The sequence below is a fragment of the Chiloscyllium plagiosum genome, unplaced genomic scaffold (genome assembly GCF_037043375.1).
Source record: "Chiloscyllium plagiosum isolate Xiang-an unplaced genomic scaffold, Cpla_swu_hap1 HiC_scaffold_48, whole genome shotgun sequence".
Taxonomy (NCBI): domain Eukaryota; kingdom Metazoa; phylum Chordata; class Chondrichthyes; order Orectolobiformes; family Hemiscylliidae; genus Chiloscyllium; species Chiloscyllium plagiosum.
The window spans coordinates 12,241,593-12,365,782 of record NW_028270186.1 but is presented as its reverse complement, the minus strand read 5'-3'; the positions used below and the strand labels follow the sequence as shown (position 1 = coordinate 12,365,782).

General features: G+C 42.1%; 1 protein-coding gene across 2 annotated transcripts; it reads right to left on the bottom strand.

The window, feature by feature from the left end:
- Nucleotides 1-12,273: 12,273 nt before the first annotated feature.
- On the bottom strand, nt 12,274-123,356 carry LOC122543126 (pleckstrin homology domain-containing family A member 2-like). 2 transcript variants are annotated; one of them, XM_043681467.2, is made up of 12 exons: nt 122,966-123,355; nt 102,003-102,166; nt 80,682-80,738; nt 66,706-66,754; nt 62,455-62,552; nt 59,354-59,488; nt 45,473-45,622; nt 42,399-42,467; nt 35,572-35,636; nt 34,610-34,673; nt 26,327-26,410; nt 12,274-19,922 (listed from the first exon to the last, which is right to left on the bottom strand). In XM_043681467.2, the coding sequence occupies exons 2-12, from the start codon at nt 102,153-102,155 to the stop codon at nt 19,512-19,514; spliced, it is 1,335 nt and encodes a 444-aa protein (XP_043537402.1). In that variant the 5' UTR covers nt 102,156-102,166; nt 122,966-123,355; the 3' UTR covers nt 12,274-19,511. The 2 variants fall into 2 exon arrangements, with proteins under 2 accessions (XP_043537402.1, XP_087840549.1); XM_087984423.1 differs by lacking the exon at nt 59,354-59,488 and having other exon boundaries at nt 122,966-123,356.
- Between the last annotated feature and the right edge of the window lie 834 nt (nt 123,357-124,190).

The window sequence follows — 124,190 nt, the reverse complement described above, 5'->3', positions numbered from 1 at the left end:
CTCTGGTTCTACTCTCTCCTATCAATGGAAACATCTTCCTAACATCCATTCTGCCCAGGCCATTCAGTATTCTGTAAATTTCAATTAGATCCCGCCTCATCCTTCTGAACTCCTTCGAGTGTAAACCCAGAGTCCTCCAATGTTCCTCATATGTTAAGCTTTTCTTTCCAGGGTCCATTCTCGTGAACTTCCTCTGAACATGCTCCAGGGCCAATGCATCTCTCTTCCTGAGATATGGGGCCCAAAACTGCACACTATACTCCAAATGTGGTCTGACTAGAGCCATATAGAGCCTGAGAAGTACATCCCTGCTTTTATATTCAAGTCCTATCAAAGTAAATGCCATCACTGCATTTGCCTTCCTGACTACTGGCTTAACCTGCAAGTTTCACTTGAGAGAATCCTGAATTCAAACTCCCAAGTCTCTTTGCACTTCAGACTTCTGAATTTTCTCCCCATTTAGAAAATAGTCCATGCCTTTTTTCTTCCGACCAAACTGCATTACCTCATATTTTCCCATGTCGTACTCCATTTGCCACTTCTTTGCCCACTCTCCTGATCTGTCCAAATCCTTCAGCTGTCTCACCGCCTCCTCAATGCTACCTGTCTCTCTACCTATCATTGTATTGTCTGCAAACTTAGCCAGAATGCCCTCATTTCCTTCATCTAGATCAGAGCATCCTGGCTAGACCAGGATTTGTTTCTCTTGTGAAGGGGGTGTTGAGCCATCTTTTTCTACAGCAGCAGTTCAGAAGCTTTAGTGACCCCACCATGCTTAGAGAAGTGAGTTTTGACAATGAAGGGATAGTGATACAATTCCAAGTCAGGATAGAGGAGAGCTTGTAGCTGGTTCTGTTCCCACGTTGCCCTTGACCTTCTAGATATTAGTGATCACAACTTTGGAAAATGCTATTGAAGGAGACTTGGTGAATTTCTGCAGTCATCTTCTGGATGCCACTCTGTATTGGTGATGAAAAGAGTGAACAATGGGATGTGGGGTCACTCAAACTGCTTTTTCCTGGATGGTGCTAAATCTCTGAGTGTTTTTGAATCTGCATTCATCCAGACAAGTGGGGAGTATTGCACCTACCTGACATGTGTCTTATAGATGGTGAGTATGTTTTAGGTAGACAGGAGATGAGTTATTCACCTCAGAATTCCCAATCTCTGATCTGCTCTGAAAGAATAGTGAAATGCTGTGGTTCTGTTCGCCGAGCTGGAAGTTTTTGTTGCAAACGTTTCGTCCCCTGGCTAGGCGACATCATCAGTGCTTGGGAGCCTCCTGCGAAGCGCTTCTTTGATGTTTCCTCCGGTGTTTATAGTGGTCTGTCCCTGCTGCTTCCGGTTGTCAGTTTCAGCTGTCCGCTGTAGTGGTTGGTATATTGGGTCCAGGTCGATGTGTTTGTTGATGAAGTTTGTGGATGAATGCCATGCCTCTCGGAATTCCCTGGCTGTTCTCTGTCTGGCTTGCCCTATGATAGTAGTGTTGTCCCAGTCGAATTCATGAAATGTTGGTTTTTATGACAAGTTTTGGAAAAAAAAGTGATACTTCAATTGTATCATGCTTTGGTCAGATACCACCCAGAATACTGTGCTCAGTGTGACACCCTATCCAGGAAGGATCTTTTGGCCTTGCAATGGTGTAAATAAAAACAAGCCTTAAAACCACAAGACCATCAGACATAACAGGCTATTCAATCTGCCATTCAATAATATCATGGTTGATCTGACAAACAACAACACCACGATCCTGCATTTTCCCACTGATTCCTTTGCTGCGTAAACATCTGTCTCAGCCTTAAATGTTTTTACTGACCCAGCTTTGTCAGCACTCCATGGTAATAAATACAACAGATTTAGTATATCCTCAGAGAAGAAATTACTCCTTATCTCCTTCTGGGCGACTCCTCCTTCTGAAATTATGCCCTCTGCTGCTACACTCTCCCACAAGGAAAAACAACCTCTGTGTGTCAATCCTGTCAAGGCCTGTTAGAACCTTACATGTTTCAGCATTGTGCATACCATTCTTCTCAACTCCAATGAGCATACGCCCAACTTTCCACGTATGGAGTCAGCTATTACGAGGGGACATAGCTTTAAATTAAGGGGTGGTAGGTATAGGACAGATGTTAGGGGTAGGTTCTTTGCTCAGCGAGTCGTGAGTTCATGGAATGCCCTGCCAGTAGCAGTGGTGGACTCTCCCTCTTTATGGGCATTTAAGCGGGCATTGGATAGGCATATGGAGGATAGTGGGCTAGTGTAGGTTAGGTGGGCTTGGATCGGCGCAACATCGAGGGCCAAAGGGCCTGCACTACGCTATATATGTTCTATAAGTAAATCCCTCCATACCTAGGATCAACCAAGTGAACCATCTGTGAACTACCTACAATGCTGATATATCTTTACTTTCCTAAGGGGACCAAAACTGTTCACAAGTGTGGTCTGACTAATGCCTTTTATAGTTTTAGCAAAACCTCCTTGTTTTTATAGTCCATTCCCTTTGAAGTAAGGAGCAACATTATAGGTGCCTTCCCCATTATCTGCTGAACTTGGTTGCTAGATGGACCGAATGGCCTCGTTCTACACTGTAGTGATTCAGTGAGTCAAAGTGAGAGACTTATTTTTGAGGTGGAGATAATATGGCACATTTTTGAGGCTTCTGTTTTCAGTTGGATCATGCATTCAGCCAAGAAATTGTGTGTGTGCTGTCCTTAATTTTTCATCCATTGATTTCAACTCAATTAACCAGTTCATTTATCTTTCCCATCCCAGTTCCAGTGAATAATGCCATGTCAAACAATAACTTCCGTTAATTTCTTGTTGACAGGTCATATCTTTCTGGCTACTTTTTGTTTTAAATTTTCAGTGCCTACGGTTCTTTGGTCTATGTACTTTCTTTTTAGTGTTGATTTCACAAAGTTTTGTTCTCGAATTCATAAAAACCACACAAAAAACTAGCTTGACATGCAAATTTCCAAGTAATGTTCCTGCAATTTGGTGAAACTTTACCCCTGAATGAGTGAATGGGCAAGAAGGTAATATCTGCAGGATGTGGGTATGTTCCACAGCCATTCCAGACTGTTGAAACTGCGACCCGCACTGTTACTAAATGTTGACTCACACACACCAGTCATGAATCACTGAAGCCACAATGAAATTCCACCCCATGTTCCATGTGTTGTGTGGGCTGAGAAAGAACATCGTAAACAAATTGTTAGAATTGCTTTCCATAAATTAAGGCCACTTTTTAAAAAAGGTTTTAAAAGTTTTGGCTAAGTGAGTTAGGTTCAGCTTTTTGGATGAGTATCCAATGTGAGGCCTAGTAATTTTCTCATTGTATCTTACCAAACGTTTATCATTAATTACCTACCTTGCAACTATGGCATCTTTCATGTCTGCTTTCAAACATGCCATTCCCAGAACAACTTGCCACTTCGTGAATATCCCAGAATTGACTGGCATTCCTTGTATGAACAACATCGTTAGTAGCCCGTGAGCAGCCGGAAAACCACTGTCAGTCCGGAGTTGCCTTTCACACTTCCTGAGATTTGCCCTGGTTTGACAGATGGGGGAAATTATTGTCTTACTTTGTGGGCAAGGTCCTGGAGGTCTTGCTGGATGAACTGAAACAGAGGATGAATTTCCTCCTTTCCCAGAACTAGCAATATACATTAACTATCTAGATGAAGGAACTGAGGGCATTCTGGCTAGGTTTGCAGATGATACAAAGATAGTTAGAGGGACGGGTAGCATTGAGGAGGCAGGGAGGCTGCAGAAGAATTTAGACAGGTTAGGAGAGTGGGCAAAGATGTAGCAGATGGGATACAACGTGGGAAAGTGTGAAGTCATGCAGTTTGGTAGGAAGAATAGAGGAATGTAGTATTTTCTGAATGGGGAGAAAATTCAGAAAGCTGAGGTGCAAAGAGACTTGGGAGTTCACGTCCAGGATTCTCTCAAGGTAAACTTGCAGGTTGAGTTAGTAGTTAGGAAGGCAAATGCAATGATGCATTAACTTTGAGGGGACTTGAATGTAAAAGCAGAGATATAATTCAGAGGCTCTATAAGGCTGTGGTCAGATCACATTTGGAGGATTGTATGCAGTTTTGCACCCCATATCTCAGGAAGGATGTATTGGCCCTGAAGCACTTTCAGAGGAGGTTCATGAGAATGGTCCCAGGAATGAAAAGCATAACATATGAGGAATGTTTGAGGACTCTGAATCTATATTTGATGGAGTTGAGAAGGATGAGAGTGGATCCAATAGAAACTTACAGAATACTGAATGACCTGGACAAAGTGGATGTTGGGAAGATGTTTCCATTGGAAGGAGAGACTTGATCCTGACAGCACAACCTTAGAGTAAAGGGAAGACCTTTTAGACAATAGACAATAGGTGCAGGAGTAGGCCATTCTGCCCTTCGAGCCTGCACCACCATTCAATATGATCATGGCTGATCATCCTTAATCAGTATCCTGTTCTTGCCTTATCTCCATAACCCTTGATTCCACAATCCTTGAGAGCTCTATCCAACTCTTTCTTAAATGAATCCAGAGACTAGGCCTCCACTGTCCTCTGGGGCAGAGCATTCCACACAGCCACCACTCTCTCGGTAAAGAAGTTTCTCCTCATCTCTGTCCTAAATGGTCTACCCCATATTTTTAAGCTATGTCCTCTGGTTCGGCACTCACCCATCAGTGGAAACATGTTTTCTGCCTGCAGAGTGTCCAATCCTTTAATAATCTTATATGTCTCAATCATATCCCCTCTCAGTCTTCTAAACTCAAGGGTATACAAGTCCAGTCGCTCCAGTCTTTCAGTGTAAGGTAATCCTGCCAATCCAGGGATAGACCTTGTGAACCTACGCTGCACTCCCTCAATAGCCAGAATGTCTTTCCTCAAATTTGGAGACCAGAACTGCACACCAGGGCCCTGTACTCAAGCCCTCTTGTTATGAAGGCCAGCATGCTATTAGCCTTCTTCACTATCTGCTGTATCTGCATGCTTACCTTCATTGACTGGTGTACAAGAACACCCAGATCTCTCTGTACTGCCCCTTTACCTAAATTGATTCAATTTAGGTCGTAATCTGCCTTCCTGTTCTTGCCACCAAAGTGGATAACCATACATTTATCACATTAAACTGCATCTGCCATGCATCTGACCACTCACCTAACTTGTCCAGGTCACCCTGTAATCTCCTAACATCCTCATCACATTTCACCCTGCCACCCAGTTTAGTATCATCAGCAAATTTGCTAATGTTATTACGAATACCATCTTCTATATCAGAGATAAGGAGAAACTTCTTCAGCCAGAGAGTGGTGAATCGATGGAATTCACTGCCACAGACGGCTGTGGAGGCCAGGTCATCGAGTATATTTAAGACATTTTGTCAGCTGTTCTGATTGGAAATTGGAGAAAGTAAAGTCTGAGATCGAGAGAGGCATATATTTGGAATTTTAAGACGGAGATAAATAGGTTCATGATTGTTAAGGGGATCATGGGTTACAGGGAGAAAGTGGGATATTGGAGCTGAGAAACTTTCAGCCATGATTCAATGGTGGAGCAGACTCGATGGGCTGAATGGCCTAATTTCTGCTCTAATGTCTTATGGTCTATGGTCTAGTTAAGGCCTGAACAAATCAGTTAACCTGGTCCATATCTCTAGTTAAAGCACTTTCAGTCATCTGGAGGAATGCCTAGCTCTGTAGGAAGAAGGTCAGTGACCTTCTCCACTCCGCCAGCGTTAAGTGCGATAACTTCGGTCAGATTCTTCATACTCACTCTATCTTTTATACTGTACATACCCCCCACCAAGATTCACATTCTACCGCTCTCACTGTTGCATTCAACATCTTCCCTCACTTACACCCTTTACATCCTCCACTATCCCTGATGGCACTAATTTTGCATGTCCTCTGCACGGGGTATTGACGCACTCAGGACATCAAATCACGTGCACCATCAGTAACAGCTATGCCATCCATTATCATCTCCTTATTTTCTTTTTTTCTCAATTTATGAGGAAAACATCTAACAAAAGAGTCAAGACAGGTTGTAGGCTGCCCAAGATCTGCTCCTTTCCCTTTTTGTGGACAGCATCCTTACTCCGACCATCCCCAGTGGCTGATTGGCCATGTGCAAGCCCCTGGATTGGTACTGAAGACTGCGCTTGAGTTATTGTGCTGGAGCACAGTCTATAGTGACCCTTAATAGAGACTTGACTGATGCTTGTGGTAACTATGATAAACATCCTGGCTTTATGTCTGCAATAAATGGCAGGACAAAACAGAAGTAACAGGAACTTGGCAGCTCTGACTGAGGGGCAAAACATAAAATGGCAAGGCAAGGATGCTGCGAGCATCCAGGTCAGCTGAGACTGAATGTGCATGATAACAAGCAACAAGTCCAGAGAGGTAGCCTGGTATAGCCATAAGCTGGGTGTGTGTTCCTGATTGCTCAGTTTCCTTGCTGTAGTATTACAATGATAGTTGGCGATGCAGCTAGAGATGCAGTATCGAAGTGTTGCAGTGTCTTGTAAGTGGTTAGGAGATTTGCCATGAGGGTTTATGAGACTGAATATGTTGAACCACAGTGCCGGTGGACATTGGATGTGTGCGGCTCATGCTCATTAAGTGGGTCCACTGTCCAATACAGAGGTCCTTTGCAGCAGCTGTGAGCTGAAATTGTCAGGTACTTACACTGATTTCCATGAAATTTCTCAGCATTTAACTTGTTTGGAGTGTTTGGTTAGATTCAAAGTTAACTATTAATTACATGAGTTGTGACGTTAATGAGGCATTTAACAAATGACAATCTCCTTTAATTGGCAATACTGCCTGGTGAGAAACTCGTCATGTTGGTTTTCAAAGGTATAAAAAGTGGAGCCTCCAATGTGGAGATGAACCTTGATGGATTTCTTTTCGGCATCTGTCATAAATGTTGCCATAGCCCAAATTGCTCAGACATTCCACCCTGTTTTTGAAATCTCAGCTTCTGCCAAAAAGATGGGTGCATTTGTCAGAACCTCTATGTTCTTTATCTCCCGGCATAAAGCATGTGTCAACAACAAAGAGAAACTGTATCTTTCAGTCTTTGACGGTTTGGAATTATGACAAGTGCAAACAATTCCAAGTGCAATAAATTCATTTTTTTCAAATTTTATTAATGTGTCCTTATTCTTTGGAAAACTCAGGTTCTCGTGATTGAATGTTTGCATATGCCATTAACCCACTTACTACTGAGTTTTCCTTTAAAATTCCAAATATATGCCTCTCTCTATCTCAGAATTTACTTTCTCCAATTTCCAATCAGAACAGCTGACAAAATGTTACTTTTGCATCTCGACACTTGATTGAAGGAGAGGGGGAATGTGTGCCACAGCAGCACAAGTGTTGATTAGAGTACTTGGGAGTACTGAGTACACATTTGGGCACTGCACCTTGTAAAGAATCTGTTATCATTGGAACAAATGCAATGCAGATTTAGCTGAATGATACTATAGCACCAAAGGTTAGTTTATGTGGAGAAATTACTTAAACAAGGCTCCTATTTCCAATGTTTAGTATACTTTGGCCCAGGGTACAAAGATACCCGCCGCCCAGAGAAACTTTAAGACCATTGAACTTCAAGCAAGTTTCCCAAATGAATCCTTGCAGTGTGTGCACAGCTGCAATGCCTTAAAATACCAATATCTGTCACCTTAGCCAGCATGACAGATGTCTTATCCATTGCTTTCCAACTCATTACAAATTTCCACAAAGGTGACTTGCAGCAGAATGATGTCAGTGATGTGATTGGCCCAAGGGGGGGTTGATGCAGCAAAGGGATGGGGCAAGTGGGAATGCCACTCAAACACTAATATTTCTCACCCAATGCCTCATCCCTGTCCTCCTAAACTGGTAGCCAACATGCTGCCTGGTCTCCTGAAGGCTATCTTCTCCCTACACACGTCCAGATGAAGCAATCTTTGGGGCTCTATAACCCAGAGGGTACAAGTTTAAAATATTGCTGCACTTGGGGTGGAGATTTGAGCAGGTCATCTCAAACCTTGCTGTAACCTCAAAGGATGCATGGGTTGAAAGACTTGTTGGCAAGTGGCGGGAGGGGGGGTTGTGAGGGGGAAAATGGAATACTGAAAGGTTTTGGGATCTTTTGGAATGGATGAATGGGTATAGGCCATTCTAATGAATTTGTAATCCATATTAGCAGCAGCAATTCAGACATGTGCACATGTAGCCATCAGACCAGACATGATCAGAAAAACTGGTGCAGAAAGACCGCTTTTGTTCTTGCATTGGTGCCCTCAGCTGTAAATTCTCAATTCCTTCCCTCAACGCCACCCTCTCTCTCTCTCTCTTTCCTCCTTTAAGCTGGGCCTTAAAACTTAACTCTATGACCAAACCTGTGATCACATTTCCCAACACCACAGACACAAATCTTGTTTGCTGATGCTGCTGTTGAATACCTTGGGACATTTTAGTCAGCTGAAGGCACTATGTAAAAGCAAGGTGTTGCTTTCATAATATTCAGGGAAACATGTGTCTCATGCATGAGATGCTGAAAAATACAAGACATGGCAAAAGCCTTTTCAAGGCTGCTCTGGTACTTTCAAAACCTCGTCTGACCCTTTATTAGCAGTCAAAATATTTTAGGAAAAATAGTTTGAGAGAAACATTAAATTCTTTGAGCCTCAAAGCCACAGACCCTTTCAGATTTAAAATTTATATTGCTATTTGTCTTGTAGATCTTTCAACTTTGCTTACCCTCCACCTTCATGTAGCGATTTCCTATTTGTGCTCTAGAAGTGGTTAAAATGGAATTGCTGGAAAGTATTCAATTAACTCAGTTTGCGACACCATGCTGACAGCAATTCAAAAGAAATTTCTCAAAAAGCCAAAAGTGTTAGTTTTCCAGGACAGGAATGATGCAAACACCAAACATCTTTTTGAAGTGCCAAATCTACAGGACTGGGCTCAGTTAAGTGAAATTTGACATTTTCCTTGCTTTCTTGCTTTGTTTGTGTCTCATTTTTGTTTCATTGATGAAGTTAGTTAATGGCAAGAATTTGTGTGAAACTGGAAGTGGACCTGTGTTGGGTGGCATTTGAAAATTGAACCTTCAAGTTCAGTGGTGGGGTAGGGGTGGGCACTGCTGCTCAAAAAGCTCTGTTCTTTTCCTGGAAGTGCAGCTCAATTGCAGCTTGTAGATGCAGAGACATTTGTAGACATTAGGGCTGGGCAGTTATGGCAGAAGGCCTTTAGGCATTTTCCAAAAACATTTCTCAGTGTGTTCAACAACTCATGACTGATGGTCATCATATTTTTCCATGACCATGTTTTTCAACATTTATCTAGTTGGCATTCTAAAAATCTGCACAACATAATTGCATTCAATCCTTTGCAAGTTGTGGGCACAGTGGTTAGCACTGCTGCCTCACAGCGCCAGAGACCCGGGTTCAATTCCCGCCTCAGGCGACTGACTGTGTGGAGTTTGCACATTCTCCCCGTGTCTGTGTGGGTTTCCTCCAGGTGCTCCGGTTTCTTCCCACAGTCCAAAGATGTGCAGGTCAGGTGAATTGGCCATGCTAAATTGCCCGTAGTGTTAGGTAAGGGGTAAATGTAGGGGTATGGGTGGGTTGCGCTTCGGCGGGGCGGTGTGGACTTGTTGGGCCGAAGGGCCTGTTTCCACACTGTAATGTAATCTATTCTTGAAAAGATTAGTCATGTGCCCCATCGTGAAAGCTCAGAAGCATTCTGCTTTCCAAAAAATTTTAGGTATGCAATTATTCCCCACAGTGGAATGATGGCACCATGTCTCAATGACTGCTGTTACTGCCAACCTTGAGAGCAAAGCTTTGCTGCTAAATGTGAATACCCTTTACTATCCAGCATTAGTGTAAAGCAAACCCGCACTGTAACTTGGCAGAGAGCAATCCAATGAAATAAATCCTGACATTGTCTGATCGTGTAAATTGCTGAGTAGCAAGCCAACAAGTTAATTCTGCATTTCTCATCGTGAGTGCTGAAACTTTATTGCTGGAACAGCACAGCAGGTCAGGCAGCATCCAGGGAACAGGAGATTCGACGTTTCGGGCACATGCCCTTCTTCAGGAATGAGCAGAGAGTGTTCAGCAGGAGAAGATAAAAGGTAGGGAGGAGGGACTTGGAGGAGGGGCGTTGGAAATGTGATAGGTGGAAAGAGGTCAAGGTGAGGGTGATAGGTCGGAGTAGGGTGGAGGCGGAGAGGTCAAGAAGAAGACTGCAGGTCAGGAAGGCGGTGCCGGGCTGGAGGGATTCGGCTGAGACAAGGTGGGGGGAGGGGGGATGAAGAAACTGGTGAAGTCCAAGTTCATCCCCTGTGGTTGGAGGGTTCCCAGTCGGAAGATAAGACGCTCCTCCTCCGACCGTCTTCCGACTGGGAACCCTCCAACCACAGGGGATGAACTTGGACTTCACCAGTTTCTTCATCCCCCCTCCCCCCACCTTGTCTCAGCCGAATCCCTCCAGCCCGGCACCGCCTTCCTGACCTGCAGTCTTCTTCTTGACCTCTCCGCCTCCACCCTACTCCGACCTATCACCCTCACCTTGACCTCTTTCCACCTATCACATTTCCAACGCCCCTCCTCCAAGTCCCTCCTCCCTACCTTTTATCTTCTCCTGCTGAACACTCTCTGCTCATTCCTGAAGAAGGGCATGTGCCCGAAACGTCGAATGTCCTGTTCCCTGGATGCTGCCTGACCTGCTGTGCTGTTCCAGCAATAAAGTTTCAGCTTTGATCTCCAGCGTCTGCAGACCTCACTTTCTCCTCATCGTGAGTGCACATTGGAATTTTTTTTAAAAACAAGACTGCATTGATAAAAATGACACAACATCAGGCTATAGTCTAACAGGTTTATTTGCAAGTTCAAGCTTTCGGAGTGCAGCTCCTTCGTCAGGTAGCTAGCTAACAAAGCAGCAGCGTGCCGAAAGCTTGTAGTTCCAAATAAACCTGTTGGACTGGAACCTGGTATTAGGTGAGTTTTAATTTGTTCACCCCAGTCCACATCTTGGTAAAAATGGTGATTGTTTTGTGGCAATGAAGGCAGCATCACTCTTCCAGTGACAAGTGGTCCTCAGCAAACCCAATTGTTCAGCCTGGGAATGGTGACATGGAATTTAGTTGAATCCCACTGGTTCTGGATTACTGTTTTGAAATCATCACGAGCCAGCCACAGCTGAGCAAGTATCACTTTGACCTCTGAAGGCTGAGGGTTCATATGTTAGCCCAGAGGCTTGCACAGAGCTGTGTTGTCTTTTGGAGGTGATGTTTTATCAAGGCTTCCTCTCACCCCACAGATTCCATGGCACTCTTTCAAAGGAATGCAAAGGATATTCCTTCCAAATCTTGCAAAATAGTTATTCCACAACAAACCAAAATAAAAATTGTGTCTTTGATCATTACCACATTGTTGTTTGTGGTAACTGATGCATTTCCTTATTACCATAGTGCCTACGCTTCAAAACCACTTTGTGAAAAGCTGGGGAAGATCCTGAGGTTGTGAAATAAGCTATATATATGCACATTTTCCTTTTCTCCATCACATCTGCCACTGTGTTGTTTGGTCAAATCCTCTTCAAAGAATAGACAGGCAGGAGGCTGGAAGAACAGCAAGCATCAGGAGATGGAGAAGTCAACATTTTGGGTGTAATCCTTCTTCCAGACTGGGATTACTCCCCTTACTGGGTGTAAGGGGAGCTGCAAATAAAGAGGGTGTGGGGGAACAGGGTGGTAAGCTGGGGATAGGTGAACACAGGTAGAGGGTATGACCTGGTTGGTCAATGGGAGGAATGAATCTGGTTGGTGGCTAGAAGGAAGGGTCGATGAGAGGAATGAAAGGGAGGGGGAGGGGCTGGGAAGGGAGCCAGGTGATGAGAAGGGAGATTATTTGAGATTGGAGAACTCAATGTGGAGTCCTCCTGGCTATAGGCTGCCCAAGCAGAAAATGAGAAGTTGTTCCCCCAATTTTGGTTTGATTAGTTGTGACAATGGAGGAGGCAAAGAATGGTCTTGTCCAAAAGGCAGTGGGAAGCTGAATTAAAATGGGCAGTGACTGGGAGGTCAGGTTGGCCCCTGCGGGCTCGGCTGAGATGCTCGGTGAAACGTTCCCTTAGCTTACGTTCGGTTGAAAATGAATCACAACTCACACACAAACGTGCAAACACACGCTTCATTGCAAAGACGATTTTGAAAGATCAATCATTGCAAGTATTTCAGATCATTCCTCCAAAAAATAAGATTTTGAAGTAGTTTAATGCAACAAAAGTTCAACAAACGTTTACTGACCTTTGCATTCATTCGGAATGAAATTTGTCAAAATTACAGGAACAATTAGTTATTGTCGGTCACCACTGAATTACAGTGATTGGCAAGAAATAAAACTTTCCCAATGACCCAGATGTTTCCCTTCCCTACCTCCCACATTGGATTAGGATAATCCATCAGTTAAAGAAATGCGAATGTGTTTTATTGGTGTCTGAGCACAAAACATCAAATAAACGTGTACAAATGGTTACAGTCACACTTTTTCTCCAATTTTTAAAATGTTTCTGAAATGATACATTGAACAACAATCAGAGAAGAACTGAAATAATTAATATAGATCTATGCAAACATGGAGTCACGGACAGAGATCCAGAAAACATTGTTGTGGTGATGTTAACCAACTAAAGCTAGATACAGAATCAGGCTGGGAATGGGAGGATAACCACAGAATTCACCAAAACAATGTATCATAAAAGAAATGGGTTTAAAACAATGCTCACTGATCTTCACCTTTCAGTATATCCGTTTTAAATTCACAGTGTAGTACATCCCAAAAAATGGGATAAATCAGTTTGAATGCTTTATTTTTTGGCCTCATGAAGGCAACCTTAACTTGCATGCAAAAATCCTTTTTTTTTTGTTTGGCAAAAGGTAAATTGAAGATTTTCTGTCGTAACAATAATTGCTTACCAGACCATGTGCATGATCACACACTTGGTCACTTGATTCCAAAATGGTCATCTTTGCAATGTTTTGAGGGACAGTATTGAACACATTTCATGGATATTAACCATATTCTTTTAGAAATACCACTTTCATGAGCTTTATTCATTGCCCCTAAAAGTCCATCTGCATTACTTGCTTTGGCTAAATTATCAAGAGTTATTGACCAAGCATCATGGCCAGACTGTCCTTGAGCAGGTCTGAGGCACGCGCTGTCTGCCTGTCCTTTCAAGTCTGTACTTTTGCTGTGCATAGTTCTTGCACATAGGATTGGGTCCAGGGAGCAATGAATTTCAATGAGTTGCAGTCCAATTGATATATTACATCTTTCATTGGGCCTGAGCAACCAATGTTTAGTTTGTGAATAGAATGATGCACAAATACAATATTGGTGCTATCATAATCTTGCAGAGACATACTGGTTTTGTTGGACTTGTGGCATTCTCAGAAGACAACTTACTCATAGCCACAGCCTAAGTTGTTAAAGATGAGTTATGGCAGAAATGGCACAGCTACTGGAAAAGCAGTAAAGTCCCTTCAATAGTGAACCAGCGAGTTAATGGGTTTGCACATTTCCACTCACGTTGCTGAGACCTTCGAACCATTTATTCCTGTCCAACTGGAACCAAGAAACCACTGGGATTTTTTGAATCAGATGTCATGTTTACTGACCTAAATGACTTGTAAAATCTAAAAGCTGGAAGGCTTCTCAGCTTTAAGTTATGAAGTAAAAACAGGTATTGCTCCGTTTGGTCTTTTGTCTGTTGAACACAACAGAAATTAAATATGCATGACTTGCTAAAATCACAACACTGAAAGTCAGCATGCTCTGAATTTGATGTTCATAACAAGTGAAGATATACGTGGCCAACTTGCCATTTCATTATTTTAGTAACCATGACTTCAGGATAGCTATGAAGCACAATGGTAATTTGAGAGATGTAGTTTTATTCTTGAAATCATATTTTCTTTTCCATTCATCGTAAAACTTTGATAAAAGTAACTGGCTGTTACCCTGACCTGCCCAGAAAGCAGGCACACTCAAATTAGCTACTTTCCTGTAGTTCTTGGGTCATACCCGAAGAATGAAGGGAGAATTAATAACCACAAGTCTTTCAGCTTGTGTAGATTTATCTGTAAGCAGATAATCTGGCTCAGAATCACTGACACCAAGCAACACCTGGTCAAGTGAGAAATGAAAGAAACGTTCAGCGGCCTAGACATGAAGGAGCAAAGTGTCAGCAGTCTGCACATTCTCTCACCCTGCATAAATTCCTGCATTTGCATGTTCAGATTTCATTCTTTCTTCCTGGTCAGGATAGATAGGGAGCGCCACTACCCTTTATAACTTGCTTTACATTCCTGAGGTTGTAATTTCGAGTCCTGACAGTCAAATCAAATCTATCAGATCTACTCATAGAAAGCATGTTAAGATGTTAAGATCTCAGCTGGGCACGTAGGTGCATCTCTATTTTAATGTTTGGGTATTAAAATAGAGAAAAATGTATCTTATCTTATTTTTGATTGTTTAAACTTGGATAAATCAGTGATGGTGCATTGGGTTTGCCTTCACCCTTTTTTAAAGGAGGGTGGGTGAATTTTGACTTGACTCTCAAATGAAATTGGTCTTGGTGAGTTGATTGTTTATTATCCTATTGTCCCTATTTTCATTTCAAATACTTCAATGAGGGATAGAGAAGTAATGCAGGCTGTCAATTTGCCAACTCTGTTTTAACACCATTGCCAAGTCAAAACAATCCCTGATTTCTCAAATCTAAAGAGAAAAATGGAATCACAATGTTCTGCAACAACCATTTCATTGGTACAACTGCAGAGACTGCATGAATTAGTACTGTGGCCATTCCTATAACAAAGGGGTGGCAAATGCAGTGTTCCCCAAGTGGGAGTTGCTCATTGATCAGCAATGCATTTTGCAGGAAGTACTTACTGCAGAATTGAAATAGTTTATGAACATAAAGTGAGAGGGGACCTAAAAGGACCTAAGGGGCAACTTTTTTTTACACAGAGGGGGGTGTGTGTATGGAATGAGCTGTCTGAGGAAGAGGTGGAGGTTGGTACAATTACAACGTTTAAAAGGCATCTGGACGGGTATATGAATAGGAAGGGTTTAAAGGGAAATGGGCCAAATGTTGGCAAGTGGGACTAGATTTATTTAGGATGTCTGGTTGACCTGGATCGAAGGGGCTGTTTCCATGCTGTACATCTCTATGACTCTATGACTTGAATTGCAAGTATCCAATTGAACAGTAAATTGAGTTAAGTGAACTGTAAATGTCCTAATTGGCCAATCGTTGGGGAATCCCATTGATGTAATCTTCACTATCCCCAGTCTTAAATGGCATTTTCACACATTGAGGCATTTAATTTTGGCTGAAATCAGCAAGTTGAGAAGTGGTAGTTTGTGACTGTTTGGGTTTGAGCACACCTCCCCCACCTTGTGCTCCTCCTTGAAAATATTTGTTCAGACAAACTGATGGGAACGGAAAAGCTCAAAGCTACAGATCCCAGATGTTCCACAATCAAAATGCAGATGTTCACAAGGATTTATGGTTTATCACCAGCTCTCTGCCCACAGCAACAGAAAGCCCCAGTAAACATAGAAAGAAATATAGGTTCTATGTAGAAAAGATGCAGAAATCATGAGCTCCCCACAGGAATTTGTCAAGAGTGAATTCACAGAGAAACATAACATGCTTAGAGAAAATGAGGAGAAATTTCTTCACACTGAGGAACAGAGGTGTTCAGAACTTAAACAGAACCTCTGAAGCAAATTCACAGGAGCTTGCAAAAAGGCAATTGGAAACATACTTGAATAGGATTACTGTGTTGAGCCGTGAGGGAAAACAAAGTGAGGTTAAGAGGGAAGTGGACATGCAGACTCAACAAAATAACCTCCTTCTATACTTTAAGGTTCTACAGTTCACAGAAGTACAGTCATTCCCATTTTCTTCAACCATTTGCCCTTCCTTGTCTAAGGTTGTCAATTGATGCAATGGTGTCACCTTAGCTAAGTGTGTATTCAGAGTAAACTTGCAGCGAAAGTCATAGCTGCTTATCCTGGGTAGTATTGTAATGTAATTCACCTCATGTCTATGTGTGGGGTTCTTTTAGGGATGGGTCACCAGACAGTGGTCAAGTTTAAAAACTAAGCTGAACTCTTCCACCCCACCCCACCCTGACCACCACCACCTGTGAACAACTCCTGGGGAGTGGATTTGAAAATCCAATACATTTTTGCTCCAGGCTATAGAAAATCAAAATGCAGACCACCATAAGTCTATGTGTGTACTCCTCTACGTATCAGCTCTTTGATCAATCATCAGAGCCAGCTCTCAATCAGTCACCACAAAAAAAGGTACCTCTTTTTTCACTCCACTCTAGTTTGTGTATTTATGTCCCCACTTTTTAATGCCAAATCCCTACATTCACCTTATGGTAAAAAGAAACTCTATGCTGAGCCTGAGAGTACCCTACAGTGTAATTAGAAGTAACAACTTTTGGTGAATGGTATTTTCAGACATTTGTGTCTTTGAATTGGAGGACAGTTACATTGACACATGCAGCTTGCATAATTCTCAATTAAGAAAAATAAAATGTCTGTAAATGTTTTGATTCAGAATTTGAATTGGTAAATGATTGTATAGAAGCACAATGGCTCAGTGGTTAGCACTGCTGCCTTCCAGCATCAGGGACCCATGTTCGATTACACCCTTGGGCGACTCTCTGTGTAGAGTTTGCACATTTCAGTGGATTTTGTCAAGTAGCTCCATAACACAGACTCTCCTCAACGGTCTGTGCCCCAGGGTGCACACCGAGAAAAACATCAACTGTGCCTGGAGGACCATCAACTCAGTGAAAGACATGCTTTAGTCTGCTCGAACCCTGCTGATCTTCCAGTGTAAGGAGGTGATCTTGTCCAAGTGTTGCAGACTGGCACATTCCACGATCCAGGACTACCTGCTGAGGGTTACACTAAAGCTTGGGGCAGCTGCCACCAAGGCAAAGTAGGCAAAGACCATTGTCTGAGGTCTTTCTGCCAAAGATAAATGGGGGGGGGGGGGGGTCTGTTCAGTTATCGGGCCCTCCTGGTACCTCAAGTGTATACAAATAGGTTTCTTTGAGTAAGAAACACCGTGTGTTTGTTTTTTCTACATTTGTAAAAACTGTGTCGAGTGACAATGTATACGTATAAAATCTTTTCTAATAAATTAAAAAAACAATGAAATGGTCGTGTTCCAATGGGCAAAAAAGAGATAAAGGAAAAGTTAAATTCCATATATGTAAATGCATGGAGTGTAGTGAACAAAACTACACTCCATGCATTTAGTGAAATAATTTGCATGATTCTCTGAAGGTCGTCAGGAAACTTGAAACAATTGTTTTCAAGGCTGATAGGCACCTTGGATTTATAAATAGAGTCAGAGTATAAATGCAAGGAACTGATGCTACACTTCTCCAAATTATTGGTCAGACGACATTTGAAACATTATGTTTAGTTCTGGGCACCTTATTTAAGGAAGGATGTTAAAGCCCTGGTGGGAGTGTAAAGGAGATTTACTAGAATGACACCAGAAATGAAGGATTTTTGATACAAAGTATGGTTGGACAAAAATGAGCTCCTTGGAGTACAAAAGATTAAGAGGTGACCTCATTGAGATATTCAAAATGATAAACAATTTTAATTGGGTAAAGAAGGATATTCTGTTTCCACTATTTGGTATGTCAGTAACGAGAGGTTACAATTTCAAGACTGTCAGCAGGAGAGCTCGGAGTGAGATGAAAAGAAGTTTTTTGATTCAGAGATTTATTAGGACTTGGAATATGCTCCTGGGAGAATGGTGGAAGCAGATCCATAGAAAGGTTCAAGAGTGAACTGGATGTATTTCAAAGAGATGAACTTCGAGAGCTATGGAGTTAAGACTGGAAAATGGGGTGAGCTAACTGGGACTAGCTTTTGGAAGCCAGTATAGACACAATCAAATGGTGTCCTTCTGTACTGCAAAGTTCTTTATTCTATGAAACTAAACGATCAGCATGAAACCAGCATTCTGTCATCTCTGCATAAAGTGAACCATCGATCAACACAATGTTTACTTTTATTTCCTTTTTCAAATCTGATTCTCTGCTCTCTTTTCCTGAAAACTCTTTGCTGAGGTCCAAAGTTAGCAATTTAACAGTGCCTCATCCTGCTGAGGACTGTTGATGTGCAAATCTCAGCACAGATCATTGGCAGGATAGTTATTCTCTGGGGCAACACAAAATCCAAGTCATATTTGACATTCCTCACATGAGTGTATCCTAGCAATGTGAATCTGGACAAACTGTTTCCTCTTCCTGAATATAATTTACTGTCAAACTTTGTTTTGTAATTTTCACCACCGTAACCTCTCTTGACATCCATGCTATCTTCCTCAAAGGCAGTAAAGGCTGTCTAAACAACAAAGAAATAATTCTGGCTCTCTTATTTTCCTACTTGATCTTTCCTATGCAAACAAACTTGCGCCAAAGAGTACAAATTAGTTGAGAATGGGATCAAGTATAATCCTCCTAATTGATCGTGCGTCATTGCAATTTTTCACTGGCTGGGCTCTCTACCTAGGAGAGGTTATAGAACTGAGTCGCAAAATATGGAGCTGTTTTCAATTGCAATGTCATGATGGACTCTGCCTGAACCTTAATAATATATACAGAACAGTGGGAGCGCAAGTCCCACTAATCAGTTGTTTAGAAATGCTTCCGGAGGAACAAACAGAAAACAGTGCAGGGAACACTGAGACAAAATAAATGTTTGTTCAATGCCTTGCCTGAGGAAGGAAAAAGCAGGTATAGGACATGATGATTCTGGGACTGGAACAACTTTTTTTCTTGACGCACTTCTTCCTTGAGAAACTGACCCACGTCCATTTGCAGAAAGGCAGCAACAGAGATTTAAGAACTGCAAATAACACAGTTAATTGACACAATTAAGGAATGCAGAATCCAAATTCCGTCTCCCTCAATGGCTAGAATGTTGCAGCACTTGTCTGTGCTTCTGTGTTTTCCACAGTGTTTCAGTGACAAATGTGCACAAAGGGCTTAGCTACACCTCAGGAACGTAAAAATTGCTTCAATTTTAATACATTCCTCATCATCAGTGTATCACAGAGACCCATTGGCTGTGCTAGGTCGTACTGGGCCCTTGGGTGGCTTGCATTTCAGTTGCCAGAATCCGGCCATGCTGTTATCCTGTTGAATCGAGTAGGAATGGAAATGTAAAGAGCAGCCATACAAAAACATGATATAGCTGCTTTCTTGAGCCTTTAGTCTCCAACATTGTTTCCTGACTTTACTCGGTAATGAAGCTTCAGCAAGGACACTGGCAAGCTAAGCTGTTTACAAGCAGGCACTTTTATCCAAAATGAAAACTATTTGAGTCACTAATCCTAGACAGAATGAACAATGGGAAAAGACAAGTTTACTGTTATTAAACATCTGTTGTTCGGATGCCGTCATCATCAACATTGTACTGGAACTGATGCTCCTTTTTGGGTGCTGGCTGTGACCTGTGTCTGCGGCGCTTCCCCTGACCATTCACATCTTCCTTCATTGACAGCTGTGGTTTGGGTACTTCAGGTGGTGTTTTCAGGGCACTCTCATTCCTGCCCACTTCCTCTACTGGAGACATAAGTGGCTCACCAGTACCTGGCACAGGAGTCCATGGCTGCCATGATGACACCACGGAGGTAGACTTGGAGAGAGGTCGTTTTTCTTCTCCTTGGGGCTTGGAATTAGACTGAGGCCATAACAACACCGAGGGGGATGGGTTTGATGCAGTCAGCGAATCAACTGGCTGTGACGAAGAAGTTCTGCTGATGAAACTGGATTGAACCGGAGCCTGTGAATGATATTAAACTCATGAGGAAAGGGAACATAACATCACCGAAATTTCCTTTCTAAATACCATGCAATCTGTAAGCCTCTCAAAAATGATGAACTGGTTATGATCCTCTGGTCCTTGCAAAAGGAAAATGTTGCAGATGCTGGAAATCTGACAGAAGGAAAATGAAAGCTGGAAAAGCTCAGAAGGTCAGGCAGCACCTGTTGAGACAGAAACACAGATAATGTCCCAGATAGTTTCAGGACCTCTCATCAGAAATACTTTGATGAAAGTCCATTGACCCTGAAACAATAACTATTTCTCTCCATAGATACTGGGCTTTTGCAGCATTTTTTTTTGCTCTTATCTCTGATCCTTGCAGTCTGCCCAGAAAATTCTGTTCCTTTGCCCATCACACTTCATACACTGCCCAACTGATCTAACAGTAATTATTCTGTCTATGCAAATGCACCCAAAGCAAAATGATCAGGCAGAAAATTGTCAATGCTTTCATAGTGTTTGATAAATTTCCATGCAATTATTCACAAACCATTTGAAAATAATGAACTCTTGCTGCAAAATCTACTTCTCAGAAAATGCCTGGCAAACAGCATCAAAAACTGTGCATCCCCTGCCAAAACGACCATGGTTGACACTTCAAATCAGCTGTTAGAAAGTGATTGCTCTGTGACCTTATTTGCTGCATTTTCAAGTTAATCATATTCCATTGAGCTGCAAAGCCACAGCTTGAAATAATGAACAACCATCTGCATTTTGATCATACTCCTGGCACTTCAGTCAATGGGTAACTGACTGGTCAACAATCACAGTTGTTTCCTTTTCCCTTACGATTTGGTATGAAATGGAATACTTCGTTCGCAGCTTGTCCAAACCAACAACCAGCCCAAATGCTTATGTGCTGTTAGCAGATGGCAGAAATAAAATTAGAAAATGGCAAGTGGATTTATCATTTGTATGGCATTCTTATATGTGGAGCATGGGCATTTACAGTGGTAATTTCTTTCTGCTCACTCCGTTTGAATGGCCAGATTTTGGGCTGAGAATAAAGATCGGATGAACAGAGTTCACTGTTATTATGCAACAAATTATGCAGTCACTTCCAGAGTCTGCACACTGTGCAGTCAAAACACAGAACTCCTGATGTTGCTGTTGTTTTCCCTGATCCTCCAGAGGCTACCTAAAACCTGCACCACACCAATAAAATCAGAATGAGATATCAGCTCAGACCATGAAGCTGTGAGATTTACAAACACTGAAGAATAAGTTAGGGTGTGTCAGCATTAATGCTGAGATGAATTTTTAAATGATACAGTGAGTCTTAATCATGACTGAGTAGCATCTCTGGCATTGAAAATTGAGAAATGTTTAGTTTAGAGATTTCAGAAATCCCATTTTTTTTCTCATTATTTTACTTTTGTTTTGAAATGATTTGACAATTAATTGAATAATCTAATTCATTTCATGTATTAGGCCCTGCATGTCTCAGTAATGATTCTTCAAACTGACTGTCTGAAGATCCATGCTGTTGCACCTGAGCTGGCCTTAGAAGTAGGAATAACTCAAGATGGTTTGCCCTCTAGTTTTTCTCCATGTTTGGATGCTTGAAATGCGGTGGTCTAAAATTTCAGAATGGACACTGCTTCAAATCTATCTAAGTGAATGAGAAGAGTTTCAATGAATCCTCACAAAAATAGTCATTCAAAATTAACAAACTGCAGCTTGTAAGGTGCCATGGATTTTTTTTCAATTGTTCCTACATGGTGGATGGCCATTATTAATTGTCCCATATTCCTAATGACCCACAATCACCTGATGGAGCATCGTTCCAAAAGCTAGTGTGCTTCCAATTAAACCTGTTGGACTATAACCTGGTGTTGTGTGATTTTTAACTTTGTACACCCCAGTCCAACACCGGCATCTCCAAATCATGACCCTTGAGAAGGTAGTGATGAGTTGTTTTCTGAAGTTACTGCAATCAATGTGATGCAGGTACACTCACAGTGCTGTTAGGAAGGCAGTTAGACTCAGAATTTTATCGAACAGAGGAATACCAATCAGCCCATGGTGTCTGTACCAGTTCCTGAAAGAGGTACCCAGCTAGTTCCATTCTCCAGCCTTATTCTCGGTAGCCCTCGAAATTAATCACTTTCAAATATATATCCAGCTTTTCTATGAAATGTTCCACGGAATCTGCTTCCACACTCTCCTCGGCACTCTAATCCAAATCCTCACAACTCTCTGAGTAAAAAAGGCTTCTCCTCATCGCACTCTGAGCTCTGTTGCTGACAATCTTGAAATAGTGATTCCTAGTTAGTGAAATACCAAGAAATGGAAACTGAAAACTTTCTTTACCCCTCTTAAAACTGTTCATAATTTTGAACATCTCAGTAAGGTCAGCTTTTAATTTTTTCCGCTCCAAGGAGAATGAGCCCAATTTGATCATCTTTCTGTGTGTCTAAAATCCCTCATGCCTGCCACCATTCTAGTAAATTTCCTTTGCACTCTCCAGGCCTTTAAGATCTGTCCTTAATATGGTCTGACCAATGGTTTGTTCAGTTCAACATCACTCCTTGCTTTTATACCCTTTGCCTCTCTTTATAAACTCAAGGATCCAAGAAGCCTTCTAAACAATAGTTTCAACTTGCCTAGCCACCTTCAGAGAATTATCCATTTGAATTCAAAGGTCCCTCTGCTCTGATATTCCCCTCAAAGTTGTACAATTGAGCCTGAATTGTCTGTGTTTCTTCGACTAAACTGCATTACTTCACATTTCTCTGAAATGAAATTAATGTGCCAGGTGTCTACCCATTTGGCCAACTTATCAAAGTCCCTCTGAAGTCACACTTCACGTTTCTTCCTCGCTTAGTATCATATGCAAATTTACAGATTTTGTCTTCAACACTGATCATTTATATAAAGCAAAGAAAGCAAGGATCGCAACACATACCCCACGTAACATCACTTTCAGCTATCTCCAATCTGAGAAATGCTCATCTATACCCACCTTTTGTTTCCGATGTTCTAGCCAACTTCTGATCTGTGCTGCCAAGGACCTATCAATCGCAAACATTTCTAATGTGCAAACCAACCCTGCCATGTGGCATCATATCAAGTGCTTTCTGAAAGTCCAAATATACAACATCCATAACACTGCCCTCATCCATTCCCTGTGTCACCTCATCAAAGAATTTAATTAAATTTGTCAGACATGATCTACCCTTGACAAAGCCATGTTGAAAGTCTGGTATGAATGTATTTTTCTCTAAGTGTATATTTATCTTTTTCTGTATTATGGCCTCCTTCTGTCAGGGCTTATGCCCGAAACATTGATTCTCCTGTTCCTCGGATGCTGCCTGACCTGTTGTGCTTTTCCAGCACCACACTCTTGACGCTGATCTTCAGTATCTGCAGTCCTCACTTTCTCCTCCTTCAGTTTTTCTACTATTGATGTTGAGCTGACAGATTTGTAGTTCCCTGGGTTATCCCTCCCCGCTTTCTTCAACAACAGTGTCACATTTGCAATTGTCCAGTCTCCCAGGACTGATGCTGTGTTTAGAGGTGTCTGTTCAGAGAGTTCAGGGTTTAGGTATTTCAGGTATGATAGAGAAAGATGTGAAAGGAGTGGAGGAGTTGCATTACGATTAAGGAGAATGTCATAGCTGTACTCAAGAGATGGCATCTTGGAGGAGTCATCCAGCAAAGCAATATGGATAGAACTTAGCAATAAGAAAGGTGCAATCACTATGATGGGGTTCTATTATAGGCTTCCCAATTATCAGCAGGAATTAGAGAAACAGATCTGTAAGCAGATCATGGAAAGATGCAAAAACAACAGGGTTGTGGCACTGGATGACTTTTCATGTCCCCGGTATTCACTGGGACTCCTTTCGTATCAGAGGCTTGGATAGGCAGAATTTATTAGGTGCATCCAGGAGGGATTTTTGAAACAATATGTGGATAGTCCAGCTAGGGAAGGGGCCATATTAGGTCATGAATTGGGGAATGACCCTGGTTAAGTGATCAAAGTTCCAGTGGGGGAGAATTTTGGAACAGTGATCAGAATTCCATAAGCTTCAAGATAATTATGAAAAAGAAAAAGGCTGGTTATTGGGTGGAAGTACTAAACTGGGGGAAGGCTAATGATAATGGTGTTAGGCAGGATCCAGAAAAATTGGATTGGAGGCAGCTGTTTGAAGGTAAATCCACATCTGACATATGAGAATCTTCTAAAAGCCCAGTTGATCAGCATTCAGGACCAGCATGTTTCTGTGAGGATGAAAGATATGGATGGCAAGGTTTGGGAATCTTGGATGATGTGAGATGTTGTAAGTTAAGTTAAGAAGTAAAGAGATGAATATTAAGGTTTAGGAAATAGAAAGCTAACAAGGCCCTTGGGGATTCTGAAGGAAGCACAAGAGAACATGAAAAAGAAATTAGACGGACTGGAAGGGACCATAAAATGTCCTTGGCAAATACGATTAAGGAAAATACCACAGCATTTTATACATTATAATAGGAGCAAGAGAGTAACTTAGAAAAGGGTAGGTCCACTCAAAGAAAAAAAGAAATAATTTTTGTGAGGAGTCAGAGGAAATGATTTGAGGTGTTTAATGAGGTGTTTCACTGAGGAAAAAGACATAGATAATGGTAAATTTAGAGAAAGGTTTTTTGATGTTAAGGAGGAGGATCTGTTGGGTGTCTTGAAAAACATTAAGATAGATAAATTCTAAGGGCCTGATAGAAGCTACCCCAGAATACTGAAGGAGGCAATGATAGGTGATCGCTGGGATCTTGACAGAGATCTTCATATCGTCTTCAGCCACAGGCAATGTCATGGAAGACCAGAGAATAGCCAAGGTTGTTGCTTTGTTCAGAAGGGCAACAGGGATAATCCAGGGAATTAGTGGCCAATAAGCCTTACAGTGGGAGGGAAATTATTGGAGAATGTTCTTAGGGACAGGATTTTATTTATCCATTCAGGGATAAGTGTTTCAGTGGTTAGGTCAACATGTATCTTCGAACCCTAATTGACCAAAAGACAGTTTAAGAGTCAACCACACACATAGGCCAGACCAGGTAAAGATGGCAGTTTCCTTCTCTAAAGGGTATTAGTGAACCAGATGGGTAATCCCCTCAACAAATCATAATGGATCCATGGTCATCATTAGACTGTTAATTCCAGAGTTTTTTTTACTGAATTCAAATTTCACCATCTGTCATGGTAGGATTTGAACTTGAGTCCCCAGGACATTCCCTTTGTCTCTGGATTAACAGCCTAGTGATAATTTCACGAAGCCCTTGCCTATCCTACCCTGCCTGTTCTTCCTATTAGGTTTACTAGATTTAGCTGCTATCTTCTCTTCAAACACTCTAAATGCTGACCTATTGCCCTGGTTCCTACTGCCCTGTTTATTAGTTTTGAGCATTAGTTTAAACCCTCCAATTCTACTTCAAATGGACTGATGTAGTTCAAGAAGGCAACACACCACCACCTTCTCAAAAGCAATGAAGAATGGGAAATAAATGCTGGCCTGGCCAGAAGTGCCCAGATTCTTGAATAAATGAAAAAAAAATTCAACTTCACTTGCATTCTTCTCTCCCTTTATACCATCATTGATACTTCCAGCAAGCTCTAGTTCTCTTGTTTAATCCTGCCATCCCTCTCGCCACCTGTGACTGTCCTTCACACTGACTTATTTGACAAAACTTTCAGTCACCTTACCTAATATCAATGTCCAAATGCAACAAGACTAGGTAATATGAAGTTTGGGCAGAAAAGTACCAAGTAGCTCAGCTTTAAGAAGGTACTTTGGGATTCACCTTGGCTTCAGAAATGCCAAGTGAATGCAAGTGTTGTCTTTGCTTCTGATTGCCACTCACAAACTTCTGCTGATGTGAAGTTCAGGAGACTGAAGTCAGCTTCAAAAACACCTCTCCCCCTACCCCACCCAAACATATCACAACTGTATAAGTTGTTTACTCACATACATGAGTACATGAAGGTAACAGAAACATGAAGGGCACACAATGGACAGTACTGCAACTCTTCCTGAGCCACCAGCTAGTGGCTCTGAAAAGGAGAAAGCGGTGTGAAGTGATATGAGCAAAATTATATATTACACATACTGAGCAACTAGTTAATTTCTTTTCAACTCTCTTTGTTTACAACATAAAATCTATTATCACAATTTCATTACCACATTAGAAAAGCAGCATTTTCCTGAAAGATGCTACTCGGAGTGCCATTTATCCTACAGTATTTGTGCAGCCATGCCAATCAGCAATAATATAACCGCTGGCACTTCAATATAGCCTTAATGTATTTTTAATTGAAAATTTTATCTTTACTAAGCAGTGGACTCAAACAAATCAAGTATTTTACATGTAAGAGGGAGACGTACTGTGGGATTGTTTGAACACTTGACTGCCTTGATTGCCTGATTGATGGCTTTCATCCAGCTTTCCATTTCCTCAGGGCTATCTGCCTGTTTGTAGAAAACAAAACAGAAAAATGAAATTATTTCAACTTCCGCACACACTCAAGGACAGAAGTTGTCTGTCACGCAGTTCCATTCAATTTGTCCCCTTACCCAATCTCCAAGCCATCCTGACCAATACTGACTGCAAAGTGGTTCAAGCAGTGCTCATGTCATGAAAAATGCTTTATGAAATCCAATTTTAACTTTTTTAGAAGTAATATTTGTGATACATCTCTTATGTACAATTACACTCAATCTAGAATAATTCATAGGAACAGCAGTGGATCATTTGGTCGTGTCCTTCCTCATTGCAAATTTTAATATAAATAAATATTGTTCTGTGCATGTTGGCCGTTGTTTACATTACACCAATATCTACACTTCCTAAGTCCTTCAATGTCGTTAAAATGCTCAGATAGGAATCTTATAAATGCAAGTCTTACTTTTTAGAAATAGCATAGGTTGGCCAACTTGTCTTTTACAATTTTGTTATTTCAATACGACACTAATTTAAAAATTAGAAATAATTGAGATACGCATCACAATAATTCCTGTATTGGATACAAAACCACTCACATTGCAATGACTGCTCTGGAGATTTCTAAATATTGGTTTGGTAGTTTTGAGTGTGTGGCTTCTGTGCACTTGAGTTGCATCACCAAACAGCTGAACACAGCAAAGTAACGACAAGGAAATTATAAATGTTGGACACCTCTAATGTGACAATCAGTTTGGACTCAATGATGAAGAAGTTACTGACAGACAAAGGCACAGAACGAGGTAGCAATACTGTGAGAAATTTCAAGGTCTTTTTTTTTGCCTACCAGGAAGTCAACGTTTAAATGCAGTGAGTGTGGTCACCCTCAGGAACTTTCACTCAGGATATACCCACCCATACTATTCCAGGCACAGGAACTGGCCTTTTTTAGCACACTGCAAAACCAACATGGTTCCTAAAGACCTATTTATTTTTTTAAAAAATCATCAGGAATTTAATGCGAAGCACAGGTACAATGCTGCAGTTATAGTGCAGAACCATGTCCTGAATAGATTCAGCAAATCTGCCTACTTCACCCATGCTGTGGGATCCATGATGTTTGCATTCAGGTTTTGACAAACCTTTTTTTTTAAAAATACAGTGCTTTCAATGATTCTACTGCCTGGATTGGTGTCTTTGCCACTGAAAAGCTTGATACAAATCATAAACTGGCAGTTAAAATCTGGCCCATCTCTACTTTCAGCCATGAGCTGTAATGCATTTATTGTATAATTGGGAGACAGGGCTGGTACCAACAATAAGGAGTGAAGCTATTTACTTAGATACTGTACTGTGCATGACCTTCACTGGAAGGAATGTCACTGACTTGAGACAAATGATTGGCTGGAACTAAGATTGAAGCCTCAGTTTGAATCAGGAAGACTGTTCAAGGCAAGATGGACCAGTTCCTGCCCTTCAAATTCTGCTTCCTTTTGTATACGAGGAACCTCAATGATCCAGCATTCGATTAACCGAATTTCGGATGATCCAAACAGGATCTCAAGGTTCCGATGCATGGCTAACCATGTTATTTGGCATCGATTATCCAGCAATTGATTATCCGAACAAAATACTCCCAGCCGGTGTCCTTCAGATAATCGAGATTCCTCTGTATTTGTTATGAAAATATGAACAAGAAGCAGGATGAGGCCATTCAGTCCCTTGAGCCTGTCCCACTGTTCGATAAATCTTGGTCGATTTGATTATAAACTAAAATCTGTATTCCCGTCTACCTTGATAACCTTCAAGCCCTCTGCTTAACGAGAATCTATCCACTTGTGCTTGCAAAATATTTTCGAACTCTGCGTCAGGAAGAGAGTTCCAAAGACTCTAGAGACTCAGAAAGAAAAAAAGAACAAAGAAAAAAGGCGAACCCTTATTTTTAAAACAGAGACCCCCTAGTTCTACATTTTTTTAGCCTTTCAAGACCCCTCATGGTTTTATCTATTTCAATGTTTTATATCATGGCTGCTGAAATCTAGTATAACCAAATGACTGTGGATAGGAACAGGGCAATAATTTTATTTTTCCCTGAATTCCCCACCAGAAAGAGCATGCAGCTGTGGATGGCTCCTATCACCACCAGAACATGCAACAGTTGGTCCCCTCCCAAAATAAAACAGAAAAACACCATGAGTGAAGCAATAACAGCTGAGGAGGAGGAACAAGGAGAGACACTGAAGTGATTAATTCCTTAGTTATGAAGTATTATGCAACAGGCAGAAGTCAGAGAAAGTAAATGCAATGAAGGGTTGGGGTGGAAGGAGCATTTAATGGAAAAATAAACATGGATTGTATGGTTAACGGGACTGCTCCCAACTTCAATTGCCGTGGCTGTCATTGAAATTAACATAGCTCAACGAAGGACCTTTTTAAATTTAATATTTCTTCAATCATCTGGGTTTATTTTATGAAGTCATTCAAAGGGAAATTATGACACAGTTGCGAGAAGACTTTTTTTTGGATTTACTGTACATCATGGAAGATTCACTAGTAATTCGGAAAATCTGTCTGCAGGACAAATATGCATGTAATGAATGTGAAAGAACGTTGAGAATTACTTGACAAAGTTCAGCTTCCTTTTCCTATTGTACAAGTGTGCACCCTGGTGGTTATAAAAGGATAGACAGCATGAGGACAGTCTCCCGACACTTCAGATGCAATTTTGTTTCTTGACCATCACATGGTGCTGTTGTACTTTGTAATCCATTTCTCCAAATAGTTACAAACAGCAAACAAAAATGAGGAAGTTACTTTACCTCGCTTAGGAAACAACGGAGAAAGGAACAGAGGTGAGAATGCTGAGATTGAATGAAGAGGGATGGGGATGCTCATGGGGATACATTGAAGAACTGATTGTCTGTTAAGCCTTTCATCTGTTAGAATACAGTGATAGTTTCACTTCTTTCATGTGTAAATCACAAAACCCTTTTTTTTAAAGTTGCATTCTCGGGTTAGCTGTTAACAATGGTGATAGCTAGACAATATGTTGAAGGTTTTAGCCCCTTGTGTTCTCTGTCTATGACCTGATGTTTAGATTGATTCTAATCTAAAAAGTGAGATAACAGAGTTTTACATAAATTCATGCAGTTTTTGAGCTCAGAGTTCCACATGAATGTATGTAGTTTTTGAGCAAAGTGCAATGTAACTCTGCAGTACAAAAAATTCACCACACAAAATATATGTGTGCATGTGGGTCTTTGTCTGTCTGTGTGTGTGTCTGTCTGGGGTGGGGGTTGTGAGTGTGAGAATGTGTGTGTGTGTGTGTGTAGTGAGTGCAGAGTGTCTTAAGTCTGTGAGGGGGTGCATGTGTGGGAGTGTGTGTGGGTGTCTGTGTGCGCGTCTGTGCGTACCTGTGTCCGTGTGTATGTGAGAGTGTGTGTGTGTAGGAATATCTGTGTGTGTGTGTTTGTGTGTGTGTAGTGCAATGGTGATCACTGTAATGTGACATGAACCCAAGGACCCGGTTGAGGTCCTCCCTATGGGTACCGAACTTAGCTATCTGCCTCTGCTTGGCCACTTTCCTCTGCTGCCTGTCCCGAAATCCACCTTGGAGGATGGTCACCCGAAGGTCCGAGGCTGAATGTCCTGGACCACTGAAGTGTTCCCCAACTGGGAGGGAACCCTCCTGTCTGTTGAATGTTGTGCGGTGCCCATTCATCCGTTGTAGTAGCCTTTGCTCAGTTTCCCCAATGTACCATGCCTCCAGGCATCCTTGCCTGCAACGTATAAGATAGACAATGTTGGCTGAGTCACATGAGTACCTGCCATGTACAAGGTGGGAGGTGTTCCCACGCGTAATAGTGGTATCTATGTCTACAATCTGACACGTCTTGCAGTGTCCACCGTGACAGTGTTGTATGGAGTTGTCCTGAGAGCCGGGCAGTTTGTTACGAACAATGATCTGTTTGAGGTTTGGTGGTTGTTTAAAGGCAAGTAGTGGAGGTGTGGGGAAGGTCTTGGTGAGGTGCTCATCCTCATTGATAATGTGTTGCAGGTCACGAAGAACATGGCGTAATTTTTCAGTCCCTGGGAAGTACTGAACAACGAAGGGTACGCTGTCAGTTGCAGCCCGTGTCTGTCTCCTGAGGAGGTCATTACGGTTCCTTGCTGTGGCACGTCGGAACTGGCGGTCGATGAGTTGAGCATCGTACCCTGTTCTTGTGAGGGCATCCTTGAGTACTTCCAGGTGTCCGTCACGTTCCTCCTCATCTGAGCAGATCCAGTGTATGCGTAGGGCTTGTCCATAGGGAATGGCTGTTTTAATATGTTTTGAGTGGAAGCTGGAGAAGTGTAGCATTGTGAGGTTGTCTGTGAGTTTGTGGTAGAGTGTGGTGCTGAGGTGTCCGTCCTTGATGGAAACACACGTGTCCAAGAATGAGACAGACAGTCGAGAGTAGTCCATGGTGAGTTTGATGGTGGGATGAAACTTGTTGATGTCACAGTGTAGTTTTATCAGTGACTCCTCGCCATGGGTCCAGAGGAAGAAAACATCAATGTACCTGGTGTACAATGTCGGTTGGAGATCCCTGCATAGAGAAGAAATTTTGTTCGAACCTGTGCATAAAAATGTTGGCATATTGGGGTGCAAATTTGGTCCCCATGGCTGTTCCGTATGTCTGGATGAAGAATTGGTTGTCAAAGGTGAAGACGTTATGATCGAGGATAAAGCGGATGAGTTGTAGGATGGTGTTTGGAGACTGGCAGTTGTTGGTGTTGAGTACTGAGGCTGTTACTGCGATGCCATCCTTGTGGGGGATGCTGGCGTAGAGTGCGGAAACGTCCATTGTGACGAGGAATGTTCCCGGTTCGACTGGTCCATGGGTGCTGAGTTTCTGTAAGAAATCCGTAGTGTCGCGACAGAAACTGGAGATCCCCTGTACAATAGGTTTCAAGATGCCTTCCACAGCCAGAGAGATTCTCACATAGGGTCCCATTTCCCGACACAATGGAACGTCCCGATGTGTTGGCTTTGTGTACCTTTGGAAGGCAGTAGAAGTCGCCTACACGAGAAGTACGTGGGATGAGGGCAGTAGGGAGCTCTGAAGGACTGGATCCAAAGTTCTGATCAGTGTGTTTAATTCTCGGGTATGTCCTTTGGTCGGATCAGCTGGTAGTTGCCTGTAGTGTTCCTGGTTGTTCAGTTGTCAGTACACTTCCTTGCAGTAATCTGTTCTATTCTGAATGACAACGGCTCCTCCTTTATCTGCTGGTTTGATGACAATGTTGCGATTGGTTTTGAGAGCCTGGATGGCATTGCGTTGGGAACGAGTGATGTTTTGCTCTACCTTATAGGTACGGCTGATGAATCTGGCATTTATATATTTCCTGACAGTTTGAGCATACATGGCAAGCCCAGGGCAGCGGCCCTCCAGTGGGGTCCATGTTGACATCTTCTTTGGTCGCTCCTCTACAGATCACAGGGATTTGCACCCCAATATGCCAACATTTTTATGCACAGGTTCAAACAAGATTTCTTCTCTATGCAGGATCTCCAACCGACATTGTACACCAGGTACATTGATGACATTTTCTTCCTCTGGACCCATGGCGAGGAGTCACTGATAAAACTACACTGTGACATCAACAAGTTTCATCCCACCATCAAACTCACCATGGACTACTCTCGACTGTCTGTCTTATTCTTGGACACGTGCGTCTCCATCAAGGACAGACACCTCAGCACCACACTCTACCGCAAACCCACAGACAACCTCACAATGCTACACTTCTCCAGCTTCCACCCAAAACATATTAAAACAGCCATTCCCTATGGACAAGCCCTACGCATACACCGGATCTGCTCAGATGAGGAGGAACGTGACGGACACCTGGAAGTACTCAAGGATGCCCTCACAAGAACGGGGTACGATCCTCAACTCATCGACCGCCAGTTCCGACGTGCCACAGCAAGGAACCGTAATGACATCCTCAGGAGACAGACACGGGCTGCAACTGACAGGGTACCCTTTGTTGTTCAGTACTTCCCAGGGACTGAAAAATTACGCCATGTTCTTCGTGACCTGCAGCACATTATCAATGAGGATGAGCACCTCACCAAGACCTTCCCCACACCTCCACTATTTGCCTTTAAACAACCACCAAACTTCAAACAGATCATTGTTCGTAGCAAACTGCCCGGCTCTCAGGACAACTCCATACAACACTGTCACGGTGGACACTGCAAGACGTGTCAGATTGTAGACATAGTTACCACTATTACGCGTGGGAACACCTCCCACCTTGTACATGGCAGGTACTCATGTGACTCAGCCAACATTGTCTATCTTATACGTTGCAGGCAAGGATGCCCGGAGGCATGGTACATTGGGGAAACCGAGCAAGGCTACGACAACGGATGAATGGGCACCGCACAACAATCAACAGACAGGAGGGTTCCCTCCCAGTTGGGGAACACTTCAGTGGTCCAGGACATTCAGCCTCGGACCTTCGGGTGACCATCCTCCAAGGTGGACTTCGGGACAGGCAGCAGAGGAAAGTGGCCAAGCAGAGGCTGATAGCTAAGTTCGGTACCCATAGTGAGGGCCTCAACTGGGACCTTGGGTTCATGTCACATTACAGGTGATCACCATTGCACTACACACACACAGATATTCCTACACACACACACTCTCACATACACACGGACACAGGTACACACAGACGCGCACACAGACACCCACACACACCCTTATAGACACACACACTCCCAACACATGCACCCCCTCACAGACTTAAGACACTCTGCACTCACTACACACACACACACACTTTCTCACACTCACAACCCCCACCCCAGACAGACACACACACACAGACAGACAAAGACCCACATGCACGCAAATATTTTGTGTGGTGAAGTTTTTTGTACTTGCAGAGTTACATTGCCCTTTGCTCAAAAACTACATACATTCATGGAGAACTCTGAGCTCAAAAACTGCATGAATTTATGTAAAACTCTGTTATCTCACTTTTTAGATTAGAATCAATCTAAACATCAGGTCATAGGCAGAGAACACAAGGGGCTAACACCTTCAACATATTGTCTAGCTATCACCATTGTTAACAGCTAACCCGAGAATGCAACTTTAAAACAAAAGGGTTTTGTGATTTACACATGAAAGAAGTGAAACTATCACTGTATTCTAACAGATGAAAGGCTTAACAGACAATCAGTTCTTCAATGTATAATTTCAGTTACATCACACTGCAAATTTTTGCGATAAATTCTGTGTTACGATCGAACCCTCCACAATCACCTGATGAAGGAGCGTCGCTCCGAAAGCTAGTGTGCTTCCAATTAAACCTGTTGGACTCTTACCTGGTGTTGTGTGATTTTGAACATGGACCAGTTAGACTGAATGGCTAGTTACTATGCTGTAAATATTAAGTATAACTGAAAAGCAGAGATGCACTGTCAGTTCTCCAGCCAAAATTACCCCATAACTGCTCATGGAAAGGAGAAAAGCTGATGACTTGTTTAATTTACTCTTTGTGAAACTGGCAAAAACTGGTTGCCATATTTGCTTATATAACAGTGACTCAACTTCCTTGAGTGTAATTCCTTGGCTGTGAAGTATTTTCGGCCTTGCTGAGGATGTAAAACGTGTTCTTCTTTCCTAACTTCTCTAACAGTCAGAGTGGAATGACAGCAGGGTTTGGGTAAGGGTGGAAGTGACAAGGATTTGTTTTATAACATAGGGGTGACTAACAACAAAATTGTTTTAACATGTTTATAATCCCCTTCAATCACTTCAAATTGTGAATTGAGAACAACTTCACATTTTCCATCTGAAAATATTCACCCTCTGATTATGGAGTGCAGCATAGACACAATGGGCCAAGGGACTTCTTCTGTGCTGTGTTGTTTTATAATTCTCTGGTGATAGTTTACAGCAAGGTCTGGCTGTAAGTTGTTGATGAATTCAGTCAGGGCACTGATTCTTCCATCTTATGTATCATGCAAGAAATTATCATAGAAGCTGACTTAAAACTGATGAGAAAAAAAAGCATTGATTACTTTAAGTTTCTTGTTCAAAATTTTCAGTTCCCTGCCCTGTTGTTTTTGCTCTTTTGCTCTATTGATTACTCCTGTTGGTCACAGTGATAATGAAACTGCACTCAGGTACAGGCATGCAAGTAGATTTAAAAATTTTTGTGAAAATTACCTGAATGTAGAAAGTTCGAGATGTTGTGACAATTTCAAACAGATTATCCCTCATCAGTGCTTGACTGTGTGGAGATGGGTGAAGAAAAAATACGGACAAAATAAGTTATGATAAAAGGTGAGATAATACATTATATTTTAGCCAAAGCAAGGTCTGATGTCACAACAGTGATAAAGTACAGATATACCTAGATATACTGTATATAAATCAATTTTCAAACTCCATCATCTGATTTTAATATTGAGGACTTCCATGGAATGAAATGATTTTAACAAGGTAAAAAACACTGATTTCAAATGGTCATAGCAGTTATCTGATTACAGACTGGCCAAATCAGGAAACCAATGTTTAATAATATAAATGAAGACTGCCTGAAGTAAACTTAGTATTTATCAAAAAACTATTGTAACCAACTCAGATAGGCTTGAAGGAACTCTCATCTCTTATTTTGATTTACACCTGAATAATGAGTTTCACAAAGTAGAGATGAAAGATGTCACGTTGAAAAGTGTGGTGCTGGAAAAGCACAAGAGGTCAGGTAGCATCCGAGAAGCAGGAGAGATGTTTCATGCATAAGCCCTTCATCAGGAACGTGACAAGTTTCAGTCTTGGAAATAACAAACTTGGACATCAGACCACACGTGCTGACTTATCTTTCAGGCAATTCCTTTGGCAGACCAGTGAGATAAGATTTTTGACTGCAGTTGGAGAAAATGCTGACTTGGCCTTTCAAGAAGGAAAAATGCCTGGTGGCATTTATATGAAAGAGAGGTAATAGCCCCAGTGCAAAAGAATATGTTTAAACATTTGTTATGGCTAACCCAGGAAGTTGAAAAGTGGGAAGCTGATTCACTCCTCACCGTCTGCTCATAACACAATATACATTTGAATCCCGGAATAAATGTGTCATTATTTGGACTGAATTCATTTATAGAACTTCTCAAACAAGTAACTTCATTTACCTGCAACTACAGTTCTGAGCTTTTTGTATGTCTTTGAGTGGTATTGCTCGAAGTGGTTCTTTTTCCTGCAAAGGCACAATTGAAATCACACAATCAGTTCTGAAAGTAACAATGAGATGAACGTTTCAAAACAGGTTTCTCAATCCTCGAAGTGATGCAACAAAAGCATGGCATTTTTACAGGTAAGGTAACATAATAGTTCTGTCATAGAGTCAAAGAGATGTACAGCATGGAAACAGAACCTTCGGCTGGATATCCCAACCCAATCTACTCCCACCTGCCAGTACTCGGCCCATATCCCTCTAAACCCTTCCTATTCATATACCCTCAAGATGCCTTTTAAATGTTGCAATTGTACTCGTCTCTACCACTTCCTCTGACAGCTCATCCCACACACACACCACCTTCTGCATCAAAACATTGCTCCTTAGGTCTGTTTTCCCTCTCACCCTAAACCAATCCCTTTGGTTCTGCACCCCCCACCCACCTCAGAGAAAAGACCTTACTATTTACCCTATCCATGCCCTCATTATTTTATAAACCTCTATAAGGTCACCCCTCAGCCTCCGACGATCCAGGGAAAACAGCCCCAGCCTATTCAACCTCTCCTTATAGTTCAAATCTTCCAACCCTGGCAACATCCTTGTAAATCATTTCTGAACCCTTTCAGGTTTCAGAACATCTTTCCGATAGGAAGGGACCAGAATTGCACACAATATTCCAACAGTGGCCTCACCAATGTCCTGTACAGCCGCAACATGACCTCCCAACTCCTGTACTCAATACTCTGACCAATAAAGGAAAGCATACCAAATGCCTTCTTCGCTATCCTAGCTACCAGCGACTCTACTTTCAAGGAGCTATGAACCTGCATTCCAAGGTCTCTTTGTTCAGCAACACTCCCTAGGACCATACCATTAAGTGTATAAGTCCTGCTAAGAATTGCTTTCCCAAAATGCAGCACCTCACATTTATCTGAATTAAACTCCATCTGGCACTCATCTGCCAACTGGCCCATCTGGTCAACATCCCATTGTAATCCGAGGTAACCTTCTTCGTTGTCCACAACACCTCCAATTTTGGTGTCATGTGCAAACTTACTAACTATACCTCTTCTGCTCACATCTAAATGATGAAAAGTAGTGGACCCAGCACCTTGTGGCACTCCACTGATCACAGACCTCCAGTCTGAAAAACAACCCTCCACCACCACCCTCTGTCTTCTACCTTTGAGCCAGTTCTGTATCCAAATGGCTAGTTTTCTCTGTATTCCATGAGATCTAATCTTGATAACCAGTCTTCCATGGGGAGCCTTGTCAAATGCCTTACTGAAGTCCATATAAATCACAACCATTGCTCTGCCCTCATCAATCTTCTTTGTTACTTTTTCAAAAAACTCAATCAAGTTTGTGAGACATGATTTCCCACGGACAGCGCCATGTTGACTATCCCTAATCGTCCTTGCCTTTCCAAATACATGTTCATCCTGTCCCTCAGGATTCCCTCCAACAACTTGCCCACCACTAACGCCAAGCTCACTGGTCTATAGTTCCCTGGCTTATCCTTACCACCTTTCTTAAATAGTGGCACCATGTTAGCCAACCTCCAGTCTTTCGGAACCTCACCTGTGACTATCGAAGATAAAAATATCTCAGCTAGTGGTCCACTAATCATTTCCCTTGCTTCCCATACAGTTCTCGGGTCCTGGGGATTTATCCACTTTTATGTGTTTCAAGACATCCAGTACTTCCTCTTCTGTAATATGTACATTTTTCAAGGTGTCACCATCTATTTCCCTACATTCTATATCTTCCATGTCCTTTTCCACAGTAAACACTGACGCAAAATACTCATTTAGTATCTCCCCCATCTCCTGCGGTTCCACACAAAGGCAGCTTTGCTGATCATTGAGGGGCCCTATTCTCTCCCTGGTTACCCTTTTGTCCTTAATGTATTTGTAAAAACACTTTGGATTCTCCTTAACCCTATTTGCCAAAGCTATCTCATGTCCCCTTTTTGCCCTCCTGATTTCTCTCTTAAGTATACTCCTCCTGCTTTTATACGCTGAGGATTCACTCGATCTGTCCTGTCTATACCTGACATATGCTTCCTTCTTTTTCTTAACCAAACCCTCAATTTCTTCAGTTATCCAGCATTCCCTCTACCTACCAGCCTTTCCTTTCACCCTAACAGGAATATAGGCTGTCACTCAACATATAACCTGGACGTTTTGGGATTTAATCCAAAAACATGAATTCAACCCCAGCCCAGCAGCTACGCAACTTAAATTCACTTCACTAAATAAATCCGGAATTAAAAGTTTGAATCAGTAATGCTGACCATATAACAATCAGGTCATGGTAAAAGTCCTTCATGAAATCAAATGTCCCAAACTTCCACGATCACAGAATCATGCAGCATGGAAATAGATCCTTCGACCTAACTCCCAAACTTTGATCTAATTCTCCCATCTGCCTGAGCTTGTGTATTTTATAAATCTTTCTCTTCTCACCTTAAAGGTATGCCCCCAGTTTTGAAATCCCCCACTCTGGGAAAGACACCTACTATTCATCTTATGTGCATCCTAATGATTTTATAAACCTCTGTAAGGTCATCCTTCAACCTCCCACATTCCAATGAAAAATGTCCCAGCCTACCCAACCTCACCTTATAACTTAAACCCTTCATTCCTAGCACCATTCTCGTAAATATTTTCTGAACCATCTCCAGCTTACTAATATCGTTCTGCTAACAGGGCAAACAGAATTGGACACAATGTTCCAGAAGAGGCTTCACCAAGGTCCTGAACAACCTTAACATGATGTCTCAACTCCTGTACTCTGAGCAATGAAGGCAAGCTTGCTTAATGCCTTCTTAAACATCCTGTCAACATATGAGGCAAACTTCAAGGAATTAGGTACCTCAATCCTGATGTCTCTCTGTTCTACAACACTATCCAAGGTCCTATTTTTAAATCGGACAAGTCCTGTCCTTGTATGTTATACCAAACTCCAGACTCACTCTTAACTGCAACATGATCATCAACACAGCATCTTACTGGCACCTTTCTGGGACAGGCAAGAAATGCAATGAATGAATTAAAAGTCAGGACATCCAAAGTCACAGTCCTAATCTCTACTGACTTAGCAGAGCATCAGCAAAAAGAAAATATAACCAGCATTCACACTTCTATCACCAGTGATCTTGCGAGAAAGTCATCTGCTTGCCAATGAATAGATAGCATTTGATCTCAGCCTCCAAGTCATTCACTCAAAACCCACAAAGAACATTTGAGTGCGATATCAAGGGACTATATGCAGCCATTAAACCATGTCATTTTTAAATTGTCACCACCAAGAGGGTAAAGGAGGCAAAGACGCCTTAGGTTTTAATCAGCATTCATCAAAAACAAACACTGAGCCTTCATGAATGGACGTATGACAGCAGCCATTCCACACGATCTATTTTTGAACACATGCTGTGAAATTATTTATGTTTAGAAAAACATTTTATCAGGACAGTATGAGTGCGATGGGAAAGCTTTCTGGAATTAGTTTCATCATAAAGAGATTAAGCTGTCGTCTTTTTTGCAGCATCCTACTGTCAGTTCCATCCTGAAGCATGGCAAACCAGGCATATTATCTAAAGAACCTTTTCTTGTACAAGTTATGAATGATTTGCAGATCGACTGTCCTTCAAAAATGAGATAAAGTGCTGCAAAAAGTTCAAACTGAGGTTTGAATGTGCTGTGGGGAGGTTTTAAACTGATTTGGCAGGGGGCATGGATCACTGAGTATCTGTAAAGTCAGGAGCAAGGACCAATCAGATATAGAAAGAATGCCAGAACGGTCCAGTAGGTGGAGAAGACATGAACAGGATAAGACACATGGGAGGTCGAGAAAGCTGTATCTACTTTAATTCAAGAGGCTTGATAACAAGGCAGATGAACTCAGAGCATTCATGAGCACGTATGATATTGTTGATCACTGAGACATAGTGAAAGGACGATCAGGACTGGCAGGTTAACAAGTTTCAGGCATGGTAGGGGGATAAATAAGAGAAGTAGGGGCATTGAGAAAATAAACCATTACTGCAATAATACGTGAAGACGTCCCAGAAGAGTCTTCAAATGAAGCCATCTGGGTACAGCTTAAAAATAAAAAAGGGCGATTACCTTGCTGGGATTATACTACAGGCCTCCTAACAGTTGGCAGGAGATATAGGAGCAGATATGCAGGCAAATCAGGAAGGTGTGAGAGAAACAGAGTTATAGTTTTTGCAGACTTCAGCTTTACCAACATTACTTGTGATTGCCTTAGCGTGAAAGGATTAAACAGGGAACCGGGAGAGGTTTTTATGCCAGTTCATAGCTAGCCCTACCAGCGATGGGAAAGGACTCGACCTAAACCAAAGGAATGAAACTGGTCAGATCAGGGAGCATTTTGGGGATGGTAACAACTCTGCATTTTCCAAGTCATTTTGGGAAGGGATAAGCATGGTGCAAAAGTTAAGTGTCTAAATTGGGGGGAAGGCTGATTTCAATGTCATTAGCAAATACAGACAGGGAACAGCTCCTTGCAGTTAAGTCTATATTTGGAGGGCATGTGGTTTACACAGACTTCAAAGGAAGGCCTTTGACAAGGTCCGACATGGAAAGCTGATCCAAAAAGCAACAGCCTCTGAGATCCGAGGCAAGCTGGCAAACCGGATCCAAAATTAGCTTATAAATAGGACGCAAAGATTGATAGCAAAAACAGAAGCTGGAAAAATCAGCAGGTCTGGGCAGCATCTGGGTTTCAGGTCCAATGATCCTTCTTCAGAACTGGTAATGGTGGAGGGTTGTTTTTATGATTGGCAGTCTATGACCAGGGTGTATCACAAGGATCAGGCTGGGACCCTAACTTTTCGTTATGCATATGAACAACTTGGATGTCATTGTAGAAATGAGAAGTGATGCATTTTGAAAGGTCTAATAAAGGAAGAATATACACAATCAATGGTCAGTCCTTACAGAGGACTGAGGAACAAAGTGACCTTGGTGTACAAGTTCACAGGTCTCTGAAGGTGTCAGCATAGATAGAGGGATGGTGAAGAAGGCAGACAGGATGCTTGTCTTCATTAGCTGGGACATAGAATTTAGAAGTAAGGAAGACTTGTAACAAGTTTATAATATAATGGTTAGGCCACAGATGGAATAGTGTGTGCAGTTCTAGTCGCCATGCTATTAGGAAGATGTGACTGCACTGGAGAGGGCACACAGGAGAATCACCATGATGTTGGCTGAGATGAAAAGTCTCAGTTACCAGCAGAGTCTGGAGAGCCTGGATTTGATTCCCTTGCAGCAGAAGAGGTTGAGGGGGGGATCTGATTGAGGGATACAAAATCATGAAAGGCATCAACACAGTAGATTGTGACAATCTCTTTCCCATAGCAGACATGTCTGAGACCAGAGGGTATAACATTGAACTGAGGAGTGAGTGGTTTAGAGGAGATCTGAGCAAAATAAAAATTTCATCCAGAGGCAGTCGAAAAATGGAACATGCTGCCTGAGGCGGTGATGGAGACAGGCACTCTTGCAACATTTAAGAAGCATCTGGATGGGCATTGAAAATGCCAGGACATATCAGCTATTGTAAAAGTGCAGGTAAACACGATTCATGTAGTTGGTTGGCAAACACATGGTGGATCTGTTTCTGTGCTGTATTCTGTCGTATCACTTTCAGTTGATGTTTAATTTTTTTTGTTCAATCTGTGGATGTTGAAGATCAGCAACAGTGGAAAAGGTCAAAACATTGAAGGGAAGCTAAGGTCCAAGAAAATGAATTAACCGAGATAGAGTTATTCAATCAGGTGATGAGCCGAACATCAATTGTTTGAATTCATATTTGGTTACCTCAAAGGAATCCTCAGGAACTATTCTGTACTGTGTCTCTTAACCTTAACAGTTCATTCATAGTGTCTTATTCTCCTCCACTTTCACCAGAGTGGAATGAGGCAACTTCGTTGCGAGTGATTGTACCCATGTCAGCTAGCCAGACCTCCAAGAATCTAAGTTCCCTGATTGGGGCTGTTAAGCTGGTCCAATCAGGGATCCCTGGCTGATAGATGAGAACAGGAGTGTCAGAGATACTGGCAGTCTGACAGCTAACTCTGAAGAGGCAGCACTTAACTCAAGCACTTGTCATGTGTAAATAAAGAGTGACTTAGTGATGGGATACCTGCCTCTGTAGAGTTATTTCAGGTGTCTCAGCCCTACCATCTTCCCTGTGTGAGCCTGTTCAGCCATTCAATGAGATCATGGCTGAAAAGGCAGTGGGTTCTGCTCAAGTATTTCTTAGACTCTACCAGCCCAACTCTATATCTCCCAAGTTGGCACTCAGTTGATGCCAACAAGATACATCACTGAAGGGCAGTCCAATCCTTTCAAGAAATCTCAAAATGTGCAGCTGAGAGCATTTGACAAAGCATTTGATCACAGAAATGCCAGAGCTTGCAATGATTTACTGTGTTGTCACCACTGGCAACTCAAGGGAATGGACAGCAGAGGAAAATATTTTAAAAATTGGTTTTGACTGTTTACACAATCAGATGATTTGACAGACCTCCATGATAGCACATACAGTGTCATCTGAGATTCTGGTACAATCACATTCATATCTTACATGATCTCTTAGTTTCATTATTTTTGATGGTACAACTGAGATCAAAATGAGAAGTCTTTATTCTAAAAAAGCAATATCCCTTTTGAGGAAACTGAAGTCAAAATCAAACGGAGGAGCCAGTTGAAAAACGTCAAATAGTTTTAAAAACACCCAATTTCAGCTTACCAATTCACACTTGAAGTAACTGAAAAAATTTTCATCCAGTGTGAAGTATCTCCTCTTCCAGCTTTTTCTCTGTAATGTTAAATATAAGATCATTAGCTAAACTGGTGGTGTGGCATGCTGGAAGTTCAGAAAACAAAGGGTAACTGGAAATACAGAACCTGAAATTGAATAAACAACTTGAGTTGGCTTAGTCATTCTATCATTCACGTACTGAACATTGTTTGGCTACAGTAGGAAGATTATGGGGTTTGGCCATCATTTCATAGCATCTAGGCTCATGTAGGCGAGTGTGAAACAGCAGCATCACTCAGGACAGAACCTATAAGACCATAACATACAGGAGCAGCATTAGGTCATTTGATCATAGCTGACGTTTTTCATCTCACTCTCCTGCCTTCTCCCCATAACCTTTAATCCCCTCTCTAATCAAGAACATATCTATCTCTGTCTCAAAGACATTCAATGACTTAGCCTCCACAGCCTTTTGCGATAATAAGCTCCACCAATTCACAACCCTCAGGCTGAAGAAACTCCTCCTCATCTCACTTCACTCAATCCTACACTCTGAGGCTGTGCCTTTGGGTCCTAGTCTCTCTTGCTTGTGGAAACATCTTCTCCACATTCACTCTTTCCAGACCTCCCAGTACTTTTTTTTTAAGATTAGATACCCTACAGTGTGGAAACAGGCCCTTCAGCCCAACAAGTCCACACTGACCCTCCGAGAGTAACCCACCCAGACCCATCTCCCTCTGACTAATGCACCTAACACTACTGGCAATTTAGCATGGCCAATTCACTTGACCTGCACATCTTTGGACTGTGGGAGGAAACCGGAGCACCCGGAGGAAATCCACACAGACACGGGGAGAATGTACAAACTCCACACAGACAGTTGCCTGAGGCGGGAATTGAACCCGGGTCCCTGGCGCTGTGAGGCAGCAGTGCTAACCACTGAGCCACCGTGCTGCCCCAGGAAATTACTTTGGGAGCGAGCTGCATGAGGTCCTAGAGCTTAACCCAGGCCAGACGCCGCATCAAGATGTCCCTTGCCTGGCAGCCGGGCGGCGGCGATACCTTGCTGCCCTCCAGCCGAAGGTAAGCTCCAGAACCCAGAGCCATCCCCAAACTGCTCATAACATTCTAAATGCAGTCTGACCAGAGCCTTTTACAACCTCAGCAATATATCACTGCTCTTGTAGTCGAGCCCTCTCAGAATGAATGCTAACATTGTATTTGCCTTCCTAACTGCCACTGCACCTGCACGGGGCGACACGGTGGCTCACTGGTTAGCACTGCTGCATCACAGTGCCAGGGACCCGGGTTCAATTCCTGCCTCGGACAGCTGTCTGTGTGGAGTTTGCACATTCTCCCCGTGTCTGCGTGGGTTTTCTCCGGGTGGTCCGGTTTCCTCCCACAATCCAAAGACATGCAAATTAGGTGAACTGGCCGTGCTAAATTGCCTGTAGTGTTAGGTGCAGGGGTAAATGTAAGGGAATGGGTTTGGATGGGTTGCTCTTCGGAGGGTCGGTGTGGACTAGTTGGGCTGAAGAGCCTGTTTCCACACTGTAGGGAATCTAAGAATTGGGTAGGGAATCTTAAACTTCAGAGAACATTGAAGTGAGACTCCAAAGTACCTTTGTGATTTCCAAAGCCGTTCCACATTTAGAAGATAGTCTATGCCTTATTCTTCCCACCAAAATGCATTACCTCACAGTTTCCTACATTACATTCCATCTGCCACTTCTTTGCCCACTCTCCTAGCCTGTCCAAGTCCTTATCTGCACCTCCTTAACAATACCACTTCCCCCCCTCCCCCACCACCTATCTTTGTGTCATCTGCAAACCTAGCTACAATGGCCTTAGTTTCTTCATCCAGATTGTTAATGTATGACGTGAATAGTTGTGGTGCCAATACTGGCCCCGACGGAACTCCACTAGTCACTTGCTGCCATGCTGAAAAAGACCCCTTTCTCCCCACTCTCTGTCTTCTGCCAGTCAGCCAATTCTCTATCCATGCTTTTATGTTATCCTTAACACCATGAGCTCCTATCAAATTCAGCAGCCTTTTGTGCAGCACTTGGTCAAAGGCCTTTTGGGAATCCAAACAGATAATGATAATTGGCTCTCCTTTTTCTAACTTGTTTGTTATCTCCTCAAAGAATTCTAACAGATATGTCAGGCATGGCATCTCCTTAATGAAGCTGTGCAGGTTCAACCCTAAACTTATAATCTCATCTTTAATAATGGACTCTCAAATCTTACCAACAACTGAGGTCAGGATAAACAGCCTATAATTCCCAGTCTTCTGCCTCCCTCCCTTCTTAAAAAGGGATGTTACATTATCCATTTTCCAGACCTCTGGGATCCTCCCTGAATCCAGTGATTCCTCAAAGATCACCACCAATGCCTCTACAATCTCCTCAGCTATCTCCTTTTGGAGTCTGGGGTATAGTCCTTCCAGTCCAGGTGATTTGTCCACCTTCAGACCTTTCAGCTTCATCAGCATCTTCTCCTCAGTAATGGCCATTACGCGTACCTCTGTCCCGAAACTCTCTTGAAGTTCTGGTATGCTACTTGTGTCTTCTACCATGAAAACTAATGCAAAGTACCTACTCAGTTCCTCTACAATGTCTTTGTTCCCATAACTACTTTCAGTGGTCCAAAGTCCATTCTTACCTCTTTCTTATCTTTTATATATCTTGCAATCTCGTTTTATATACTAACTAGCTTACCTTATGATTTATCCTCATCCCCCCATTGTCTTTTAATTTTTTGTCCTCTACAGGAATTTAAAAGCTTCCCAAATCCTGTAGCTTCCCACTCACCCTCACCACATCGTATGTTTTTTCTTTTGCTTTTATGATATCCAATCAGGTATTTTATGCCTGTGGGTCCCATAATACATGATTCCAACATTTAAAGCACCGGGACTCTTTAAGCATGCTTTGCCAAATTATTTAAATTTAGGCAAATCTCAGCCAAAAGTGTGAACTGACAGCAATCCAGTTTGAGTCAGTGGATTGCGGCTCGTCCTCAGAAACAACTGTTAAAATTTCCCTGATGACCGCACTCACCACAATGCCCTGTTTCACACAGAACCCACTCTTCAAAACCTGAGGTCCTAATGTTTGCTTGTTTCCAGACACTGGAATGTGGCTTAAGGAACGTTTCAAGACGCCATGTGTAGCCAATTCAGCAGCCTCTTGATTCTCGCCCCCATTCACCTTTAGACCAAAACAAAGAAGACAGTGAGTTCCTTGTCATAAACTACCCACAGAATGCATCAATAGTCACAGGAATTCATATTGTTTTGGTTGAACGTTGGCTGGGATAGAGGCTGAGCTCAATACTCTCCCTTCAATTGTCATCAACATCTCCCTGAATAAGGAGAGTTCATTTTGTTGTTGAGGCACAGGATTACAAGTGTGAAGCAGCACAAAGGAATTACCCTTTCAGTTGTGTTTCTCAGTTGACTGTGAAGCGAAAAAGAGAGATTGAATAAACTAGGTCGATATGCTCTAGAGACTAAAAAAAAATGAAAGGCAACCTTATTACAACATACAAGATTCCAAAAGGGTTTTGGAAAATAGGTTTTATGGGATTGTTTCCATTTGCCTGGCAATCTAAAACACAGTGACAGAGTCTTAGGATGAAGGGCTTATCATGTAGGACTGATGAGGAGAAATTACTTTATTAAAGGGCTGTGAATCTTTGAAATTCTCAACTCAAGAGGATAAAGGATGCTGCATCATTGAATATACTTAAGGCTTGGATAGACAGAATTTTAGTCTTTGAAGGATTCAAGAAATATGGAGAATGGGCAGGAAAGCGACATTCATTTACTAATTTTTTTCATAGCATATGGGCACTGTTGACTGGGCCAACATTTGTTGTTTATACCTAGTTGCCCTGAAGAAGATGGTGATGAGCCACCCTTGTTGTACTCCTACAGTTCACGTGATATAGACACACTCACAGTGCTGTCAGGATGAGAGTTACAGGATTTTGAACCAGCAACTATGACAGAACAGCAATATAGTTGGAAGTCAGGATGGTACGTGACTTGGAAGTAATTTGCAGTTCGTGATGTTCTTACATTTTTGCTCCTCTTCTCCTTCTCAGAGATGACAGCTTTGGAAAGTGATGTGAAGGAGCCTCGGTGAGTTACTGCACTACATCTGGTGGATAATACACATTGTTGCCACTCAATGTTCATTGTGAAGGGAGTGAATATTGAAGGAGACAAATGGGTCACCAACCAAGCATGATGCTTTGCCCTGAATGATGTCAAGTTTCTTTAGTGTTGTTGGAGTCACACAAATCCAGACAGTTAAAGTAGATCAGTTGTCATGTATTGAATGGCAGAGCAGGATCAGTTCACCATATGATCTATTCCTGCCCCTATTTCCCATGTAGAGTGTTGCTAACATGTTAAGATTTATTCTGTTCATCCTAGTGGAGATGGAGTATGTGAACAAGAGTACAGAGTTCTTTGGATGTTGTCACCAACACCAGCAAAACATATTAATCAATCACAAATCAAATATTGTGGAACCTTGTACTTTGCAAATTGTCTGCTCCATTTACCCACTGTAATGACACTGTAAAAATTAATTCAGTGGCTGTGAAGCTTTCCCAGACAATTTATAACTGTTAAAGGCAGTATATGAACAGAAGTTCTTTTCTTCCATACATTCATGATTGAGGGGGCCTTCTTCCAGCAACTTAGACAGGACCCCATATTAGCAATGGCAGTCAGTACATGAGAGAGGGCAGGCCAGGAGGACCAACAGCCAGGTTGGCCACAATGACCAAAGCCATTGCAAGCATTTTTGCAGACCTTGGCAAAGCTGGCTTGGAGCTATGGTGAGAAACTGTTTTCTTCAAGTGTGGTTCAGCTGGAGAACATCTTGAGAAGGTAAATTATCTGCTAAAAAACAAGCGAAGATCATTAAAGCCTGTGAGACTGCCTTCCAAATACTATGATGCTTGCAGATAGAATGGTATGCAACAGTGGTAATCATCTGTAATGACAGGATGTTCACCGGGAATCAGTCGCTCATGATCCTCCAACTCGGCAGGCTGGCTCCAATCTAGTCATGTCATTTTTGTTTCCTTTCCCTTCACAGTCCCATGGCCCCTAAACCTTTTTGCCAACAGTTGGTATTGTGTTAGGATACCATTTGAGGTTTTTCTAAGAGTTTGGAAAGTGTATTAAATGCATTTAACAAAGAACTGAATCCATCTCTTCTACATTATAATGTTCCGTTGCTCCAATCCCTCAATTCTCTTCAGATCAGTCCACAATCTGAGTTCTAAATCTAAAATAGGATAGACAATGGCCTTATGGTATTATCAATACATTATCAATCCAGACACCCAGGTAATATTCTGGGGACATGGGTTTGAATCCTATCATGATGGATAATGGAATTTGAATTCAATAATAACCTGGAAATAACAGTCTAAGAATGATCATGAAACCACTGCCAGATGTCATGAAAACCCCATCTGGTTCACTAATGTTCTTCAGGGAAGAAAATCTGCCGAATTTACCTGGGTTGGTCTACATATGACTCCAGACCCATAGCAATGTACAGTCTTATCTGTCCTATGGGCAATAAATGTAGGTCCAGGCAGTGATGCCCATATCCCGAAAATGAATTTTAAAAATTATTTCCTCAGCATGACTCAAAACTGCCTGTGCATCTGTCCATGTCATACTGATAATCAGTTGGGTCTCAAATAAACTAAGCTAATTTGTACCTTTGTGAAACTTTCACTGTCTACAGTTTCCAGACATCCCACTGGTTTTTCAGATTGTGACCACTATAGCAGGTGGTAACCCCCATATGTGGCATTGCAATTAAACTCAAAAAAACCATTCTGGGTGTGACAGCCTGCGATGTGCTGTGTTCTCTCCACAGTATTGCTTCTGGTTTCAGCGATATCACCAGCAGGAAGCATCAGAGGGCGACTGCATTTCTACACCAACAGAGCAGGAAATGTCAGAAGCACCCCAGATGTATAGGTGCAAATCAGTGTGGTGCCAGCAGATGCCTGAAACACAGCCACTGACACACTCTTCAGGCAGCTTGATGACCCGGAGTTAGAAGGTTATGTTCAGGGTCACAATTCAGGACTTAAGCATGAAAACCAAGGGCTGACATTTGAGTGTGGAACTGAGGGAGGACTTCAGTGTGGGAGATGATGTGTTGCAATTCAAAGGTTTGACCAAGCCTGCCAAGCCCTATCAGGTGAATGTAAAAGATCCCATAAGGTGTCAAAGAAGACCAAGGAACCTATTCGTCATGTCCTGGTCAATATTTCAACATCATTAAAATACAATGTCTCTTTGTGAAAGTTTACAAGTTTGCTGCCGTGTTATGAATGTGGCTGTGCTATAAGGACATGTGAAGGTCACAAAAGGAGAGATAGACAAATCTTTCTCGGTAGTCTCAAGTGGTACTCTCTAGTACAGTACAACCTCCAACTAAGCAAATGATGCATTGTTTCTCATTCCACCTGTCCAGGAAGGCATTGTGGTTTTTATATTGCTGGCCCATACAGCTGTGCTTCACCCCGCACCCCCACTGCTGAAGCCAACAGTTGTTTTGGTGGTGGCATTAACTCTCTCTCAATCAAATCCCAAAGTAGAAACAGCATGAAGTCAGAGCACCATAAGGCTCACTGCAACGCACAAGTGCACATGGAATACACCATTAGACTCTCCTGACATCTGGCCTCTGCTCCACTCTGCTTCTCTTATTCGCAAATGCACAGCTGTGTTTTGTTAGTAAGCTACAGAAGCTAGAAGATCCCAGGTTTGACTTTCCAATGCTTCGTTCATTTTATTTATTCACTTGGACGTCAACAGCAAGGCCCACCCTAAGTTGCCTGGGGGCAAGTAGTGGTGAATTGCCCTCTTGAATATTGTACTACATGTCACCAGGGTCTGACTTAATAGCATACTGTCATATTCTGATCCAGTGACAGTGAAATAGCAGGATTATATTTCCAAGTCAGGATTCTGAGCTGCTTGGAGGGGGACTTTCAGGGGGTGGTGTTCCCATGTATCTGCTATTCTTGTCCCTCGAGGTAGTAGAGGTCACAGGTTTGGAAAAATGCTGCCAAAGCAGCCTTTAATAGTTGCTGCAATGCATCCTGGAGATTATATAAGCTGCAGCTAAGCTACGTTAATCATGTAGGGACTAAGCAGAGATGGAGTTGATTAAATGGGTTGCTTTGGCCTGGAAAGGACCTGTGTTGAACCCAGAGTGGGCAATAACCCAGTTGCTCCATCTAGTTTCAGCAGCCGTGGTCTGCAGGACTAGGTGGTGCGTGCTGGACGCTCCCATCTCTGATCAGTATCTCATGATTCCAACAGGTGTTTGGATCTTGATAGCAGGATGAATCTCATTTGGTGATGCTATCCTGTCTACTATCATTAGCGTACGTGCATATATGCTGCGTTGGTGGAAGTTGTAAGGGGCTGGCAGGGTTAGGGGATCAGCAAGTTGCAGTGTGTGAGAAAAACCTCTTCCTGCATTCTATTTTCATTTCTTCTAAAAGTTGGAAGGTGTGATTCTGAATCCAGCTCACCCAAAGCAAACTCCTCTTACCGGAAATGGACCTTACAGAGGCAAAGTACAAGACCAGCTGCACCCAAAACTTTCCACAGTTTAATCTCTGCAATATCACTTCTCACTGGTGTGTGTCTGATCATAGGAAAAGTCCAATGGCGATGAATCTAATATATCTGCTCTGGCAGGTTCAGCTATTCAGTATATAAATGCAGCACACTGCTGAAAGTGCAAGCTGATAATCTTACTGTGCATGGAAATGAGCATCTGAGACTTGAGCAAAGACAGCTCACAATGATGTTTCTCAGATTTGGATTGCAGGATCATTATATTCTTAGGCTGAGAAAAACATAAATGTGATTGCATAAATTTAATGTCAAATCCAATGCAAAAGTGAAGTAAAACTGGGGAGAGAAGGTTTGGATGAAGACAGAGGAAGAGCCAGAGACAAAAGCTGATTTACCAAAAAATGTTTTAAACATGAGCGTTTTCAAAATAACCACCAATGATTAAAATATGAAGGAATGAGACTCTATATAGACAATAAATTATTTTCAATGCTAGAGAGATTGGCTGAAAATTATTAGCATTGATCACGAAATTAAATAGGTATTTGGACCGAAATGGACAAGAACTAGCATTTTTGGCAAGTTCCTTCCATTTCTCCTCAGCAAGAACATGGACTTCACAACACTAAAAACATTTCCCAAGTGAGTCTGACCAGCAGATTCTGTTTAAGAAGCTTATAACAGAGCATTGGACAGTATTTTTAGGTATCTGCATCAATGTGTATCTTCACTCATACGTGTATGTATATCTATGTCAATATATATGTATACTGTCAAAATAACTGAGGAGGTTTTGTTGTTATTTGTGCAGAAGTTCAGTTTAGGATATGGACAGTACAAAATATATATTATATATATAGACATAATAGAAAAATAGCCCATACCCTGAACTGAACTTCGGCAAAAATAACATCAAAAGCCTCTTCATTGACAGTAGGGACCATTGTATTCAAGCCATGGTCTTGGGAGCCAGTATCAGATCCATGCCTCAGTTCTCAAGGGGATAAATTTACATCACATGCTCCTGACAGGCAAACCAAATTTGAAGTGATCTGGCTAAAAATGTGCAGTGCTGATTTTCTGGCCTGTGCTCTCACTGAACGTGGTTTCCTGCTGGGTTTTAAATGCTGTGGAGCAGATGTTGGTATGAAAGAGTGTCCTAGAACAAAGTGAAGAGAGAAAGAAAAACCTGATGCAACGCTTTTGTACCTTTCAGCACAGTTCCCATTGTTTGAAAACTGATGTGGTTTCTGTTATGTTCAGATCAGAATTGAGTTAAGCAACTGAACTATGTGACTGGCCAAATAAGGCAAAGATAATTCTCACCATTGGTGAGGTTGTGATTGAAAGAAAACTAGAAAATTTCCACTTCATTCTATTCTGTACTCTTGGTTGAAATGATTAATTATTTTGATCTGAGTTTAGCTTTAAGAAGTTCCCATTTGTTAAATGATGGTAAAGAAATTAGCTTTATTGGATTTATTCACATAACTCAGTCTTTCTGCAAGTGTCTCTGAGGTGCGTAGAGTGAGAGAACTTTCTTGGTTTCATCTTGCTAATAGAGACTCCTGCTGGTGTTCAATTAGCTGAGGAAATCAGAAACCGTTTCATATTGTACTGGGGACCCTTGATATTGGGAGCCAGTGTACTGTGCACAAATAAATAAGGGCTTATTTGGTGCAGGGATATCAGCCTCTGTGCAGTTATTTCATGGGGTAAGGCCCACTCGAGTCTTAATCATGATATTCAGACTGACATTCCAAGTAGGAGTGTTGCTCTGCCTATCAAAGGCTCCATCCTTTGGATGAGACATTAAACTGTGGATCCACCTGTCAGATGAATACAAAATATCTTATGCAGCAACAGAGAGGTGGCCAAAAGCCAGTGCAAATCCTGGGTCTCAGAAAGGGCCAGTGAAAACCCTGCCCACCATCACACCCCAGCATTTATTTTGCCCCCATCACTTCTCCTTTCCACTTGCCCAGCATTTATTGATCAACCAACTCCTGTTCAGAAGGAATTCAATGACTGGAAAGTGCTTCTGGAATGTTCAATAATTGCAACATGAATGCACATTCTTCTCAATGTCTCACTTATGGAACAGCAGGACAGATGTTTCACTCTCCCTTTGTCATGTCAGGCTTTTGCAGCAAGGTATCTAATTATTCCGTTCCATAAAACGGAGTTGACAATTTCATAATGTGTGCTCTTGGAATGTATCATTAATTCCAGAGGGCAAAAGGTACTATTGTATTAAATGCATTAGTCAAACAATTAACCATGACCTACAAATGAATATAATTTTTTGTTTGCAAGTCTCTGTGCTACCAAGTTCTGAGTAATTGATAAAGCGAACACTAGGATTGTTTTCAAAATGATAGCTATTTCTTTTGGGAATTGTACTATTTGCAAAATGAAAAACAGTAAAACGAAAACACTTTATAAAACTTTTCAAATGTCCCTAGGGGCTAGGAAATGGAGCTTGGAAGCTATTCTGGACAGAAAAAGGGAAGGTTAAGATTTTTGCTTACTCACATCACTTGTTACAAAAGGAAGAAACTTCAATTGTCATTTAAAAAATAGAATTGGATAAATACTCAAAAGGGAAAAAAAAATGTCGGCCTGTATAGAAATGGTTGAAAACTAAGAATAATCAGACACATTATTCCAGGAGCTAGCAGAGGCCTGATGGTCCAAATGGCTCCTCTGTGCTGTACAATTCTATGAAAGCAGGAAAGACAAGTCCATAAACAGGCAAGACAGGGCTGAGGAGGCAAAGCAGGCAGAAACTACTGAAGTGTAATTTAAATCCAGAATTTAAAATGTAGTTGTTTATTTCTGCAGCTCAGATTTACTGTTGTATTAATTAAGCTGCTCGTAGCATTTGGGGAGTTTTATTATTGCACTCATAGTCTGTGGGTGATTTGAAAACATATACAAAAAGTCGTCTTCCACAACCTCAGACCTTTGGACAGTGAAAGGGGCACTAACCTCTAACAGTCTATACAATCAGCCTGTGCATCTTACTTAAGTTAAAAATCACACAACACCAGGTTATAGTCCAACAGGTGTATTTGGAAGCACTAGCTTTCGGACTGCTGCTGCTCCATCGGATTGGTGTGCAGCTTAAGATCATGCTCACAGAATTTATAGCCAAAGGACTCCAGTGTCATGTACATGTACCATGTATGCAGTAAGTACTCATGTGACATGACCAACGTGATCTATTTCATACACTACAGATGACCCCACTGCACGACCGACCGACCGACACACACACACTCTCACTTGACCAAGATTTGGAGATGCCGGTGTTGGACTGGGGTGTGCAAAGTTAAAAATCACACAACACCAGGTTATAGTCCAACAGGTTTAATTGGAAGCACACTAGCTTTCGGAGCCACACTCCTTCATCAGATGATTGTCAATCACCTGATGAAGGAGCGTCGCTCCAAAAGCTAGTGTGCTTCCAATTAAACCTGTTGGACTATAACCTGGTGTTGTGTGATTTTTAACTCTTAACCAAGCTTACACAAACACACACTCACTCACATCCACATGCACACAGACACATAGGCACGCCCTATCTATTGCTCTGACATGTGCACACATATAAGCTTATGGGGTGAATTTTGTTTCTGCAGAATCACTTTTTGTTTTGCTCAAAAACTGCATGAATCAATGTAAAACTCTGTAAAATTATATAGAGGGTTTGTCAGACTGACATAGCATTGGGATACCGACAGACCTTACAGCTATTGTTTAAAAGCTGAGCTATTTTGAGAATATAATTTAAAAGAAATTCTGGGATTTACATATCAAAGAACAGAAACCAGCATATCTTATTATAAAACATGAAAATTTTAATCTGAGATTGTTTACTGTATCACATTTCCATGACACTGGAATCGTTTGGAAATAAATTCTGTGAGCATAGTCTTGACTTCCACAACCACCTGATGAAGGAGCAGCGCTCTGAAAGCTAATGCTTCTAAATAAACCTGTGGGACTATAATCTGGTGTTGAAAAATGTGTTGCTGGAAAAGCGCAGCAGGTCAGGCAGCATCCAAGGAGCAGGAAAATCGACGTTTCGGGCATAAGCCCTTCTTCAGGTTATGCCCGAAATGTTGATTCTCCTGCTCCTTGGATGCTGCCTGACCTGCTGCGCTTGTCCAGCAACACATTTTTCAGCTCTGATCTCCAGCATCTGCAGTCCTCACTTTCTCCTATAATCTGATGTTGTGTGATTTTTAACTTTGTCCACCCTAGTCAATCACCGGCACCTCCAAATTAAGTATTCCAGGAATTTTAAACTGCTATGAAATATTCTGGACTTTCAGTACATGTGTTAGTTGCATGGAGAGCTGCTGGAGTAAAGGCATTCAGTCAATTCCTGCAGACATCTTGTGTTCAAATAACCTTACGTGTTTCATTTTGAGAACGGTTGAAGGTGTTCTGGTGCTCAAACGGTTAAAGGTTTTTTTTCTAAAAATGAGGAAGAGTGGCCCAGATGTCAAGTTTAATGCAAATGCAATTTCTAAATTAGTAATTTCAGTGCTGCGGTGGCCACAAGTGACTGACTTGGCTGATGAGATAACTGAACCAGAAGTTAACCAGCAACGGCCAACCACCTTCACAACGAACCAACGTCACAGGATGGCAATCTGAGTTCAACCACATCAGTAGTCTAAGCAGCAAAATGAAAGGGTTGCAGCTCCTCACCCAACGTCTCTCTAGTGTGGAAGTTACTTGTGAAATTTATGCTGTAGTTTTTGTTTGACTGGGAGTTATTTTAGTACCTGTGAGAAATTTCTGATGGCATCAACTTATTCAATTTGTGTGAATAATGCATCGAAAAAGAAGGGGGTGGGGCAAGGGCTGGTTAGGACTGGACTGGCTGTTCTCTCCTCCCCAAAAGGGTGCAGGATTCTTGAGGAATGGTCAAAAGTACAAAATTATAAAGTTTCCAAATCTCCCATATAACCACTCAGCCCAGGAAGGGGAGCAGAAACTATCAGACCTGTCAATGCACAGCCAAACTTAATATTCCTGGCATGCTCAGAAAGAGGAAGAAAGGGGCAAGAATCAAACCCCTATGGAGTCAAATTCAATGAAAACATTGGACAGTTCCTCTGGGTAATTCCTCCTTCAGATTCAGGGGACTGAGATTACCCATCATCTACAAATAATGTGATTTAAGTAACTTGATGTTGCTGCCTTGCCAGAACTGCCCCTGATCTGCCTTGCCTGTGAGCAACTCCTTATCATTGGTGATTTCAAACTCGACTATCCTGTGTTTCTCCTTTCACGGTGATTCCCCAGACATACACGATTAGTTCCTCAATTTTATGATCTCACAAGGGCAGAGTTCACTCTATGACCACACTATGCTGTTTCCTTCCTCATATACAGGCCTCCAAGAGTCCTAAAAAAATGTGCTTTTGCTTGTTGTCTTGGGAGGGAGTTGCCTATTGACTGTTCATGCCAGCCTTTCCCAGCTCAGGTCCTTCATCTTCTGATATTCTGATCTTGTTTGCCTCTCTGCCTCACACCTCCATCTTCAATGACAATGCTCCTAGAAAATCTTGAGGAGGCCTCTCTTTTTTTCATCACTCAGCAGTATCAATAGTTGTTCCTGAAACCTGGAGCCTACAGATCAGAAGCATGCTGGCTACCTGTCTCGGTGGTCACCTCCAGATCTTCTCCAAAACCTTATATATTCACAGAACGTATAACATAGGGTGTAATCTGACAAAAATGGATGTATTGGGAAGAATGAGGAACAACTTGGCCAAAGAGGAAGGTTTGGTGCCAAACTTACCCACTGATCCAAAACATAAACGATTTGAGTTGCAAAACTGCAGGTGACATGCACCTCTTGTTGCAGACAGCTACAAGTGGGTCTTGGTATGGAAATTCAGTAACAACAATCAAAAACAAGCATTAAGTTGTTACTACAGACTATTGAATAATCCCATATCCATTCACCTGCAGCAGCTCCCCTACCTCTCCTCTCCCTCCTGAGCAGCTCCCCAGTCCCCAAGTCCCTGGCCAGCCAATCTAAAGCAGCTCAACTGTACTGATTTCCATCTGGTTAGCTGCCATCAGGGCAGGTTAAAGGCTGAAGAATTATGGGCCCAAGTTCAAGTGAAAGTTTCCATGATGCTCAAATAATCTGACAATCTACATCACTGAATTTAGACTGATGAAAAGATCTAGTGTCCCAGCATCTCACGCATGAATAGTTTTCTACAGCTTACTGGAACAATGGATTACAGGAAGCCCACAGCAATTCAAACAGGTCATATGGCCCCACTGGACTCTGATGTCTACACTCATTCCTCTTACCCTCCTTCATCGAGTGCTGTTGCCACAACTTTCTATTCCTTTCTCCCTGATGTACTTATCCACCTTCCCCTTCAAATGCATCTGTGCTCTACACCTCAATTCATCTTAATCGTAGCAAGTTCCACATTCTTACCACTCACCAGCTAAAGAAATTTATTCTGAAACTGTACTGGATTTCTTGGTGACAATATTATTTTTAGGGACCCTAGTTTTGGCCCCAGACTATGTTCCAAAATAAAATACATAAAAGACACTGGGATTCTAATATTTGGCACTGACTGCACAGAGCACAACAACAAGAAACCTTCATTTACAAAAAAGAGAACTTCTTTTCTGCACAGTGATAGAAAGGTCCAGAACAAGGATTTTACCTATTTTTTACATTTTAATGCATACCCGACTGCAATATTTCCAAAGGTCTCTGTCTGGTTAGCATTCATTTTACTTGAGAAAGAAGCACTAGTCAACGAGTCAGTTTGGCTTTGCTTGGCAAGAAGAGATTTTCTTTGTTAATTTATGGGACAAGACTATCATTGATTAGACCAGCATTTATTGCTTATCCCAAATTGCCCAGATGGCAGTTCGAAGTCAACCACATTGCTGTGGGTCTGGAGTCACTTGGAGGCCAGACTAGGTAAGGATGGTAGCTTCCTTCTCTAAAGGACATTAGTGAGCCAGATGGGTTTTCTGACAATCAAGAATGAATTCATGATCATTAAACTCTTAATTTCATTACAACAATAGCAACACGATTAGGCCATTCTCGCCCTTTTCTGCCATTCAATTCAACCATGATTGATTGACATCTTAACTCAACTCAGTCGCCTTGGTTCTGTAATCCTCATGTCAATCACAGTTTTGAATTATATGACCATCCTTCACACTGAGGGGCTTTGAGGATAAACACAAAGTTCAAGTTTATCCACAAAACAGCTTGTTGTTGCAGTTGCTCCACGAACTCATCAAATAATGTAAAAACATGAACAATAAAATTGCCTCACTTTGTCCTATTTCATAAGATGCATTAACAAAGAACTGCCATCTAAACGTTGGCTAGTGTCATTCAAAATACAGTACACTGCAGTTCAAAGTTTTCACACCATGGCTTTCTCAATTCATCGTAAATAAGCCGAGCACTGTATAAAAACACTCTCAATGACAGTTTTCTTGTTGTCGTGTTCTGAACACTCAGTGTCAAATATTAGAATCCCCAGTGTCTTCCTGTCATCTGATACTGCAGGATGATGAACTGAAGTCTGAAACTGTTAAAAGCCAAGTTACAGCTCTTTCTCTGATGATCTTTTGAGATCTCACACAATGCAAGCCAGATGTTACTGCATTTCAGTAACAGCAACTTTGATTAATATAGGACTGTTAATGCAATAAACGGCAGCACAGTAGCTCAGTGGTTAGCACTGCTGCCTCACGGTGCCAGGGACCTGGGTTTGATTCAAGCGATGGGCGATTGTTTGTGTGGAGTTTGCACATTCTCCCTGTGACTGCGTGGGTTTCCTCCGGCTGCTCCAGTTTCCTTCCACAATCTAAAGCTTACAGGTTAGGGGAATTGGCAATGTTGATGAAGGGCTTTTGCCCGAAACGTCGATTTTCCTGCTCCTTTGATGCTGCCTGACCTGCTGTGCTTTTCCAGCACCACACTCTTGAATCTAATCTCCAGCATCTGCAATACTCACTTTCACCAATGCTAAATTGCCCATAGTGTTCAGACATGTGTGGATTAAGCGCATTAGTCAGGGGTAAATGTAGAGTAACAGGGTTGGATAATGGGTCTGGATGGGTTACTCTTTGGTGGGTCGATGTGGACTTGTTGGGCCAAATGGCCTGTTTCTATACTGTAGGGATTCTATGAAAATATCCCAAAGCACATCACAGGGGCATCACACAGCAAAAGTAGCTGCTGAACCACTGAGAGAGAGATTCGGGTAATAAACGAAAGCTTGGTAAAAGAAATAGGTTTTCAGGATCACTGTGAAGGAGGGAAGAGAGGTAGCGAGAATGAGAGGTGTTTAAAGAGTATTCCACCCACTTAGGGCAGCTAACTGGATGGCCACAAATGGTGGCACAGTTTAAATTGGGGGTGCTTAAGATGCCAACATATGAAGAACACCAAGATTGCTGAGGATTTTAGGATGAACAAACATTACAGAGATAGAAACTGGATGAGGCGATGGAAAGATTTCAAATCAAGACACTGTTTCAATGGGAGCCAATACAGATCATCAAGCAGACAGTAATGGGAAAATGGTACTTAGTGTAAGTATTTCAAAGTATGGAGTGCCCCGGTCCATCTTACCCAGCAGTTTCTTTTGATCTTGTGCAAGATCAAAGAACACTTGCACCAAAAACATATTTTCATCCACAGGGGGAAAAGTGGTAAACTTACACTGTTAGTTCACCGTGAGCTCAGAGATGATGTGGGAAATGGGAAAAATACACTCAAGTACAATGGGGCTCATTGTCTTATTGGGCAGATATTAAGAAATAACTTGGGGACAAAGTAGAAAGAGCATTATAGTTGGCCAGGCTGCACTTCCCTTTTGAAAATTTAAATCCCATCATGACTTAGCTATCTCCATGGTCTTTACATCTGAGTCAGAAAACATTCCCTTTCATCAAATGGCCTCTCCCTTCTCTGTGGCCCAATTCGGATAGCTGCCCTATACACCATTTTGTGAAATAGCCTCCTTAAACTCTCCATCCCTTCCTCCTTCTTAGATGCCCTCATTGAAATCCATCTCTTTGACATACCTTTTCGAAGCCAGTTCTAATCTCTCCTCCTTGGTCTCACACTGAGGCAAGCCTCGGCACTATTTTATCTATATTACAGGCTATGAATTCCATGCTAAAAAGACTTGAATCTCAGCTGGAATACGTTTCATAAAGTGGTTCCAACATTTCAAAGAGGAAGGAAAGTACTGACTGTAAATATAGCTCTCACCTGACTGATAGGTGTCTGCACTACAACCCCTCCAATGATTTCAGTTTTGTATGGAATCTGCTGCTTCTGGGCTTCGGTTATAGGTCTTTTTGGCTCAGCACTGGGTTGTGGGTCATTTGCATTACCCTTTGGCACCTGTCAATGTTAAACAGATCAAATAAAAATAAATAAAACAATACTAACATCTCAAAAGGCTCAGTTAGCTAGCGATGAAAGTGACATCACTGTTCACTCACGTTGTTTCAGAACTTTATGGTCTCAGGTGGTCCCTAAAATCTCTTCACAGTGCCACTGTACATTTCAATTCTGAAGCAAGTAAGTGTCCTTCACCCATAGGGGTCGCATGCAAAACCACTGTTGTTGCTCAAACCAAATTATTCTTTTGTTTAATTTCCACAAAATTAACAAGCCATGGAATCTTGCCCACACATGAAGGACATCCTGAAATGTGGTCAACTTTGGAAAAATGTTCAACTCAGCTTTTACAGAAAACAAAATACTGTACTGTCATCTCCATAAAATGTCAGAACTTTGTGATGCTTCAGAACCCCTACTAACATCTCACAAATTCAAGAAAACACTCAGCAAAGAGTAACTATCTCCATTAGTCCTTATCTGCCAGATAGGGTAGGGCATGATTAGAGAAACAGATCCTCCATAAATTTATGAACTGGATATATTTGAAGCTTCTCCAATAGTGGTGTATTCAAATAAAAACAAAATAGTGTGCATACTAGAAATCTTAAATAAAACAAATTACTGGAGAAAATCAGCAGGTCGAGCAACATCTGTGGAGAAAAGAGTTTATATGCTCTCTGAAGATGATTCATATGGACTTGAAACATTAACTCTGTTTCTCTAAGTAACAGATACTGCCAAACCTGGTGAGTTTCTCAAGCACCTTATGTTTTTATTTGTAGTGTATACTTGTCAGTTAGTAAATAATGGCAAGGCACATAGAACAGAACACTGCAATCGTGTGATACTTAACCAGTTTTCTTTCACTTACAAGAAGAGTCTTGTTTTACACAGTATTTTGTGCTTCCCTGTGATGGTGAGGCAAGAGTTCCTTACTTGGAGAAAGTGAGTACTGCAGATGCTGGAGATCAGAGTCGGAAGAGTTCCTTACTTGTGTGGTACTTGATTCTGAATTGTCTACTGGAGATATTTTCTGATCAACCAGTTCAGAGAGGTTACAACAAACCTGTGGAGCAACCTCTTGGCTCTTTGGAAGGGACATTACACTGCATAAAACCCTCGAAATGTCTTTTGGAAGCATATTCTGAAATTTCATCACATTTATGCACTCATATAATTTTCAAAAGAACAATATAGTGATGGGCTTTATGGGAGGAGGGTTATAAAATGAGCATTTTGACACATGAAATACTAAATAAACTTTTGAACACAAACTAAGCACAATTCAAACTAAAAGCCATTGGTGAAGGAAGACAGCTGAAATAAACATCAAAAGTCAAAAGTGTCACTTCCTGACCAGCATTTGTCCATTAACATTCTGTTCAGTTGTTCTGAAATCAAGACCACTCAGAATTAAGTTCTGTACAAAACCCAAGTTAAAAAGTACTTTGACTCAAGAAAAAACACTTTTTTTCTTTGTCATTCTTGTATCTGATGTGGTGTTTCTATATGTGTTGCCCATCCCTCATTGGTGTTGAACTGACTGACTCTCTGGGCACTTTCAGAGAGCAGTTAAGAGCCACATTGCTGTGAATCTGGAGCCAAGATAGAATTGCAGATTTCCTTCCCAAAGGGACTTTTGGTGGTGGGCTTTTAAGATAATGGGTCCATGAAAAACTTAATTCTACCTGATCCATCAGATTTGATTCTGTCACATGGTCTTTGGATTAAAAAAAATCAGGCAGTTGAGCAAATGATCCTAATGGAGACAGATGTGTTATCTCTAATTCCTGGCAGTTAAGGCATAATGATGTCAGACTATCAATGTAACTTGTAACCATTGCTATTGGACAAAAAGCTCCCTTACGTTAGATAAGACAACTGTGTCTTCTTCTTTAATCTATCCTCTATGACTGATAATGAGACAAATCAGTAGGCTCATCATTGAAAGTAGGATTGAAGACCACACTCTACCTCAACCAGCGCGAACCCAATATGAAACTATCCATATCTTGCTGGATCCTGCTGTAGTGTTACAGTTCTGTGCTCATTGTATTAATTTTGTAAAAGATTATTATTGTCCATCATCTATCATTCACTATGTGCCAAGACTCAGATGACTGTTTCTCAGAGCCTTGCATATCTGTTTTATTAGGAGAAAGTGAGGACTGCAGATGCTAGAGATCAGAGCTGAAAATGTGTTTCTGGAAAAGCGCAGAAGGTCAGGCAGCATCCAAGGAGCAGAAGAATCGACGTTTCGAGCATGAACCCTTCTTCAGGAAGGGCTCTGTTTTATTCTCAATATGGCACGTGACGTGTGCAGCTCCTCTAACCTGAGCACCTCTGGCTGAAATTAACACACTATAGTTTATTGAACTCTTTACTGTATTTTGTTAACTAACTGAGATAATGACTCATATCATCCCACTCAAACCTCTCTGGGTTTGCCTATGTTTGTTTATCATGGCAATGTGTTCTTTTCCCTCCCACTTGTTTCTGATTGTATTCACATGTCTTATAACCTCTTGTGGAGAACAGCCTCTCCACAAAATGTGATTGTCTGTTTTCTTCACCTGCACTGAATACATTTTTAGTCTGGTGGTTCACTTCTTTGAAGGAACTTGCATTGTTCATCCTGACTGCTAATGCTTAGATAATTGGAGCTTTCAAAACTGAGACATATAGATTTTCTTTTCTCTATTAGGTCATGGTGTGAAAGGACATAGAGCTAAGGAAGATCATTGCTGTTCAGGAACAGATCAGCTATGTGGTCACCGAACGTTGGAGCCAGTTAATGAGGGTGTATAGCCTACTCAATAACCTTCAGAAGGCAAGCTGACTGCTGTGTTTGAGTTTGGCCAAAAGTAGCATGGGTTGAAGCAGTGACATCACCCAAAGTGTGTGAGCAAACTGCACACCCACTTTACAACTCTGGTCATTATGTGGAGTGAGAGAAAACTTACTGTAATTTTGCACGACTTGTTTAAGGCATCAACCCAGTCGAGTAAATCATTTTTATCATTGGCTTGTAAAAAGTAGCGGCGTAGACCTGCATTTATAACTGCAATTAAAAGAGAAATTGATTGATTAGACTGTTTTCACTGAAATACATGTATATTGCATTGAACAAGTAAACTGTTAGTAGAATTCAAGATGTTCATTTAAAATGGAGTTGGGTGTTGTGGTGAACTAAGCCATGGTATGATGATTTTGCTTACTCCAATGAGCTGCAGTCAATTCAAGCTCTGCTGTGCTAAGTGGGTGAAGTCAACTTGAGGCTTGTACACCCACCCCATGTAAAGAAACAGGATAAAAATATGAAGTGAGATAGGTCCATTCTGATGCACAAAGTTGAGTCTGTGAGCAAATAATGTATGGGCCAGCTGATGAGATGGAGCTTGCTACTTCATGAAGTAGGTGCTGAGACGTATGCCTAGTTCAGCCCTTCAAGGAAGATATGACAGACCAAAGCAATGCATGATTGTTGACTTGGAGACCGAAGGGGCTGTTGACATTGTTTACAATGTCCAAAAATAGTTGTGGGTGAAGGTGGGACACTTTAAGAAAACCACATTTGGAATGCACTCTTACTTCTGAAATGCTATATAACTATAGAACAAAAGTGCCACAAGCAAACACAACATTTTGTATCTGTTTTTTCGAAACTGTTACAACCCAGAAAGGATGTTGGCTTTCCACTTGGAGACTAGCTGAAAGGTCTCACAAAAAGAACATGTGGAGGCAGCTCTATTGGCTTTCACAACCTGCCCACGTATTCTTTCATCCGTTACTAACTTGTGGTTGATTTTTAACACCTGCTTTATCTGTACATCAGTTTACGTCAGTTCAGCTCACTGCCAGCTCGATGTGTAACCTGGCAAATTCACCCGCTCAGGAAAGGCCTAGCCCCAAACTTGAGAAACTCAAACTGAATCTCGTTGTTTTATGCATGATTCAAACGTGTTAATCCTGCCTGCTTCACCACCAAATCCTGTTATCAACATCTCCTGAGCCTTGGACATGTCCCGCATTGGAAACAAATCCTTGTTTCTGTCCTCCAGATCGCTTGACCTTTCTTCGCCACAGCATCAACACACTTGACATTAGTGAGTGAATTTTCCCCTGGGAGTCTGGAACTTAATTTTAGCACTGGCTTCTGTTGCCCAACATTTCCTTTTAGCTCATTGGGGACCTCATTTAGGTTTTGCTGTGGGGGTATGTTCTTAGTTGGGAGCTGAGGGCAGTGCAGTTCCTGCTGACTGGCCTGATAGGCCCAAGCAGCAGAAATGGGAGGGAAGCACTCGGGCTACCATGAGCAACAGGAAGCACCCATCACCATCATTTCCATACTCAATGGCAAAGCTGTGAGGTGCCATTTTTTTTGCCAGCATAACCTCATCTCTATGTTACACAGAATCTACCTCCACTGTGCAGCTATCTGCCTTAACTGGCAGGTTTGGGACACAGCTGAGGATGGGAAAGAGTAGGTGCACCATGCTAGCAAGACTGCAGACTGCTCACCACATACCTAGTCAATACTTCATTTACTGGCATAACCATCTGCCTAACACTGTCTCGCTCATGTTGCTGGAGAGTTCCATTTCTGGGCAAAGCACCTGGAGGTGGGAAGAAGTCAGGGAGCCAGGCCTCCTGTGCCCACACATCTCCTTAACTGCAGTCCCCACCTGCCCACCGTCAAACATCAGCTTCACGGGAATGCAAAATGTTTGACCTGCATTCCTCAAGAGATACAGTCATTAAGATGTACAGCATGGAAACAGACCCTTTCGTCCAACCCGTCCATGCCGATCAGACATCCCAACCCGATCTAGTCCCACCTGCCAGCGCCGGGCCCATGTCCCTCCAAACCCTTCCTATTCATATACCCATCCAAATGCCTTTTAAATGTTGCAATTGTACCAGCCTCCACCACTTCCTCTGGTAGCTCATTCCATACACGTACCACCCTCTGTGTGAAAAAGTTGCCACTTAGGTCCCTTTTATATCTTTCCCCTCTCACCCTAAACCTATGCCCTCTAGTTCTTGACTCCCCAACCCCAGGGAAAAGACTTCGCCTATTTATCCTATCCATGCCCCTCATAATTTTATAAACCTCTATAAGGTCACCCCTCAGCCTCCGACACTCCAAGGAAAACAGCCCCAGCCTGTTCAGCCTCTCCCTATAGCTCAAATCCTTCAACCCTGGCAACATGCTTGTAAATCTTTTCTGAACCCTTTCAAATTTCACAACAACTTTCCAATAGGAAAGAGACCAGAATTGCACACAATATTCCAACAGTGGCCGAACTAATGTCTTGTACAATCGCAACATGACATCTCAACTCCTGTACTCAATACTCTGACCAATAAAAGAAAACATACCTAACGCCTTTTTCACTATCCTATCTACCTGCGACTCCACTTTCAAGGAGGTATGAACCTGCACTCCAAGGTCTCTTTGTTCAGCAACACTTCCTAGGACCTTACCATTAAGTGTATAAGTCCTGCTAAGATTTGCTTTCCCAAAATGCAGAACCTCGCATTTATCTGAATTAAACTCCATCTGCCACTTCTCGGCCCATTGGTCCATCTGTCAAAATCCTGTTGTAATCTGAGGTAACGTTCTTCACTGCCGACTACACCTCCAATTTTGGTGTCATCTTGCAAAATGTTTTGCATGTATGTCTGTCTCTGGTTTTTACACAGTTCACCCCATCCACCTTCATTAATGGTAACAACAGATTGTGCAGATGGGCTGCAAAAGTGAGTTGACAAGATGAAGGGAGCAGCACTATTTAAAGAACCCCAATTGTGCTTGACAATTGAGTTTATAAACTTTTTTTTTAGATTAGATTACATTACAGCGTGGAAACAGGCCCTTCGGCCCAACAAGTCCACACCGACCCGCCGAAGCGCAACCCACCCATGCCCCTACATTTACCCCTTACCTGACACTACGGGCAATTTAGCATGGGCAATTTAGCATGGCCAATTCACCTAACCTGCACATCTTTGGATTGTGGGAGGAAACCGGAGCACCCGGAGGAAACCCACGCAGACACGGGGAGAATGTGCAAACTCCACACAGTCAGTCGCCTGAGGCGGGAATTGAACCCGGATCTCAGGTGCTGTGAGGCAGCAGTGCTAGCCACTGTGCCACCCACCTCTGCCTGCTTTTTCATGTTTTTGTCCAATTTGATTTACCAGCACTACAAAGCTTTTAAAAATACAGGATCCAGGCAAAACAGTTTCAGGTCCTGATGTCACATCAGAGTTGCAGTGAGGTTTGCATTTCAGACAAAAAAATCCAGGCTGTGGCAAAGAGCCAGTTCCAGAGAACATATTGCCAGCAGCCAAACAATTAATGTTATATCATTTGGATGAGGATGGAAATCTAAACACAGTGAGCTAAGATTTCAACTTCGTCACTACACCAATTATGTCTGAAAGAGTTAAGACCTCAGGAGGTTGACCCATTCCAAAACATTCTGATGAAATGGAGCAGGACTTTGAGTTAAGAGAGGCATAATTTAGAACATGGGCTTTTTAAAGAGAAAAGAACTTGTCATGTGACAAGATTGATTATTGAAACTTTCCAAGCACTTCAGCTCAGAAATGGTAAATTAAACCTGATGGATTCAAATGCTTGTGGTTACCAGGTGAAAGCTAAACAGATCTGATGTCTGTGCAATGCTTACTATGAAATGGAGAAGTTGTTCAAAATTTCTTTCTGTAGAAGTGGGACCTTCCAAAAGGTTGTTGTATCACACAATAGTGTGATGACTGTCCCACATACAAGGAGGAACAGAAAGAGCATTAGTGGGTTTTCAAGGCATTGACATGGCATTGACAGATCAATCGGTCCTCAGGAGTATCCTCTATGCTATTGTTCCTAACCAGAATCAGAACCACAGTTCAATGATAAAGAGCATAGAGTGGTGTGAATGCTGAATCTGTCGGCTGTCAGCATGACTTGTCTGCAATAAATGAATTGTTTCTGTCAGGAGGAACAGATATTTCACAGTTTTGCTCTCCCAGGGCCACTGTACACATCAAAGCACATGGAGGATCTTCAGTTTGCATCAACTTTGAAGGAATAAAACCACCTAACTGTTTTGCATTGTCCAATTTTACCAGGGAATTAGACGTAAGAGATTCCAAGAGTGGCTAAACCTACCCGGAGTCAATATTTAAGCATCTCCATTAACACTTACCAAAACAAAATTCAGCTTTTGGTTTCTGCTTTGCAGTTGCTTCACTGACCTACAAACCAAATAAAAATTAGGTGAGATACATTCTGAATGACTGTCCAGTTTTCTCAATAACTATTGATGAGTTTTCTGTTCAGAGTGGGACAGTGGTCAGAGGGAGCTTCAGCCTGGAATTAATAGGACCAGAGAATGCACAAAAAATTCAGAGACCACACGCCCTTGACTTCTACATCAACATTGACTGCTGTTCTCAGCATACCACAGCAGCACATCACCACTTATCTCCACCAATTTCACAAGAACTGCTGGAGGATGTTCAAAATGTTGAAGATTTATTCCTGCACATTAGATTAGATTACTTACAGTGTGGAAACAGGTCCTTTGGCCCAACAAGTCCACACCGACCCACCGAAGCACAACCCACCTATTCCCCTACATTTACCCCTTTACCTAACACTACGGGCAATTTAGCATGGCCAATTCACCTGGCCTGCAAATCTTTGGACTCATAAAAAGAGCAGAAAAGTCAAACACCACAGAAGCATTTTGACAATTTTCAAATGAAAGATTCCCACACAAACAGAATATGACACCATGGCTTTCTCTTGTTTCAGAGACAGACAGGCCAGTAAAGTATCTCCAGCATGCCCAGCATTTACAGCTTTTGGTTTGGTTCAGTCCCCACTGCAATAGGTCAACATGTTTACGTATGGCACTGCAGCAGAAGTATACAGTGAATCTCATTTCATGTGACTGGCTCTTTTACAGATCTTCAAGATACTGTTACTCTGAACATAACCATATACTCTTAACACATAACCATGTGAAGAATCCCATTGTGACAGCAGCAGGAGTGTGGGCAAGTGGTTCACTGCAATAGTCACAAACTTGAGCCACTAACACTTGGTCTAATTATTGTGAGTGGAATTAAATACAAAAGTAGGGAGAATACGTTTCAGTTACAGGGCATTGGTGAAACATAATCTGGAGTTCTCTATACAAGTATTGGTCTGTGTACAGGGAAGGATGCAAATGAATTGAAGCAGTTCAGAGGTTTGCTCGACTAAGACCTGGAATGAAGTGGTTTGACTTCTTAAGTAAGATTAAGCAGGCTAGGCTCACAACCGCTGGGGTTTAGAAGATTAAAAAACAACTTGATTGAAACAGGTAAGAAACATCCAAAGGGATCTTGGTAGGATGGAAAGAAGCTAGAACGAGATCCCATTGTTTCAAAATAAGAGGTTACCCACTTAATAAAGAGATGAGGACTTGTTTTGATCACTAAGGGTTGTCAATCTTTGGAACTCTTCCTCAAAAAGTGGTGAAAATAGAATCTTTGACTTTTTTTAAGGCAGAGGTAGACAGAGGGGTCAAAAGAGTGGTAAGGGCGTGGAATGCCCTCCCTGCTAATGTAGTCAACTCAGCCACATTAGGGAGATTTAAACAATCCTTAGATAAGCACATGGATGATTTTGGGATAGTGTAGGGGGACGAGCTCAGAATAGTGCACAGGTTGGCACAACATTGAGGGCCAAAAGGCCTGTTCTGCGCTGTATTATTCTATGTTCTGTGTTATCAGGGGTAGGTGGGAATCTGCAGTCATCAGATCAAGCATGATCTATTCGAATGAGGAAGCAGCCTCAAGCTTCTGAGTGGCCCACTCCTGCTCATAATTCATATGGCTGCACTATCAATCATTTCAATCACAGTGCTACGTCCACTACTTATCTTCAATAATATAAGTGTTTTGGATGTGAGCATAAGAGGTATAGTTAGTAAGCTTGCAGATGATACCAAAATTGAAAGTGTAGTGGACAGCGAAGAAGGTTAACTCAGATTACAACAGGATCTTGATCAGATGAGAAGTGGCAGATGGAGTTTAATTTAGATAAATGCAAGGTGCTGCATTTTGGGGAAGCAAATCTTAGCAGGACTTATACACTTAATGGTAAGGTCCAAGGGAGTGTGGCTGAACAAAGAGACCATGGAGTACAGGTTCATAGCTCCTTGAAAATAGTGTTGCAGGTAGATAGGATAGTGAAGAAAGCGTTTGGTGTGCTTTCCTTTATTGGTCAGAGTATTGAGTACAGGAGTTGGAAGGTCATGCTGTGGCTGTACAGGACATTGGTTCGGCCACTTTTGGAATATTGCATGCAATTCTGGTCTCCTTTCTACTGGAAGGATGTTGTGAAACTTGAAAGGGTTTAGAAAAGATTTACAAGGATGTTGCCAGGGTTGGAAGATTTGAGCTACAGGGAGAGGTTGAATAGGCTCGAGCTGTTTTCACTGGAGCATCGGAGGCTGAGGGGTGACCTTATAGAGGTTTACAAAATTATGAGGGGCATGGATAGGATAAATAGACAAAGTCTTTTCCCTGGGGTCGGGAAGTCCAGAACTAAAGGGCATAGTTTTAGGGTGAGAGGGGAAAGATATAACCTAAGGGGCAACTTTTTCACGCAGAGGGTGGTGCCTGTATGGAATGGGCTGCCAGAGGAAGTGGTAGAGGCTCGAACGATTATAACATTTAAAAGGTATATGGATACGTAAATGAATAGCAAGGTTTTGGAGGGATATGGGCCAGGTGCTGGCAGATGGGACTAGATAGGGTCAGGATATCTGGTCGGCATGGATGAGTTGGACCGGTTGGTCTGTTTCCGTGCTGTACGCCTCTAAGACTCTAAGACTATGACACAAAGTTGGCCCAATTTCTGAATGCACAGACGTCAAGGGATGTCAGACCCTACCTCAGGAAAACCATATCCTGGCTGCAGAAAAGAAGTAGTATATGAGACAGAATGGAGTTTAAAAACATCTGGGAGCACTTGCGCTGGCTCTCTTGCAGGTGACGAGCAATTATTACAGACTCACAAAGTGACAGCACAAAATCACCAGAGTAAAAGGTCTATAATGATTTAGGTAAACATCTAATAACCAGAGTTCATTCCCTGAATGGGGGTCATGCATACATAGAACTATGGCTTGCCTAATGCATTTCTGAAGCTATTACAGCTATTGCCTCATATCAATTACACAGCATAATTCATGCTTCATATCAATCTTAGATTTTAATCTTCTCCTGTTCTCTGACTGTTTTCTTGCTCCTTCTCTTCTGAGATATTCTTGTTAGACTACAGTGACATGACCATGAGCAGCCAATTGAGACTCTGTTCATTAAGTGTAAACCAACATAGAACTTGATGGGAGGCACTGAGCCCAGTGCTGCCGACTTTAAATCTCAAATCTCATGGTGGGTTTTGAATTAGTTTATTTGGATTATTAGATTGGATTATTAGAATACACCTTCAAGTGGTTCCTGTGTAACTGGAGGTATGAAGTAATTAGTCTGAAGAGTCGATGACTTGTGATGACCTGAATTTAAAGATTAACTGTTTCGTGCACCAATACCCATATGTCAACATAGGCAGCAAAAGATTTTCAGGGATCTACAAAGGTTTTATTGTAAAATCTAATGTCCAACAAAAAGGTATGTTTTCACCTTTGCCAAACACCTTCCCAGCCTAGAAGGCAAACCTTGCCCCTTCACTGGGGAAGAACTCAACTCTTTTTTAATGAAGAAACCCACCACCAAATTAGCCAATTAACAAGTGACCGACATTGCCCATCAGGGGCAAATGCTGTCAGGAGAGGAGATAATGCACTCCAGCCCCCATAATTCCTGATCTCCAAGAACTTTGAGGTTAGCCAATGAACATCATACATACCCTATTCAGAGGCACTGACATTACTGCAGTAGAGGAGCACACAGTTAGGAAACATAACCCCATTCCACACCAGATGCCCAAACTACAGGAGTATGGGCCTGAAGTGTGACGTAAAGAACAACAAAAGATTGTTAAGAGAACTAAACAGGTGATGTGACAACCTAAACTCATGTGATACATCGACTCCACAACGTTGCAAATCAAACAGGTGGCTTTTGGAATGCACTTTATTCCACGATTATATAGGGCTGCTGCAGGCAACACCCTGCATCCCAGGTCCCCAATGGCAAGTGAAAGGACATCTACATCAAGAACTCTTCACTGCCCAGTGGTGGAAAGGCATGTCCAGGTGGCAGATAAAGGAGAAGAAATGGATTGCAGCACAGGAGACTTCTCATACTCCACTAAAAGACATCAAGGTAATTCCCATGGCGCGGATCAGGCTGTTCATGGAGATTCTTGAACCAAGAGCCGATGTGGAATCCCTTCCAAGCTGGGTGTGGAGATAAGTGACTACTGCACACCTCAGGGTCCTCCAGCCTGTGAATTACAAGCACTGCTGTTCTCAGGTTACAGACTGTGTTAGCTATGAGCTTGGTCCACTACCGCACAATCCACCAGCTTCTGTGGTGACATTTGGCCCACTCCTTCAGTACCCAACTGATCCCTAACATTGGTCACCCTCACAATCACAGATGACCCTTCCACTAGCCACTCAAACACTCGAAAATGGAGGCTATATGAAGGTACGTGCTACTCATGATAAGGTGCAGCAAAGGTCGTTGCATTTCAGACTTCGATAAGGTCCTGGTAAAAGACAAGCAGTGGTTTAGGACTTCCCTGCAGAATGTGCCCCCCTCCCACTCACTGCCTATACACAGGAGGTGTGTGTCTTAATTCAGGCAGTGAAGCAGGCAGAAGGAATGCATTGCCAGGGCACACCATCTGGAATGAGGCTTGACATAAATGTCTTGCTGCAGGAAGGCAGAAAATTGCCTCCTCAGTGCAATGGCACACACCGACTAACTGTCCTCCTTCATGGGGACACTCTATCACCTCTGCAGTCATCCAGAACATCATCTTGTCCCAGAAAAAAGAACAACCAATCTCTTCTCAATTTTGGGGACAAAGCCATTGGGAGGAGTCAATGGGACCATGTGGTAGCAACTGGTTTGTTAGCAGCGCTAGGCCCCTGTAGAACTCATCTCTTTTTCTCATCATCGCACCACCAATTTAATAAGCTTCCAAATTCAGAACTCAATTCTTCTTTAATTTTAAGAACCCATCATCAAATGACCTAATCACCCAACTGTCCAAATTACTAACACTGCTTGCCAGGGACAGTGTACCAACAATGGAAGGGGCAGGAAACAAGTGAGGGACTAAGTCATAATGAAGTTAGTGGGAGAGATAATGAGCCCAGCCTCTCAGTACCCATCTCTCTCTCTCTCTCTTTCTCTCTCTCTCTCAATGAACTTGAGGACACTGCTTGGTTTCTCTCCAAGGAAAGAATCTGTATCTTAAATACAAAATACATTATAAATGAGATAGATACTAAAAAGAGCCATTTCCAAGCAGTTTGAAATATGCCTTTCCTTGCGGACTTCATTGAAGTTCACCTATATCACATTAGATTGCGTTTGTGCAGCACTTGCCATCTCCATGCAGCTAAGAACGATTGATCGCATTTTGAATAATAGTGACAGATATTTTGTAATGGCAAGGTGCAACAATGATCCTGCCCGACAAGGGTTGGTTTTCTGTAAGAGCTAGCTGGGCAATGACATTGGACGTTCTTTGGCCATCTCCCTGATTGAAGAGGTTTCACTGTGGCAGTGTGAGGGTAACAGCAAAACCAGAGTAAAATAAGAAAATCACCTTCTTACCTTCACAGAAAATGCACACAAACTATTTCCCTTTAGAAACAAACAGTAAATATCTTCTGTGAAGGCAACTGGTTCCTGTGGTATCCGTTCAATCTTCAGAACCCAAACGTAACATATGTATTGACTAATACAAACTGTAAGTGCCTCCCATTTGGATTGCTGAAATCTTCTTCTTGTGAAACATCCTTGGACTAGAGATGACCTAGTCATTGCCACATAATTTAAACACAGTAGTTGGAAGAAGAAAGTTCTGCAAAACCTCTTCTAAATACCGATGTGAGTGAGTCTGAAACACTGTGGTTCAAACCAGTGATTCCCCCAGTTCAGGTATAGCTTTCGGGGAAGTACCTCTTGAAAGAGGGGAAAATAAGAAGGAACATCAATGGTTGGTCTGCGAACACACACAAGCACACATACAGACTCTCTCCCCTCTCTTTCTGTCATGAAGTAGGGAATAGGTCTAGAATCAAATCATTTCATGAAGCATTGAACTGCAGGGACAGATACATTAATAATTGGAGGACAAACAAATAAGGGAGGTTAGAAAAATTGAGTTAGCAGAAGACACAAACATGCAGGTTTGGATAATGTTGGAAATGACCAAAGCAACTGAATTGCTGTTTGTCCTCAACTTATCAATTTATTTGTTTATTGATTAGAATGGTATGTTGCTACTCATGAAACAAAATAATGGAAAGACTGAATGGCATGCTTATGGATCAGTGAGTTTTCAAACCTTCTTCTTTTCAAGATTAAGCACAATGCAGGCTTTGGAAAGTTCATATCAAAAGGAAGGGTCATATTTACTCACATAACATGCTGAAACTGAAAACATACTCCAACAGCAACCGTGACATGTATCCAATTAAAGATGGATTTCAGAGTCAAAACATGCACTCAGGTCATGAGCAAAAATGCAAGATGTAAATTGGGACCAAATTTCAGTCCTTGAAGGTACCCAAGTCACACAAATTAGAAGGTTCTGGCTCTGGGTTTCCAGAAAAAGATGTTGTCAATTTTAAATGGTGGTGAATCTGTTCTTTGTGAAGACAAATCAGACACTTTCTCTCTCTCTCTCTTTCCACCCCCTGACCATCTGAGTGGACCAGTTGTTTGGATTGTTTAATTTTTCGTACTCGAGTGGTCCCTTTTGTGAGCTCTTGGTTTGCAGTTAGCCTAGTCCACCCCACTACAGTTCTCAACATAATAAAGTTTGTTATTTGAAGCCAGTTTTGACCACCTGATCAATTCTTCTACTATCCATCCAGAATGATTGATGTTCAGAACCATTACTACACAATGGGAGATGGCGAGTGTCATTTCAACTCTAGGCGAAAGTGAGGACTGCAGATGGTGGAGATTACAGCCAAGATTAGAGTGGTGCTGGAAAAGCACAGCAGGTCAGGCAGGACCAGAGAAGCAGGAAAATCAACGTTTTGGGCAGGAGCCCTTCATCAGGAAACAGGAATCCTGATGAAGAGCTCTTGCCTAAAACGTCGATTTTCCTACTCCTTGGATGCTGGCTGACGTGCTGTGCTTTTCCAGCACCACTCTAATCTGGACTCCTTTCAACCCTAATTCATTTTGTTAAAAGAAAAATAACTATTTTATTTAAATTGTACAATTCGATTTGCAAATAAAATTAAGGCAGCTGTCCACAGTCGGCAGTGACAGTTTTCTGCAGAAGGGTCACTGGATCCAAAACATTAACTGTGCTTTCTCTCCACACATGCTGCCAGATCTGCTGAGCTTTTCCAGCAATTTCTATTTTTGTTTATGATTTTCAGCATCCAAAGGTCTTTGGGATTTTTTAATGACAATTTTATTTTTGGAGTTTGGAGTTTGCCGTCTCTGCTCTCTATCTTCTTTCCAACAATCATTCCTTCCATCACAGAACCAAAGGCAATATACTTTCTATCCAACCAGTCACTTTAGAGCAGACGAAGAACTGGGAATAATTTGTACTGACCCAAGCACTGGCCACTGAAAGAATACCCGGCCCTGTGTGCTTCAATTGGAAATTCTCATCAGCTAGCTTCATCCCTCACCTACATCAGAAACTGTGGTTTAGTGTAGCTCATTAATAATTTCTTGTAAATATAAGTCACTTATTTACTGGTGATTTGATTTGATTTGATTCATTATTGTCACATGTACCTCAGTACAGTGAAAAGTTTTGTTTGCGTGCAGTCCAGACAGATTGTACTATTCGAGGATAGATAGATCATAGTGTGATTAGGCAGAGCGAGGCATACAAGGTTATGGCTGCACAGAAGGTGCACAAAAGCAAGATCAATATTAGATTTGAAATTTGAGAGGTCCATTCAATAATCTAATAACAGGAGGGAAGAAACTATTCTTGAATCTGTTGGTACATGTGTCTAAACTTCTGGTGCTTCTGCCTGACAGAAGAAGTTGGAAGAAAGTAAAACCCAGATGGGAGTGGTCATTGATGATGTCGGATGCCTTTACATGGCAACAAAAATTGCGGATGGAGTCCATGGATGGGAGATTGGCTTACATGATGGTCTTGTCTGTGCACACAACATTTTGTAGTTACTAACGCTCCTGGGAAGAGGAGTTGCCATACCAAGCCGTGATGCACCCAGATAGAATACTTTCTATAGTGTGTCTGTAAAAGTTGGTGAGGGTCCTTACAGCCATGCTGAATTTCCTTAGACTTTGGAGGAAGAAGAGGTGTTGTTGTGCCTTCTTGATCATCGCATCCACATGGGAGGACCAGGACAGATTGACTCTCTCAATCCCCTCATCTCCACGGTTTTATTTAATCAGGATAAAGTTCAAAAAACAAACGTGCCAAATGACCATTTGAATATTTTTGTTCGGGAAGTCTACACCAGACATAATCAGGTCCCAGACAACACCTGACTAGAAAGTGGGATTCATGTCACATCATTCTGGGAACTGACCATCTTTAAAAAGAAAAACAGTCCCCTCTCCTGACCTCCAATAGCCCAAGCCACCCACCCCACTATTTGCCTCCAGGAAAGCCCATGTGGTATCATGATAGGGGACCAGTACTGACCAGAAGCTGAGCTGGGCCAACTAGATGAACACCCCGTCAAAAAGGGAAGGCCAGGTTATGATCCAAACAATGGGCCATTTTCCCAAAGCTTTGTCACCAGCCACAAGTTAAGATTGTGAAGGAACACTCCTCCCTCACTTACATCTGTGCAGCTCGTGTATTCAGGACAGAAATATTTGCTTGATTGACAGGGCAATCAATGGCTGCATTATCTCACACTCCACCACCAGCACCATAGTATATACAGAAACATGAGTAGCTCAGTCAAACCCACCCCATCTCCCAGTCACCAAGAATCACAAAAGCAATAACATCACAGATAAATAATCAGTCCCAGGTCCGGACCTAGCCATGCACTGTGGGAATGACATTCCCACAAAGATGGTTAGCTTCCAGCTGTCCAAACTGTTTTGACTGCTTGTAACAGATCTCCTCAGCAACACTGATTTTCTTTTCAACATACATTTATTCATTCTTCTTGCTTGCATACAGAGGAACAGCAGGAAAAAGCTTATGACCTCAGGAAAGAAAAGAAAGAATTCCAATTTTGCAATGCTTTTCATAACTTTCAGATCTGCCAAAGAACTACAGAGTCAAAAGTCATAGAGATGTACAGCATGAAAACAGATCTTTTGGTCCAACTCATCCATGCCAACCAGATATCCCAACCCAATCTAGTCTCACCTGCAACCACCCGGCCCCTATCCCTCCAAACTCTTCTTATTCATATACCTATCCAGATGCTTTTTAAATGTTGCAATTGTACGAGCCTCTACCACTTCCTCTGGCACCCATTCCACAAACGCACACACGCACCACCCTCTGCATGAAAAAGTTGCCCCTTAGATCTCTTTTATATCTTTCCCTTCTCACCCTAAACCAATGCCCTCTTGTTCTGGACTCCCCCACCCCAAGCAAAAGACCTTATCTATTTACCCTATCCATGCCCCTCATAATTTTGTAAACCTCTATTAGGTCACCTCTCAGCCTCCGACCATCCAGGGAAAACAGCCCCAGCCTATTCAACCTCTCCCTCTTGCTCAAATCCTCCAAACATAGAAACATCCTTGTAAATGTTTTCTGAACCCTTTCAAGTTTCACAACATCCTTCTGATATGAAAGAAACCAAAATTGCACACAGTATTCCAAAAGTGGCCTAACCAATGTCCTGTACAGCCGCAACATGACCTCCCAACTCCTGTACTCAATATTCTGACCAATAAAGGAAACCATACCAAACGCCTTCTTCACTATCCTGTCTACCTGTGACTCTACTTTCAAGGAGCTATGAAACTGCACTTCAAGGTCTCTTTGTTCAGCAACCCTCCCTAGGACCTCACCATTATGTATATAGGCCCTGCTAAGACTTGCTTTCCCAAAATGCAGCACCTTACATTTATCTTACTTAAACTCCATCTGCCACTGCTCAGCCTATTGGCTCATCTGATCAAGATCCCATTATAATCTAAGGTAACCTTCTTTGCTAGGAGAAAATGAGGACTGCAGATGCTGGGGATCAGAGCTTAAAAATGTGTTGCTGGAAAAAAGCAACAGGTCAGGCAGCATCAAAGGAGAAGGAGAATCGTCGGAAGGGCTTATGTCCGAAATGTCGATTCTCGTTCTCCTTTGAAGCTGCCTGACCTGCTGCGCTTTTCCAGCAACACATTTTTAACCTTCTTTGCTATCCACTACACCTCCAATTTTAGTGTCATCTGCAAATTTACTAACTACACCTCTTGTGCTCACACCCAAATCATTTATATAAATGATGAAAAGTAGCAGAAAGCACCTTTGAAGAAAATACAGTCAATTTGTGCACAGAAATTGCCCCAAGTCATGTCACAATGATAATCAGATAATCTGTTTTAGTTGAGGGGTAAATATTGGCCAGGACACCAGGTAGAGCTCCTCCATTTCTTTTTGAAATATTTTTGTGCAAGAGAACAAATAGTCTCATCTTCTCTGGAAGGTTGGACCTCGCTGTAGAATTACACTGGAGCATCAGCTCACATTTTGTACTCAAGTTTCTGCAGGGGGCTCAAACCCACAGGTTTCTAACTGAGCTGCAAGTGTGCTACCAACTGTGCAACAACGGACATAGTCTGTCTACGTCAAAGTGATTGCTTTTCCTTTGAAGCTCAAAGATATTTCTTCAACATGATATAATCCTTCAATGTGGGTTTCAATCAACATCAAAGCAATCATGTTTTCATTGTCTTGTGACAGTGATTCAGCATTACATTAACACACTAATTGTTCAGCAGTTATGGAAAACTCGTTGTTTGCATTCAGTTTACAATGGTTTAAGAGCTCAATCTGTGCATCTTGTTGTGCAGAATGGCAGAATAAAGCACCTTTGAAACTGTTACAGACCACAGAATTTATCTAAAACGATATCAGTATTTCTTTTGACTTTTGCCTCAGTATTTAAATTACAATTAACTATTGGCTGATTTACATTCCTATAAACTACCCTGGAATTTTTTGACTGTGTGTAAGCTATTACAAAAATCCTAACAGTAATTCACCAACTATCCAAGCCACATACCATCCTTACTTGCAACAAAATCTCTGCCCTTTTACTGTGGCTGATTCAAAATCCTGGAACTCTCTTCCTAACCACCACAATGGGAGTTTTGACACCTGCATGCTCAAGAAGGCACTCACCATCACCTCATAAGGGCAATAAATACTGGCCTAGCGAGAAATGCAACATCACAATTGAATTAAAAACAGGTGCGTTTTTCGGCACCAAAGGTGTTTCTCTCTTTTGCAACCCAACCATCTGCTGTCTTCCACTTTGACACTAAAGACAGCTCAGCCTGCTTTGCAGTAAAACACATCACAAAGTGATTCACAGGACTGTTTATCAGTCAAATATGACATCAAGTCACCCAAGGAGTTTTTGGATTGGTGACCAAAAGCTCCATCAGTGAAGTAGATTTCATAGTGTCAGAAAGAAGGCGTGAGTGAGAGATAGGGAAAGACAGAGATATTTTGGCAAAGAATTCCAGAGCTTAGGGCCTGTACACAGCTGAAGGACTCAGCAGATCAGACCTGTGATTAACGCAGCAGGTAAAACGTTCCTCACACATTGCCTCTTGATGAGACTGATGTCATTCCACTGCTGGCAGCAAACAGTAGCACTGATTGTTGTGTGCTTTGCTGACCTTTCCCCACTCAGCTTCTCCCCCTCAGAGGGTTACAGCATGCACCCAAAGGTTGAGCTCATCTTTAGAGCTAAGGCCATGCTGTTCTTGGAAGGCATGCTCCTATGCCACAACTCCATCTTTGCAGTGATGGATATCAGAAGGCAGACATCTGCCAATCTGTCCATCGGCCTGGAGTTCAGGCATAACAAAGTGACAAAAGTCAGGCCAGCATGTTAACAACACCTTGATGTACCCATATGCAGAGTCCCTGACATTGCCCATTGGGTCATGACTGACAATCCTGAGCCTTACTTAGAACAGAAAGGAAAGAGTAGAATGTGGGGCTCCGGATTGTCAGTTATTACCATGTGGGCATCAGCTTTCCTCCTCAGAAGGTTGTGAATTCAAATCCGACTCCAGAATCTTAAAGACAGAAATCTCCTGCTGAAGCTCCAAACTCACACTGAGAGAATGCAATCTGGTCAGAGGTGCCTGTCTTTTGGGCGAGACGTTATGTAAACAATCGTGTGACACTATTTTGACAAACAACAGTGAGTTGTCCTGCTGACCTTGCAAATATCTACACCTTAATTAACATCAGTAAAACACATCTATTTGTGACCACCTTGCTGTTTGCAAGAGATTTGCACAACTCAGCTGCTGCAATTCTTGTTGCAACAAAGATTAACACAAACACTCCACTGGCTGTGGTGAAAGGTGCTACATAATTGCAAGTCCTTTCCTTCTTTCTCAAACAGCCACCTGTCAGCCATAAGTAACACAGAATTCACAACTAAACGAGGTACCGATGGGCTACTGAACTTCCATCCAAAGGAGTCACTTCCTTTCGTAAGAAAAGAGAAGAAATTGTTGGGGTGGGAGCTCAAAACATAACTCATATTAAGCCCCAGCGACACCTTCCAATTCAGTTTAAGATTTTGGGGGATTAAACAATTAAATACATCTTGTTAGAATCATATAACCTTTAAATGGATGTGGGTGCAGACTTATTTGCTAAAGTTATTAGGTGAAAAGAATTTCACTCCTTTACACTTAGTTGACTATAATTCTTAATGTGTTGCTGGAAAAGCACAGCAGGTCAGGCAGCATCCAAGGAGCAGGAGAATCAACATTTCGGGCATAAGCTCTTCTTCAGGAATGAGGAAGGTGTGCCAAGCAGGGTAAGATAAACCTCCAGCAACAGACCTCCCTCTGGATCCTCCACTCCATGCTTGCAGCCATGCGCCGCTACCTACATTCCCTGCAGTCAGCCCTGCCCCAGCTCAGAAAAGTCCCTCCTCCCTACCTTTTATCTTAGCCTGCTTGGCACACCTTCCTCATTCCTGAAGAAGGACTTATGCCCGAAATGTCGATTCTCCTGCTCCTTGGATGCTGCCTGACCTGCAACACATTTTTCAGCTCTGATCTCCAGCATCTGCAGTCCTCACTTTCTCCCATAATTCTTAATGAACACAATGCTTTAGGGATTATTTAAAATATAATGAGTAATACTTTCACATCACATTGAGAGGACTGCGATATTAAATGGGGTTGCTGACATTATGTCATGTCATATGTTACACATGCCACAGTGCCACTCTCTGCACATGCCGCAGTAACACACTGAAGTTACAGTGTTGGTCTACTCTATAAAACCACCCCTGTAACCTGATGCTTTCCCATTCAGGGGCACTACTGTTTAATGGAGCCACTGCATCAGGACTGAAATGTCCAATTGGCCATTCATAGCAGGAGTTTGCAATCCATTATGAAAAACTCCTTTGTTCCCATAATTGCTGAGAGTGCCTCTATAAATGACATCATTGATGTTGGCTGGGGTGATGAAACAATCACCAGATGGAAAAGTCAATTTACTGATGTTTAACAGCCTCTGAAAAGATAACAGGGACAATTTAAAGTCTGACACTCCCAAGGAAGAATTTCACACACAGGGAGCTGGACATCCCATTACCCAAGCAGTTAACAACCAGGCAACAAGGCTAGGTTTCCATTGTTGCCAAAGCTCTGTATGAGCGCCACATGACACGAACTGCACTGGATTGTAAAACCAGCCTAAATAATTATTTAATTTTCTTTCTCTTTCGGGTTGCTACTCTTATGTTTGCGAATATAATATGGATATTTTTCTGCAAGCATGAGAGAGACAAAATACCTTAGAGATGTAAGGTAACAGCAGGCTGCCTACACATTGGGTTCCAGGCGGTAGATTCTGAAAGTAAACAAAAAAAACACATTATTAGACACTTATTACTGTCAGTGTTCAAATGTCATTTGCATAAAGAGCTGGAATTTTGACTAAAGCTTGGGAGAAGGATCCCCTGGAAGTCACCAGTGACAAACTGAAACATGCAACACACACACTCTTTCCGTGAGATCTCAACACTGGGTTATTTTACCGAGTCCCAGCACAAAGCAAATTCTGCACTTCTCAGCATCCCTTGAAACTACCCCCAGTACACGAAAGACATTCATTGTTTATCAAATGCTGCTTAGGAATGAATAAAGAACAGAAGCAACTAATAGTAAAGCACTTAGTTTTAATTGACTCTAAATGAGCCTCAGTACTTGTGCTGTGGTTACAATTTATACACAAATCGTGTAACCACCTTGCACTTGGGGAAAATCTCACAAAGTGATGAAAGGATTGGTATTTATGTAGGACCTTTCACAACCTGAGGGCATCCCAAAGCACATCTCAGCCAGTTACATACTTGTCGAAATCTCATCACCATTATAATATAGGAAACGCATCAGTGAATTTTCAGCAAGTTCAAAAAAAAGTACAAGAACCTGATCATTCTTTTGCACAGAGCTATTGCACTTCAATTATCTTAGTTAATCAGATCAAAATGAAGGAGCACCATTTGGTATGGCCACTTGGAGGATACTGCATACAATTCTGGCTGCCCTTTTATAGGAAAAAGGTTGTTAAACTTGAAAGGGTGCAGAAAAAATTTACAAGGATGTTGCTGGGACTGGAGGGTTTGAGTTAGAGTCAAAGGTTGAATAGACTGAGGCTATTTTCCCTGGAACTTTGGAGGCCGAGGCGTGACCTTATAGAGGTTTATAAAATCATGAGGGGTATGTACAAGGTGAATTGTCAAGGTCTTTTTCCAAGGATGGGGAGTCCAAAATCAGAGGGCATATGTTTGAGGTGAGAGGGGAAAAATTTATAAAGGACCTGAGGGATAACCTTTTCATGCAGTGTGGTGCTTGAATGGAACGAGCTGCCAGGGAAAGTAGTGGAGGCTCATACGATTACAATTAGAACATTTGAAAGGCATCTGGATGATGTATGAACAGAAAGGTTCAGAGGGGTATGGATCAATGGGATGAGGTCAAGTTGGCGTGTCTGGTAAGTGCAGATGATTTGGATGGAATGGTCTGTTTTTGTGCCATATGACCCTCTGAATTTATCAATTTTAGTCACATTGCCTAAGGACAAATATTGATCAAGAGGAATATATTCTCTTTTCTGCTTCAAAAAGAAGTGCTGTGGGACCATCCACTTGAGGAGCGTAGACAGAGCAATGATTTAACGTTTCATCTCCGAGGTGGCAGGTGTCTGACAATGCAGCACTCCTCCAAAACTGTTTTTGTGTCTGGATTTTTATGTTCAAGACAAAAAAAATTGCAGATGCTGGAATCCAAAGTAGACAAGCAGGAGGCTGGAAGAACACGGCAAGCCAAGCAGCATCTTGGTGAGAATTCCAAGGTTCTTCAGAGATGGAGGTGGAGGCCGGGGGAGCTGCAGATTGGGGGGTGAGGGGGGCGGTGTGTGTGTGTGTGGTGGTGAAGGGTTATGAGTGATGAGAGGGGCGGAGTGATGAAGTACTGATAAGTGAACACATGTGGTAGGTACAACTTGGTAGGTTGATAGGAAGAATTAATCCGGTTGGTAGCTAGAAGGTGGGGTTGGTTGGAGTGAGGAAAGGGATGGGATGGGACTAGAAAGGGAGACAGGGATAGGTAGGAAGGTTATTTGAAATTGGAGAACTCAATGTTAACTCCTCCAGGCTATAGGCTGAAGATGAGGGGGAAGATGAGGCACTGTTGTTCCAATGTGCAGTCTGATTCACTCAGTAATGGAGGAGGCCAAGGATGGTCATGTTGGAAAGAGAAAGGCAGAGAGGGGCAGGAGGGGAAGATGTTTGTGGTGGTGGGGTCTAGTTGGAGTTGGCAGAAGTGTTTGAAGATAACACATTTAATGCGTAAGCTGGTGTGGTGGAAAGTGAGAACAAGGGGTACCTGTCTTTATTATGTTTAGATGGTGGAGGGGTTTCGAGCGGGAAATTGAGGAGGAGCGGTAGAGGGCTGTCTGGATGATGGGGGTGGGAAAGCCAAATGAATAAAACCAGTGGACATCTGGGACCTGACATTTCCTTGTCAGAGCAAATACGACGGAGACAGAGCAATTAGGAAAATGGGATGGAGTTTTTGCAGAATATGGGGTGGGAGGAGGTGTAGTCCAGGTATGGCAGTTTGTGGGTTTGTACCAAATTATCAGTCTGTCGCCAGAGATGGAAAAGGAAAGGTCAAGGAAGGGGAGGGAGGTGTCCGAGATACACTATGTGAACTTAAGGGCAGGGTGAAAATTGGTGGCAAAGTCAATGAGCTGCTCCAGTTGAGCCTGGGTGCAGGATACAGCCATCAATGTAATGGGTGCAAGAGTTGGGGAACAGTACCTGCGTCATGTACTGAAGTGAGACTATTCAACATGGCCGACAAAGAGACAGCCGTAGCTAGGGCCCATGCGAGTGCTCATGGGAAAAGTTGAAGAAAACGTTGTTGAGGCTGAGGACTAATGTGGCAAGGAGGAGGAGGGTATTGGTGGAGGGGGACTGGATTTTTGTGTTCAGCTGTCAGGAATGGGACTTGAACTCTCAATCTTTGGATTCAGAAGTGAAAGTGCAGCAAGCTGAGCTGCAACTAACACAAGAATAATAGTTTTTCTACCCACTATTTTGGCTGCGAATGTCTCATTGCTGAAGGGAACCAAATTTACTACCAGATTGGTTGGTTATGTTAAAAAGCAGTTTATTCGTCTTACCACATTTACTCAAAGTTGTGCTTGATTTGTTCTGATTAACACAATGCAGTCCACTCAGAGGTTTCCCCTCTCAGTACTTAATTAGCCGTGAATAAGAAAGGCACTGCAAAAGATGCAACCCTTTCTTCTCTTTGCAACTTTGCAAGTTGAGATGAATCAAATGCACTCTCCAGTTTTTGCCTACATGCATTTGTGTTTCTCAGTGAAACTGCTGGGCACCAAGCGTAATATATTGGTGCAATTGACTGTTAAAAGATTGTCTTTTTTTCCTTAATTGCAATATAATACTTTTTTAGAAAATAGAGAGCAGAAAGAGATGCCCTCAATTACAACTGAACCAAAATGAGATGTTGGTTAAACAAGAAGGAAGATCTGTGGGGAGTATTTCCTGTGCAAACTACCACACCCAGTACTAGCTGAAAGAAATTCATGCAGGCACAGGTAACAGGTTGACACTGAATATTTTTAATATTTTATTTCAGTGCCATTTTCTGTCTAGTCTTTATTACATCCGTTAAAACCTCATAGCACACAAAGACCATTCAGTCTCTGAGAAAAGGTAAAAACAATGACTGCAGATGCTGGAAATCAGATTCTGGATTAGTGGTGCTGGAAGAGCCAAGCAGGTCAGGCAGCATCCGAGGAGCAGTAAAATCGATATTTCGGGCAAAAGCCCTTCAAGATAAAATCCAAATAATAGAGTCCGTTCCAGCATTTACCCCACAAGGTAAAAATTGAATATGCCCCAATGCCTTCAAAAGTCATCTGGAATGTGATTCTATCAGCCTTTCATGATGTGCATTCCAGATCTCAACAATACTCTGTGTGAAGGAATTTCTCAAATCTTCATTTGTTCTTTTGACAGTGACTTCAAATCTATAACCCCTGCTTAGTTACCAACATGCCAAAGGAAGTGGTTACTCTTGCTTGTTCTATCAAAACCTTTCATGATGTTGAACATGTGTATGAGCTCTTTCATTCATCATCTGTAAAGTAAGCAATATGAGCCTGTGGGGTGGCACAGTGGTTAGCAATACAGCCTCACAGCACGACAGGCAGCTCATAGCAAACAAAGATATACAGATCATAGAGTGCTTGGACAGAGCCAAACATTCAAAGTTGTAGCTATATAGGAAGTGCACAAAGCAAGATCATTATTTGAAGTTAGAGTGGCCCAAACAGCAGTCTAATAAGAGCAAGGAAGAAGCTGTTCTTGAATCTGTTAGTTCCTGTTATTCATTCTGGTAACCCTCTTCAGTTCCCTATGCGAGGCTTTGACATCCTTCTTGAAGTCATGCCCTGAATTGTGCATTGTGCTTTAGCTCACATAACTGACAAGTGTTTCATAGTTGTTTCCATATTTTTTTCATTCAATGGCTCAACCTGCAATGTGCAACAATTTAAGTTGTGTGTCTTACACAGGGGTTGCAATGCTTGAACAGAAATGTGGGCACTGCAAGGGGTAGACTATTCTATTCCCCTCTCAGACTCCATTTTTATTTAATGCTGTGCCTCTCTCCCTCATCTTTGATGTTATTGCATTGTCCTTCACAGGGTTTGCATGTAAATTAGTCAGGGTTAGAGTGGTGCTGGAAAAACACAGCAGTTCAGGCAGCATCCGAGGAGCAGTAAAATCAAAGTTTCAGGCAAAATTCCCCTTCATCAGGAATACAGGCAGAGAGCCTGAAGGGTTGAGAGATAAGTGAGAGGAGAGTGGGGTGGGGAGAAAGTAGCAGAGAGTACAATAGGTGAATGGGGGAGGGGATGAAGGTGATAGGTGGAAAAGAAGATAGGCAGGTAGGACAATCATGGGGACAGTACTGAGCTGGAAGTTTGGAACTGGGGGTGAGGTGGGGGAAGGGGAAATGAGGAAACTGTTGAAGTCCACATTGATGCCCTGGGGTTGAAGTGTTCCGAGGCGGAAGATGAGGCGTTCTTCCTCCAGGCGTCTGGTGGTGAGAGAGCAGCAGTGAAGGAGGCCCAGGACCTCCATGTCCTCGGCAGAGTGGGAGGGGGAGTTGAAATGTTGTGCCACAGGACGGTGTGGTTGATTGGTGCAGGTGTCCCGGAGATGTTCCCTAAAGCGCTCTGCTAGGAGGCGTCCAGTCTCCCCAATGTAGAGGAGACCGCATCGGGAGCAACGGATACAATAAATGATATTAGTGGATGTGGAAGGCTCCTTTGGGGCCTTGGATGGAGGTGAGGGAGGAGGTGTGGGCGCAGGTTTTGCAATTCCTGCGATGGCAGGGGAAGGTGCCAGGATGGGAGGGTGGATTGTAGGGGGGGCATGGACCTGACCAGGGACTACCGAGGACACGGAGGTCCTGGGCCTCCTTCACCGCCGCTCCCTCACCACCAGACGCCTGGAGGAAGAACGCCTCATCTTCCGCCTCGGAACACTTCAACCGCAGGGCATCAATGTGGACTTCAACAGTTCCCTCATTTCCCCTTCCCCCACCTCACCTCAGTTCCAAACTTCCAGCTCAGCACTGTCCCATGACTTGTCCTACCTGCCTATCACCTTCATCCCCTCCCCCACTCACCTATTGTACTCAATGCTACTTTCTCCCCACCCCCACCCCCACCCTCCTCTCACTTATCTCCCCACCCTTCAGGCTCTCTGCCTGTATTCCTGATGAAGGGCTTTTGCCTGAAACGTCGATTTTACTGCTCCTCGGACGCTGCCTGAACTGCTGTGTTTTTCCAGCACCACTCTAATCTAGACTCTGGTTTCCAGCATCTGCAGTCATTGTTTTTACCTATGTAAATTAGTCAGTAAATTAGTCATTACCATGAGTGATTTGGTGACGAAAAAAAAAGCTGCTCAATTTTGTGATAACATTTTCAGATATATTTTAAGACGACAAGAGTTGCCAGAGGACTCTAAAGTTTAGATTAGATTCCCTCCAATGTGGAAACAGGCCCTTTGATCCAACCAGTCCACACCGCCCCTCTGAAGAGTAACCCATCCAGACCTATTTCCCTCTGACTAATGCACCTAACAGAACGGGCAATTTAGCATGGCCAATCCACCTGACCTACACATCTTTGGACTGTGGGAGGAAACCAGAGCACCCAGCGGAAACCCACGCAGACACAGGGAGAATGTGCAAACTCCACACAGTCAGTCGCCAGAGGCTGGAATCGAACCTGGAACCCTGGTGATGTGAGGCAGCAGTGCTAACCACTGAGCCATGCAGGAGCAATGACACTACCTCTGGGGCAGGACGCCAGCATTTAAATCCCACTAGATCTAGAGATGTATAATAACTGAAGTGGTGACTAAAAAATATCAAGGCATAAATTGCCAGACTCCGAAGGGACAACTATTGACTTTGTATACCTGCCAATTTCATTCTTGCTGAATTTTTACCATTTATGTTTGGGGAGGCAATGGCCTGGTGGTATTATTGCTAGGACTGTTAATCCAGAGACCCAGATCATTTTCTGGGGACCTGCGTTTGAATCCCGCAAATGCAAATGACGGAATTTGAATTTTAAAATAAGTCTGAAATTAAGAGTCTACTGATGACCATGAATGCATTGCTGATTGATGGGAAAACCTCTCTGGTTCACTAATGTCCTTCCCCGAAGGAAACTGCCATCCTTACCTGGTCCGGCCTACATGTGACTCCAGACCCACATCAACATGGTTGACTCTTAACGCTCTCTGGGCAATTAGGGATGGGCAGGATATATTGCCCGAGCCAGCGATACCCTTATCCCATGAATGGATAAAAAAAAAGCTCCTACAACCCAATCAGATGCCACACCTCAGGCAAAACCAAAACACAGAGGTGTTACCTAAGACATCCACTGAACCTTCTCAAGACCACACTTGAACTATTATCAAGAATCCTGGGCTTCACGTTATGAAAATTATTTTGAGGCAACAATGGAAGGTGCAAATGAAAACGTACTAGAATGACAGCAGAACAGAGGTATTATAATCACCCAGAAGAGATTTAACAAGCTGGGGTTCTTCCCTAACTTTCACTTTGTCTGAATTCTCTCTCGCCCGAAGCTGCTGCACAATGGGTCTTCAACTTTTTGTCCAATATTCCAATATTTTCTACCACCAAAATACAGTCTGTGAGACAGCCCTCCAATTTTGGCACAAACCCTAGATAACAGTGAGGACGACTTTGCAGGGTCGATGAGGCTGGGACTTCAAAACAAAAAGTTGTTTCAATTCACTTGTAGGTTGTGGACTTCACTGGTTGGCCAGCATTTATTGATTATCCCTAGTTGCCTTTGAGAAGGTGGCAATGAGCTGCCTTCTTAAACTGCTGCAGTCCACGTGCAGCAGTTTGACCTGCAATGAAGGGAATTCCAGGATGCTGACCCAGAGATTGTCATTGCTAATGTTGTATCTGCTGCAAAGGTTGATGCCAGGGGTCAGTTCTGGTTCATTCCTTTCTTGAGACTTTTTTTTGCAGATGTATACAACTTTGCTACACTATTTGAGAAGGCAGTTGACAGTCAACCACATCACTATAGTGTCTGGAGTCACAGGTAGGCCAGACTATGTCAGGATGTCAGCTTTCCTTCCCTAAATGACATGAATGAACTCAATGAGATTTTTACAACTATTCCTGGCCATCATTAGATTTTTAAATTTAATTTGAGTTCCACAATCTGCCATGGTGGGATCTGAATCTATGTCCCCAGAACATCACCAAAATTTCTGAAATGCTACTCCAGCAATAATAGCACCATGCCATCACCTCCTCAGCGACAAAACTCTGTGACAGCAGCTTTTTTAAATGTAAAGATGCTGTGAACCATATGCAATCTCACTCACACTCACAACCACTTGCGAGCAGAGCTTGCAAGATCCGGGTCAACGTGAAAGAGTAAATCAAACAAACATTCATTTGTTTTATACTCTTAAGGTATAATTTTGATTAAGCAAGGGCAGCAAAAATATTTCTGTCTGCTGAAAGTGTTGAATTATCTTTGACATAAATGGTTCCAGGACTGTTGGCAGAAGGGGAGGAATTCCTCAGAGTTGTTCAACTGATTAGAAACCACAGTAAAACAGCAAGGCTTGCAGCTGTAACCAGAACAATTACTCATTACCCACAACTGTACTGTAACCCAGAGTAATGTGGAAGTTAATTCCTTGCTCTCTCTGTATGTGTTTGTTTGTGTGAGTGAGTGCAAAAAGTGGAGGAGGTTGCATTTACACTGGATCAAGAGATGATCCTTTCGAAGGTCAGCTGACAGTCTACAATAATGTCCTCGGATAACATCTCTTAACCACTTCCTGAAACACAATGAAGATGGACCTGATGGCATGAGAATCTGTTCAGGAACTATTGTTGAAGCTTTTAAAACAAACCAGCAAGTCTCAGTGAGCTGAAAGGTAAAAATGAAGCCAGTTCTAGGTGCAGCAGCAGACACTTCAAAGCATTAACAGTGAAGGGCTGAGCCTGGGATATGGTGGTTCTGGTTTTTAAATGAGGTCCGCTGCCTGAGATGTTCTCACAAACCCTTCCCTCAGCCCTTTACCCTGATCTTCATTCATTCTGTGCCAGGTGGGCCAGAGTGGAAGTTCTACACTTCTGTAACTTCGGAAGCAGAGTGAAGAGAAAAAAGGGGAAGTATTTGAATGATGGGAACTGAAGCGTAGCAAAACCATCAACTTCCTAAGCTCAATCTTCTTCCAAAACACATGCTGTATCAGACAAAATCGAAGTTTGTTCATGCAGGTTCTCTTGGATCTCATCAGTAACAAGGGCCAGATTTGGGCTGTGCATGCTGAGATAGTTGGGATGGAGCTCATACTGGAGCTCTATTATTGGCTAAACCGCCATGAGTCTATCTTGAGCTCCTGAGAGTGTTTGAGGGCAGGATTGCACTTGTCTGTTTTTACTCTTGGAATAGCCTGCAACCACCTCCTCACCAAGAAATTGTGGTCACTTGCCCAAGAAGCCAGAGGTCAACTTAAAACTATGAAATAAGGGAGGATTTTGAAATTATTAAAATAACGTCAGTGATCAGAGAACAGACCATAAAGCTACTACAGATCTTGAGTTATCAGGATTCTAGGGAGAACACTTCTGCCTGCTAGTCTTTCATTCCACACTTAAATTCATCTCAGCATGAAAATGAAACCAAAACCTGTTCTTAGTTGTTGATATCCAGTACTTTATAAATGAAATAAATCCCACAAATGATCATATTTTTTCACCCTGTTGCCACCCTTTCTCTTCAAATGGATTCTTTGTGGTGATATGCTTTAGACCTATCAGCCCTTTGCCCAACATTGCTGTGTTCCCCGGAGGTAGGCAACTTGAATGCCCATCTAATCGTCTAAGGAGAGGTGTCGGCAGATTACCATTCAGTGTCACCTCCCAGTGGCATTCAAACCATAGTTAGGAGCTCATCGAGTAATAATGTGCCCACATCAGATGCCACTGTGGTACTCCACAGAAACTTCAGCAAAATACAGAAACTAAAAGCATATGTGTCTGTAGGTTTTCCCCACCCCCTCTCTTGCATTCCTCAAAGAAATTTCTTGTCACCACGTGATCCATATATGGTAATACAGACATTATGTTACACTTACTGGAACAGTAATTCAGAAGTCCAGAACAATGTTAATAAGCTGACCACGGTGTATTAAAAAAAGGAATTGAAATCTTGTAAAAGTTATTAATTAAAAAGTGAAGCCTTCAGATATATTTAAAACCCAGCCTGTTCAGAGAAAGGAGTCTGCTGATGTATATATCTAATTCCTCATCTACATTCTTTACACTCAACTGCCCTCTGAAGTTGATGAGTGAGGTATCTACTGGCTAAAATAGCAGACAGGGCAGTGGGGGAATGGACATCAAATCTTGGCTTTGCCTGTGATGCTCAAATCCCAAATGTCAATAGAGACATTTCAGCTCAGTCCAATGTGCAGATTGCAGGAAAAAAAAATGGAATCCTAATTCTTGAGAGGAGAAGGAGTTATGTTTCAGACTGTGTCAAAGTCAGTCCTAATTCAGAAACCCCGAACAGACCAGGGCAACCAAAACAAAAATAAACAATCAAGTCTCCATCGGTCAGAAGGTTTTGAGTGACTTTTGGGATGTGAACCCAGTGGTGTTGATTGTGAGATAGGTGTGTGCCATGTAAGGAGAAAGGCAGCTTTGCTCACAAGATGTTTGAGAATTGCTAGAACAGGTAGTTTCCAACTGTGAACAACACTTGGACTTAAGCCAAGGTTCAGGGAGTTTATCATATTATTATTTAGTTTCACTTGTTAAGAATGCTGGCAGATATTGAAATCAATCTCATTTGCATCTCCTATATTTCAACATGGTCCGTTCAAGTGAGTCATCCCTGAAAAAAAGTGCTCACCTGACACTTATTAATTCTTTTCATTTCAACTTGCAGTTTCATAAAGGCACAGGGAAAATTTCTTTGCTGCTGCTAGGAATGTCAGTTTATAAAATTAATTCTTCAGTGTTCATAGATATGTACTTGCCAGCAGATATCTGATTTTTAATTGTGATTGTAGCTAAAACAAACAGATTTGAAACAGATTAAGTACTGAGCACCATTCATAATCACAACAGGACAGGAGACTGGCCCATTGAAACAACAGTGTCACTGTAATATCAGTGACCCAAACTTTTGTGAAAAATATTCCCCCAAAAACTCCAGAAACAGATTGTGCTGTTTGCTTAGTGAATACATTTAGTGATGCCTCCCTTTCTTGTGCTGAAATTTAGCCCTTTTTGGTTTGAGTGTGCTGATTTGTGTTAGTCTGTTGTCACTAAGGGTCTGAATGCCTCTGGCACCTTGTCCACCTTCACCTGTTGGATCTCAAAGAAATCAATGGGGGTCAGCTACCTGAGCAAAAGAGAAGTCACCACCATTCTTGGTCCCTGACCTCATCTAATAGATACCGAGTACAAAATTTCCAAAAGGGGTCGAGGACAGTGATTAGGATTGGTATCATCAACCATTTCATTCCTCCTGGCATGGCTACAGAGGAGATAAGCTAATACAAGGTCACACCCACGTTCAAAGGCCTATACTGTACTGAGCCTATAATACCCAAAGCACCTGTGCTTGGATACAAGCGTTTTTCTTCTAACAGTAATTTGTCAGAAAACTATGGTGGCCTGTCTGCATGTTCAGCACTTCAAAGCTGAAATCCTGAACAGCGAGCAGATTAAAAAAAAGAGAGGATACACCAAAGAGCTTTGATCACATGAGATTTCACTTTCCTACGTAGGATGTGCTTGCAAACTGATTGTGATTGTGAGTACTATAATTATCTATTGCAGTGGTTGAGTTGGTGTTTGAATAAGAGAGGCTTTTAGTTACTTACAAAACACGTTTCATTGAGCAGCCATTTGTTACACACCAAAAATGTTTCTCTCCAGTTCTGAGGCAGTCAAATACAATTGGTGCTTTGATAGCAAGCATGTTGTGGGATGTGTAAAAAAGTAGCAACAGGAATTTTATCTCCTGACCTAACATTATTTTAGAAAACTCACATGGTCTCTGGATGTAAAACAATGAAACTGGTAGGTCTGTTAAACTCCAATCGTGTAGGTTTCAAATATCAAACCAGAGAGAAGATTTACTGATGAGATGATATTCTGATTTTAAAATCAGTGGCAGATAAACTAAGACACTGAAATACCAGTCACTCTCATAATATTAGAAAGATATCAGCCAATTTGCTAACAGAATTCCTCAACAAGCAGCAATAAGATAACTGGCTGTGCACCTTGCCTTTTACAGAGTTCACCTTTAAGGAGTGTTCACCGTGTCATTCATGAGAAGTTAATTGTGCCAACAGAACCTCTGGACTGAGTTGCTGCAACTCATTGTCAACAATCCATTCTCAGTGAGTAAATGGTTACTTGAAGGGTCAACGAATTATACACATCAACAATATGCCACGTTCAATCGTGAGTTTGTGTGCTTGCGAGCACGTCTGTGTATGGGTACACTAGTGTATCAATGTTTGCGACTGTGTGTTTGTGATATAGTGTCTGTGACTATTTCACTGTAAATTTGCCATTAACATGAAAAGCAGTGCTAAATCTATCTTGGTGACCTGTGTTACATTGCTCCCAGTTTTCTTTCCTGCTGCCAGTTTTAAATATCGTGCCATTTCCTTTTGCCTATTTTGCAACACCATTTAAGGTGAATTTCTATCATGTAAGCTGATGTGGATTTTGTTGTCATGTCTTATCGAGCCAATAGCTGTATCCACAGTCACCAGCTCAAATTAGTAATAAGCAGTTCAGAAAGACACTAAGGAGTTCTGGAAATGTTCTATACCTTCAGAAGTGGATGGCAGGTGAGATGGAGGAAGGCATAGCAACACGAGAAACAACTTATAAAACTCTGGACCCCAATGTATTTTTCAATAACAGACACTCAGATCCACTTGGAAGTTACGATTACAAATCTACATGTTGAAAATACTACAGTTCACTGTTGGGCAAGACGGGAGGATGCAGTAATAATCCAATTTCACAAGTCTCAACACACTGACTTAATAAATGACTGTACTCAGCACAGAACCTCGCACAAAGAGTTCTCTAATCAGAAAGTCTGACATGGAGTTGACACAGCCCCAGTGTGACTCTGTCCATTTTTGTTTTGATGTGGGTGTCACTAGCTGGCCAGCATTTATTGCTCATCCCTAGCTGCCCTTGAACTGTGAGCCATCTTGGAGGGCAGTTGAGAGTTCGCCACACTGCCTTGGGTCTGGAGTTACATGAAGACCAGACCAGGTGAGGACGACATATTTCATTTCCTAAAAGGATATTAGTGAATCAGATGGGTTTTACAACAATCGGCAATGGAGTCACAGTCACTGTTAGACTCTCAAATCTGGATTCTTAATTCTGGTAATTTTTTAAAAATTGAAATCACCACTACCTGCCATGATAGGACTTTAACCCAGATCTCTGGGACAAGCTGAGTTTCTGCATTAATAATTCAGCAATAATACCACTCGGCCAACACCGGTATCAAACTGGGAGTAAGTTCAAATAGGAATGAATCAAAAGACTTATATTTATAATGCACCTCACAAGACATTGGCTTTTACAGCCAATAAAATATTTCTTGAAGTATGTCATTGTTGTAATGTAAGAAATATGGCAGCCAGAATGTGGCACAGAAAGATCCTAAAAGCAGCTAATGTGTTCAGAAAATTAAATAATCTGTTTTGTTGAACATGACACTATGGATAACTGTTTTGGTCTTAATCATAATACCATGGAATTCCTGACATGTCTTACGAGTGTAGACAATTTAGGATCTTCAGTTTAAGATCTCATCCAAAAGTCAGCAGTGCCAGCACTCCTTTCGTGTCAACTAGACTTTTGTATTCAAGTCTCAGCAGTGAGGATTAAATCCAAATATTTCTGATTGAAAAGCAACAGAGCTAGCTGCACAGTGAACATATAGAAGACAAAAATCTGATTCTAGTTTTCTGATGGACCGTCACCCCAGAAAATGAAAGATTCCAATGTTACACTGATCAGCACAATTTGAAACTCATCTTGTACACTCCTCTTTATGTTTATCACTCACCCTTTTCCCAACTGAGATTGGGGCCGAACAGTGACATTTCACAATCAGATGCAGCACTCGCGAGTGACTGTCAGTGAATTGTCACCACTCATTCTCCTATTCATACAAACTGCAGCAAGAATCCTAATTTATAAACCTCTCTCCAAAACTAATCGTCTTTGGAACCAATGTATTACCGACCAAAGGTTAATTTACCAGAGGTAGAGCGCTTGCACTGAAAGCGCAACATCTTCTTGCTATCTTAAAGTGTTCCACAGCCAGTGCAGTAAATGTTGCTGTAAGATATTGCCAGCACTGAATTGGTGCAGAGAAAGATCCCACCTCAAGAAAACAAAGTAAGCGATTGGCTTTAGTGTTTTGTTGTCCATATTTTTTAAATGGTAATTTAAAATGTAAAGTTGAATATTATGATTAAACCTCACCATGCTTATTTAGGTATCACATCACAGCTCCATCATCCCTGCCACTGAAGACAATTGGACAATCTCAATGACAATTGCCCAGAATGGCTTGGACAGATAACGTGATTCCTTTATTCAAACTCAGCTACAATTCTCAAACCTTTTATTTAACAGTTTGAGTCTACCACTTATCTTCTAACTCGCACCAAGTAACTTTCACCCTTCACATGGCACTCACCAACCTATATCGCCTCCTGGTCAGGCAACACCTTCATTTGAACATGCTTATCCTTGTTTTCGAATCCACCGAGGGCTCACCCTTCCTTTACCCCGTGATCTCCTCCAGTCCTGCAACCCCACAATAGCCATACTCCTCTAAATTTTGGCCTGACTTTAACTGTTGCACTTTGACACCAGCCTCAAAACTATTTCTTTAAACCAACCTCTGACTAGGTTCCTCAGTATCTCTTTCATACGGTTTGGTGTCCAGGTTATGTGTGAACTTCCTCAGAACATTTAACTTCATTCAAACTGCTATACAAATACGAGTTGTTGTCGCATGATGGAATCACCATGATGGCTGCAACTGTTCATGTGACACGACAGCTGCCACGTCTCTCAGGTTAACCAGGAATGAAACAATAAACTGGGTTTTGCCAGCAGTACCTGTATTCCGAGCACCATTAAAAATATCTTGTATCTTTCCAAGGGTGTGCACACTTGAAATCTAAGATCAGGTTGTTGCCCAATAACTCAGTGCTGTTAAACAGAAATTGCTGACTAGCTGGAGTCGTGTCACCATTGCAATCAAACAAACTCACGTTAATGGGAAATACTTTCAGATTCAATCACACAATACATGTAATGAAATTCCTTCTGGTCCAGTGCCAGTGTCTGTTTTTCACTGTTCATTTACTGATCACAAACAGAAATTGACCACATCCAGATTCTGAAGTGACCAGATATGGCCAACACCTAGACAGGTCTGCAACTTAATTTCAGATGCAATCTCAGCTTGGACACAATCCTGCGTCTTCAGTGTTGGCTTGGGGATATGTTACTGAATGCCTTATTATTTATTGTGGTTTGCAGTATTGGTCGACAATTGGTTTTGTTTATCCAAAATGAAGGGAGAAGTGTAATATTCTCGCCTTACACTGCGTAGTCAGCTGCCTTCATACAATAGCTTTCTGCATATAAGGTATTTTCCTCTGAGTACACTGAAAATTTGGAGCACTTTGATCGCCATAACTGTTTACTGGTGTGGACCAAACCTTTGTTTCTATGAAAAGAAAATAGTTTGGTCCTTCTAAAGGAAAGTTTCCTCTATTCACAGACAGCTGGTAAGCAGTAGCAGACATGGCATTTTGTCAAACAATTCCAGAATCTGAACTTTGAAGGAAAGCCTGTCTGGTTGAGATTTCTCAATCCTTTCTCAGTTTGAAAACTTTCCCATGGATGTTCTTTCCCTGGAAACTTTTATACCTAAAGTATTTCTCAAGCTCCCTTCAGAAAAGGACTGGGTGCAACATTCAAGCTGGCACCAAACAATTATTTTAAAAACTGATGACATAATTTTATGGCATTTATACTCTCTGCTTTTATTTGTAAAGCCCAGACACTTGCATGTCTTTTTAACAGCCCTCTAAAGTTCACAAAGATTTGTGCATGTGCACTCACAAATATTTTGGTTCCTGCATCCCCCCACTTTCAAAGTGCACAATTAGCTGAATATTGCCAGTCCTCATGAATTACTTCACACTTCCCAATGTTGAATTTCAACAGCCATTTCATCATTCTGTCCATGTTGTCCTCTTTATTTTCTGTACGCTGAGTATCCTATTTGTAAAATATGAACTGTGCCGACTGTATCCAAATTAAGCTTTCATAGTCATTCTTGGGGTACATGACTGCATATTTCCCTCCAATTATTAAAACAATTATTAAAGACTATGCTTTGCTTTCTGCCACTTCAGCAATTTTATACTACACAGTCATCTGTTATCCCATTGTGTTTAACTTGGCAACAAGTCTCTTTTAATGTAACACTAACAATTCCTTTTCAAAGTTTATTCAGACAAGAACACCACCACCCACATCAACCTTCTCCACTAACTTGTTGAAGACCTCAATCAAGTTAGTTGGACATGATTCTCTTCTCACAATTGCGTACTACCTTTCATTTATTACACCATAATTTTTCAAATGCCAAATCATTTTCTCCCTATTTCCTCAAAAAGTTTTCGCAACTCACATCAGGCCGAGTGGCCGAGAATTGCAGGTTTCACACCTCTCTCAAAAAGGAACAGGGAAGTGAAATTTGCAATCCTCAAGTCATGTAGCGCTGAAAGCTGAATTGGCCTGTCATGGCCACAACATCCAGGATTACCACCCTTGCTTCAGCAAATAAATTAAAAAAAGACAAATCATCCTAACTGACCAGAGAATTGTTCCAATGCATGGGATGGCCCTTCAGCCCAGGGTGTTTGTACAGGTTCGCTTAATTAGCATGATAACTTAGTGCCACACTCCTGCCATTCCCCCTTAAGCTTGTACATTGCTCATATTAAAATTATATTATCTATTGCCCCTTTGAATGCTTCAAATGAACTTGGTCCCACCGCACTTCCACGCAGTGTATTCTGGATGCTAATGGCTCACTGAGTGAAAAAGTTCTCTTCTTCAACAGGATGTGCTTCTTTCATGAATAACTTTGGACATTTCCCCCTTGTTCTCAAATTTTCCATTTATCCGCTACCCATCTTTTTTACTGTTATTAGTAGCATCCTCTTGTTTGAAGATACTATTGCTCATTTAACAACACAGCCTGTCCTTTGCTTCCACTAAAAGGTGCTTATAGTTCCCTTTCTTCCCTACATTTCCTTTAACTACACATTTTAATAATTACATGTTTATGAAAAGGCTTCAGTGTTCCTTTATTTGTTACCATATTCTATTTGGCCTCTCTATTTTCTTTAGTTTCTATATTCTTCATTGCAACTGATTATCATTCCCATTTCTGGATTTCGTTGTAATCAGTACACCCTCATACATCTAGGGAATTCTAACTTTGGATGCCCTTCCTTTCTCCCTTTGTGGGAATGTATCTCTGCAAAGGCCTCCCTGTGTTGGTTTACCTGTCAAGACATTGGGCCACGTTCCTTCTCCATTCACTGAAATTAATCCTCATCCAGTTCAGTGCGTTCACATTTCAATTTTCCCTGTCCTTTCCCACAGTTATGCAAAATGGACTGATGTTGTGATTGCTCCCCAGCAATTTTCCATTGAAAAAGAGATTTCGTCCCCTGGTATGCCCCCTTCTCTTCTGGGCTGGGAACACACTGATCAAAAAAATGTTCCTGCCCAAATTTTAGGAACTCCCCATAATTGCATTAATATTTTGGTGGTCTGCAGCTTACAGCTAACCATGTTAGAACACCTGTCTTGTTCATCAATTTGAACCAATAAGATTCTGACTTTGAACTCTCAAGTACATACCCCATTCTCATGCTATCTAATGGATTTTATGAACACTTTTTCCCTCCTTTCATTTCTATTTTATCTGAATATATTGTAACAAGGAATATTAAGCAACTTTTCATCCTCTTGTTGGAGCCATCTCTTCAAAACTGTATTTTTTATGTTGTATTGTATTATTATTCCATGTGGCTACTTGCACATGTATCACATGAACCTTGTATACTCTGCATTTAGACACAAGCATTCTCAATTTAGTCTGCAGTTTTGCGGCTTTCTCTATCTTCCTCACTTTCTTGTTTTGACTTGACATCCATGTTGAAAAAAAAGTTATCCAGAGCCTTGACTTAAATTGGACAAAACCCATTGAGTACAGGAGTTGGGCGGTCATGTTGCAGCTATACAGGACATTGGTTAGGTCACTGTTGGAATATTGTGTGCAATCTGGTCTCCTTCCTATCGGAATGATGTTGTGAAACTTGAAAGAGTTCAGAAAAGTTTTACAAGGATGTTGTCAGGTTTGGAGGATTTGAGCTAAAGGGAGAGGTTGAATAGGCTGGGGCTGTTTTCCCTGGAGCGCGGAGGCTGAGTGGTGACCTCATGGAGGATTATAAAATCATGAGGGGCATGGATAGGATAAATAGACAAAGTCTTTTCCCTGGGGTGAGGGAGTCCAAGAGTAAAGGGCATAGGTTTAGGGTGAGAGGGGAAAGATATAAGAGGGACCAAAGGGGCAACTTTTTCACGCAGAGGGTGGTACATACATGGAATGAGCTGCCAGATGAAGTGGTGGAGGCTGGTACAACTGCAACATTTAAAAGGCATCTGGATGGGTATATGAATAGGAAGGGTTTGGAGGGATGTAGGCCAGGTGCTGACAGGTGGGACGACATTAGGTTGGGATATCTGGTCGGTGTGGACAAGTTGGACCAAAGGGTCTGTTTCTGTGCTGTACACATGATGACTCTAAGTTCTTAACAAAAACAGAAATTGCTGGAAAAGCTCAGCAGGTCGGCAGTATCTGTGAAGAGAAATCAGAGTTAACATTTCAGGGTCCAGTCACCCTTCCTCAGAACAGGAAGGGTCACTGGACTTGAAACTTTATTTCTGATTTCTCTTCACAGATGCTGTCTGACCTGTTGAGCTTTTCCAGCAATTTCTGTTTTTGTTTTTGACTTACAGCATCAACAGTTCTTTTGGTTTACCCTTCAGAACATATTCTTCCATGTTTGAGAAGGGTTACTGGACCCACAACATAAACTCTGCTTTCTCTCCACAGATGCCATCAAATGTGCTGAGTTTTCCCAACAATTTCTGTTTCTATTTCTGATTTCCAGCACCCACAGTTCTTTGGTTCTTTCTCTTAAGTCAAGTTGTTGTTAGGGAGGTGTAATCTTCAGGAGGTTGGTCGGGTGGAGGTGAAGTGAAATGATGAAAAAAAGGTAAGATACATTGTGGCACAGATACTGATATTACTGTGAGATAAAGATAACCTTAAAAAAAAGTCAGATGAGCTGCAACTGTGTCTACTAACATATCAGTGGCAAACGAAAGACTTGTCAGACAAGGCTCTGACCACACAAACTTGGCTTCTGTTCTAGTCTTGTTATTGATTTTTGCACAGCTTAATTTAAATGAGGAGGTAGTGGTGGAGACCTTTCTGGTGTGACAATCCCCGAGCTTTCCAGACAATTTAAATTTAGAAATGGGTCATGTTTCTTAACCAGCACTGGACTTGTCTGGACCACTTATGACTAAGTCTGAGGTGTTACTTCTGAATATTCATGTATTTTTGGGACTTTTCAGCTCAATCAAAAACACACACTGTAAACACAGACAAACTTCTGAACAAAAATGTCAAAACTGAAGCTGCAAAGAAAATAACAAATCACAAGTGAACAAAATAAGAGATTTTATTGTTGGAATTTGTCCAAACCAAGAGAAGCAATATCAAGGTTAATATTTCTGATCAATGGTCTTTCATCAAAATGGTTGAGATGAAAATTCACAGACCTGAAACATGATCTTTCTTTTGCTCCACACAAGCCAGAAAACCTGCTGAGCTTTGTAACTTTACTTTCAGATTTCCAGCATCTGCAGTATTTTGCTTTTGTATGAGGGATACAAGTTCCAGGCAAAAGGAGAGTTTATCCTTTTTTGTATCTTGCCTTGGTCAAGTGCAGGGTTATAGATGTTTCCCCTCTTCTCAAGGGTATGCTTATATCAAGCAGCAGAAAATCAAACCTGTGTGACATTGTCTGCATCACGATTTGGAGATGCCGGTGTTGGGACTGGAGTGTACAAAGTTAAAAATCACACAACAGCAGGTTATAGTCGAACAGGTTTAATTGGAAGCACACTAGCTTTCGGAGCATCACTCCTTCATCAGGTGATAGTGGAGGGCTCAATCCTAACACACAGAATTTATAGCAAAAATTTACAGTGTGATGTAACTGAAATTATACATTGAAAAATTGATTGTCTGTTAAGTCTTTCATCTGTTTGAATACCATGACAGTTTCACTTCTTTTATGTGTAAATCACAAAACTTTTTTTTTTAAAAAGGTGCATTCTCAGGTTAGCTATTAACAATGGGTGATAGCTAGACAATATGTTGAAGGTAAAAGAGAAAATGCTGGAAAATCTCAATGTCTGGCAGCATCTGTAAGGAGATGTTTCGAGTCTAACTGACCCTTTGTCAAAGCTAAAAAAAATGGGAGAAATAGGGGAGGTATTTATACGAGGCTGAGAGAAGGTGAGTCATGGCTTCAGAAGCAAAGGTGGCAATAAAGGGGTGATAATGATAGTGCATAGAGAGATTATAGGAAGATTAGGAGCTGTGAATGACCAAAGCTTAAACCGGTGCTGTGAGACAAAATAAGTGGGGGATGGGGGGGGATGGGTGAAGCAGAGGCAAAATGGAAAACAGGGGAGAAGAGTAGCAAAAGGGGAAGAGGAGAGGAAAAAAGGTGATGAGAGAGTGGAGAGTGAGAGAAAGAGAGACAAAGAAATAAGAGGTACAGAACAGTGAAAAAAAAATATTAAATAAAGATAAATGAAATTAAATTTTGGAGCAGAATGAAAACAGTGGGGTCGAGATGGGATAATCATCTGAAGTTGTTGAATTCAATGTTGAGACTGGCAGGCTGCAACGTGCCTAGTCGGAAGAGGAGATGCTGTTCCTACAGTTTGTGTTGAGCTTCACTGGAACATTGCAGCAGGCAAGGACAGACATGTGGGCATGGGAGCAGGATCGTGTGTTGAAGTGGCAAGCCACAGGAAAGATCCGGGACTGTCATTATCACCCCTTTATTGCTACCTTTGCTTCTGGAGCCATGACTCACCTTCTCTTTCCCTTTGAGTGCCCTGGAATATACAGTTAAAAGATTATTCACCTGAGGTTTTGGCAGTCTGAGAAGACAGTATGAGCTTCACATCAGTGCCAGGTGTCTCAGAAGAGAAATTCGAAAATAATTCTTCATGCAAAATACTGCAAGTGTGAAAACATGCCACAAAATCCACTTAATGCTTGCTACATGAGTTCAAGATACAGATCAACCATGATTTCACTGGATGGTAGAACTAGCTTGGGGAAGCTGAATAGCCAACTCAGGTCCCAGTCATCAAAAGAGGAACTGATCCTTGTCTCAATCATTTCTCATAGGAAAACTCCAAAATGCTGGCATGCATTAAGGTTTCATCTGATCCTTCCCCTCACTCTCTGTGTCTCAGTTTTAAATGAGTCTGATGAATAATGAAGGAGCAAAAGGCATTGTTATTGTTCCCTCCAAGGTATGGGAGTAGGTGGGAATTTATAAAGCATTACGCCCTTCGGCCTTCGATATGACACTTGGAGGAGACTGTCAGGTAAAGAAGCCGAGCCCAATGTAAATCATGTATTCAAAATTCTGACACTCTGGATGTACTGCAGCCCTATGAATAAAAGGGTTTAGCACAAACAATAGTGTAACAAAAAACAAACCTGTGGGTTGTCCATGTACCACAATAGCGCATTGTCCGAAGTGTCCAATATAAAATACCGCCTCAAGAATTTCCCAGTGCCTTCGATTTCTTCAATGTCTAGGAACCCACAAACACGACTGTGTCGATCCACATATGGCATTTCTATTCTCATTAATCATCACACTGAGGAAGAAACAATACCAGATGATAAATGTCAATCATTGTTTCAATTGATCTGAATGATAGTCAATGATTTATATGAACAATGCTGTTAAAACAAAATAAACCATACCATTTGACAAACAGTTCTTTCCAATGGTGCATCATAACCAAGTTTTAAATGTTTCATATGAAAGAAGCTAACATGAAGTGGACACAGTTGAAAGTTATTAGAAGAATTATGGTTTGGAGGTTTGCTTTGTTGAATACTTTCTGCTAATGACTTAGTTATGATGAACAACAACACTACTCAGTTCTGCCCTTTCAATTTCTTTCCATTTAACACTCCGATGCCCTGTGACTACTGCCCAATGTTACAGTTACTCTCTCAATACATTTTCACTCTGTGATCACAATTGGCTTCATTGAGCCAAACTGAACAGCTCAACAATGGATCAGAAAGCACATGGATGAACTTGTAAATTTGTGTGTTCTGGTAATAGTAACATGCATGCCACCAATCCCCCCACACCTCTCCTGCAGCATCATAACAACAAGGAAAGTGATTTGTCCACCCATGCCCTTACTGAGCAACCCTCGAGGTTGTGTCGTGTGGGCTTTTGGCCAGTTAAAATGAAGCAGCTGGAGGTTGAGTGAGGAGTTGCTCCTTGTTGAGACTTTCTGACCTTACCCCTGTCCTGTCCAACTCTACCTCACTATTACCGTCTCTCACCCTCACTGGGGCCTGTCAGACTAGTACCAGTTTGAGATCTCAGGCATGACTAAAGGCCAGATAAATGAGCATAGTGCTACTTTCTTGGGCCTACCTGCAATATCAGCAGTGGCCACCATTCCTGTTGGCACCACAGTGTGCAGCACATATGGATTACGATTGGTCAGCTGCTTGCAACCCTTGAGTTAGCAGCCCTTGCTGGAGATGGATGGAAGTCCCACCTCATACTAACTTGAGAGTCAAGTCATAGAGGTCTAAGCAAAGAAAGAGACCCATCAGCCCAACAAGTCTGTTCTTCTCAAAAACTAGAACTGAAATATTTTCTATTTCCCAGCACTTGGCCCACAGCTTTGCCTTTCCTGAAGAAGGGCTCATGCCCGAAACGTCGAGTCTCCTGCTCCTTGGATGCTGCCTGACCTGCTGCGCTTTTCCAGCAACACATTTTCAGTAAAGACCTTAAATGCTAATTAAGGTATGTGCCTATCTTAAGAAATAAAGGTTGGTACATCCACAAAAAGTTTTTTTAAAAATGTCTTTTATTTACCTTGTCTGTGAAAATCATAAACTTGTTCAGCATCAGGAAAATTTTGTTATCCAAACTCAAAACAAAAACAGAAATTGCTGGAAAATCTCAGCAGGTCTGAAGAAGGATCACTGGACCTGAAGTGTAAATCTCTGATTTTTCTCCAAAGATGCTGTCAGACTTGCTGAGATTTTCCAGCAATTTCTGTTTCTGTTTCAGATTTCCAGCATCCACACTTCTTTCAGTTTTTAATCCAAACTCATCCACATTTTAACTCTGTACATTTGTAGGAGTTTGGAATGAGTTAAAACTGGTACAATGAGTCAAAGTCTCCTATTGCGATCTGCCCAGTGTTTTATGCAAAGTGGCCAAACCACGTTATCTTTACGACTTATCAGCTGGCTGGCTACTCAGACTTTTCACACTTTAGGTTTGGAATTCAGATCAATGAGAATGAAAGCATCTTATCATTAACCTTGATGACTTGGATTTGGGAGGAGGAGGAGGTTCGCAAAGAATGGGCTGTTCCTGAATGGGCTTTATTCGAAGTATAGTTGCGGGGTAAGGATGGGATCAGGCTGAAATGTGCACAGTTAGCTATCTGTGCTGCTTGAGTGAGATACCTGTGACTGGATAAAACACCCAGAGGAGAGAAAAACCACACAACAGAAAAGGAAGCTATTCAGCCTATTGTGTTTGCATCAACTCTTTAAAAGATTCATCAAATTAGTCCCACATCCTTGCTCTTCCCTATAGCCTTGCAACTTGTTTATTTTTCAAGAGAAGGTAGAAATGTTGTACTGTGACTGTAAATTGTTTAGCTTGCAAGGCAGCACCAAGCCAACGCACTCTCTGTTTCCACTCCATATCTGGGCCAGACCAAACAAGCTTACTGTTTGGACCACAGCAGCTGTGCTGACTTCATCCAATCAGTGTAGAAAGTGCTTGCTGTGAAACAAACGTTCCCCTAGTAACCATCATGCCACCTAACAAACAAATTTCAAAGGGCTCTGTATTTCCCAGCCAGAGCAACAGCACACAACCAATTTCCATTTTTGATTTTGCCATCCTTTCAATGAGGATAGCCTCATTGCATTGCTGCAACTTCAATGTGAACCTATTTATTTTAAATGGGTGAAATAATGTTGATTGGGAAACTTGTACCGGTGTCTTTACTATGATAAATGCACTCACCAAACCATATCATGTTAATTTGTGGTGTGTCATTAATTCAATTAGTTAATTGATTAATGTAATGTTGCATTGAACAGTAATTTGTTCAATGCAGTCCATTTGGCCAAAATGTGATCAATAGTATTCCAGTCAATGTCATTGACTTCAAAATTGTTGGTTTGTTGGAAGAAGCAAGTATTTACATTCATAAAACAGTTTATTACATTTTAGTAGCTTCATTAACTGCATTACTCTGAAGTAGGATAACAGGGGTTAAATAAGCAAACGCCACAGCCAATACATGCACAAGGTTTCAAACAGAGCAAATGAGATAAACAGTTGCTCAGTCTGTTTCTTGTGATGTTAGTTTAAGAACAAAGGACATGAGGACAACACTCTGCACTTCTCAGGATTAATGCTAAGGGATCACTTTTGTGCTAACAAGGCCTTGATTTAATGTCTGATATGAAAACCAAAACCTCCAAATGTGCAGAACTCCCTCAGCACTGTGCTGAAGAGTCAGCAAGATGATATGCTCACGTGTGCAATGGAGCTTGAACCTCGAACTGCACAGCTATGTAAATGGGCAGTGACATCTTGGATTTTCCAAGGTTTTCACCAAGTTACTTCCATCATCCAATGAAATTAAAACCAATAAGACTAAGATTGGGTCGCCACTATGAAAAGTTCATTCGCTCCATCCGTTAATGGTGACTCGTAAAGATTTTATTAGTCTGACAGTTCACAGCCTTTAGATTTTTTTGTAAAATGTCCTCATCCCAGAAGATAGTGAAGTGAACTTGTAGCAAACCTAGCTTTTCTTCAGGATGTTGTGGCTGTACAGGACATTGGTTAGGCCACTGTTGGAATATTGCGTGCAATTCTGGTCTCCTTCCTATCGGAAAGATGTTGTGAAACTTGAAAGGATTCAGAAAAGATTTACAAGGATGTTGCCAGGATTGGAGGATTTGAGCTATAGGGAGAGGCTGAACAGCCTGGGGCTGTTTTCCCTGGAGTGTTGGAGGCTGAGGGGTGATCTTATAGAGATTTACAAAATTATGAGGGACATGGATAGGATAAATAGGCAAAGTCTTTTCCCTGGGGTTGAGGAGTCCAGAACTAGAGGGCAGAAGTTTAGGGTGAGAGGGGAAAGATATAATAGAGACCTAAGGGGCAACGTTTTCACGCAGAGGATGAGATGTGTATGGAATGAGCTGCCAGAGGAAGTGGTGGAGGCTGGTACAATTACAACATTTAAAAGGCATCTAGATGGGTATGTGAAGAGGAAGGGTTTGGAGGTATATGGGCTGGGTGCTGGCAGGTGGAACTAGATTGGGTTGGGATATCTGGTCAGCATGGACAGGTTGGACCGAAGGGTTTGTTTCCGTGCTGTACACCTCTATGACTCTATCTAACAAGTAACCTCAAGAGAGGCTCCTGCGCAACAGCACATGAAACCAGTTGTGAAAGATTCTCACACCTGCAAGCTTCAGCTCAGTTATGCAACCTCCAATTTATTTAGCTGTTAAGTCAATGGCCATAGATCAGCTCTTTCTATTATAAACACGTTGCACATCTCTGGAATGCATGGTTTCATTTGTTTAGCTGCTCACTTGGCTGTGATCATTTGGGAGCTGACAAAACAGCTAAAGTCAGTCAAATCTTAGCTGGACACTGCAGCTTCCCACACCATCACAAGCAGACTCATTAAAAAAAAGACACTAATTTTAAAGACAGTATTTCATTGCACTTGTGGCCAATTGTAATGGCAGCAGAAAATCAGCCAGCGACCAGAATGTTGAAACGTGTGGGGGTTAGTGAGAAACCAGGAGTGGGACACAATGTGATGGTAATTATAACCCTTGGCTAGATCACCAATCCACTCCCTCACTCATCATCTGTTATACATGATGGGAATAATGCAAAATAAAGTGCATAGTCCCTGGGTGAATTACGCTGACAACATCCAAAATGGACCACATCTCTCTTCACAAAGTGTACACTCCTATGTCAAGGGAATGTTAAACAGATCAAAGCCACATGGTGAAGTATAAAAAAAGAGAGACAGTTATACAGTCAAAAAGTCATAGAATTGTACTTTGGTCCAACGAGTCCACGATCCCAAATCAAACTAGTCCCACTTCCTGTGTTTGGCTCATATCCTGACAAACCTTTCCCATTCATGCACTTCTCCACATGTCTTTTAAATGTTGTAATTATACCTGCATCCACCAGTTCCTAGTTATTTGCCTTGAGAGTAGATTTACTCACAGGATGCAGCCATGCAGATCTCTGCCTCCCAACTATACACCAATGTCCAAGCTGACATTCTTTATACATGATCCTAGTCATTAATCAAACAAAATGTCAAATTGCTTGAAAATAACAGACAGGCATTCTATTTCATAGGGAATATGTGTCATCAAAATAATGTTAAATGTGCACTAAAATCTGGGATGGTTTGGGTGCTATCTCAGTGGAGATATTCCACTAAGGATTGCTGTTAGAATCATTAAATGTCTGATGCAAGTCATAATTTATCATATCAAGCATTTGCTGTTTTTAGCAGACTTCAATATTTTTATCTGGGCATCCTCTTTTTTAAACATTCATTTCCCTTCAATTTACTCCATTTCCCTTGTCAAACTGACAGCAGATGCTCTATTATAAGAGAATGTAGAGTTCCCTGTCCCACCCATCTGCAAAATTAAGTGGATCCTCTCCACAAGTATTTTTATTTTAATGGCAAGATGAGAGAACATGGATTTTCTCTCCCCGCAGCATCGCTGGAGTTCACAAATTAAACCACCGTGCGAACTTTGGCTGAGCTTTTGCTGGAGTAGAGCAGTTCAGACCCTGCCTAGTTTATAAGATGTCTGTCTTGTACCATTCCGATCAAAACAACTTGGGAATTGGGCCTTTGTTTTTCAAGTCTGGATGTTAATTTGGAGTTTCTTGTTATCTTTAAAGAGGAAATTGACAAATACTTGAAGAGGAAGAAACAAAGGTATGGGCAAATTGATCAAAGAACCAGCTCCTATAGGATGGGCCAAATGGTTTCTCTAAGTCCTGTCTGATTTATTGAATCAATGTAGAGTCATTATCAGCATGTCTGAAATATAGCAGCTAACTAGTGCACAGAAAACTGCCACAAACTTCAAGAGGATTCCTGTTTATCTTAGAATTAATGCCATGGGATGGGATCACGTACAAACCAGGTCTCATTTGAAGTGTTCAAAGACAGCAGCTTGGACAGTGTAACACTGTCTGCTAGGACTTTTGTGCCCTATTGTCTTAAAATATGCCAATGGTGAAGCAGTACTGACTGTGACTCCTACTTGTACATTCTCTGATTGCAGTGATCAAGCAGCTGGACATTGGATGAGACCAGTGACGAACTGGTTAAATAAGACCCTCCTAATCCCATGCCTCCCCCTGCACCAAACCCACCAAATGTCCCAATCCACATAATGATGGTCATTCCAACAGAAGGCACACAACCACCTCCACCCACTTGCCTTGGTTTCAGCAATCACTCTGCTGAAGTGTTTTATACATCAATGTGATACCTGAATGTAACAATAATGATACTGCCATTATTAAAAAAAGCTGAAATTTGTCAGCCAAGTGATTGACTGAACCCATCATCTAAGGGAAGTGGCTGCGCTGGTTCTGAGCTAACCTTACATACAGCCCATGATCAAAGGATTCACTTAAATCAGTCCTTGTCAATATTTATGCTTCGCTCAAGCCTCCTCACATGTTGACTGATTTAACTGGACGGCACGGTGGTTAGCACTACTGCCTCACAGCACCAGAGACCCGGGTTCAATTCCCGCCTCAGGCGACTGACTGTGTGGAGTTTGCACCTTCTCCCAGTGTCTGCGTGGGTTTCCTCCGGGTGCTCCGGTTTCCTCCCACAGTCCAAAGATGTGCAGGTCAGGTGAATTGGCTATGCTAAATTGCCTATAGTGTTATATGTAGGGGTATGGGTGGGTTGCACTTTGGCGGGTCGGTGTGGACTTGTTGGGCTGAAGGGCCTACTTCCACACGAAGTAATCTAAAAAAAAATTATGCGATATGAGAGTGTCCAACTGACTCAGCATTTATTGTTCATTGCTTGTGACTTTGAAAAGGTAGTAGTGACCTGCCCTCTTGAACCGTTGCTGAAGACACAGACTCACAATGTCATTAGGGAGATAATTTCTGGATTTTGACCCAAACATTATCCAAGGTACTTTCGACAGTGCATCCAGTAGATGGTAAATACTGCTGCGACCGAGCATCTGAAGTGGAGAGAGTGAATTGGTTTCAATGTCGTACCAATCAAGTGGGGTACTTTTTCCTGGATGGTGTCAAGCTTCTCAAGTGATATTTGGAGCTGCACTCATCAGCTAAGTGGCATATATACACTATCACACTCCTGACTTTTGACTTGTAGATGGTGGACAAGACTAGGGGAATCAGCAGAGGAGTTCCTATCCTTTGGCTACAAGAGTAAATCACAGTATTTACTGTATATGCTAGTCCAGTACTGTTTGTAGTCGCTGGTGATCCCAAGATGTTGATGAGACAGGGATAATAATGTCTTTGAATATCAGTAGAAGATTGTTCCATTCTCCATTGTTGGTGGTGGTCGCAGCACTTGTGATTGTGAACTTCACTTGCCAGTTGTCAGCCCTAATCTGGATATTATCCAGCCCTTGCATCCTCGCTTCCTTTCTAGCTTCACCTTCAATGCACTCATATGATTCACCTCAAATATTTAATATGATTACAAAATTATGAGGGGCATGGAAAGGATAAATGGAAAAAGTCTTTTCCCTGGGTTGGGGGGGGGGGGGGGGGGGAGAGTCCAGAACTAGAGGCCATAGGTTTAGGGTGAGAGGGGAAAGATATAAAACAGACCTAAGGGGCAACTTTTTCACACAAAGGGTGATATGGGTATGGAATGAGCTGCCAGAGGAAGTGGTGGAGGCTGGTACAATTACAACATTTAAAAGGGCGGCACGGTGTCTCAATGGTTAGCACTGTTGCCTCACAGTGCTCGGGATCTAAAAAAAAAGGCATCTGGATGGGGATATGAATAGGAAGGTTTTGGAGGGATGCTGTCAGATGGGACTAGATTGGGTTGGGATATCTGGTCGGCAAGGACGGGATGGACCAAAGGGTCTGTTTCCATGCTGTACGTTGTATGACTCAATGATGGTGGAATTCACAATCTTCAGGTATCAAGTTCCTTTTCAACTCGTAGTTTGATTTCTTGAGGTTTGTCTCCAGTTTGCTTTTCCCCTCAAGTGGTCACATATTCCCTCGCTGTTTAATCTGCTGTCATTTTAACTGGACCTCTACTCAGTCAGCCATCAGACTTGCCTTTTCCACAGCAGAGAGAGGAACGGGAAATATAAACTGTCAGAGCTCACAACATCAGCCTCATATTCTCAGCTTCTTGGACAGCAATCAATCCTTGCAAACTTTATATTCAAAGCACATGTAACAACCCAATGCAGTTTGTTCTCTAACAGGATGAGTTTCAGGACCTACTTCATGCCCCAGCATGGATTCAGGCTGACAAACCATGCATCAGATGTCTATGGCAGCCTGTGTTTCTCATGCCCCTTAAAAATTAATAGAATCATAGAGTTGCACAGCATGGAAATAGACCCTTCGGTCCAGCTAATCCATGCTGATAGATATCCAAAATTAATCTTGTTCTATTTTAGATCTTCCCTCCCTTTCACACCTTAGTTTACCAGAATTTGTCACAAAATAACTGTTCAATGCCTCTATCATTTTCTTTCTCCCCCTAAATTCCCCATTCTCACCCCCAAGCTGATCAGCATTCATTTGTTACTCTTTACCTTTTGAAATACTTGTAGCAACTCTTAACATGTTTTCTATTCCTAACTTGACTTCTATTACTCGAACTTCTCCATTGTTAACTTTATGATAATTCTTTCCCTTTTAAAAAACTCTGTCCAGTCTCCTGAAAGACCACCAATCTTTATAGAATTGTATATTTCTATCAATTTGATTGGATTTTAATTTTAATGGCAAGAAAGAAAATCATCAGCTTCTCACTTATCATGTCCAGAGGCTACATCGCCCTCACTGGGTCTGGAGAATCAGCCTAGTCGACCAAAGATGTGCAGGTTAGGTGAATTGGCCAGGCTAAATTGCCTATAGTGTTAGGTGCATTAGTCAGGGGTGAATGTAGGGGAATGGGTCTGGGTGGGTTGCTCGCTCTTCAGAGGGTCGGTGTGGAGTTGTTGGGCCGAAGGGCCTGTTTCCACACTGTAGGGAATCTAATCTAATCTAATCTCATCCGGCCCTTTCAAAACAGAAGAATGGACCCTGCCTGTGAAAACCTTTACCCTCCTGAAATAATTTGCCAGGCGTGGAGCACAGAAACACAAACTGGTCAACTTGTGAAGGCGCAGAAGGAGACTGTTCAGCCTGTTGAATCCACACTGACTGGCTGAATGAACATGGTAAGAATCTTCAGGTTCCACTTGGAAGCCATGCTAAGAGAGTTGGCACCGTGCCGTGGTGAGCAGTAGAGCAGTGACCTATTCTCGTCCTTTAAAAGATGTGCCTGCATTTAGATAGCACTGGAACAATGTCACATTTATAGCCAATTAAGTACTTCTGACATTAAGTTACTGTCAGTCACAGCAGTTACAGATTTGCAGGTGAAAAGCAAATGGTTTGGAATTTGGATATGCTCAATGATGTTCTGCTCATTGTGAAGTAACTGGAAAATTGAGAAGTGGGGTTAGGGTGTGGGGAGTTACACCTTCTGATGTATGAAAGTCAGGAGTCCGAAATCATAAGGCTGCAGGTTTGCACCTATAATCCATGTTTCAAGTGAACAAATTCCAATACTTAGATCTGGCCTTTTTGCAGCTTCACAGAGCCTGTAGATTGCCAAGCAACCTGTGTAAAGTGAATTTTCTCTTAAAGTACCTTTCAAAGAAGCCAAAAGCATTAATCCTCACCTCATAAAAGCAACTCACCATTGTAGACAATCAGATACAAGACATGGGTGAAACATTTCAAATGATCAAACAGGTCAAAAATTTCACGTTGAGAACATAAAAAGGTTAAGAAATCAATGCAGGGCCACGTCTGTCTACAATAAACATGCTCCATTATTGCTGTGACCCAGTGAAGGTCCTTGGGCATCTTAGCTGATATAAACACTGACAGGTAGTGGTGACAAAAACAAACAGAGCATCAGTTTTGAGGCCAGGATTAGCAGGGACCTAAAAAATGTTAGTTTCAGCATGGCTAGCACCAGTCCATAGAGGATATCAGCCAAAGCTGTACCTGTCCAAATAACTCTCTGAAAGAAACCAATTAGATGACTTTTCTCCACTTTGTAAACTTTATAAAAGTTCCTTTCCACTGCGAGTTCTGCTCATTCTATCTGCTGCCAACATTTTGGATTGTTCAGTCATGTCTTTTCTCCAGTCACCAGGTGCCTGATAAATGAAACAGCAGATTTCTCATGTTATCAAAAAGGAGACTCTATTGTTGAGGAGATACCACAATGATTACTGCGGTTTAAAAATGCCCAAAGCTAACCAATAACCTTCATTAGGATTCACAAGCTTCCAGCTTCCAATATGTGATGCCACAGTGTGATAATTTAATTCACTTGCTTGCTCTGCCAATTGGTTTTCCGACTGACTTCCAAACCTTTTCCATTAAGTAGACCCTTTTTTGGACTGGTATTGTCACGTCTCCCTGTGCAGGCTCTATTATCCAAACAGTGGCAATATCTCCTAACTCCTCCAATAACTTGTCCAGCTGTCTGACAGAGGAAGTTGTTTACCATGGAGAGAATCACAAACAATACATCCACACTCTACAGATACAGTCAATTCCATCAGAGGGCAAGAGTCCTGGACAAATTTCCCCCTATTCAACCTCGGGTGCATGGGTGATTTCTCTGGCAGGATGACTCTCTGAGCTACACACTCTGGCTTTGAATGTGCTAGACCCACCATTTCCTCAGCTTTTGATGCCTTCCTGCAGCTCAGCTGACAAGCTAATCTCGGCAAGGGTCTCTTCAGCTTTGCCAGATATTGACAAGGGACTGTACCCCTCAAATTATGTCAAATCCAAAACTATGGAAGCGGCAGATGATCCCAGTAAGAAAACAACAAAGACTCCAAATGCAGCCACCAGTAGTTTGTGTGGCACACTCAGTGGTATTGTCATTTCCGTGACCAAGTGAACTTTCAAAAAAGTTCAAAACATTTCAAAAAAGAATGATCTTAACAGTCGAATAATTTGCAAGGGAATGTGGTTACAAAAATTCAGCCACTTCCAGTAGTAGCAAATGACCCTAGACTGGAGGAGTGGAATTAAAGAGAAAAAAAAACTAGTATTGCAGGAGCCAATAATCCTGCCTCAACTCACTGTTGTGCTCCTTGTTGAGATAATTGAGTCCCACAGGGATTGGGAATCTAATCTCACTCCAGTAAGGTCTCATACAACCACTCCTCATGTACGTATCCACCAAACCAGCAATGAAGCAGCATCTTGTTTAAGCACATCCTTTGAGTTGCATCATTTTGAAACTGACTAAAATCTAGACACAAACTGATAGACTTGTTCAAATACTGATTGCTTTTAGTTATTAAACATTACATGTTTATGGTGGGACTCATAATAAAAAAAGAAGTGTGGTTGTCTCTTCAAAGGATTAAGCAGCTGTAGGAAAGTTCCAGTATTTCATAACTGTTATTTCAATCTATCCCAAGATCAGTGACAAGTTCTTTCTGAAGCAGACTTCACCTTCATATTCTCACAGTACAATCAGTGTTTCACTTTGGACCAATTCTGTCTGAAGCGGTGATGTAAATGGTGTGAGGATAGGCTTAACACAAGGTCGAAATGGAGGGAGTGATAGTTTCAGTTCACACTTGACTTAAACTCAAAGAACAGCAGTTGCATACCAACATGATGTGTGTGCTATTCAAGAACAGGATCAGCAAGAAGACTTCAGAGGAAAGACTGCTACACCAGCAGGCCTAAGGGATAGGGTCCTACACTAGCAGGCTTCATAATCACCCTGCTTCTCTCCTCACACCAACCTTTTGCCAACACAAACATTCCAGATCATCGCAGGTTCAGAAGTGAAAAGCAGTGAGCAAGAACAATTGTTTAGAATTAGGCACTGACATGTCAGCACACTGACTACATGGAGCAAGCTTCAAGAATCAGTTTATTGGCCAAGAATAATCATTTCCACTGAGACTGTAAGATATGCCTTATAGAACGGAGGGAGTGCACAAGATAGATACGGACAGTCATTGACTAACAGTTGTCTGCACTGCAGCCTCCTGCAGAGTGCACATAGAAGACATCTAAATTGTGGTCCTCAGAGACACTGTCTCAAGAGAGTCACAGTATCTCAGAAAATATCCATATTGGTGTGACACAGCCCATCTGTACAGGGTCACCTCTCTGGATTCTGACTGCTGTATAATCAGATTGAGGAATTACAAATACAGAGATTCAAATGTCCCCCAAAGTGCACCGCCACCCCACACTCCTGCCCACCACCTTCGCACACCCACTGCACTCTGCACAGAGCTGGAGCTTGTCTGGAATATGTACACTTTCAGCTCAGAAATGCCTTGGGGTAGGAATCTACCAAATGCTGCCGGGTGACTCCCTCGTAGTTGTGGATGGAGGCAAGGGAAGGAAATTAGAGACAAAATCATGCTGCGCCATGCTCACACATGACCTAAACCCTGATAATTTATCAGAAGGTATGGGGGTTCAGTTAACAAGCTTAACAAACTTAAATGAATGGTGAAATTTCAGACAGCAAGGAAACAGAACTAGAGATGTGAACAAGCTCAAAGGTGTTGAATATATGCCGGTTTCGTGACTGTACAAAACTACAGCTTCAGATATTAATTGTACAAACTAAAACTCGTGTAAGCTGCAACAGCAGCACACATTTATATGCCATCAAAATATCATAATGAAAGTCAACTGCAACAGGAGTAGACTCGCCAACTTTAAGGACATTTAAATGGTCATTGGATAGGCATATGGATGACAATGGAATAGTGTAGGTTAGATGGGCTTCGGAATGTTGCACCAACCTGTGAAATCATCAAGGGCCAAAGGGCCTGTACTGCGCTATAATGTTCTATGTTCTAACTACTCACTGAGCTGCAGGTGATATATTAAGAAAGGTGACCAAAAGGCTCAAGTTCATGGCTGAAAGTAACGTTGCAATGAGAAAGAAATTCCATGCTGCTGACTCTCTCCTTGGGACCCAAAAGACAAATTGGCAACACAAACTGCGTGACAAGTCAAGGAAGTCTGTCGAAACAAGGTACAGCCATCAGGGGATGTGTAAGAAAACAAGTTACCAGTCAAATCTGGCCCAATCTGGACAACCAAGATGAAACAACCAGTGTCATCATTGAAGTGAAAGCAGCAACAGCAACAGGATTTCATGAGAAGCCACAGAGAAAACCCACTGAAAAAGCTACAAAGCCTGGTTGCAAAACCCACAGGGCTGGCAGGGAGAAGATCAGCTTTCATATAAGGCTGCTTTAATGTGGGATCCACACCTTTCCATGCCTTCCTGAAGGGGAAAATAAAACGTGACTCTGCTGCGAGAGAATTGGATGTATTTCTTCATTGACCTAAAGGGTCATCTCCCTGCAGCTGTCACTGGCCACACAATTGCTGCTTTCTGTGACACTAATTGTTAACAAGGTCCAGAAAATAACCACAATGAGAGGTCTCTCATTACAAGACCTGAAAGAACTCAGCTTAAAAAGAATGATTTCTTAAATAACCTGCTCTGATTGTGAATGTGTGAGAATGTGTGTGAATGAAATGGGGTTTGACTTATGCATGGAAACTGTCTGGAAAATCCATCAAAATTAAAAGGGCCATGGTTTCATCCAAAAAAAAAACACAGCATTTGAAAACAACAGGTTGGAGATCTGTACATGTGCACTCACTCTCCAAAAAGGTGTGAGAAACCCTTTTTTGTTTTGAGTTGAGGGGTAATGTGTCACTTGGGTCATGCCAACATCATGTACAAGTGATACACCCCTACTCATGGCATATCACTCCATTTGATCATGTGGAGGATTGGTGGGTGGAGGAGGAAGAGATTAGGAAAGAGTGTTACTCAGGTGATACAGGGGACATTGTTGTGACATCCACTGTGCATTCAGAGAAATGGCAGGCAAATTATAAAGCATGGTTCAGTGATACAATGCTTGGGCCCCAAACATATGAAGGATAATTTCTGGAACAAAATCTGTGGTCCAAGGATTCAGCTGCAAGGAATGATTAAATGAAGCCAGAATGTATTCCTTGGAATTTAGGAGGCTGAAGGTTGACTTCATAAAGATTTCCAAGATACTTATGGGAATAGATAAAGAAACTATTTCCACAAGTTGGAGTCTAGGACTGGGGACAAAATGAGAACTTTCGAACCAAATCTTGCAAAAGTAAAATGTGGAAATAAGTTTATTTCTACAAAAGGATAGTATAAGTTGGCATCTCTCCACCACAAACTGATTAATGCATTAATAATTGTAAATTTTATAACGGAGATTGATAGATTTCTGTTAAGCAAAGGCACTGAGGAACATTGGCCTAAAGTAGGTAGAAAGGGTGAGACCACAGAAAATTAAATCCAATCTATGCTCAGTGTTGTTATAACACACCTTTAGAGCAAGAGGGACTTGAACCCAGGTCACCTGGTCCAGATTTAGGGGCAGTACCACTGCAGCACAAGAACCCTGAAAAGAAATAATTACAAATTTGGAAAGATCTTAACAGTTGGTATTTCCTTTTAGTTCAAAGGACAGGATCAAAGGAAATAATGAGTAATCTTTGCATATAGGAGCTCTCCAAGACAATATTTATTCTTCTGAGGTAGACGTTATCAGTGGAGATTTCCCATCTTTGGCCAAGCTGAGAAGGTGAAAATATTGTGGCTTACTGGTAGTATCCCTACCCCTGTATGTAGACGTCTGGGTTCAAGTCCCAACTGTTCCACAAGTATAAAACAACATACCTGAATGGGTTGATTAGTAAAATAAGAAGTGGAAGCAATATAATGCATCTGAGCTGTTTGGACTTCAGCGCACAGTTAAATCTGAAGCACCATGATGAAGAACGAGAATCACATTGATTTCGAGAGCAGGTTTCCTTCAGTACTTTGGAAATCAGTTGGGCTTTTTTCAAAGCAAATTCTCTGACAGCTTTAAAGTCACTTTTACAAACATAACTTGATCTATTTTCCAAATTGGATTCAACTTCTTATTAAAATTTTAGATTGAAACAGAATTCTGAAACTGCCATGGTGGTATTTGGAATTCAATATGGGTGAATTATAACTTGTGCAGGATTTAAGACTACAGTGACATGCCCCCCCCCACCCTCCCTTTCTCCATCCCTCCCACTCCTTTATTGCCAGTCAAGCTGTGATGATAAACTCAATTCAGCCACGAAGAAGTGAACTGTATGTGCCCCAGCAGTTAGCTCAGCTGGCTTCGTGGTCAGATATACCGTACTGTACGATTTCAGGTGAGGCTGTCGTTATCTTAACCACAAAGCTCTTTTCTGAAAGCAAGTCCCTGAACATGCACTGACAGACTTGGGATTTGTCTGTGATGCTTCCGCTGTTACGTAGTCACCCAAACAAGCCATTCAGACACGCAGGTGAATAACAGGTGCTTGGACATGCCCGGCAACAGTTGGAGAGAAAACTCACAGTAAAAAAAAAAGTCAGGCCCTTGTGAACAAAATTACTGTCAGCCAGTCATTCAGCCTCTCAAATCTGTTGACAATTCTGACATAATGAAAGGCATGCATGTTCTCCAAGTAAATTATGAAGGGGGGATTGAACAACAATTCACTGAAATGGAGGCAAAAATGGTTCTGATGTTAAACACTTCACATCACCCTGTCCTTTGCCTTTCAGGTTTGGAGCCGCCTGATGCAGTTTATTCAAACTTGTTTTTAAAAACTTTTTAATTATATATAAGCACAACCCCTGGCCAAATCACTTATCATTCTATGTTTTGCAAACAAAAAGGTATTCTACTCAGTTGTTTAGTGTTATCACCATCTGACAGCTCGTCAAAGCAAAACAGCCTCTGCCAATTTCTTAGTTTGGATATCCCAGAAACCTTCAGCTTACCACACAACACAGTGGCACATTACAAAAGGACAACTTGTTTGATCAAATACCATGGTTTCTTGGTATTAGTCTGAAAAAGTTTGCACACTTGAATCCACGCCTCTTTATCCAACCTCTTCCATCCTATAGTAACTCCTGACTTGCAAGTAGAATTTCAGACATTTCGATCTGAGCTTCCCTTTAGAGGTGATGCATTTACTCATCTGATCTTACTCTGCTGGCAAGTAGAATGAAAATGGTAGGGGGAAACTTGAAAGGGTTCAGAAAAGACTTACAAGGATGTTGCCAGGGTTGGAGGATTTGAGATATAGGGAGAGGCTGAACAGGCTGGGGCTGTTTTCCCAGGAACGATGGAGACTGGGGGGGTGACCTTATAGAGGTTTACAAAATTATGAGGGGCATGGGTAGGATAATAGACAAAGACTATTTACCCTGGGGTCAGAGAGTCCAGAACTAGAAGGCATAAGTTTAGGGTGAGAGGGGAAAGATATAAAAGGGACCTAAGGGGCAACCTTTTCACGCAGTGGGGTGGTGTGTGTATGGAATGAAGCTGCCAGAGGATGTGGTGGCTGGTACAATTGCAACATTTAAGAGGCATTTGGATGGGTATATGAATAGGAAGAGTTTGGAGGGATATGGGCCTGGTGCTGGCAGGTGGGACTAGATTGGGTTGGGATATCTGGTCGGCATGGATGGGTTGGACTGAGGAGTCTGTTTCCATGCTGTACATCTCTATGACTCTAAGATGAGGTTATAACACTGACTACACTTCAAAAAGTATTTGGTTGGCTGCAGAGCACCTTTCAGGACACAAGACCAAATGCAGATTCTTTCTCTGGGTGGAGGTGATAGGAATCACTTTGGAGCAGGGCCAGGCAGGTTTGCTAAGTAACTGCCATTTTAAAAAAAAAGTGTTTGTGCCATGTTTTTGTGTATACAGGTGTGTGACTGCATGCATATGTACTGATGGGGTGGGGTTGGTGTGTAAAAATTTCCCAACCAAGGAGGCAAGTGCAGGTGGCATTAGGAAAATGGAATGAGAGTTGAGGTTTTCCATCTTCAGCCCAGATAATACCTCAGAAATGTTATCCTGATATATAGCGCTGGGAAACATGGTAAGAAATTCATTGAGGTCATTCAACTATTGTACCTGTTGTATTCTAACCAATTTAACCACCATAGCAGATTAGATCGTTATTCATTACAAACTTAAAGCTCTGATTCCAAAATGTAGCCACATTTTACTTGACAACAGTCAGTTTCATTTTTCGTTTTTCTGCTTCCCAGTGCTTTCCTGCACTGACACAACACATTTCTTCAGCAAGTCTGAGTCACACAGGCAAAGGTAGTCCCAGCTTTATTACCAGGTAAAAATAAGGACTGCAGATGCTGGAAACCAGTGTCTAGATTATAGTGGTGCTGGAAAAGCACAGCAGGTCAGGCAGCATCCGAGCAGCAGGAAAATTGATTTTTGGACAAAAGCCCTTCATCAGGAATTTGATGAAGGGCTTTTGCCCGAAACGTCGCTCTTCCTGCTCCTCGGATGCTGCCTGACCTGCTGTGCTTTTCCAGCACCACTATAATCTAGACCCAGCTTTATTACCAGTCTACTTTTGACCTCAGGGAGGGACTAGGTTCTCTTGCTTCTGGTTTATGTTCAGAAAGTCTGCCGGGATCCCTACCTTTGACTACTCCTCAATGGATATGCATGAGTCTCAGATGAGCCATTGGGCCCCACAACCAAAATGATAAATCAGTTCCTGGCGCACAGTGTTGTGGTTAGTGATGTTGGCATTGGTGAAATAAATGAACAAATCAAAATCCTCAGCAGTGGTGGGTCGAAAACTTAGCAAGAGAAATAAATTTTAAACAAGCAAAATGGGCCAAATTGTTATAAACATTCAGGGAGGACAGTTTACTTTTCAATCCCAAACTTTGATTAAAAAAAGGTACAATTTCAATTCAAAGATGCCTAAAAGACAAGTCTGTCATGTGTCTGTGATGTCAGAGTATACTTCAACAGTCTGCTTGAGACAAGGAAACTCTTCAAAATTACTGCACAACACAATCATATGTTTTTTGGCAGTGGATTTCTCTCCGTACACACCCTCTGAGCTCTAAATACTTCACTGCAAGAACAGCTTTGCTTTCTATAGGTCACCATTTTAAGAATCAAACTGTTTGGTTTGAGGTGCATGAGGTCATGGGTTTGAGTACACCGAAACAGAACTGACCTGCAGAACAGTAACACTGTTTAGTTCTGTGTACACACAGTGGTACCTTGGAGGGTAACTGAGTGTGTGGTTGCCAGATTGCTGTCAGAAATGATGTGACTAATAACAAATCAAAGTATTGTGAAATTACATGCAAGCAACTGATCAAACTGGTTCAGCTCTATCAATTAGGCACAAGGTGGCTCTAAAATCTTCACTTCAGTATAGTGCTAAAGATAGTCCATTGGTAGCAACTGCACCTCTTACAATCTGTCAGGTGACCCTGCTGCACCATTTGTGCCAAGCAGCAAAAAATCTTGGTCAAAATATATGCTCATGAAGTAATAACATCTACATCAGATCAACAGGCAATGGATTGCATTCCCACCTGTGGGATCTTGTTGTTTGCACTATTGACTTTTTTTTTTTGCAAGTATAATTTTCCACAGCAAATTAAGACATCCTCTGAAGGTATCAATGCAATATTTTGTGTTCTTGCTCAAGTCTGGTGTGTAATGACATCATAATAGTTTAAAGTACATGCCTGGCAGACACTATTACAATAGACCTCATTCCTGATGAAGGTCTCCGGCCCGAAACGTCAATTCGCCTGCTTCTCGGATGCTGCCTGACCTGCTGTGCTTTTCCAGCAACATGCTCTCAACTCTGATCTCCAGCATCTGCAGACCTCACTTTCTCCTACTTTCCAAATACTGTCAGGGTGAACTTGGCACCCTTGTTGATATTTTGTGAATATAATTAAAATGCATTCCTACAAGTCAAGCATGCATTATACTGTACTTGGAAAACAGTGCAAATAGATTCAATCAACCTCACTAAACTGGAGATAATTTGAAACTCTTCTACCCATGCCCTTGCTTGAACCGTATTCCATTTACCTATCACTCCTGTGCTTGGATCTGGGTCAAACAAAGCAACAGTTTTAAATTGTCATCCTTGTTTTTAAATCTCTTCATGGTCTCACCTTCTATCATTTCCACCAGCCCCATAAACTTGAGATATTGTGGTCCTCCAGGCCCGCTGACTATGTCTGGTTTTCAGTGTTACACTATTGATATGTGTGCCTTCAACTGCTTGGATCTTGACCTTGCCAGCTACCAATATAAACCTCTCAATTCTTCTCTGAGATGCTCCTTAAAACTGATCTGCTTGACCAAGCTTTTCCCTCATTGCTACACTATCTCCAGAAGAGGCTCAAATGTCAATGTGTGGTAGGGAATGTCTCCGGATAGCTCACTATGTAACGCTGCTGTTCACCTTCCTTTTCTGTTGATATCATTCCTTATCTTCACAGTCCCCAAGACGACAGGTGACCAGCTTCCAGGCCTTCACTGCCAGCCTAAATTAGGTGGATTGGAAGCGAGTGAATTGCACAGCCAATGCCTCCAAGATTTCTCTTCCCATTTGAGCTTTTTGCCAGTGATCTTCCTTAACATTGTCGTGGTACCTCAAGGAACACAATGCTTCAGGGAAAGGGCTGAGTGCCCTTTCACCGAATTTACGAATAATGATGCCGGTGACACCTGCCACGTGAGAATCTGTGTTTTAAAGCTAGTTTCCACTATCTCATTTAAATCTGAAAATCAGACAAAATATGGCTCTTTCAGACAAAGAATTGTCTCATCTGCCTCCTAAACATCTCAAACATACCTGCTGACTGATGCTGTGATCTAATTTGGTAAAATGTAGTGTGTGTGATGGCTTCAACTAATGTCTAGCACGAAGGTTACTTCATGTCTCACACGGAATGCTGTGGTGAAGTATTTTTGCTGGCTCCCGATATCAGCAGTCACAAGTTACACAGTCATTGGAACTAAAGAAGGCTGCCGAGCCCCTCAAACCTGTTCACCCATTCACTGAGATCACAGTCGGTCAATCTGTGAGCCAACGCCCCACATCCCCTTGCTATCAGAAGTACAGAGCCTCTTCTTAAATTCAAAGGACAGTTGACCTGACATCAATGGTGAATAAGTACTCCAAACTTCTACCACCCTTCATGTGTACAATTGTATCCAACCTTCAACATTGAAAAAGGGCTGACTCTCACTTTTCATCTGTGTCTCAAGTGCCCAACCAACGGAAGCAAGCTGCATGGAGAGAATCTTGCCTGCAGCCCTATTTTGTTGAAAAAGTTGATCTGATCACCTTTGAACCTTCCCGGTTTCCAGCAACACCATGCTAGTTGGTGCTAGCTCTCGGTGCAATTTAACCCTTGAGGCGAAATGACATTCTGATAACTCTGCCCTGCACCCTCCTTCCAAAGACAACACAGTCTTCGTAAATGTCTTGGTCAGAATTAGTGAATGGACCCCAGCAGGGTCTAACAGGAATTTGGTCTAGCCGAAGCGTGACTTCTTGAATTCTAGAGCTCTCGATAATAAATGTCATAACATTTTCGGTTATTTTCTGTACCTGTTCGAGACAGTTTCACGATGTGTCGTACCTGAACCACCATAACCACTACACCCACCCCCAATCAGACTGCAGAAATATTCAGTGCAAATTAAAACAGTTCAGTTCGTCTCGCCCAAATTTGGAGCTCTGCGACACTGCACGCAGGTCACGTTATTGCACGGCCAAAAAAAATAACATGGGTCACAAGTCTCCAAATTCACAAAGCCGTGCGTTTTCCCTTTCCTTGCTTGAGCCCCCCCCCCCGGACGGGAACACCTTTGGGTTCAGGCACAACCCTGCTGCCGGCGAACTCGCTTCGAGCAGCCAGTTTCTGCACGCACTTATTGGGGGGGGGAAGGAAGTCCGTCGAAATGATGCAAGACCCTCCAGGAAAACTCGTGTCTTAATCCACTTGAAACTAAGCACAGTGGGCGGGGGAGGAGTGGGGATGGGTTGCAACTTGCCACCTCGCAGCTCTTGCTTCTCCCTCCCCAAAGAAGAAGCTGAACCCCTTGTCACACAGGAGAGGTCGATAAAATAAAAGCATCGTTATTCATCGACTTACCCAGGCGAGAACCGGGGGAATCTGTTGCACGCAGCCTAGCAACACTGCACAAGCCTCTGATCAAAATGTGCAGCTCAAACACGGTTTTTTTGGTTTCCCCAACCGATTCTTCCAAAAAAACAGAAAATCCGACCTTTTTTTTCCGCAGCGGGTTCAAACGACAGACTAAACACAAGTTTTATCTCTTTCTCTCTTGTCTTTTTCCGGGTGAAATTTACATGAACACAACAAGTCACCAAAGCTAACCAACCCAACCCGGATGTCAACGTTAACTATAAATGGTAGTAGTTAGGGTTTTTTTTTCTCTCTCTCTCTGACAAGTAAGACCAGTTAATCAACCTATTTGAGCTGCAGATGTCGGAGAGAAGTAGGGAGGAAAGCCTTTCAAGAGTTTTTAACCGAGTTTTTCTGAAGCGAGGGCGTGTCCTGGATGCAAATAACCACCAAAGTTTTCATGGGGTTGGACTTGCTGGTGGGTGCGGCTTTAGTTACACTGAAAGACACTTTTCTCCTCCTCTCTGACTTCCCCATTTGTAAAAGTCTTTGCAGCACAAAGCCTATTAAATAAAAGCTGGATCCAGCTTTATTTCCCCTTTCCTCGGTTGTTCAGTGGCACTCAATGATAAGCTGAGTTACGAGACAAGGACTCTGTTCATGTCCAGGTCCTGTGTGAGGTCTTCTCCGCAAAGGGAGGTTTTATTTTAACAAAAGCTGCAAACTCGCTGGCTAAACATCCAGAGACAGGGGTTATATAAATGGAGAGAAACGGCAGAGAGGAACTTGGGTGGACAAAGCTCCCACACAGGAGCAGCAGATAATCAGGAAGGCTAATAGAATGTTGGCTCTTAATTCAAGGGGGTTGGAGTGTAAGAGTAGGGAGGTCATGCTGCAACTGTACAAGGTGCTGGTGACACCACATCTGGAGTGTTGTGAACAGTTTTGGTCCTCTTGTTTAAGAAAATATAATTTTATTGGAGGCAGTTCAGAGTGGGGTCACAAGGATGATCGCTGGCATGGAGAGATTGTCTCATGAACAAAGGCTAAATAAGTTGGGACTCTACTGGCTGGAGTTCAATAAGAATAAGAGGTGATCTCATTGAAATATATAGATTTTTAGGGGCTTGACAGGGTAAAAGCTGAGAGAATGTTTGCCCTCATGGGAGAGTCTAGAACTAGAGAGCATAGTTTCAGAATAAAGAGATGCCAATGTCACGCTGAGATGAGG

What these genes read in the sequence shown, in the direction of transcription:
- LOC122543126 (XM_043681467.2), bottom strand. Translation starts at nt 102,155, where the DNA reads ATGAGAATAGAAATGCCATATGTGGATCGACACAGTCGTGTTTGTGGG. An exon ending in GGTACATGGACAACCCACAG is followed by an intron (nt 80,739 to 102,002) that starts GTTTGTTTTTTG and finishes GTTTACTTTCAG; the next exon opens with AATCTACCGCCTGGAACCCA. An exon ending in GCTCAGAACTGTAGTTGCAG is followed by an intron (nt 34,674 to 35,571) that starts GTAAATGAAGTT and finishes ATCTCCACACAG; the next exon opens with TCAAGCACTGATGAGGGATA.